At 31.8% G+C, this 101476-nt stretch overlaps 2 protein-coding genes across 2 annotated transcripts; one reads left to right on the top strand and one right to left on the bottom strand.

The window, feature by feature from the left end:
• Positions 1–38685: 38685 nt before the first annotated feature.
• LOC127714757 (dolichyl-phosphate beta-glucosyltransferase-like) lies at positions 38686–52266 on the bottom strand. The gene is made up of 9 exons (XM_052220803.1): positions 52195–52266; positions 47888–48062; positions 47510–47556; positions 46823–46891; positions 45294–45386; positions 44084–44257; positions 42134–42285; positions 41253–41338; positions 38686–40880 (listed from the first exon to the last, which is right to left on the bottom strand). Exons 1-9 carry the CDS (start codon positions 52252–52254, stop codon positions 40765–40767), a joined length of 972 nt encoding a protein of 323 aa, XP_052076763.1. The 5' UTR covers positions 52255–52266; the 3' UTR covers positions 38686–40764.
• Positions 52267–53225: 959 nt separating this feature from the next.
• On the top strand, positions 53226–98409 carry LOC127714101 (PGAP2-interacting protein-like). The gene is made up of 15 exons (XM_052220062.1): positions 53226–53333; positions 56438–56750; positions 57555–57709; positions 62598–62784; positions 63488–63627; positions 64481–64717; positions 65978–66052; positions 68088–68167; positions 69965–70070; positions 86321–86456; positions 86810–86874; positions 90427–90568; positions 91595–91744; positions 92578–92733; positions 94538–98409. The coding sequence occupies exons 1-15, from the start codon at positions 53294–53296 to the stop codon at positions 94617–94619; spliced, it is 2064 nt and encodes a 687-aa protein (XP_052076022.1). The 5' UTR covers positions 53226–53293; the 3' UTR covers positions 94620–98409.
• Positions 98410–101476: the final 3067 nt, after the last annotated feature.

The raw sequence follows: 101476 nt of genomic DNA, 5'->3' as shown, positions 1-101476 counted from the left end.
GTGTTCTATTCGTTTGATGTGTCTTATCATTTGATTTTGTCATTTGATAAGGAACTTTCCGTATTAATTTTCTATGGAGTTTTGGTATTTTCGACATTTTACTTTTTAACATAACGTTGAAGAGCATATTATCTATGTGCTACTAAAATGTATCACTGATCGATCCATTCTAATTCATATTAGATTAGTTTAAGTAAGATAATTTACCTATTCCAAATGCTAGTCTGATTGATATTGTGTTTTGCAATCTCGTATTTGCCAATTTAAAATTATATACAAACAATTCATAAGAAGATATGACGCACTAATCAGATTCACTCCAAATCAATAGCATTGTACTATCTTATACAAAAAAAAACAAATCCAATGGTTGTGTTGTGGATATGAATTCTGTATACGCGGGTACAAAATGGGATTTTAGGAATACGAAAGTTCCTACATTCGAAATTATGACATTTTAGCCCGATAGTTTGTACAAATACTAATCATTTCCAAAATGCAATGGATTCAATTACATAGCTGATGGTAAATTTAATTCTTTCATCCAAATTCAACATTTTAGAATTTGTCTTATCCTGCTCTTTTTTTAACTGCTAAAACCAGGAACAGAATGTTGCACTTTTATAAAACACATTAAAACATTTCATTTTTACTGCAGATTTAAAACATCCTGTTGTTCGTGTTTTTTATTTGTTTTTTGTTTATACTTTTTGTCTATATCTGCCGCATATAGGGATATTTCGCGCAAAACTGATTTCATGTCACATCACTTTTCACATTTTGGAGTTCGTTCAAGAATTGGAAATGCGTAATATGTCAAATCCAATTTTGTGTTCCAATTTACTTATCATTCAACCATAAATGTATTCATTCATCTTTTCCAAGTTTATGAACGAGATTTGCGTACATAGTCCACTATGAAGTGTTTCTGGACTGATGTGTGCTTTCGTGGAATAATCGTTTTTTTGTATGACAAAGTAAATGATTGTTGTCAAAAACTTCGTGTGTAAATAGCATTTCATGATCTACATGATAATGTTGATAGATGAATTTGAATAAATTTTTGACCAACCATGGGTATTGTTATGTTTATATAGAATTTGGAAGTTGTTTTTTCGTCACTCACATGGATATCCAAATAATACAGACCACAGCTTCCTGTAGCAGCAAGAACATTTTAAACCTGCTTTCGAAATAATGTGTTTCTTTGTTCAAATTATTTGACATTTGTTTGTTGATAGATTGTATGTGTTTATTGTGTGTTTTCTTTCAACCACATATGGTCAAGAGGGTCAATCTGAGCAATGTGAGAATTCAGACTTCAAAATGTTTATTAATAGGTCTAGGATTGGGTTCGAGATTTGACCTTGACATAATGAAACATAATCTAATGTGGAAAAGATTAAAAATCACACGTTATTAATTGCATGCGTCCGAAGCGCTTTCTGATTTACCTTCATCAGGAACACTCACAGTCGAATATTTGAAAGCCAAGGATGTATAAGAACCAAAGGAAGAGTTTTATAATCGAAACGGACCAAAACAAATAGCCAAATCTTTATAAGGTCAACTTTGTCTGAGGGAGTTGAACCCTTAGTTTCTTTATCATTTCAAAATTGATAAACGGGCAATTTTAGAAAGGTTTATTATAAAACATGTCAGTAACGAAGTACTGACTTTTGAACTGACGATACTCTCGTGGAATAATAGTTTACCAGCACAGTTATCGACCAAGTCCTGTAACAAATGTAAACAACACGTTATTAATTTCATGAGTCCGAAGTGCTTTTCTGGATTTATCTTCATCAGGAACGCTCGCAGCGAAAGCACAAATTTTGTCAAAATACCTATTATCAACCGACTAGAGGATAAAATAAAACAACCCTTGCGTAAACATGGCTTTGATCGAGGAGTGTACACTGTGTTTATGTCAAATGATTACTGTCATTCTATGAAATGGTAATATATAAAAGACGACAATCAATGTTTCATTGATGTACGCAAATGCAACATTCAATTACTTAGTCGTCGTCATAGCATTAATTTGAAATAGCCTTTCAGTACCGTCATAACCATGATAATTATTTGGACTAGTATTGTGAAAGTAATTGTTAATTTTTCAATCTCGTTCCATTTAATTGTATGAATTTCAAGATAACATATATGTCACAAAAATACGTCACTGTTTGTGGAGTTCTGTGCTGTCGTTAATGGAAGATGTTCGTTGTTATTCTGCGGTTTACATGTTACTAATGTACTATTATGTTATATATTTATGTGTTTTTCTGTGCTGAGTATTCTTGCGTTTGATTTTACTGTATTCCTGTCACGTAGTGTTAGCGATATTATTTAGCATTGCCATATACGCGGAAGGTTTGGCTAGCCACAGAACCAGGTTGAACCCACCATGTTTTCTTAAAATGTCCTGTACCAAGTCAGGCAGTTGTTATCAAATGGTCCGTTTCTATGTATGTTGGCGTTTGTTTTTGTTGCACTTCTGTGTTTCTGTTGTTCCGTTGTTTTCCTCTTATAGTTGATGTGTTTCCCTCGGTTTTAGTTTGTAGCCCGGATTTGTTTTCTTTCAATCGATTTATGACTTTTGAACAGCGGTATACTACTGTTGCCTTTATTTAGTATGTAAATTGATGTAAATTCGAAGTACATTTTAATTCAGTGCTCAATTGGTCCTTACTCGTGCATTCTATGATCATCATTTTAACAGATTTACAGGTTTCAGTATATTTACAAGGTCAGGAACAAGTATGAATAAAACTGCTATGGTAGGTACAAATGCACCAGCAGCCAAGCCAATCAGAAGGCACAAAATTTTGGATCTGATGCAGAATAAAGTCGACGTCTGTACGATGAAAGAAGCTTTGTATCTAGCCTCATGTCTTCGAATAGTTCATTTGCCACGTCAGCTACTATTGATTCATTTGGAGAGCAAATGCGAATGCATATTATGTAACAATCCAATATATTCGTGTTTAAGTGTTCGATGATATTCATATGTCATACATTTCAAAAAAAATTAAAATGCGCTAAAACGTCAATCTATTTTATACCTTTGTGATTTTTATGTAAACAGGGCCTTTGATATCATATTTATATATATATGTTTTCCTGATGATAATAATATTAACATTAGTATGCTATATCAATATGCCCTGCTTTTAAGTTTGCGCTTTCCATGCATTAACTTTTTTCGTCAAGATTTAAAAAGATTCCAAAGGGGTAATAAAAACTCTTACGTCGAAAAGTGAACGGCAAAATCTTCCAAAAAAACAAACAAAATCAAACGTTAGAATACATTGACAAACATATTGAATTAAAAATAACCGTCTTATTCCTGACTTGGTACAGGCATTTGTCGAAGAAAATGGTAGGTTATACCTTGTTTTATAGACAGCTTAACCTCCCACTTGTTTGACATTTGTTTATATTGCTTTCTCCTCGTCAATATTGTAAATCTTCGAAACAAAGATAAGCAACGCACTCCCACCACAAGTTTACAGTACTAGTATATGAATACAATTTAACAGCCGTTATCCAATAATATAAAAATGAATGCCGTTACAATTTCATAACTGCAATAAATTCTGTTATCCAATAGTTGAAAGCAAATAATCATATTGTAAAAAGCAAACAATTATGATAAAAAATTGGAAACTTTTTTTTGTGGATTAATTTTGAGAGAAAGTCCAGAGTCTCAGTGTATTCTGTACGTTTACAAGCTTGGTGTTATATTTTGATTTTTGTTTTCTTATATGCGAATTCCCCGTCTTTATTCTGTATATGTAAAATCATTCCTTACTAAATGAGTAGATTTTAATAAATGATTCTGTCCAAACTATTTTTAGTAGTATTTGAAAATAAAAGGTAGAAATGTAACTGTTATTTCGGAATTTTTTCAGCTTTCTATATTCGATATTAAAAATGGTTTAGATAATTACAAGATTGTTCTGATTATATTTCAAACACTGTACCTTCTAATCCAAAAACTGTATTCATTCATGTTATTGTTGTCCGGTAGTCCGTGGTTACTTCATCGGCTGTCATTGTTTTTTGAGTTATCGTTCCTTCTTCCTTTTTTTATGTATGGAGTGGTCTTTTCATAATTGAAACCTTGAATGTAACAAAACTGTGTATCTCATACTGAAGAGAATCAAAAGGGAAGACTTATTTCCATTAAAAATTAGTACAAATACCATTCTGAAATTTGTATTATCGTGGGAGAGCATTTCGTTTATACATTGTATATATAGCTACATGATAACGGAGTAGGGGAATTAGTTCCCTTCTTTTTTCTACCATGGAAAAAAGTCTATCAAAGCTATTTCGAACTAACCCATCATGTATGGAAATGCATAAAATCAAGAATTATAAACGAATAACACAAATTGTTTATCCTTTGACCCCATAATTACGTCAAAGTATGCTGTTTGTCATGTAAATAGAACTAAAAACATTTTTAAAACAGTTTTTAATCTAATTTACTATTGTAGAAACAATTCGAGCAACCGAAAACTTATTATTTGAGGGACGTTTTATTATAGCTATTTGCAGAATCCTCACAAATGTTTTTTTTTTTTTGGGGGGGGGGGGGGGGGGGGGGGTGCACATACTTTTTCAATCTAAAATGCACTTAAGATTGAAATAAACAATTAATTTCCCCATAGGCGACAATGGTAGCCTTTTTCGAGATACAGACTTCAGAAAGTTGGTTTTTTTTAACGAAACCTTGCTAGAATTAAAGAAAAGTTATTAGGACAGTTTTTTTTGGTCCAAAAAATATAGGTTCGCGTTGCTCTTCTTAGCGTAATTTGTACTTATCTCCCATGCCTATCCATATTGCACTTAAAAATACGTGTCTCATCCTAGCGTTTAAAAGACATCTCAGTTCCGTTAGGGCTAAGGAAAATAATTTATTTGGCCTTTGGTATAATGCAGAATGCACGAAGTCTCTAATAACAAAAAATAACGGGCGCACATATCAACCAATCAGGATTAGCTATACTCTTAATTCTGAATACCATGTTATGCTCATAAAATGGCTGCGCCCATGAAATCTAATGGTGTATTGTAACCTATACGGTATTTAATACTTTCTAGAATCATGCAATTCATAGTTCGTTAGATGCACAAATATATATGCCACACAAAAATCATCTTCAAAACGTTCTGGCATTACTCTCTGAATTTTCACAATTTTGTATCAGAGGTGACCCCAGTCAAAAAATGGGGAAAAAAGTTTTCTGATTTTTTGAGTAAATGCGGGTACTGCTAAAAAGGGCCTGAAGATAATGTCTACTTTCTCCAATGATTCTTTGTATGTCATCAAGTACTGATTATATTGATACCAAAACCGATCCAATATGTAATTACGACGGTGAATTTTGAACAACAGTTTTAAATGAAACCATTTTCGTATAAAAGTACATTTTTGAAACAGACTATAGCATTTCAAAATATGAAAAATGTATAAATATTTGTGTTTAAACATCGAAAACTATTCGTTAACTACAAAATGTCATGCCTATTCTATTTTTTATAGTCTGTCATTCGAGTGAACATTTCAATGTTCGGAGGGGATCATTTCTGTACATTTTCACTGAATTTGGCAATTTCGATAACAGCACTTGGATCGAGATTGTCATGTTTAAAAATCGATTTGTATATCCAAACTCTAGACGTGTACGTGCTTTTTTCAAACAAGTCAGCAGAAGTTCAGAAAATGACATATTCTCTCCACAGTAAGTCAAAAGTCGAACCCACCCTTGTTTCTAAGGTAAAACGCAATACAAAAATGAAACAGACTATAGCTTAAAAACTAGTTAATCAATAATTCATTGGTCACCAAAAAATACGGTTTCACATCAAATATCAAGTAAAATTACTGTTTTTGACACTTTTTGAGCACTATGATAAAGAAATGTCGACGCTGTATAGATTGAAATAAACAATTAATTTCCCCATAGGTGACAATGGTAGCCTTTTTCGAGATACAGACTTCAGAAAGTTGTTTTTTTTAACGAAACCTTGCTAGAATTAAAGAAAAGTTATTAGGACAGTTTTTTTTGGTCCAAAAAATATAGGTTCGCGTTGCTTTTCTTAGCGTAATTTGTACTTATCTCCCATGCCTATCCATATTGCACTTAAAAATACGTGTCTCATCCTAGCGTTTAAAAGACATCTCAGTTCCGTTAGGGCTAAGGAAAATAATTTATTTGGCCTTTGGTATAATGCAGAATGCACGAAGTCTCTAATAACAAAAAATAACGGGCGCACATATCAACCAATCAGGATTAGCTATACTCTTAATTCTGAATACCATGTTATGCTCATAAAATGGCTGCGCCCATAAAATCAAATGGTGTATTGTAACCTATAAATTCATGTAAATCAAGAAAAACTAATACAAAAGACCGGTTTAAGGTGGATAGGGGGTCTGAATTAAAATCCATAGAATTTTTTAATAATTTGTCAAAAAGTAGTTTTCATCATGCTTTTTTCCAAAATATGATAAAAAGTATGGGTCACCGGACTTTTTTCCACCCTTAAGGTTGTGCAAAATTGTCACATTTTGTATAGATTATGCATGGAAAATCCAATTTTGTGTGATAAATAGAATACTACACCATAGAATTTTAAGATAAAATGTGAGAAGATAGCTCTTATAACATGCTTTTAGATAAGAAAAAGAAAAAATGGGGTCACCGGACTTGTTTTCTTTCTACATATTAAAATAGGTAAATTCACAACACTTTCTATTATAAAAATGACTTTATCTGAGTTATCTCCCCTACTATCTGAGTTATCTCCCCTTATGTAGCAAAGTTGAAAAAAATTATTCAAACAAAAGTATTGTGTTTTTAAGAAAATACAGCCGTAAATATGATAAAACACATTATTTTGTATGTTAACATGAAAAGTCTTACACATGAATTACATACTACTCTCAAAATTTGCACATCTCATTAAAGATCTAGACCAATTGTCATCTGCTACTTCAAACTTCCAAGATGGAGGAAGACACCCCAGCCACCTTGAGTATAGATTTTCTATCGCAAGCGGTATTGCCCTTTCGGAAATGTTCGTGTTTAATACTCTTCAACTTCGTATTTGATTGGGACTTTTAACTGTTGTGATTAGAGCGCGTTATTATTATAAACCTGGTATTTATGAATTTTTAGGTCATGCGTTTGATTTGGAAATTATAATCATTTCATAATCAATATAAATGTAAAAAAAAATGAATTATAAAAATAACGAAAAGTAGTATGATTTTTTTCTGATACATTTATCTAAAAAAAAGGGAAACTACTTATTTAGACGAAAGGTAATAAACAGATACGATAGCCAAAACGAAAAACCCGATTTGAAAATATGTTTAATGTCTAGTGCTACCTATGCAATGATTATAACACTTTTTTTTTAAATTTAGTAAATCTGACTAGCATTCCTGGATTTACCTTCATCCGGAACGCTTCAACCCAACAATATGAATGCCAAGAATGTTTACGTGTCAACTTATATGATACATTTTAATTAAACGTATCGGTCACGAACCTCTGACTACTGAGCTGATGATAGCCTCGGGGATTATCCACCAGCAGCGGTATTAACCAGTGCTAAACATTGAATGTTACGCTTATATTCAGTGCATCAAACGCGCTCACATTTCAGAGGATTCGACTTTGGATTATAAAAGATAAGATAACAAAATATTTATAGATGATGATGATGATGATGATGATGATGATGATGATGATGATGATGATGATGATGATGATGATGATGATGATGATGATGATGATGATGATGATGATGATGATGATGATGATGATGATGATGATGATGATGATGATGATGATGACAATTTGCTAGTCACGAACTGTTGTTCTGTTGGCTGTGTCAACTGTTACTATAATTAACAAGAAGTGCATGACGTTAGAATATGTTTTAGAATATGTTGTTTGCGAGTAAACTGAAATTTAGTTTTAAAAAATCATAATTCACTACGGTTTTTAGTGGAGTTTGTGTTGCTCAGTCTTTAGTTTTCTATGGTGTGCTCTGTGTTTATTTTTGTGTATTTTTTTTTTGGTTTTTTGCCATGGCATTGTCACTTTGTGTTCGCGCTATGAGTTTGAATATTCATTTTGTATCTTTTGCCTATTTTGTTTTTACCATATTAAATTATATTTTTATTTGCAGTAAGTAAGACGAAAGAGTCTATAAAACAAACAATAAAGAACATAAAATTCTTACCATTAATCCCAATTGTTTTGATAAAAGTTGTCATCAATATTTTGGATGGAATCAACGTAACTGTTACAGGGTACTCAACAATTTTCTGGCGGTAGATATTACAGGTCTCATTTTGAGGGTTGTATTGTGCTATGAACCCAAGCAAATATTTTTTAGTTAGTATAGAGCTGCAATTATCCATTGTTTGTCCTGGCAGCAATATTCGTGATGTTGTCACCTTAAATGCCGTCCAATCAATTGTCATGTTATGGTATATTGATGCTGTTGCTACAACTGTTTGTTTTATCATTTACTTGTTTAAATATCTACATTGTAAGTGATCTATAGAATAAATCAAAATCTTAACAGAAAGAGTCTGCATTGATTTGTGTTGTTAGACATCAAAATAATTGAATTATTTGAATTTAAAATATCTTTGGCTTAATCGAATTATGAGTTGATTGTTATGTAAATGGAATGTAACAAAAATTCTACACAATTATTGCAGCTTATAATGCATTTACATTTTGAAACCGTTATCTAAAAGTTAGCATAATTAATGTCTTTATTAATTATGTTTTTTCTTATTGTTACAATAGTAATCAAACATGTAGTTCTATTTTTCATAATTTCAAATTCTGACAGTTAACCTGTCTGAATATTTAGGTTGATATTATTGTAATTTAACCATTGGATATTTGTTTACAGGCGTATCCATTATGTTCATTACATGAGTCAAAATACCACATTTCCTCGAATCCCGTACCAGTCATGTTTACAACCATACATTAACTGCAACCAATACGTGGCGCAGGCAAAGTTTTGAACAGGACTAATTAAAGTTTGCTTTCATCCAAGGACTATTTCCGTTAGCCATGATTTCTGTCCGATAGTTAAGATTTGGAGGCCTACAAATACAATAGACTTTAGAATTTAAGTTATTAATGCTTTCATTCTCAATAGCAGTTTTGACTGAGTCTGGCTCCGCATGACGGGAATTGCTTGCATAGCAAGAGACGCTCACCCTGTCGAAGAACACGATGTCGATCCTTTTGGAACTCATGCGAGTCCCTTAGTTTTTGTTTGTTGCTTGTTTTGTCTTCTTCGTCGACATATGAGATTTGAACATCGGTAAACTACTGTTACCCTTAATATTACATATAACACAAAACGAATTATATAACTTTCCAACCTCTGTTTCTGTAAACAATCAAAACCCTACCATCTATAGTCCTTTAGTGTGATATCGTTTATGCATCAATTGTTGCTGTTGTTTTATTGGTTTACGTCTTATCATAAGTTTTGCTTGTTCGTTAAATTTCTCGCGACAAAGGTCATTTGCTTCTGCCCAAGATACTGCTGTTGGTAGTGCAAGGACTTCTGATATAACATTTGTTTCAATCTCTCCCTGTATGAGAAAAAGAGATACCAACCATCATAATACATACAATCTTTGAAAACGTATCATCGAAAGACAGTTTTGTTTACATATATAAGTGTCATCAGTTAAACATTTCGTAATATGTTAACACACGAAAAACAATATCAACCATGAAGAGATAGTAGAGGGTGATATATTTATCATATGAAACTGACTGCTAATGGTTAAAATGCAATAAGCAGAAACTATTAGAATATCTACAAATACACCCATAAAAAAACAAGGAATGAGAAGAATATTATTACTGAGAAAATATTATTGATCATCTACAGTCATTTTTGCAACTAAAAACATTTACCGTTCCCACAATCACTTATTTGGTGTTATGGCATTAATCCTGTAACTTATAAACCATGCATATGAAACACTTTCAAAATTGTTGCACCACTAACATGCCATAAAGTCTTCTCGGTATAAACTTTGAGTTAATTTTTTTTTTAAATCTCAAGCAGAGTAGAGTTAAAGGATAATGTAATCTTATGCTTTATCGAATACAGGAACAAGTCGATACGGAAAAGGAGCACAGCAGGTTCCCATGACAGCAAATTTTCATTTTGTCAGGTGTCTGTTCAAGGAACAACGACCATCGAACATAGCAAATATGTTTTCGATTATAAAAAAAAATCCTTAAGCTGTAATTTTCTGAGAATGTCTTTTTGTAAGTTTCACAGTATCCCTTGTCCTTTTCTTAAACAAGATATTTCTATTTACGTTGGCTTCGTGACAAAATACAAATGTCCATGAACTATATTTATATATCGGATATTTCACATTTAAAAAAATGGTCATATCAATTTATAATTTATGATAATTCGCAGCAGCTGGTGCAATAAAAACATAAAGTCAACAATGTTCGAGAGTTGTCTTATCTTATTGGCAATCCTTCCACATTTTCTTATCATATATGCACACTTACCATAGACAATTTCTGCACCAAATATTACTTGAGCTAAAATAAAATTATTTTGTGATTAAAGATGCGTTTTACAGAATTGTACATCGAAGGAAAGTGTGAAATGAAATGAATTAAGCAAATAATCTAACTGAAAGGCAATTAAATATACGGCTAAAGTGTTGTTTTGGTTTTTCTTTTTTTTTTAATCATAAATACAGGTACGATGTGGCCCAATTTCCACGAATTTTAAGTTTAAAGCCTTCTCTGGGCATGACAAATTAGGCAAAAAATGCACAAACACGAGATTATTCTGTAATAATCTCAATGTACATTTTTTTAAATTGTGCGTGCACGCATCATAATTTCAAAACAGAAAACATGTCAGTATTCACCTCAAAAGCTTACAAAACCTTTAAACAGACTTATTAAGAAGTGATATAGTTACGATACTGTTGTCAGGTCATTAAAGATGGCATATTTTGGCTTTAATATTGATTCACTTATAGGGTCTTTGCATCGGAATTAAACATATTTATTCTAAAACCAGTTGTTGGCATGACACGGGTTATGTTTTTCTCATATATTTTATGATGGTATAATACTAAACCCCTAACAGGAGGGCTTGTGCCTGATATTCATATGATGAAGACATAATCTTTCAATCAGTTTAATTGAGGTCTGGAGCTGGCATGTCAGTAACTGCTAGTAGTCTGTTGTTATTTATGTATTATTGTCATTTTGTTTATTTTCTTTTCTTTCCTATTCTGACATTGGACTCGGACTTCTCTTAAACTGAGTTTTACTGTGCGTACTGTTGTACGTTTGTTTTTTCTACATTGGCTAGAGGTATAGGAGGAAGGTTGAGATCTTAAAAAACATGTTTAACCCCGCAGCATTTTTGCGCCTGTCCCAAGTCAGGAGCCTCTGGTCTTTGTTAGTCTTGTATCATTTTTAATTTTAGTTTCTTGTGTATAATTTGGAGTTTAGTATGACGTCCATTATCACTGAACTAGTATACATATTTGTTTAGGGGCCAGCTGAAGGACGCCTCCTGGTGCGGGAGTTTCTCGCTGCATTGAAGACCCATTGGTGGCCTTCGGCTGCTGTCTGCTCTATGGTGGGGTAGTTGTCTCTTTGACACATTCCCCATTTCCATTCTCAATTTTATTTATTTTCCAATAACATTATAGAAAATCTTAACTCGGATAACATTAATGATGTTTAAAATTATAGTTTTTTTTTAATTTTTAGGCAAAATGTCAAGTTCATCAAACCTGGAAAGCATTTTTAGGTCTTTCCACTTTTCGGTGGAGAGACCTATTGTATTTGTTCTGATTATTATTTAGGTCTTTCCACTTTTCTGTGGAAAGACCTATTGGTTTTCTTCTGATTATTAGGTCTTTCCACTTTTTTGTGGAAAGACCTATTGTATTTGTTCTGATTATTATTATTAGGTCTTTCCACTTTTCTGTGGAAAGACCTATTGGTTTTCTTCTGATTATTTTTTTTTTTTTTTTCTTCCGCCTAATTTTGTTCTTGCGATAAATATTTGTTTCGCAATATGTCGCTTAGATATTTGGTATATGATATCGAATAGTTTATGCGCCTTTGAAATTTACCCTGCGTAACCAAATAATTTTCTTTGTAGGAGTTATCTCCCCGAACACTGTTTTCCTTGTGCAAGCATCTCCTCCGTAACCTGAAAAGAAAGCGACAAATTTATTTTACCAAATTGCTCGTTATATCCTCAGGATGTTTTGTCCAATTTTGACAGAAGCGATACGTAAACTCCATATGAGAGTTATTTCCCCTTCTGTATTTGACATAAGGGATATATAAATGTATAGCATGAATGGTAAGTGATAGAGACCTAAGGTATATTGATTTGAGTTCCTTGGTTCATTTAAATGAAATTGAGGCCAAGGTCAAAGGTCAAGGTCATATTCTAAATTTTGACTTTTCCTTGTTATTTCATCTCCTCTGTCACTTTTAAAATTACAAATTAAAGAACTAGTGCAAAATGTTTGCTTAATTGTGATTAAGATATGATACATTTGGTCTGAAACAATCCAATGATATCTAATAGGAGTTATTGTCCCTGAAATGATTAAATTTAAGGTTAATTGATTATTACTCCAACTTGGTACATGATAAAGCCATAGGGTCTTTTGCAAACTGTTGGTTGATATATGACCTTGAAAAAATAAAACCGTAAGTGACCTTGAGTGAACCGAAAGTAGTATTGTTTGCACTTATTTCATGGAAAAGTACCTAGAAACCATATATTTTTTGAATGGTCATAGGTTAACCTATCATTTGAGACCGGAAATGACATTTTATAAACCGGAAGTAGCATATTATCTCCCTTATTACAGGCATAAGTATATACAAACTATATATTTTTGGAATCAGTGTAAATAAACCTTAAATATGAGACCGAAAGTGACATTTTCTAAACCGGAAGTAGTCAATTATCTCCCTTTTTACAGGCAAAAGTATATATAAACCATATATTTTTAGAATCAGTGTAAATAAATCTATCAAATGAGACCGGAAGTGACATTTTCTAAACCGGAAGTTGGCAATTATCTCCCTTATTTCAGGCAAAAGTATATAGAAACCATTTATTTATTGAATCAGTATGAAGAAATCTATACTTTGACGCTATTTATAACTTTGAGTAAACCAGAAGTAGCTTCCTATCAATTATTTAGAAAATTGATGTGGAAAGACCTTCAATTGTTCTTTGAACAATTGGTTTTTAATTATTATTATTATTATTATTATTTTTTTTTTTTTTTCTTCCGCCAAATTTTGTTCTTGCGATAAATATTTGTTTCGCAATATGTCGCTTAGATATTTCCCATATTGTATCGTATAGTTTATGCGCTTTTAAATTTCACCCTGCTAAGCCGAACCATTTTCTTTGTAAGAGTTATCTCCCTATTTACTGTTTATCATCTGTGTGCATCTCCTTCGTAACAAAAAAAGATATCGACAAAATTCTTTTTCTCAATTGTCTGTTACATCCTCAGGAATTTTTGCCTAATTGGATCGAAGCGATCCAGTGAGATCTTAAAGGAGTTATCTGCTTTTACCAAATTAATTTGTCGTTATGTTTTTGTAACACGTAAACCGTAAGCCGTATAAAAAAAATTTGACCAAAATGTTAGTCGCGACATGATATAACTGGAAAGTTTTTGTCAAAATGGTACGTGTCATTGTTTTAGGGGTTCCATGCCACTGAAATAGTAAAATGAACAAAATGAACTAATTAAAGCCTCAAACTTTGCAGCTATCATGATGTATACATGCATCTTATCTTAATTTAACAACCAAGTTCCACCATTCTCCACCCCCCCCCCCCCCCTTTTTTTTTTTTTTTTCTTCAACTTTGAGGAATCTCATTTCGCCTTGAAGTTCATACTGTAAAAATGCAATCCTTCTGATGTACAAACTTCTTAAATAGAAATTCATTCCTGCAAAAATCGGCTCCAATTCATGTTCCCGTTAGACGCGGTCCGCTTGATTGAGAAATAAAATTCCATGACGTAGAAAAATCGTAAATATTGCTGAAATCCTACAATCAATTTTTTTAATCATGCATTAAAATGCAAATCTGTGCTCCCGTAAACATGTGTACGTAAGATGCATGCATGATCCGTCATCAATGACCTGTAAATAATAAAACCAATAGTGATCGTGTTTCTTCGATCAATACACATGTGCTCTGTTCAACGGTCTCCCCTGAAAAGAAATTAACTCCAGACATATATATTTGAACGTCACGTGACTTCAAAACACCCTCGCGCGCGCGGACCTAAAATTGGAATAAAACATGCCATGTCCAAATATAGAATGTGAAACTTCCAAGACAAAATGTTATTCAGTTTTTTCCTACAAGTTCAAACAAAATGCAAACACAGCACGTAAAAGAAACCACGAAGTACGAGTTCCAATAGAAAATAAGAGTAAATTTTAGATAAAAGACGATGTCAGGACTTTTATTCTTTAGGATATCCTTAGGCTGTCTTTATGGGAGTGCAAGATGTATAAGTACGCAGCCACGTCGTCGGTCAGAATATCGACTTTAAGTCCTGGGTCTTGCTAAGAGAGGGAGAATGCCATGCAGACTTTCTATCAATCAATCAATCAATCAATCAATCAACCAACTAATCAACTAATCATTAAATCTGTTTAATACGGGGTCCAAGATCGCATTTGTTTCTTTTTCGCTTGTTTAAAGAGACCCTATCCCATGGGTTTAATTAGTATATCAGCCAACCAATCAATCAATGGGTTTAATTAGTATATTAGCCAGCCAACCAACCAACCAACCAACCAACCAACCAACCAATCAATCAATCAATCAAAAAATCAATTATTCATGTTTGGGAGGGGAAAGACCGTCTAACAATTGTTTTTAAAACAATTGATTTATATTTTTTATTATTCTTTTTTTTAGATTGCAATATTTTTGTCATTTATCTGAACTGAATAAGCTGAAACTTATTTTGAAATTTTAAATTTTACGATAGTTGATATCATGGCAAAAACTGGAAATATTTTTACATTTAAAAAATAACGTTGCTAAGAGCGATAAGAGATACCAAAAGGACATTCAAACTCATAAATCGAAAATAAAGTGACAACGAAACGCGCGTTTGACGTTCTAAATTATAAGCCTGGTATTGTTGATGAGGTTATTTTGTCACGCTCACGAATTATTCGTTTGATTGCAACTGCTACCCTCTTTACTTAGCTACCTCGATTGTTTTTAAACTTGTTAAAATATATAGGTTTAATTCTTACCGTTCAAAATTACCGTTGCTAAGATATATTCCGAAGGATGATTCAATTTTACAAGATTAAGTCTAGATCACATAAAATAAGACTTCCTAACTAAATTAATCAGCGCCAATTTATTTCCTGTAATTTATTGTAGTTCCTTTTAATTTAAATTTGAAAACGAAACTAAGACGACCAGACAATGGATCTAACAAAAGACATCCCAAAATAAAACAAATTCAATATAATCAGCGTGACTGCATTACTTTTAACATTAAAGAAATCAATCGAACTAATCCCATGAAGTCGTTCTCTTTCTTTCTTTTTCCTGTAATAAAATGTTTAAAATGTATGCAATCTTTTAGCAATGTTATTTGCTAATTGGTTGAAGCTTATCTTTTATGAATATTTTTCCTTAGTAAAGTATTCAACGAAAATTACGTTAATCTTCCTAACGGAAATAATACGAATATGCTCAGTCACTTATACAGTCACATTACCATTTAATGTTAATTTATGTGCAAATAATAGCAAATGTATAAAAAGTAAGTTAACAAATTCCTGCACTCAATGTAAAAAATAAGTAATAAGTAATAAAATTTGTAAAAATTGTGTGTTTTATTGTCTTTGTTCTCTTTTTTAATTATTGTACCTTATATCGAATAACCTAAACTTACACATATGATAATATAGCATTGCATCCATCCATATAACAAATTAAAGCTAACAAAAGTAATAACCATGATAACTGTAACGTACACTTAGTTTCAAATCCAGTATTGGTCGAAAAATTAATAAAATTAATTCGCATTTCATTATTATATACATAATTTATTTCCTTTGTCTAACTTCTTTTTTTTTTTTTTTTTGCTTGAAGAAGTTAACAAAGAAATTTCACTTTACATGTGTAGCTGCTGCTTCTCTGCTTAGTAGTTTACGAATGAATAAAACTAATTTGTTTAAAATTTACAATGATGTGTCTATATATGTTAGCATGTCTTTTTGTGGCTAGGAACACAAAGGACCTGCATCTACATAAGGTTATTAATTTTTTGTTTTTTGAATTTTTTTGAATTTTCTTTTTTTTTTTAATTTTTACTAGATAATATTTTTGTTTGCTATGGAGATTTTGTATATCGACAAGTTATCAGAATATCAGAATTCCAATGGGTACTAACTGTGCACCACTTATTAAAGAGATTTATCCTGCTGAACTGACTTTAAATAAAGCTAATACTAACAACACTGCCCTTTCCTGGATCTTGATATATATATCTTTAACGGGAAGCTTAATACCAAAATTTATGATAAAAGAGACGATTTTTCATTTCCTATTGTTAATTATCCATTTTGAGATGGTGACGTACCTTTTTCACCATCTTATGGTGTTTATATGTCTCAACTTGTTCGATTCACTCGTGTATGTAACAAAGTATTTGATTTTAACGAAAGGAATCTCTGTATTACTGAAAAATTATTAGACCAGGGTTTTCGATATCACAAACTAGTCCAAACATTTACTAAGTTACTAAATTTTATCATCGGTACAAGAACATCATTCGTAAATATAAATCAACATGCAGACATCTTATACGTTCAGGTATTTAACATCAAATATTTTATGGTTATGTTCTATACAAAGCACAAACATGTCTGTACTCATCTCAAAAGCTAACCAAACCTTAACAGACTTATTCAGAAGGGATATAGTTACGATACAGTTGTCAGGTCATTAAAGATGGCATATTTTGGTATTAATATTGATTCACTCGTAGGGTCTTTGCATCGGAAATCAACACATTAATTCTAAAACCCGTTGTTGGCATGATACGGGTTATGTTCTTCTCATATATTTTATGATGGTATGATACTAAACCCCTAACGGGAGGGATTGTGCTTGATTTTCATATGATGAAGACATAATCTTTCAATCAGTTTCATTGAGGTCTGGAGTTGGCATGTCAGTAACTGCTAGTAATCCTTTGTTAATTTATGTATCATTGTCATTTTGCTTAGTTTCTTTTGTTACCTATTCTGACATCGGACTCGGACTTCATTTTAACTGAGTTTAACTGTGCGTATTGCTATTTGTTTCTATATTCTACATTGGCTAGAGGTATAGGGGGAAGGTTAAGATCTCACAAAACATGTTTAACCACGCAGCATTTTTTCGCCTGTCCCAAGTCTGGAGCCTCTGGTCTTTGTTAGTATTGTAAGTTCGTTTTTAATTTTAGTTCATTTATATGTTTTGGAGTTTAGTGTGACGTCAATTTTCCCTGAACTAGTACACATTTGTATTTAGGAGCCGGCTGAGGCCCGCTTCCGGGTGCGGGATTTTCTCGCTGTGTTGAAGACCCATTGGTGGCCTTCGACTGTTTTCTGCTCTTTGGTCAGGCTGTTTTATCTTTGACACATTCCCCATTTTCATTCTCAATTTTATTTTTCGTTTGAGACACTGACGGTATCTACGGATGATTTATGGCTGAATAGGTACATGTAACATAAACTCCTGTTTAGAGTTCCTTAAATGTGATGAATATCTTAAATATGCATCGGAGTGGTAGTTTTGAACATCTAAGCTAAACGTTAGTTGAAATATATGGCGTGATTAAGATACGCCAGTATACATGTATCATAACCTTACATTACTAGCGGAAAACAGGTATTGGCAATTCACTCATATTTGGTTATCGGAATAGCAGAATCCGACGTTTATTTGAAATACTTTTTATTCCCTATATTCGTCCAAACTGTCTTCGTTCTCTAAAAAGTAAAATCTCAAAAATACTGAACTCCGAGGAAAATTCAAAAAGGAAAGTCCCCAATCAAATGGCAAAATCAAAATTTCAAACACATCAAACGAATGGATAACAACTGTCATATTCCTGACTTGGTACAGGCATTTTCTTATGTAGAAAATGGTGGATTGAACCTGGTTTTAAAGCTAGCTAAACCTCTCACTTGTATGACAGTCGCATCAAATTCCATTATATTGACAACGATGTGTGAACAAAACAAACAAAATTTCAAACTTAATACAAACCTGCTTGGATAATTCAATTACAACCCGGAATTCTAGGTACATTTTTTTTATACTATTGTCGATATAGCTTACGCTTCTTTTAATCTGAGAGTAGTTTTATGGATAAACGACACATTCCGTTTGATCTATTTTAACTTACGATTTAGAGGTATCTATCTGTGAATTTTTTTTTGCAGAAAACCATCAACTTATTCTTTTGGTTTTTTTTCTGTGTTTATTTTTGACTTTTGAATTATTTTTTACAGGGGACATTAATCGATATTTCATATAAACTGTAAATATTTTGAGTCGATGGACTGAATACGCACAATTTTGATTATAAAACAGAAATACAATGCATCTTATGCATTATAAGTCAGTTGTAAAAATAATGCAGTTTAAGACTTTGCCGGATAATGACTGAAACGAGAACATGGACAAAGAGACTGATTTCTCACACAAAACAAGATATGATGTCAAATCAGTTGTTGTTAATTAAGATTTTACATTACTTTTATTGGTGAAACGGAAGTATTAAGCTAAGAGCACACACATCTTGTTTGTTTTTCTTGTTCGTTTCCGTCTATTCGTTACGTTTACGAAGTATCCTTTGGATTGCAATTACTAACCTGCTTTGCTTGGTTTCCTCTATTGCTATACTTAATTGTAAAAGACTACAATAATACTATATAAAATGGATAGCAGGATTCTCAATAGATAACGCAAAGTCAAACAGACCGCATCAACCACCAAGACCCAAAAATGAAATCACAGTACAACACAATTACAAGGTCAAGGTAGTATAACTTAGTACAGGCACAAAATGTGTTTATCCAGTTATGCATGCACACAAACTTCCTATTTTCTCGTTATACACAAAAAGTCGTAAATCCAAAAGACACAAGCGCAAACCCGAACAGTTCAGCTTTACATTAAATCAACAATAGTTTGATGAACAGCACATAATTTGGAAAGCAAGATAAAAATGTGTTTGTCACAAAAATTCATTGTATACGTCACTTTTTATGGCGTTGATACATTTGTGTGACGCTCAGTTTATACTTCGTTTGTGGTGTCCTGGTGTACTGTAGTGTGTTCAAGGGAGTTGTCCGTTGTTATTCTGAGGTTTACATATTGTAATGTACTATAATTTTATTACATTATTTATTTATGCATTTCTCTGTCCTGAGTGTTTTTGTGTTTATTTGTACTGTATTCCTGCCACGTAATGATGTCATGTTAGAGGTATTTTAACATTGCCATATAAGCGGGAGGTTTGGCTAGCCTAAAACCAGGTTCAACCCACCATTTTTCATAATATGCCCTGTACCAAGACAGGAATATGTATGTTGGCGTTTGTTTTTGTAGCAGTTTAGTGTTTTTGTTGTTCCGTTGTTTTACTCTTAAAGTCGATGTTTCCCTCGGTTTTAGTTTGTAACCCGGATTTTATTTTTCGCTTAATCGATTTGTGACTATTGAACAGCGGTATACTACTGTTGTCTTTACTTACTACATGAAACTAGTTAAGGTAGCTTAAGCTGTTCGTTGGATACTCCACTCATCAAAGTAAAACAATTATAAACAATACTTCTAACTCATTATAAAATTAAATTTATATCATGAGAATAAGTGTGAGGCCGTTCTATTAGAATTATTTACCTTTTTGGAATTTTGGCTCCTCAATGCTTCGTTCTTTAGTTGGCTTTTTAAACTTTTTTGATTCTAGCGTCACTAATGAGTCTTTTCTAAACGAAACGCGCGTCTGGCGTAATTAATGTGAATCCTGAAACCTATGAGCAGTTTTTTACATCAGCCAGCGAGATGCGTAAGGAGAAAAAAAAGACCAAATGACATAGAAGTTAACAACTATGGGTCACCGTTCGGCTTTAAACAATGAGCAAAACCTATACAAGCATAGTCAGCTATAAAAGTATGGTTGTTTATACTTTAACTGCAATGATTCATAGACACACCCATTAGGAACACAATGCAAACATTATTAAATAGACTTGAAACGATAATGATGTTGTAATGCGATGCCAAATCATCAGCGTCTTAATAGATGTATGAAGATCAGTGTAAAGAGAATGTCATTTTTAAAATTTAACTAATAAACTTAGAAACCGGCATGGAATCTGATGTTCAGTAGTTATCTATTTTTGTTGATGTGGTTCATAAGTGTTTCTCGTTCCTCGTTTTTTTATATAGATTATACCGTTGGTTTTCCCGTTTGAATGGTTTTACACTAGAAATGTTTGGGGCCCTTTATAGAGTAATGTTCGGTGTGAGTCAAGGCTCCGTTTTGAAGACCGTACTTTGACCTATAATGGTTTACTTTTATAAATTTTGACTTGGATGGAGAGTTGTCTCATTGGCACTCATACCACATCTTCTTATATCTATGATTAATCTTCTTCCTACATATACCTGTATTTTATGCACGAATGCTTTTAACATATAGTTATGATAAACCTTTCTACACAAATCTTGAAAAAAAACGATTATGAAGAGCAATATATTGTGTTTAACGGTTTTACATTGACAGCCTTACAATTTTTCATAATAGTTTGGCACTAAAAGATCTTTATAACTAATTTTGCTGATTTTCAATATACATAAGTGATTCGAGTCAGGTAGATATTTACTAATTAATTTTTTAATTTTAAATTTATCAGCAAATTTCATGCCAGTTGCGAAGAACTGGCTACCGGGCTGGTGATACCCTCATGGCTGGTGATACACTTTTAAAAAAAACCAATCAGAGACGAATGATTATCACTACTCTTCTACAAATAACTAACACGACAATTGTTGATAAAATAAAAAAAAACAAAAATTTGCATTCAAAAAATTTATTTCACGTTTCGACAAACTCCGTCTGTCACTTTAATGTCGTCGATAGAAATTGGTCCGTGAGAAGCAATGTCGCCCTTCACTACTTGTCCTCTAATTGTAACATGGTACATGTATGGAAAATTAAAGGTATGTTGAGAGTGTTTCCAAGTCTGAGCATATATTCCGTCCAGATGATACTCATAGTGTTTATGACCACTTTTGTCCTTTAGATTGATTAAAAAGAAAAGCATATTAATCATGTTTACTAATTCCGTTACATCTTAGTTTTTTTATTTTTATTTATTTATTTTTTATTTTTTTTTTTTTTTTTTTTTTTTTTTTTTTTTGCATATTTGTTTAACGCTCAATTGGTCCATTACGTTACTTTACAGATTGTAATTTATAATGTTTACCTCCAATTGTTAATATTTAGTGTACATATAATATTATGGACCATGTTTTGATATCCCACCAACAATAGTATCAAAAGGAAATCATTCATTTATGGTTTTTAATTATATAAGATATTTAATTGATTTCTGTTTTCACTACATAATCTTAAAGGTAACTAAACGATTGGAGCATTAAAGACACGGACAATTGTTTTACAAACTTGTCTTTTTCTTATATAATTATGGCAATAAAAAATCAAACCATTTACATACCTTAATATTGATAAAGAGTTTCTCCATATGCGGAATGAAATACCAGAAACTGAAACAGTACTGGTGATGTGCTCTAAATAATGGTGAAACAAGTTCTGCATGTCCGCTTGTGTGGTACAGCTTCGTTTGCGTGGAAAGGAAATGTCCTTGACCTTTAAAAAACGCATTATCTTTCGTGTGTATGACAACAAATTTTCAAATGAAGTTTTGTTTTCGATTTATGGGATTGTATATGTTTCTGGTATCTTTCACCTCTCTTTTAAATCTATAAGTTGAGCGGAAACGGGCTGTTGAAGGGCGAGAATTGAAGACTGCCAGTATTAAAAAAGAGGTTATCCTACATAGGAATGGGAATTTAGCCTTTTTATAAAGGGAAGACAGGGTCCTTACAGCCCTGCAGGTTGTATGGCTTTTTTCATGTTCGGAGACCATGGCACTCCATCTAAGCAAGGTGTTGGATTTAAAGCAGCCAGTTCAGACCAGACGTTGCTGCGTATTAAACACCACCAACAGTCAAATGAACGTCCCTATTTACAATGGCTTTGTGGACATATTTAAAATGGAAGCCAATGTGGTTCAAAAAATTATTCTCAATAAAACATTATTTACAGGTTAATCTGTAATTGGATATAAGAATATGCGGTATGCATGACAATGAAACAACTTTTCATCAAAGTCACAATTTGTAAAACGTAAATCATTATAGGTCAAAGTACAGTCTTCAACACGGATCTCACACCGAACAGAAAGTTTAACTAGCCGAATAAATATTTATAGTGAGAAATGCATGTATATAATTGAATTCTTCGATTTATCATATATAACTACGATTGGGACGGAAATAAAAATATCGCAGATCTGTATTTCCATAAATCTCTGCTATTTTATATTTTAAAGGTCACAAGCCATCCTTTATCAGCGAGTATAATGATAACTACTGGCTACAAATTGACTAACATGTAAAAATGAATATACAAATGATATCTTACTGCTAGTATGGTCATGTAGAGGTAAGCTTGGATTGTGATGAGTACTCAAAAAGGTCCATTCCATAAATAAAAACGGGCTTCCTTGACGCCAGGCACATATATTTGCATCGTCGAAATCACAGTTCAAGTTTTGCGCTGTAATAAAAGTTATTTTATTTTATTTTCAAATTCAACGACACAACTGCTGTGCAGGGAGACACTTCATCAGTAACACTAGTTACCTCTTTTTGAACTGAAACGACCATGTTGATCTAAACAGCTGAACATTGAATTAATAAGTGATGATTAGACTTTTAGTTTAGTTCTCTTTCAACATGTCTTCTAAGGTGTTAAGTACTGTCCAGACAATTTGTTAGCAGTCTATTAAGATTTGATCAGCCTATGTTCATCCGAATTATCTTAACAATACTGGATTGTCTGCAGGCAATATGTTTGAAGTTGACTGCAATTTAAAACAGGAAAATGACTGAACAGTACTGCGAATTTAAATCAGTATTGTCTTAACAGTACTGCGAATTCAAAACAGAAAAATGTCTGAACAGGAGTGCAAAGTTAAAACAAGGAAAATGTCTGAACAGTACTGCGAATTAAAACAGTAAAATGTCTGAACAGTACTGCGAATTTAAAACAGAAAAAAAAGTCTGAACAGTACTGCGTATTTCTGACAAGGATGATGTCTGAACAGGACTGCGAATTTAAAACAGTAATATGTCTGAACAGTACTGCGAATTTAAAACAGGAAAATGTATAAACAGTTCAGCGAATTTAAAACAGGAAAACGTCTGAACAGGACTACGAATTTAAAACAAGGAAAATGTCTGAACAGTACTGCGCATTTAAAACAGTAAAATGTCTGAACAGTACTGCGAATTTAAAACAGGAAAATGTCCAACATTACTGCGAATTTAAAACAAGGAAAATGTCTGAACTGTATTGCGAATTAAAAACAGTAAAATATCTAAATAGTACTGCGAATTAAAACAGGAAAATGTCTGAACAGTACTGCGAATTTAAAACCGGAAAATCTATCTAAATAGTACTGCGAATTTAAAACTGGAAAATGTCTGAACAGTGCTACAAAGTAAAAACAAGAAAATATTAGAAAACTACCCACGTCTTACGTTTTGAGACTTTTACAACGATGATAAGATCAAATTGACCGTTTACAACTCCATTATAAATGCCAGCTGTTATCATTTTTTAATTTATAGTGTTGTCGAGATAATGAAATCTAATGAATGGACTGAACATATAAAAACAACAGAGCTTTGTGCACAATTACCCATAGCATGGATTAATAAGGAAGTGTTGCTTAGTAACAATTTAGGATGGTTTTCAATGTGTACCGTTATGTTTGTCAAATGTTTTAGGTGTTCATATCAATAAACATTATTTGTTTTATCATACACACTGTATGATACACTTAATGAACTACTTATGTTCTTTTGCAATGTGTAGCACAAAGTTTGGATTTTTTTTTTTATTCTAGAATGTTCGTAATGTGGCCTCCAATATGTTGGTGAGTCAACGCCGTCGATCATCACCCTAGATGTCTTCAATCTAATACAAGTTCAAGTGATTTAAAATATGCTATGATATTGAACACCATGTGAAGTTGATCTTCTGACTATGGAATGGTTCAAGATGGCCACCGTTGTCATGGAAATTGCACAAATGTGAAAAATCTAAATATTTGGGTTTGGTAAATAATTTGAGTATATCTGATCTTAAAATCATAAAATTTTTATACATTGTCGATGTTGACTATATACAGGTTTTGGATGGCTTTGACAATCATCGGACCTACTATGTTGCCATAGAAACTAAAACAAAAATTTCAAAAATTTCAAAATGCTTCAAACGTTATAAACTTAATTATAAATGTTAGCTGGCAAGTATGGATGAGACTTTTGACTTTGGAATTTCCAAAATTTCAAAATGCTCCAGCCGTTATGAAACTTTACAACAATGTTGATTGGCATGAGAATATGTGCTGTTCGACTTTGGAATTTTCGAAATGGTTGCCGTTTCCCTGGCAAAGGAGAGACGAGGGTGCCATCCGTTATTGCTCGCAATTACAAATCTAGTGAATACTTGCTATTTGTAATGGGCCGTTTCGTGGTATGCTTTTCTTGGTGAGTTGTCACTGGAATACTTGTTGTAGTTGATTTAGTTGATGTAGTTGATGTAGTTCGAGCCTCATTTGTTTGCATTGTCATAGTAGTTGTATGAACTACAGCATTATCACAGTTTGTATTGCACAATTGTTGACTACAACACTTCGTTCCAGTACAGTCGTTTGAATTGTCACTCCAACTTACACATTGCTACAAATGTAAGCAATAAAAACTTATAAATATCACTTTTACAATACACAAAGAAGTTAATATATCTGTATGGTTTTATTAACAATAACGAAATTTGTCAAAGAACTTAATAATATGCAAATAATTACTCATTTCGGTGTCAAAATTGATTTCTAAACTGGTACGCTTTATTGTGTGGAAAAGTTTTGTTTTTTTGTTTTTAAAAAAGAGTTTGTAAAATGATTCCCAATGAAACAATTCTCTAAAAGAGATGTAAGGCACTAGTTTACATGTTTAAATATCCCTTTTTTATCGTACGCCTCTCTGGGAGTGTTGCATTTTGGCGATTTAATATCCCTTTGGTATCGTACTCCTCTCTGTTAGGGAGTGTTGCATTTACACGATTAAATATCCCTCTGGTACCGTACTCCTCTCTTTTAGGGAGTGTTGCATTTACACGATTAAATATCCCTCTGGTATCGTACTCCTCTCTGTTAGGGAGTGTTGCATTTACACGATTTAATATCCCTTTGGTATCGTACGCCTCTCTTTTAGGGAGTGTTGCATTTACACGATTAAATATCCCTTTGGTATCGTACGCCTCTCTTTTAGTGAGTGTTGCATTTACACGAATTAATATCCCTTTGGTATCGTACGCCTCTCTTTTAGGGAGTGTTGCATTTACACGATTATATATCCCTCTGGTATCGTACTCCTCTCTTTTAGGGAGTGTTGCATTTACACGATTTAATATCCCTTTGGTATCGTACGCCTCTCTTTTAGGGAGTGTTGCATTTACACGATTTAATATCCCTTTGGTATCGTACGCCTTTCTGGGAGTGTTGCATTTACACGATTTGATAATCCCTTGTTGTCGCGTTAAGTGTGATCTTAAAGCTTAATAATTTTTGTTAATTTTTTCACGACTCTTCTATTCCAGACTCAGGACGATTTAGAGGTTTGCATATTATAATGACAAACGTATTAAAGGCTGTATGTTGCCATCTAGCGTGTCTTCTTGTTTTTGTCTTCTGGGTTTTTTGTTGTTTTGCTGTCAAATTGGCGTTTATCTCCTATTCTTCACCTTCATTATCTAAAATATATTTAAATGAATATTTTACACAATAATAGAAATATACTAATTACCGATTTATGGGCGCATCCGCTCGTATATCTTGTATGTCCAAGAATGTTTGTTGTTTCAAAAATTTGACATAGCTGAAATACAAAGAAAACACAAATTCATATACATTTCTTATTCTTTGCTAAAAATTGATCACTATATAAGAAATGTTTTCTGAAGTTTTTTGTTGTTTTTTTCCTTCATTTTAAACGTTTATTTAAATGCAAAAAATAAATAAAGGACGTATTTGAGATCATCCATACTTTCTCAGTAATATAATATTTGAATTTCCAAAAAGTTTAGTATCAGTGAACAATGATAATTGTATACTGTACCTGATCTTGTGGACAAAGCGTTATCTTGTTGCATGTCTGAGAAGATGTGATTCCGTGATTACAAGCAAAACAAATAGTTTCACCGCTCCCAAGTACTAAATCTAAAAGATGTGCGATAAGACAAGATAAAGCTATTACACTAAGTAAAATGTTTTGTAATTATATTATTATTTGGTCTTTATCATTTTATGTGTGCCAATAAGGACTACTCTTCACTTTGGGCTTCTATTCCCGTTTTAGCGATATGGTGTTATATTAGAGGTAGACTTTTTCAACAAATTGTCGGCATTCCTATGGCAACGAACTGTGTGCCTCTCCTTGCCGACCTCTTCTTATTTTCAAATAAGTCGGAGTTCCTTCAGACACTTGTCAAAAACATGAAGAGAAGATCAAAGAAGCCAGATCATTTAAATTCACCTTCAGATATAGTGTTGATGTTCTTTCCATTAACAATCCAAACTCGTTCCATTAATATATCCACCAGAACTGGAAATTAAGGAAACAACAGACACGGCTTCCTCTGCCTCATTTTTAGACTTATACTTCGAATTTGACATAAGAGTTCATCTCAGTACCAGACGAGACGATTTTTATTTTGAAATCATCAATTTCCTCAACCTTAGTAGCAATATACCAACTTCACCTGCATATGGGATATACATTTCCCAACTCATTCGGTATTCAAGAGCTTGGAGCTACTACTCAGACTTTAAAATACTTCACCAGTGTCTGAGGGGAAAGTTGATGAACCAGGGTTAGTTCAAAGAAGACCTTGCTGATTAATATTCCGTATCAACTTCACAAATAATACATGAAGGTCTTGAAGTATAGATTATAGGTACTGACGTTGTTTATTATCTTAATTACGTGTTATATTATCATCTTAATTACGTGTTATAGTGTTCTTTTATTTGTCTTTGTACATTATTACCTTGTTTATTCCATTTTTGGTAATTAGATATAAGAAGATGTGGTATGAGTGCCAATGAGACAACTCTCCATCCAAGTCAACATTTATAAAAGTAAACCGTTATATGTCAAAGTACGGTCTTCAACACGGATCATTGGCTCACACCGAACAGCAAGTTATAAAGGGCCCCAAAAATTACTAGTGTAAAACCATTCAAACGGGAAAACCAACGGTATAATCTATATAAAAAACGAGAAACGAGAAACCACATCAACAAACGACAACTACTGAACATCAGATTCCTGACTTAGGACTGGTGCAAAAAACTGCAGCGGGTTTAAATGTTTTAATGGTACCAAACGTTCACCCTTAACTGAAACAATAGTGTAACATCACAACATAGAACAACACACTATAATATATCAATTGAAATGGCTTAACTCAATCAAAAAAAATTCATTTGGCGTGGCTCGGTACTTATACATCCCGCCATTGGGTTATTGTGCTGTCGTCATTTTCTGTATTCTTGTTTTTCATTTTTGCTTATGTGTTTTGTCTATTGCTATTTTGGTTTTCTTTGTTGACATATTTGTTTGTGTTTATAGTGATTAAGATTACAACACAATGTTGACTGCTCATGCTGTACCCCTATTGTTGACATTTTTACCTATTATGTCTGTTTGTTTTGTTCACACATTGTTGTCAATATAATTGAATTTTATGCGGCTGTCATACAAGTGAGAGGTTTAGCTTACTATAAAACCAAGTTTAATCCACCATTTTCTTCATGAGGAACTGCCTGTTCTAAGTCAGGAATATGACAGTTGTTTTCCATTCGTTTGATGTGTTTGAGCTTTTAATTTTGCAATTTGATAAGGGACTTTCCGTTTTTAATTTTCATTGGAGTTCGGTAATTTTGATATTTTACTTTTGACTTTTTATATATGTGTGTGTAAATATACTAGAAGTTGGTATTTGGAAACAGAGTTTTAAAAGTTTCAATTGTACTACCTTCAAACAGATTATTAAATATGCCAGCAAATAATATTTAAGTTGGTTAGTAGGCATGTGTTCCAATTATGTCATAATAAATTCTTATCCTTTAAGTGCCATTAATATCATAAGTTACGAGCGATGAAAAATTAATGCATTCATATTTCCAATACAAAAGTTATTTACTCATTCTAAATGCAAATTTCTAGAAACAGATATATATTATAATGTAACATCCATATTTTCTCTCTCTCTCTCTCTCTCTTTCTCTCTCTCAAAACAATTTGTGTTACCTTTAGAGCCACATAGACTTTGAAGATTACACAAGTCTGAATTGCAGCATTTGGAGCATATTTGTGTAACTCTTTTACTCTTTTGTCTTTTTCCAAATGGTATGATGGCGCGGCACACCTAATGATAAAAATGTATATATATCTATTTTTTTTTAGTCTCCTGCGTCAAGAGAAATGAAAAGCAAAACAGATGTAATTGCAAATTTATAATATAAAAAAACCCAGATCGAACGTTATGGGAACACCAAGCATTCTAGAATATATACATTACATTCATACTCGTTATTTCAATTTATCATTTTGATTTGAATTTAAATCTTTAATTTCAAATGTTTATTCGTAAAATAAGTACTGCTGTCAAAAACTAAGGTTGCAACTCCCTCAGGCAAAGCTGACCTAGGACTTCTTCTCAAAATTCACCTTGGACAGTTACGTATTGGCTCTTCCGTGTCATTCATATCGAGACGGACTTATTCATGATTATTACTTACAGATTCATCCTTACAACCGACATTAAAATAAACATTTCCATCATCAGTTATTTCCTGCTCCGTATAACATTCCTGAGAGAAGAAAAGAATCAAGAGTGAAATAATATCCTCTAGTAATATGATTACTAGTTGTTAAACTTGTTTGGAATATTCCATTAAAACTTATACACAGGTTTTTGGTGCAAAAGTATTTTTCAAGAAATATATGATTGATTGATGTTTACTTAACACCAATTTACACAAATATTAGTCATATTCTGAACGATTTCTTCAATATGTATATGTTTTTCAATATGAGATGAAGTAATACATTGCACTGGATATTGTTCATTGAGACTTGTACCTTTCAAGGACAAAATGGCAAATCAGTTAACCATTTAAAGTGGCTTTGCGATATAGATATATATTACATACCCCATGTTGACCACAGTCCGTCACTGTTGTACAGTCAAAGGGTTGTGCTACATTTTGACAGTCTAAACACTTTACAGAATCTTCAATAGATACAATAAAGGATTAACAATACCGTTTTCAAAACAAATAACTTTATTCAAAGTGCATTTACCAATTAAGGATCAAGGAATTCAATCGCCAATTAGTCCCTTAGATGACCGTTTGACAAGATCTTAGAAAAAGCTATATGGACGCAGATGTTAATATAATATAAACCGAAACCTTCAGCACTTTTGCTATTCAAAATTATATTGATATTTGTCTGACATTGATCTAGTTTTGTTTTTATACTGCAGCTAAAAATCGTTACAATAATAGGCATTAAAACCTTAACACAACAAAAAAACTCATGTTCTATCCGTAAATTGGTCTCAGAAAAGAAAGAAGTGAAAATTGACATTGAAATGGACATCATTGTACAAAATATTATTTTGTTATTATATTTAGGAAAAAAAGACAACAGAGGGTGGTCAAGCTGCAGTATAAAAATGTTAATTATTATATTTGTTTTTCTTTGTATTGTTTTTTTTTAATTGTAATTGTTGTTTCTTTTTTCTTTCTATTTGGTCGGTTGTTGTCTGTTCTTATTGCACTTAAGAAGAGAAATTGTGCTTGTTACATTTGTATAGCTCTAAACGTGTCGTCTATTAAAGTATCTACAGGGTTATATACATTTATTATTCCCCATTCCTGCAGCATTCTCTTGAAAATGAATACCACCCTGTACATGTATTCTTAGAAAAAGCAAGTTATAGTCTTAATTGAAGGTACTAGCATAATAAGTTTAGATTCCCAACTGTGCTATAAACTCATCATAGACACCAGGATTGAAATTTGTATTTGCACCAGACGCGCGTCTTGTCTACAAAAGACTTATCAGTGACGCTCGAATCAAAAAAAAAATTAAGTACGAAGTTGAAGAGCATTCAGGACCAAACATTTCCTAAAAGTTTTGCCAAATACAGCTAAAGTAATCTATTCCTGAGGTAGAAAAGCCTAAGTATTTCGAACATTCAAAGTTTTGTAAACAGTTAATTTATTATTATGACCATGTCAATGATAATTCATGTCAACACAGAAGTGCTGACTACTGGGTTATTTATACCCTCGGGGAATAAAAACTCCACCAGCAGTGGCATCGACCCAGTGGTTGTACATAAACTCATCATAGATACCAGGATTGAAATATTGTATTTTTTATGTGATTCTAAGTTATTTTAAAACAGCATCCCTCCCGGTATATAGTGCACCCAACAAATCTTATATTATTTTTAACAAAACGAGTGTTATATGACTACAAACATACCTACAGTCTTGCAAAAGTACAGCAAAACAACACAAACTAAAATAATCTGTGTCATTACAAAGATAGTTGTTGTAACTTCCTTATCATACAAGTATAGAACGACCTAAATGTCACATGCACTATCCTTTGTGAATATTATATATGGAAGCTTGTTATCTAGCTTTTCTTTCTTAACACACATTTGTTTGTATGCTAGAAACATAGTTTGGATTCATATAGGCGGTTTTTTTCAAACTAAGCCGGATTTTATAGATTATTCAAAATATTACTATGCTTGGATGGGATAGGACAAAATAAGGTCTTTGATCTGTTTGTGATTTTATTGTGTTGTTTAGTTGCTGTCTAATTGACGTTTTCTCATATTTACTCTTATTTGTTTTGTTTTTTTTTTAATAATAGAAGTAATACATCATTACTTTCCTATGAATATATTTTAACTTAACAACCTGTCAGTAACATTCAACACTCTTGTCCTTTTATTTTCTGTATATCAGTATTCCTTGTGAAGTCCTGTCCGTGTTGTTTCGTTCATGTGCAAATCACATAGTAAATCTGTGCATATCTACAAAATATTGAAAATGAAATTCAAATTGAGGTATTTTTTTTCCTGCGTTCACTGCAGACTTTTGGATTAAACAAATAGCAAGTTAGTCACATTTTAGTGTACCTTCAAATACATCAATCGATATTTTATATTTTGCCTCTTCCATAATGGTCCTTAATAATAAGATCCAACGGTCAACTCTAATATTGTTTGCTTTGCTCTTCATATTTTGAGTCAACGTCATAACTATATTGAAATCATTGGTAAAACAATCAGCATCAATTTGTTGTTAAGGTTCGGGAAAGACATTGAGCATAATTAAAGTTTAAAGTCCAAACCATACAAGACAAACACTTGGTATGCATTTCAACTTCGTACTTTAATTGGCCTTTCGTCATTGAGCTCTCCACATATTCCGTTTCTTATACATCATTGGTTTTCAAATATTTGGGTTTGAGAGCATAAGACGCATAAAATTTATTTAGTATTATTTTATTTTTTTTTTTTGTTTATTTTTTTTTTTGTATATACGATTGGCTACTGCAAAGTGTATCGGTTAATTGTATTATGATTTTGATAACACCACATTTTACATGATGCCTTCACCAGTCCCCGCTATTGAGGGTAGCAGCTCTTGACATTGGATTGTATACGGACAAAGTTCGATCCGTATAACAATATATCACTCTGTTCAAATGTTATAGAAATATGTTATTTATATCTGAAAGTGAATAAAACATAAAATGGTGTTCAAACACCCACTCAAATTTAAAAATTGTATTTATTACATTTTGAATGCAGTGAGTGAAGATCCTTTATAAAGCATTTAGCATAACAGAATATCTTACCTAACACTGCACTCTGACGTAATTGAAAATTTCTAAATGTCGTCACCTTCAAACTAATTGAACAATTTCTAAACATGGTCATATTCAAATACCTTTGAATGAAATGAATTTTAAAACTATCTTTTCGACAGATATATATATATATAGAAAACGAAATATATGGTGAATATTTAATGCCTCTCTGGTTAACTGCATACTGTATAGAATAAAATTGAAAAGATTTTGAAAAGTGTCATTGCTGAGTACTATTCCTGTTTTCTTCTTTGTATTTATAGAAATATATACATATTGTGCAATATGAAATCCTATCCACAGCATTTGATGATCCTTTTTGATAAAAATAAGTTGTGTTAATCATTAATAGATTTTACCTTGAATGATTTGTGTAACCTTTATTGATACATTTATTTTTTCTCTTATCAGCTCACATAATGATACCTAGTATCTTGTGTCTTTCTATTTTATTGTTTGAGACCATTGTTGCTACAAACGTGTCCAGTGTTAAGAGTTGTCATTTTGATGTCGATGAAAAGGATATAATCAAAAAATTGAAAACAACACGTTTAATAATTTCATGCGTCCGAAGCGCTTTTCTGGATTTACCTTCATCAGGAACGCTCAAAGCCAAACATTTGAAATCCGAGGATGTGTAAGTACCGAAACAGTTGAAGAGCTATATGACAAAAATACCTAAAAAATAGCCAAATTCATCTAAGGTCAACTTTGCCTGCGGGAGTTGAAACCTTAGTTTCTTTATAATTTCAAAATTTATAAACGGACAATATTAGAAAGGTTTGTTATAAATCATGTCAGTACCGAAGTACTGACTACTGAGCTGATGATACCCTCGGGGACTGATAAACTACAAACATACGTAAACAATGGAATCCTAGTGATATATTTAGATTTTGAACAATTAGACCAATACTAAAAAGTTTGGTCCAGTTCGCCCAGAAAATAGAATTGTCACGTCTTTGGTAATTTTGTGTATTGCTGTGCATTTTTTCAGGCAAGCATTGAACAATTCATTTCTGCATGATAAAAGTGAATACATAGATTTACATGGTAGGTTCGATGAATTCTTCGCCTTCGGTATTAAAATACTGAAGGAGTGTTCACTTTTAATCATGCTTTTCCTATTGTACATGCCTTATTCTGTACTCTACTTATCGGAATCTGATAACAACGTTTACGTATGTTACTAAGTATTTTGAACAGAAAACCACTCAAAGTACAAAAATCTTCTTATGAAATGTTTGTATTTGAAAGGAACTGATTGCAAAGAAATGCCTGTATCAACATTTCAACAAATATGTGATCATACTATTCCACTTTGGAACGAGGCGATGAAATTAATAATGAAAAGTTTGTTTACATTGTTCTACATTGTCGTATTGCTTCACACAATCAGTAATATAAGAACAGACAAAGAGGATTTTTTACCATCGATAATACCAGTCTTGATCGCTTTTTAGACTCCAGCTGGTGTCAACAACTTGTTGGGACACGACTCCACAAATGACGTGATTCATTATGAAGAAGATATCAGAAAAATTCAAGAAAAGGGAAATGAATCGTTAGAAATTTATGACACAGGAAGCTTGGATTTTGCATGTGGTTGTAGAAAGGGTGTATTCTGTGGAATTGTTTCATTTTTTCCTATGTCGTGTATTTTTCAACTGAGACTTGTTACCAGTTGCTTTTGTCCGTGCATTAAATATTCTTAACAACTGCTGGTCTCAGTGTCAATGTGAATTAGACAGTAACAAACTGCACAAATTAGATGACATTGTTGATTCACAGCAGGACAATGATGAATGTTGTTCTGTTTTACCGTTTTTAAGATGTTGTCTAGAAATGTAATCTTACCACGACTTGTTAAAACAATACAAAAGAATACATTGTATAAATTATTTAAATGTTCAAATCTATTTGTCTAGTAAAACAAGAAAGAACAATATTTATTTTATACAATAATGCGTAAAACGAATTTTATAAACACTATAACTAAGATATTTGTAGGAAGAAGTATTGTTCTTTCATACATTCTGATTGTATTGTTAAATGTTCTTCAGTCACTTATAAATACCAAACTGTTGTAACAGAACACACCATACCATACTAATCCCAAGTTTCAATCAAATTTTATTAAGAAGGGAAATTGTTATTTTAAAAAAACTTTATCGTTGATAAAGGGAGATGATAAAGAAAGAATAGAAGATTACGGTATTCACAGTTGGGGTTTATATTTGTAGTGTAAGTTGTTTTTTAACGATTCACGTCACATTCGTCTACTTCGGCTATACCATTGAGGACAATTTTATTGGTTGAAGAAGTCGTGGTTGCCTGTTATTAAAAGGTTTGTATTAAAATTAAGTTCTCTCATATATTATAGTATAATTTTATATGAAAGATAAAAATAAAATTATATAAAATTTAGTCTAAAGCAGTAAAGTCGTCATAAAAACTGAGTTGTACTCGGGATAATAACATTGATTTGATGTACGTACAACTTTTGACACAAAAAGGCAAAAACGCATCAAAACGGCAACATACGGTTTCAACAATATCAATTTCAAGATATTGGCAAATAACCTGAGTTCGCTTTTATTATTTTTTTTTCATTTTAACAGTTATCGCAATAAGCTGGGTAATGTATTATTTAATCAAGTCCGTCTGTCTATGGTCTGTTCGTACTTCTTAGAGATAATTAAGTTATCTGTGCAATGGTTTTGATGTTTTAACATATTCAAATTGCGATTCTGTCCTAATAAATTAGTTCCACTTTCCTATTTGGACTACTTGCACAAATCTATTACAGGCATTGCACGATAACGAGTTATTTTAAGAATGTAATTATGACATTTTTTAAATAACTGGCTAATAGCTGAGACTACTATTATAACAGATTTGTTCGTGTGGATTGCATTTTTGTTTTTCATTTGTATTGTGTTTTTAAAAATGTATTCCATATAAAGTATATTCCTTTGTTTCAATTTTTCCTATTTCCTTTATGTAATTATTTGCTTTTATTGGGGAAATATCATATATTTTTTATTAAACATAATTAATTTTTTTTTATTATGATTGTTTATACATCTATTTGCCTATAGGATCCTATCGTGTCTTCGGATGTTTTTGTTAAACAACTTTTTTATATGTTTTTAAACATCGCGAAATAAAAAGGAAAATAAAAGAAGAATGTGTCTGAGGACACGAATGTCCCCGTTCAAGCTAGCTTTTTAAACGAAAATAGGTCGGCCAAACTAACACATAATGCCCCCTCCCTTTTCCCCTTGCAGTAGGGGCATGAAAATAGAAAAAATCTGGATACAGAAATTCTCTCGCCATATCAATCAAGCAAAAAGGTGTCTATATTTTCATATGTTATATTGTTTAACAGTAAGTCCAAATTGATTTATGTATAAGACTACCCCAAATACACGGACAGAAATTCTATATTTTAACTCTAATCGCTACTCTTTTACCGCTAAATATAAGTATATTGCACTAATTAACACACCAACTTCGCTGTTCATGAAATTAAGGAAATGTTTGTGTTTGTAGTTCCTTTATACATTGGTTTGTTGGTAAACACGTATTTTCGCAAGGCAAATATGTTAATCATTTCGTGTGTAACACAAAAAAAAATCTGTTTTCCTTTAAAATTCATTTTCGAGTGTGGAGTCAATTGTATATTAGAACATCCACCAGTCCAGTTATATAAACAAACCTAGACTACGTATGCTTCATTTGAAATTGGCATCTTTCCAAATCATATAAACATAATAAGTACATGCCATATCATATAAAATAAATTATAAATACAAAATGGTTACTATTCAAGTGATATAGCTTATCATTCCTGATACAAATATGAGTGCGAGTAGAATGTAAACAATCACAAAGATACTCGAAGATAAATATAAGACTAACCGTAAATTATCTCAAAGATTTATTTGTATTAATAGTATAAATAAAGAGATACAGTATGGTTGCCAATGAGACAACTATCCATCAGAGACCAAAATGGATAGTCAGGAGCTGATCCAGCACGTCCTTTCAGCTGTAAGGACTGAGACGTAATCTGAATCTGATGTGAAATGGGAATGTTTGTAGATCATACACTGCTATTGGAGAATTAAAATCCTGGATTTTAAAATAGCAGAACCGGTCTATAGCTTTATTAAAATATACAAATTTTGAGAGAGGAAAGTGATTCAATTTTAATACTTTTCTTTTAAATTTGGAAAATTGTGTGTTATATCTTATCATCATGACTGTTTCTGTATGAATAATTTTTTTCAACTTTGCAAAATATAGGGAAACAACTCAGATAACCTTACTTGTATGTGGATTAATAAAACCACTTTCCGCAAATTATATTTTTGTAGATTTTAAGTATGTTGTTCATACCGGTATATTGTAACAAACTTGTTTTTCATAGAAAAACTTTGTGTTGCAATTAGTTGCAGGTTGTTTACTAAATTGACCAGGATACTTATGTATTTAGAAGTCTGACTGAATTGATCTTAATGACTTAATTGCAACTTGTTTCATGATAATAAAACTTTAAACTTGAACAATGTAGCAATTCTGCAAAAAATTCTAAGTGCTGTATATTTTTGTTTTACTTTTGTGGCCTCAGAGTGTACAAACATCAAGCAAGAGGCTATTAACTCTTAAAATAAACAAGCATTCTGAGAGTATTGCATGGCAAAACATAGTCCCCTACCGGTTAAAATTTCATTCAACTGGAACAAAATGCCAACTTGATCTATAACTTGTCATGGTGTAAACTATAACACAAATATCAAGTCAATATCTTCAAGCATGATGAAAAGTTTGGAAACTGATTATTTGAGTGAATTTTCCAAGTCCAAAGGACCATAACTCTGCACAAAATCATCAGACCAGAACAAAATTTGAACTTGATCTGTAAAATGTCATTATAAAACTATATACTGGTACCAATTATCAAATCAATATCTTCAAGCATGGCCAAAAAAAAGGGCAGAAAACTGATCATTTGAGAGAGTTTTCTCAGTCCAAGGACAATAACTCTGCACAAAATCATCAGACCGGAACAAAATTCTAACTTGATCTGTAACTTGTCATGATAACACTTTATACCAATTATCAAATCAATAGCTTCAAGCATGACTAAAAAAATTGCGGAAAACTGAATATTTGAGTAAATTTACTTAGTCCAAGGACCATAACTCTGGACAAAATAATCAGACCAGAACAAAATTCGAACTTGATCTGTTACTTGTCATGATGAAACTATATACCAAATATCAAATCACTATCTTTAAGCACAAAGAAAAAAGTGTGGAAAACTGATTTTCCTGACTGACTAATGGACAGACAGACAGAGTGCAAACCTAAAGTCCTTTTCGACTTCGTCGGTAGGGGACTAAAAACTAGTATAAAACAATTAAGCTTTAAATATAAATCCAGTTACAGTATCTGCAAGTATTTCAGGAGCTGTAAATTCCTGAAAGACACCAGTATAGGCTTATCCTTAAATTAAACCTGTCAACACTCATTTCACAAAAAATCTTCTTGTAAGTCATAAATATTTCAGTATAAGTCACAATCAATTTGTGTCGTAAAATTTTTTGTGAAAAGAGGCCCAGAGTCTTGCTGCATTTTTGGTTTACCGGTAATGCATTTCCTTAAGATTTTTCTATTGGTTTGTATATTACAACGTGATTACAGAGTTTAGAACATGCAGAAACTACGTTGCCATATATTTAATAAGGTCTTTATTTATCATTTTATAATCACATTACTGGTGGCTCCAACATAATCAACTCCCGCCTGTGACATTGCAATCAGACATCTCATTTTAAAGAAGCTGTGACCTTTAAAAATGTTCAAAACCGTTTTGTTAAATGTTTTATTTGGTTTAAAGTGACCTGGTGACCTGAGGCAATTCTTTAATGTGACCTTGTAACTCTACTGGAGCAACATATTGTTCAACAACGAAATGACATTTTCCATGTATATGTTGTAGGTATGGACTCTGCTGTTGTTACCTTCCCTATCCAAAAATCACATCAACCTGATTTAGATGTCCTGCAACAAGTTGGAACAAATCATAAATTGTGTATTGTAATAACCTTTTTGCCTATTGCTTTGAAATGTTAGTCTATGTGATATTCATCTACAAGGCATATAAAAAACTTAAGTCTTAGAAAGTAATTATTTATTGTACATATCATTTTCACTCAAATATCTCCTTCAAGTACTAACAACATCTCATATATAGATTCATAACTATTTTATTTTGGATTAAGAAAAGTTAAATCACAGATATTCTGTAAATATTAAGAAATTATCCAAATAAAATATGACTATATAAAAAACCATGAGAAAGAAATTAAAAAGTAACAGGATTTATTGAGCAAATTTCTTTTGATTTTTGCTTTATAAGTGCTTGTATTTTGTAATCGATATTCCTTTCAAATATCTTACAAATTTTATAATATCACTAACATAATATCTAATTTTCAATCATAAAAAATCAAATATATTTTCAGCAAAACATTTGTCTTTAGTAAACATGTTTAACCTAACAAGTCAAAGAAATTAGTGCATTCAGTGGCAATCACCAAAGGATATTATCAGAAATATTCAAATTGCATGGCCATCCTTTTTTGAAAAATACAAAGTATGTGATATGCATGTATACCTACATGTATAATATGCAATTCACACACCCTTATGGCATAAAATGTGTAGTGCATGAACACAAAAAGTAATACACAAATTTCAAAGAATTCACTCACATCAAATACAAACAGAAGCAATCATCAATAGAAAAATAAACTTTAGTATAACAATGCGTGTGTACTTCATCATAATTAAACTGACTCACAACTAATAAACACATTAGTGGAATAACCACTTATTAGAGAACTTTAAATACTTTAATACCCCAAATATAATTATGTTTTATAAGAACCAAATTAAATGTTCTATTGCAATAATATTTGAACCAAAGATGACATATCTAAAAATATACAAGAATTCATAACTAAATATTCTATTTTTAGAACTTAACAGCCTGTATAAAATCAATATCTTTTCTTTTGGATTTCTAAAAACAACTAGTTCAATTTTAGCAATTAAAAAAAAAGTTGCAAAGACAAGTAATATATAGATCTGTCTGTAAGGTGGATAGTTATGATATAACTGTGTGCAAGAAATTGTTAAAATGATTATTTTACTGTACATAAATGCACCAAAATACCATAATATAATTTGTTTATAATTTTAAAATCTGACTAGACTAAAAGCTGTTAATTAGGAATTTTTTTCTGAAAAAACTATGCAAATGAAGTACAACTGTCATTTTTCTAATGAACAGGATTTGATTCTGTAAAGGGTATCTTCACATAAATATTTGACCAATCAATTAAACTATATCTAATATCATTGCCTTAATAAAGTTATTAAAAGCTTTTTAATATTTCAAATTCTAATCTTGTTCCATATTTATGTATTCAATCATAAATCTGACACAGAAGAAGATTTAAAACAGACAACAAATACCATTTGTTAATATTAGTTTGTTCTAATTAAAACACTCTTTACCTATCAATGTTGAAACAAGAAACACAGAAAAAAAGTTTGCTTCCTTAGTGTTCAATAAAACAATAAATTGATAAATGCATTGAAAATTATTAAAATATAAACTTTAATTGTGTCTTAGAGGGATAACAATTTGCATTTAACCTATTAATATAAAGTCGCCTGTTTTTTAAGGCACAACATTTAACCTATCTAACTATTGCATTCAAAGAAACATGAGCTAAAAATAAAAGTCCCTCAAGCATAACAAAATGTGATCTTTCCCCAGAAAAATTTGATGTCACAAAGCAAAAATCTTCATGTCACCATGTCCAATGACTCGTTTTCCCCCAAATGCAAATGACCCCAGGTCAACCGGGGCTGTTTATTTATAAAATCAAAATGGAAAACTTTTTCTATTATACAAAATGTAGAACTTATTTTAATCTGCAATGCAAATTACAATACAGATTTTCAAATAAAATATAAAAAGTTATAAAGTTTATAGATTTTGATATATTCATGTTAAATATTGAAAGGGGTGTAGATTCCAAGGGTTGAAACTAACTTCGGTGAGATTTACCAACCATGATTGTATTTCACTGAAAAAAGAGATAACAAAAATATAAATCATATAAATCATATAAATTAACTAAATCAAACCATTTTATTCATTTTAACAAGTAATAACAAAATGTTCTATAAAGATTTAACATCAGACCTAATTTTCCATGCACCTATCAAATATCTTAGTCTTATTAATATGAGATCTCTACCCATCTGTAACCAACTCCATACTGGAATCATCTTAGAACCTGTACAACAAAAAAAAGAATTATATTAGTACTAATCTCTACCTAGTGTGTTTTTTTTTTATTTTAGTGTATGCCAATTTATGTGGATTGAGGAATAATTGTATTATCTTCGGTATTTGATTTCATTGTTTTGCCAAAGTCTGCATACAAGCTTAAGTCATATATGTATAACACCTCAAAATTGCAAAAAAATATTAATCTGTTTCTTGAATCTGTAGTCCATACAAGTGAATTTAAGACTATCATTGTGTCCCCTGTACAGTTAAAGACAAAGTAAGGATCCGCTATCCTTTAAAGCTTTAAGCATATAATGCATTCTACACATAATCAAAATGTATCAATTTATTTACCATTACAGCAAATATAGTTTACCTTCTATTTCTTGCCACACTATTGCTACTTCAGCTATTGGTATACTAAAATATTGTGCTAAATATAACATATCTACATCAAATGCCCTGAAATGAAAACATCATAAATTTCATCATGTTGTTCAAATTAGTTTCTTTAATGTACTAGTATACAAATAAATAATTTAAGTGGAAATCTTTCTTTTTTAGTATTTTGTGCTGTGTGGTTACTGTCTCATTCAAATTTCCATATCTTTTATCTGACTAATGGTGATTTTTTACCTTGTTTTTAAGAATTAAGATATTGACACCATATTGAAAGAGATGGTATTAGAATATATCTAAAATGGTCAACATCACAGTTAATCTGGAAGCCAGTTGAATAAACAATCATTCTAACTAAATATATACCCTTAAAGGCAGCAGATCATGAGTTTCTAATTATTAGGTAATACCAAAGACTTATAATTTGGTTTTGCTGGGTGTCTGTCAAAACAGGCAGCACCTAAATGCAAGCTCTGAATATTGTGCCGGAGTAAGTTAACATACCCTACTGCATCTACCTTATGTCTTGCATTTTTAAATCAACTCAGTATTTGGTCCAAGTCCAATCCAAATCACGGTTTATAGTTGTATCACATAAACATTATTGTTCTAAATATGGTAGAAAGATCACACACTGGACATTAAACATACATCCATCAATATATCCATTTTTAAGACGTCTAAAATCATTTGGTCTCTGCTGATTAGTTTTCTCATTGGCAATCATATCACATCTCCTTATTTGTATATGTGAGATCATGTGTCTGATTTCACTTTTACTGTCATTTTAATTCTGAAAGATACTTTGTATACTACACTATCTGTTAACACCATTGCTGCAGACGTTCTATTACTTACCATCTCTCTACATGTAAATTTGAAAATAATAAAATGGCTGCCTCTCTTGTCAATAACTTAAATCCACATTGTGTGTCTTTTATACCTCGAACACATAGAAACCATACAACAAAATGGAATCCTTTCATTAATATCGTACGGAAAAAGGATCTCTGAAAAAAATAAAAAGTGTTTTATTTAAAGGATGTAAAGAAGTTGGCATGCATATATATATATTTTGTTGTCCACTAAAAAAGTTGACCTTTATGGTTTTATTTTAATTCAAATGTAACTAGTATCAATCAAAGCATAGCAGCACTGGTAGGCTTCTTTGTCTTCTCAATATTTTTGTTTGCTTCTAATTTTGTATTTATTCTTTGTTTATAAAACAATGAAATTAAGCACATAATACCCAATACATAAATCTCATAATATCTTATTTTTCTTTTCCTTTTCAGCAATCCATTTAATTTTCAAAACTGTTTTTGTAATGAAAGATTTATTTGATTTGTCACCTTATTTTGCATTAAAATAATGACAAAATATTTGGACTATATTTTACATATATCTATTAGTTGGCCAGTTTAAACTGAAAACTTCTTGAGATCTTGCAATTGTCAGTATGTAGATCCCTTGACTGTTGCATTTTAATTTTAATCTATTCAAATGGTGTGACATTGGATTGTTCAATTCAACTCATATTAAATTTAATAAAAAAAATACAACAAAGACATTTTACTTTATCTTGGAACAACTAAAGAATGAAATAGTAATGATAAAAACAAACCCGTTCACTTGGATCACAATGTAATCAAGTGTCAATAAGACTTATTAGGCTTTGCAGTTTATATTTAAATATCTGAATAAATATTTACAAATCTTAAACATCAAAAAACAACTGTTTTTGTTTTAAAGTTTTTTTTTATATTTTTTTAAACTAGAACAAGAATGTGTCCATAGTACACGGATGCCCCACTTGCACTATCATTTTCTATGTTCAGTGAAATTGGGGTCAAAACTCTAATTTGGCATTAAAATTAGAAAGATCATATCATAGGGAACATGTGTACTAAGTTTCAAGTTGATTGGACTTCAACTTCATCAAAAACTACCTTGACCAAAAACATTAACCTGAAGCAACCAAAAACTTTAACCTGAAGCGGGACAGACAGACGGACGGACGAATGGTTGCACAGATGAAAAAACATAATGCCCCTCTACTATCGTAGGTGGGACATAAAAACTCGAATTATATTCACTATTGTAGGAGAATAATCTAGTTCCACCTGTTGACCAATATGGTTTCTAGGCTTTATAAAAGCAAGTTTAGAATTTAACAGCAATTGTTATGAAAACTGATTTTAATATGAGAGTAATAACTTGCTGTTAAAATGGCTATACAATTTTAAAAAAACAACAATAAAAACTAAAGCTTAAGGAACTAAAATAATGTTAAAAAGAAAATAATCAAAATCAAACCCTTTTTCAGTTGAAGCACTACTATTCATATGTGCCAGTTTTTCATGGTTTGTTAAAATTCATAGGATTGAGGGCTTTTCTCTTTCAGGTTTCAGACCTTGAACATTTCAAACAATGGAAAAGAACGAAAATATGTATCGTGTTGATTATCAAATCTTGATTTATCATGAAAGTTAAAACTTAAAAAGAAAGTAATAACATATTCACATTACTGTAAATTCAGAAATTATTGCATGCATTTATTATTGCTATTTTTGAAGAATGGACAAATATGCGAGATTAATTATTGCAATTTCAGGAAAATCTGCTTACAGATATATGTATAAGATATCAGAATGCGAGTTCTTATTATTGCTATACTTCCCTAGACGCATTATTCGCATTTCATAAAATCCTCTCAAAAATTTCTGAATTTACAGTACTTAAAAATGTCTGAAGTACTGCATATTTTTGTACATTTACACTTGATATAAATATTATTATTTCACATACCTGTGCTATAGAATCTTCCTCTAAATGAGCTCTAGAACCACAAACAACAGCTAAATTGTCTGGTTTTTTATTTATTTTCTTCATTTCTACTTCTAACTTTCTAAAATCACTGAACTGACTGGCTCCATCAGCATCAGCAAATAATAATAGTTTACCCCTAGCTACAAACATACCCTAAAAAATCAAAGTAAATGGGGATATAAAATATTTCAAGGCAGAATAAATTTGACTTGTTTTCCAATTCAATTACTAAATGGACTGTAAACTGCAGTATTAAATCTTGTTCAACTAATAGTTTTCTTAGATTCCATAAATTCAAGTATTTAATGATTTAGATTTTTTTTCTTTAATTACAGTAAATAGTCAAATGACTTTTCCATTTAAACATCACATTTTCTAAAGAAATCTGTGACACTTTTCACATGATTTGATTTCATCATATTCATAGAGGGGCGTAAAGGGGGGTATCTGCACGAAAGAATGCGAAATAAAATTGCCATTTCACGATGAAGGAACAAATAAAAATTTCTTGCACGTTGATCTTTTTACCGATTTCACGAAACACTGTGAATAACGAACCTTTTTCACGGCAAAAATGGCAAAACACATTGCACGAATAACCCTTTACCACCCTCTTCATATTGTGATCAATTGGAGATATGTATCAACTAGTTTTTATCAGTGGTTATTCATTGTGTGATATGAATAAAAGGAGATGTGGGCTACTCATCATGTGATAGCAACCCTATTTTGAAGCAGATTGTTTTTAAAATAACACAAAAGCTCAATGGATAAAAAATTAATGTTAATTTGTAATGCATTTGAATTTTTAACATCCAATTAAAGTATTTATAATTAACAGTCCCTTACAGGGTTCCGGAAACTGTCATATTTGCCAGACATGATCAAACTGAAAGGCAATTGTCCGAAATGGCAGATTGGGATATGGGTCCAAAAGGTTTGCAAAATAATCTCAGTCATATCATTGAGATAGGTGCATCGCCATGAAATAAGATTTGAATACATGAAATATTAATTGAACTTTGGAGTGAAACTAGGGAAGAGACTCTCATGACCTATTACTGTTATTACTAAAAACCAAAAGATTACATCAATTTTCTTCTATGGTAAACACAACACAGTCGTTTAAACAAAAATTAAAAGCAAGATCTTTTTTCAGCCTCTTGAAAATTCCTGATGTTATACAAACCAATCTAATGGCTCCACCTTTGCCTCTGTTTTTCTCTAATGTTAGAACTCTAACTTTATCTGTACCGCACTTCTTGGAATAAGTCAAACCTGTCTATAATAAACATTTTTTTTTTATATTTTCTGAAAGAATGACTTAGTTTTATTCTTACAATTATACAGATAAAAGAACCAGTGTGTTTGTTTGTAAAAGACTGTATTTTTGGTGATGAAAGTTATCCTTTTTAATTTTTTTATTATTAGAAATATGGAGTAGACAGATCAATATACATGAATGCATAATATGATTTATAAATCAATTAAAATGTACTGTTCCCTGCATTCATAACAAACTATTAATGGACCATAAAAATCTTTTGGCATTTAATCTGGCAAATACATAAACAGAATAAAATCATTTTTAAAATATGTGATCAACAGTGAAAAATACTAAAAATTTACAGTTGTAAGAATTGTGTACTGTAAATTCAGAAATTATTGTGATGTTTTATTATTGGGAAAAATGCGACAGGGTTATAATCGCAATAATTTAAACTCGCATTTTGAAATTTTTTATATGAATTAAACAGGATTTTTCTCAATATTGCAAAATTTAAAATCGCATTTTAGTCTAAAATGACAAAATCGCAATAATAAATGTACGCAATAATTTCTGAACTTACAGTATTTAATAAAACAATTAGTGATGCTAAACAAACTATCTGTTCATGTAAAAAAAAAACTGATGTTTGAAACTATTTTATTAATATAAAAGAAAAATCTGTTATCCTATATTTTTTTTATAGAAATCACTTTAAGACTTGATAAATCAATATACATCTGCAATTAAACAATTATTCAATTTTCAGTAGATTTTTGGATCATTTGTCAATATTTTTTTTTATAAAGTTAGAATTCTTTTGAAAAAAAGTGGTACAAGGAAATATTTAATGACATTTGAATGTGACAGTCTAAGAGGAAGTGATTTGTTGCATAAACTTTATTTTTATATGCCCTGCAGCCAAAACATTGTACAATATCATGTACATGAATACAGATCCATGTACATATTTTTGGCCAAGTTAATTGGAAAGATTTAGTAACTCTAAAACTAATTTAATCAGAAAAAGATATGCAATTTCTTTAAATTATTTTCAAATGTCATAAATGTGATGATAAATATCAGTAACAATGAGAAATCATTTAGTATGAAAAATATATTTTCAATATACCCAATTGTTGTCACTCAATTTTTGCTAAAACAACATCATTGTTTGATGTAAGTCTGCAAACGATTTATACTTAATAAATTATACTAGACATTTGCCAGACAAAGGAAAATAATAAAAACAACCTGTATCCCCAAAAAATTTAATATTAGAACAATTCAAAACCTTTATGACTTATAGCTATGTATAGAAACAAGAAGATGTGGTATGATTGCCAATGACACAACTCTTAACCAGAGATCAAACGACAAAGAAGTTAACAACTATAAGTCACTGTACAACCTTCAACAATGAGCAAAACTCATATGGCATATGTACTTACTTCTGAAGTTTTATCTGAACTACCATCATCAACAATGATGATTTCATATGTAAATGATGGTGACTCTGTCTGAAAATGAAATAAAATGACATTTATGCATCTTAAAACATTGAAAAGGAGAAGGTGCTTTAAAGGTCTTATTTGGCCTAAATACAAGAGCATTACACAATTTGGCCTAAATACTAGCATTACACAATCATCAGAACTTTGCTAATATAATTGATAATAATGTGTAAAAACCTAACTGCGGAGACTTTCAAATATTATGAATATTTAACCAGATTGAATTTTAGACAACAGATGGCATAATTACATAAAAATTGACTAAAAATGACATAAACTGGATTATTATGACAGGTTCAGTAGTTTTGAAGAGATTTTTCTAGTGCATGAATTCAAAGAATTAGATTACCTTAACAGAAGCTGGTTCATAATGACAGTGGTCAATAATTTAAGTTTCTTCTTCGACCTTTAGACATCTTTTGTGTAACTGAGTTTATTTCCCATTAACATATAAACTTACATCTCTTTTTATTTGTACAAATGTATCTTGTATTGTTTTGTTCATAACATAATATATGCCTACATAGGCCTAGGCCTCTACATCACATGTACATAGACAAATAAAAATCCACAATTTTGTCAAACAAGCCTGATATTAAAAATGGTTGTTTATATAAAACTTACTTGTCTCTTTTCTAAATACTCCAAAGCTTCATCCATCATTGTGGGTACTGTTAGCAAAAGAAAAATATATGGTACATCATCAATGTTAAAACAATTCATTTAAAAAAATAAAATCTAAATTATATCAATATCTTTTTGCATACGCCATGTACATATAAAAATAAGAAGATGTGGTTTGATTGCCAATGAGACAACTCTCCACATGTACACAAGTAGTGCAGTACATACTAAATGATTGTGTCAAATATAAAATTTTCTGACAGGTTTAAGTTTATCTTAACTTTAGTCTAGTAGATAATAAGATAGTACTACTTTCTTTCAATCTTTAAAATAATTTTACTGAATAGAACAATCTATGATATATAATTTTATTCTTACATCTGTCTTGCTCATTGTAGGCAGGTACAATAACAGACAAATCTACACTGGGAGGATCATGAATACTTGGGAATTCTTCCTTTCCATCTTTTTTAGGATCAGTAAAAACTTTCTCACTGTCAAATCTTCCAAGATTTGGATAGGTTTCACTTGTAACAAGTAGCATCACTAAACCCTACAATAAAATATTTAAGTTCAAAGTACAGTAAATTCAAAAATATATGCAAAGGTTTTTTTCAAGATTGCAAAGAATGTGAGATAACATTATAACACATTAAATAGAACTTGCATTTAAATTTGTGATTGCATAATTATCTGTCAGCAGAAACTTTTGAGATTTCATAACCATGATAACCTGTGACTGATCTTCTATGCTTGTATTTTGATCAACATATGCAACAAGTATATTGGAAAATGCATTGAATAAGACATGAATTTACATTATACAACAAGTGTAAAAAATATGATAAAAAAATACACATTTGGTAAAAATATTTTAAAAAAAGTAAATATATTTCATGATTGGTAAAAAAAATTAATAAAAATCACAAAACTAACAAAAGAAAGAGTTATACTAAAAAAAAGTCTATACTATCATGATTGTTCTGCTTCTGAAGTTCATTGAGACATACGAGCATTATTAATGCTTGCTAATCATGCTAATACTCCCGTCATACTTTGAACGACAAAATTATTTTATGTCTACCTGTGTGAATTTCAAACGCGCAATTTTAAAATCGTATAATAAAAAAGCAAAATGAGGATGTTAAATTTGATGTATGCCTTATTGTGCTTCATCGTTACATTTGTTTGTTTTTATAGTGATTAAGATGATAACACAATGTTGACTGCTGTACCCCTATTTTTGACATTTTTACACATTGTGTCTGTTTGTTTTGTTCACGCATCGTTGTCATTATAATGGAATTTGATGCGACTGTCATACAAGTGAGAGGTTTAGCTAGCTATAAAACCAGGTTCAATCCACCATTTTCTACATAAGAAAATGCCTGTACCAAGTCAGGAATATGACAGTTGTTATCCATTTGTTTGATGTGTTTGAGCTTTTAGTTTTGCCATTTGATTAGGGACTTTCCTTTTTGTATTTTCCTCGGAGTTCAGTATTTTTGTGATTTTACTTTTTATATTGCATAACAAAACCTCTAAATATTAAAAATGTTTGCTACACTATCATGATTATGTACAAACACTTACAATAAAGGCTTTAATGTTTTAAGTGATCAATGTCTTTTCAGTACATAATTTTTAGGAAATAAACATAAAAGCAGATGGTGCAAAACAAAAATAATATGTGACATTTATGCTTTTTGATCCAATTGGCTGTTGAGATAACCCTCATAGAATGTGTAACTGGAGAGCATGATTCTTATTATAAAATCACATTGTCTTCAACCCAGGACCTCTGTGTTACACTCTAACCGACTAAGCTAAAGAAGTACAGTACTTCACTAGCTCAAACTCTTACGGATGACCAAGTTTCTACTATTCAAGGGAAGCAATCCTGTCACATAAAATTGAGACCTACGATTAAAAAAAGAAATTTAGACTTATCTATGCTGCGATCTACATATATATGTTTGAAAAAGGAAAAGTCATAAACAATATCTGCACTCATTATTTTGAGTATCTTCAAATTTCAACAGCCTGACATTTACAACTGTAAACCCTCAACATCATGCCTGACATTAGCATTTGCGTTCAGAGTTGATTTTGATTACAGGAATTGGCAATTAATTTAATATGAGGACGAAGTCCTCAATAACAGCAGTAAAATCAATATGCTAATGAGCTCAACATCTTTAACATTTTTTTGCTAACAGTTACACTTGCACATTACCCTGTTCATGTTCTGTTGACGAACGCTGCCATGCTGTAAGTTATACCATGTCACACAGATTTATAATCTGATTAGCTGTGGAATGGTAGCTCTTAGATCCTTATCATCATAAGGACCTACAAAATGTAAGAGCTACATTTCCACAGCTAAATTAATACATGTATGTGATAATAGATTACCAAAAAAAAAAGAAAATCAACAATACAATGAAAATTTAATTTGTAATAAGGGGACGAAGTCCCCTATTACGGTAGAAAAATCAATAAAAAAAAAAAAAAAAAAATCGGGAAAATTTCCCGAAATTTTCATTTTACTAATGAACTCAAAATCGTTAACTTTTTTATTTTCCCGCATTTGCGCAGAAATCTACTTCCTTTTTCCGGTCTCATTTGCATGAGTCTTTGAGTAAAATATATATTTATCAGTCTAGTAAAATATAGGAAGGAACGCAATACCAATTCCATTTTTAATAATTCCTTGAATGGCTTGATATGAAAAAACGTTATCTTGAATATAACATAAATAACGTCACAACTAAAATTCCAAACAACAGAACCGAAATCGGAAACGTAAGGGTATTTCCATTTCTTTTTTGAACAGATTTTGAAGTTAAAATATGAATGCACGTCGTTTCGTAACCTGGTCGTTTCGTACCTGGTCGATTCGTAACTACGTTGTTTTGTAACTGAGACGTTTCGTACCTTTTGTAATTATAAAATATTTATTTTATTATAGTGTCACATATTGATTGACAAATATTTACATATCACAGTATTCATCAAAACAATCAATACCCAGTCATAATATTATATATGGTTATAAAGTGTTAGTTTAAATTAATTAGTTTAAATGAAAAAGTTAAAGTTATTATTTAAAAATGATACAATTGTTCATCTAATAATAACAATATTGTAATATTTTTAACTTAAAATTTTCTGAAATCTTTTTAATTATTGGCTAATTGGTTAATTTGTAATTACGCTCGGTGACAGCTTTAATGGTTTTATGACAACTAATGACAGGTAATAAAAAGTAATTACAGTAGGTGTAAAGTGATTAAGTAGATTAATGGCACACGACCTATGGCACACGACCGGCGTTGGCGGAGTTAAAGTTTTTTGGTTTTTTTTAAAGAACACTTTATCTTACTCTGTTCTTTTTCTTTCTTTCAGATACATCACTATGTTGTCCTTTGTTTGCATGCTTATACTGGCATAAAGCCTGATTTTTCATCCGAAAAAACCTGGTATAAACATGAAACAAAGTCTTAGTGGGCCGGAGCAGCAGCAGCAGTTGGTCCGTAAACAAAAGCACACCTCCTTAATAATGTACTACTGGACATCTGGTTTTGAGTGTATTTATCCCAGAATGAGAAAATTTCTGATATATGTTTAATAACTACACAAAAAAGCAATCAGTAGTGAAATATTTTGAATAAATTTAATTTGAATTAAATTGATAAATTATTAGGCGTGGTTAAATTAAATAAATGTAAGTGACAAGTGTTCACTTAATGGTATAATAGCAGTTTTTTTTTTACTCCTTTTTCATTCATCTATAAACGCCATATATGTCACTAACAGTAAATAAGCCCAAAGTACTTGTGATCGTGGCAGAAGACTAAATACTTTGATAAAGACGGGGTACATCTAAATGATGATGGACAATTCAAATTCTTCTGTTTTAATTGCATGTGTGCAAAACTGTACTTGTAAAGTGTAAATTTATGTGCAATCAATTATTTAATAAATAAATATAGATATATATATACACATACATCACTAAGTCTTTTTATTACTTTTTACGTAACCTACTAATCTTATTGTTATTATATATTGATAAAAGGTTACAAAACGTCTCAGGTACGAAACGACCTAGTTAAGTTACGAATCGACTAGTTACGAAACGACCAGGTTACGAAACGACCTGCACCCTAAAATATGTTTGAATTAAAAAAAAATAATTCATACAGACTTCGTCCCCTTTCACAGGTAATGCCTGCCTCATATTACAGACTTCACCCTTTTTCACAGGTAATAACTTTCTCATATTAATAAACAGAGTGTATATCATTTTTGTATTAAAAAAAAACACACACAAAATAAGACCGGTGTAAAATTTCTGATGCAACAACGACTGTCCTCAAAAATCATACCGACTACACTCTACACTACAGGGAATGACAGGATTTGTATCTTAAAAATACGTATTTTACATCTTTAGGGTATTTGTAATCCCTTCCCTGTCAATGTTCCTTTTTCAATGCCAGAAATAAAATCTGTCGTAACAGTCGTTGGCACAGCCGGTATCGGACATCGGAAAAGATTTGGCAGATTGATTTAATTCTGAGTCTAAACGGCCTAAGAATAAATCCACACACCATTACTTTACATTGGCCTTTTAATTTAAATGTAGAATTGACAATTGACATTAGAAAATTGACGTTTACCAGTAAAATAATGATGAAAATAGCGACACATGTTAAGGAAAATATCAACATCAGATCCATTTTCACCGGAAGTTGTTGTGAAACTCACGATCTCAATAATGTTTGTTTAATTCATCGGATGCAGGTCCAGCCAGATTGTATCCAGATATTATCTTCAAATTACAACTAATAATTCAAATTTAAGTTTGTACTAACAACGCACCATAACTTACCTAATTTTTGGAATTCGTTGTATCAATAAAATGACATCTATTGGCGAAATTTTCATCTGATGCGGTAAAATTTGTATCATTGATGTTATTATATATCGTTAATAACATAGTTTCATTTCAATACTGCAGAGCAATTTCTTGATATTAATGGAGATATGGCTGTATATTAAGGGGACGAAGTCCCCTATTACAGTAGAAAAATCAATAAAAAAAAAAAAATTCGGGAAAATTTCCCGAAATTTTCATTGTACAATTGAACTCAAAAGCGTTAACTTTTTTTTTGTAACTTTTTTAATTCCCGCATTTGCGCAGAAATCTGCTTCCTTCTTCCGGTCTCGTTTGTCATGAGACTTTGAGTGAAATATATAGTTATCAGTCCAGTAAAATATAGGAAGGAACACAATAACAATTTCATTTCTAATTATTCTTTGATATGAAAAAACGTTACCTGATGATAGCGTTTCTTTGTTTACATTGAATATGACGTCATAACTAAAATAACGTCACAACTAAAATCCCTAACAACAGAACCAAAATCGGAAACGATACGGTATTTCCGTTTCTTTTTTAAACGATTTAGAACTTAAAATATGTTTGAATTAAAAAAAAATAATTTATATAGACTTCGTCCCCTTTCACAGGTAATGCCTGCATCATAATATGAGGCAGGCATTACCTGTGAAAGGGGACGAAGTCATATTATTGTTTACGACTAGCTTTGGGATTTGGCTATTTCTAAAATTGGTTCCAAAGAGGAACATTCTTCTTCGAAAGAAGTCACAAAAGCTTTTCATTGACCAAGACTAAAATTTGTGGTAAAATACAAAATGCAAGTAGGATTTTCCGGTGAAATGAAGCTTTGAAATAAAGTAACTCTCCCTTTTAACATGATTGAAACTAGAACTTTAGTTAGGGAATGTGTACAAGGTATTCAGAATTTAGAAACATTACATATTGAACTTTCTTTCGTATATTTGTATGCTCTGTAAGACTACTTTATAACGTTTCTAAGGAGAATTATAGTTATCTCGTACCATTGTAAACTCGTACCAATGTCAACTCGTACCAGTAAAAAAAAACTCGTACCAATGCAAACTCGTACCAATGCTAACTCGTACCACGGTAAATTCATACCATTGTAAACTCGTACCAACTTATTTAAATGTATTCAAATGGTGTTTAATGATGAATATATAGTTTAATTTCACTCAATACCTCTTAAGTCTGTAAAATGTATATAATCTGAAATTACACTGACCAATTTATGCTAATTTTCCTTGTCTAATTGGATAGAGAAAACCGTGGCAGATTGGCTTTGTTGTCTCCCTTGAACAGACCCTTTTTTTTACTTTTACTGACAACTATTTGATTTAATTTTTAATCATTCCAAATAAGTAACATTGAATAGATTTGGGTATTTTTCTATTGTTTCTAAAAGGAATTTTATTTAATGAGAGAATTTATTTCTTGTGTTTTAAAGGTTTAAAATTGGTTATGACCAACAGTTAGAAAGTATGAAATTTATTTTTATACAATATTCAGCTCATTGTTGCACAAAATCATGATTAAGACCATGTTTTAATTCATATAATCAAAAGGTCATTATAATTTTCCCGATTTATATACATGTATAACACCTGTAGCCGAAGATACACCTCGCTCCAGCAACAGAGGAAAATAACTGATATCTGAAAAGGCACCTGAGATCACCCTCAGTTTCAAGTGGGGTTCGTGTGGCTTTTAATTCCAAGCTGTTAAATTATATAACAACAATCAAAATTTAATAATATGATTAACAAGTTGACTAGTTAATAATAACCCAATAATCATACAATCAAAGGAATTTAATATATCAATTAGCATGGTAATTAAGGAATTACATTCGTATTTTTGTCTAAGTTTTCATTAAAATCTGGTATAAAATTCAAGTAATTCAACTTTTTTATTAAGATTACAAAAAAAAATCATAAAACATTCGTATTTTTGAATATATTTTTAATGGTACGAGTTTGCAGTGGTACGAGTTCTGAATGGTACGACTTCCCAGTGGTACGAGTTTACGTTGATACGAGTTAACTTTTTTGGTACGAGTTTACATGGTACGAGTTTACAATGGTACGAGTTAACTTGCTTCCTCTAAGGAGACCCCATGGCATGAGATATGGTGACGGGAAAATATTTTGCATGTACTTTATCGTAGTCCAAATAATTATGACGTTTTGAAAGGCTATTTTAATTTTTGATGTGACGGCTTCCTACTACTTATATTTTGTTGTGACACATTCCTACGACAAAGGAAAACGTCACAGCAAAAACAAATAAAGTAGCCTTTCAACATGTTCCAGACGTTATAATTACTTGGACTAACTTTATCAGCACCAATTAATATGAGCATCTATTCGTTTCAACAGCCTAACTGACCGGTTTTACTAGCAGAGAGTTTACCTTCCCCATAACATCAACATGATCAATAAATACAATGTTATAAACTAGTCCAAATAATTATGAGGTTTTGAAAGGCTATTTTATTTTTTGCAGTGACGCCTTCCTATGTCACAGCAAAAAAATAAAATAACCTTTTAAGACGTCATAATTATTTGGACTATTATAAAACACGCTAACACATTCAAAATGCACACTCACCATGCTCACCTACATGACCTAGCCTTCATTTCTCATCCTTAAATCTAAAAGAGTACAAACTAAATTTCACCCTGGAAGCTGCACAGGAAACCTTTAAAGACAGAGTTGGAATTCAAACAGCTATATGACAGAGAAATGCTGAAAATCCTATGGTAAAGGATCTTGGAAAACCAAAAGGGGAACGGCTAAAAACCTCAGACATCAAAAAGACTGGTGTGTCTGATATATTTACTGATAAGGAAACTACTAATTGATGCCATCTGGTGACTACATATCTCAAACACACTATAAAATATCGGTAAAAAGTATTCCTCAACAAAAAATATAATATAAACCATAAAAATATATATATATATACATTGGTGTAAAAATTAAAAAATACATACATTGCATGCATGAAACCAATTTGCTAAAACAATTTTGATGATGCTGAAGAATATGATTCTCTAAGCAACAATTTTCACATCAGCTCTTACATATGATGCCAAATTAACAGTTTATGATCCATTTATGGTAACCAGAAGAGTTACAACAAAGGCTGTGATTTATTTCCAGTCTACTCATACTGGTTGAGTACCAGCATGACCAGTTGCCATTTGTCCAAATGCTTTTGAAGGCTAGATGAAGAGCTACATTGTATCTTTAATTTTTTTCTTTAACACCCTCCTTTGTTCTAATTTAATCTAAGAACACCATCAGCAGACATGATCAAGAAATTTGATCGCCTCTACACATGTATGTCTAAAAAAAACTGTTGCCAGAAAACAATATTTGGCCAGCATCAAATTTTTATTGCAAGTTAGAAAACATTTGCATCAAATGCAAAATACCTTCCTTTTAGACTAAGAGATATGCCTCATTTTGTTAATTCCTTAATTGGAAGTCAATTCATGTATATCAATTACAAATGAAACTATTTGAATGAAGAATTTCAATTTGTTTAGTGATCATTATAAAAAATTACAAGGAGATGTGGGGTAAAATATCAAATTGAGACAGCAACCCATAACAAATATAACCAAAAGACATCTAGAGAAAAACATGCACTCTACAACAGTAAATATGTGTTTATAAAATATACCAAGCTATAAATACCCCAGAGTCTACAAAAGTTGTGACTTAACTTAACAAAAACAATCATACAATCAAAGACCTGACTCAGTTTACTACACATTCATTTTGAGGTGTTTCATTTTAATTTTAATTACTAATATGGAACCCTAGCAATGCCTATATGTATATATATATATATTCAAATAAAATTTAGGTTAAAATATAAAAATACATAAGATGTTTACATTCATTTTACATGTTTTACATTTGTTTTAAAGTTTTTTTAATTAATTTCAAAGATATGTGATATACATGTATTATTCTTTTTATTTTAGGATATGTATTTTGGTCCTTATTCCAAGGTCTTGGACCTATGATATGGTTTTATCCACTGAATGAGTTAGAGTTATCTGGATATGAGATATTTGCTGTCACATTTTTTGCACCAGTTCTTGTTGGAATACCAGGTGTTCTTAAACTTCTGCAGAATAGATGGATGTTAGGTATACTTCGCTTGGCAACTGTTGGAAGCCTTGCATCGTTCCAAGCCAGTACTACATTGATAAGACTGGCTATACTAGCACTTGGAACAGGTGCAGCTATGTTAGTTTTTACTGTAACACTGTGGAGTAAAGACTCGAGAATAAGGTATGTTTGTAAATTGTAATTCATTTGTAATTATTTGGTCGTCCCATTCACCAATGTTCACCTGTCTTTATTATTAAGAGCATTATAAATAATCATGATGAACATCAATTAAATTAAAATAAACAAACATCTATTTCTGGATTTTGCATTGATTTTACCAGCCGTCAGTTAATGTCTGCTGAAAAAAAAATGGCCCAAATTTTTACCGACTTATACGAAGGTCAAGGCTGAATCCTTAGATTTTGAAATTGATCAGGGCATCCAACTTATAGTCAGATCGACTTTTACTCGAGTACAACAGTATATAAATTTTAAAAAATGCAAACTATAAAACTCAAGCTTGAATTTTTGTGACAAAATATCATTGGTATATTTTTATGCTCAGCTGACATCGTTTGTTTCCAAAAATTAAATTTCATATGTACATGTAAGAAGAATAAGGGGACGACCATTTGATTTTTTTATGTTGTCAGCATGGTCAGAGTAGCTAAATATTTACAACTGAAAAAACCTTCAAGTTACAATTTATTTATTCTTGTAGTAATCAATTTTCCAGAGATAGTGAGACACACAAAAATATTGCAGTATATTAATCTAAGTATTTAAATAGTAGTTAAATGAGAAATAGATGTATTTAGCAGAAAGGATACATATAAACATGGTTTACTTTTTACAAATTGTGACTTGAATGGAGAGTTGTCTCATTGGCACTCATACCACATCTTCTTATATCTATGATAAACAGAATTCACATCAAATTTACTGTTATTATTTACATTTTAATAATCAAAGTTTTAATTTCAGGTGCCACACATTTTGGGGAATAATTTTAGGTTTTATGTCCTTTGTAACCAGTAGAGTATGGTTTGTTTCTTTTGTGCCAACATGGTGGAGTAACCAGACAAACTCTATTGTGATAGGTATTGGTGCTATAGCAGCATTAGACCATATTATCTCAGGTTTGTATTATTTTAGACATTGTTCGTGATACTCAATATTAAATTAACTTAACTACATGCATTATTTATGAAAGCTGAATATCTAAATACAGAGATCAAAATTAAGAAAATTAAAAAAAATCTGTTTCCTAAAAGTTAAGACAAACCCTTTTTGCTTAACTTCAAGAATAGTAAAGTATAGTAGTATATGCATAGCTCCTCTTGTTTGACACATATCTGGAATGTACATCTAAGAGAAATTTACAAAACAGAAAGATAATGTATTAGTTAACATGTACCTTTTTATTCACGGCTGTTTCACAATATTTTACCCAGCCTTCACAATTTTTGTTATATGCATGAAATGGCATGAAAATATGTCTGTTTAGGTTTAAAAATGATGGAAAAATAATGTCTGTTGAAGCTTTTATCTTTACAATGATATATGATACTCTATGTTGAGATTCATGTTTTAAAATCAATATTTTATGGGCTCTAACAGAGGATTTTTTTACATTATGCTGTAACATTGTAAAAAGAGGCAAGTTTGAATTGTTTAAAATATATAAAGTGATAAAAAAATGTCAGGTATCAAATGTTTCAAAAAAAATCTATCAGACTCAGCTTAATTTTGCACTTTGCCAAATTAAAATAGCACAAAAATTGGCAAAATTATGAAAAAATTAAGTGATCGACACCTTTGTTATGCATTTTATAAATAAAACACCATGTCTTGCTTAATAATCAACAGGAAAAAAAATTGTTAATCATATTTCCATCAAATAACTATTTAATATGTTAAATAATGTATACGTTCAAATTCAAGCTAAAAAAAATACTTTTACATCACATATGATTATAGAAATTGTCATATTTATTCTTTTTTTTCAAGATTGTTGTGGGGATGCTTTTTTTGTAGTGTCCACAACACTGTGAAATCTGGGGAACTATTGCAGCAGTTAAAATACTGTTTTGTGTGTGAATAGGTCCCTTCACTGTGTAGATATTTACCTATTAGTGATGAGTTTCTATATTGCCAAGACTTTCCAGCATCAAATTTTTACTGAACTGTAGAGTCTGCAACTCTGTAGTGTCCGCAACACTTCTGATCAGTTTGGTTTTTTTTAACATTGCTTTTCCTCAATTTCAGCCAAAGATGGTTGAATATCTTTCAATTGAAAGTATTACACTTGATTATAATTTAATGGAAGTAGAAATCTTACAATGAAAAATAAAAAATGCAACATAACATACACAAATACTGTTTCGATTGACTAAAAACAATCAAAATATATAGATATTGTTTTATCAATATTTGTTTTCCTATTATATTCATCTTTAATTAGTTAATTCAGACTTGAGCTAAGCTTCTTGCTTTAATTTCATTGTAAAGTTACATTTAACTATAATTTAGTGTGTTGCGGACACTACCATCATCTGACCATTCACACATTTAACATATCAGTACTGCATTCAATTTGATAATGTAATTCACAACATTTTCACCTTTTAAAAATTGATTTAAATCTTAACTTAAGTTGATTGATCAAACATTTCCATCATCTTTTGTGACTATCACCAGTTCAGGTACCTAGTACTTGATGATTAGGTTAAAAATAAAAGTAAGTGTTACACATGGGTCACATATATCTTATATTTAGTTTGGTCAAGAGAAACTTTCTTCTGAAATAACCACATATTTTATAGGTACTAAAGATAAATTAATACTGAAAACTATGGATCTGTTTTTGAACATTCAAGCTGCACAATAAAATTGTTACATTAAAAAAAAATGTAGATGTCCGCAATGTTTTCAAGCTTCTTTACAGACCTCTAAAAATTTTTAATTATTGATGAAGTTTTCAACTAAAAAGGTTTTCCTTTTAATATTCAATGTGTAGTGACAACGTAAGTTTGAATACTTCTTATTTTATACAAAACAAATTATTTATATTGATGTAATCTTTCAAATTTTAAGCATAACAATGCTTCTGAGCAATGAAAAAGAGCATCTGTGTGCTTCCATATTTTTACTCAGCACAGGAAAACCAGAAGAGGTCACACAAAGATCTTCTAGAATTTCCTTCTAGAGACATATCTCTCTCAGAAAAATTGTCAATTTATAGGCAATATTCGAGTTGATTTTTAGGCAGTTCAGCTGCCTTATGCCAATGTATGCTACCACCCTAGATTTGTGTTCTTCCCACTAAATGGTGTAAAAAGTGTTATTGTTATTATCTAGCTGGCTAATATGTTATTAATAACTAATTAGGCACTTTTTTCATACTTTCAATTCTGGAATACAAAAAATATGACCAGAAAAACCTTAAATGATCGTCGAACTACCCAAAACTTTTGAAGTTGCACATAGTAAGTAGTGCTCAATAGAAATCTGTACGTAGTTTATCATCCCATGTGCTTTTGGCTAAGATGTCAAAGAACAATTGTATGAAATATTTCATCCCCGAAAATCTCTTAATTACAAGTCGTTTACACTTCCCAAATGGCAAAAGGTGCAGGAATATTGTTCATGTACACCAAATCTCTATGATAGAGGAAATAAAGTTATATGTAGTAGTCTAAGTTGGCGGAAATTTTAACTTACACAAAACGTAAGGTAAGTATTCTGATGTTTTAAAGTAAGTTTAGTTCATAATGATGTTCTTTTCGTGTAAGAAGATTGTGATTATTTTATTTATTTCAATTGAATGTATGCACATTTAAATTCCTTTCTTTTATTATATTATCCCGTTTACCACTGACCTTGTCAGTTGTTAATGTTTTTATGAATGAAAAAGATCCGAAAATCGACGTTGATGGGATGTTTTAAGAAATGTGGACAACTCGTCCTCGAGACAAGTCGGACCGAGTCCACTCTGACCGTCTTAGAAGACAACTCGGACCACTTGTCAGATTTACTTAGGGTTTCATTAAATGTTGGACTAACATGTCTAGCGGAGTTATCAATCTTTCGTTTGTGCATTGGGGTCTATTTAGGGGTATTTTGAGGGGCCTAAATAAGGGAGGGGTTTACTATAGAACCCTATTGGATTTTATTTTTTTCAATTTTGAAATGACTTTTACTTGAAAACAGTAAGTGATAGACACACACGACCTTCAGTAATGATAACAGGACAATAGAACAAACCAAATAAAATATAGGGTGAGTACCTGGGGGTCATCCCACCCCCTTCAATTTGAAAATGTGTTTTATCTTGTAAACGGTCGCGATCCCCACCCCTAAACCATATATATACTTGTATGGGACAATAAAACAAATCAAATGAAAATAATTTGGGGGAGTCCCAGGTGTCGCCCCCACCCCTTCTGTTTGAAAACTTGTAAATGGTCGAGATCCCCACCCCTAAACAATATATATTCATGTATGGGACAATATAACAAATCAAATGAACTATAGGGGGAATCCCTGGGGGTCAACCCCATCCCCTTCTGTTAAGAACTTGTTAACGGTTGAGATCCCCACCCCTTAACCATCCATAGTCTTGTATGGTACAATAAAACAAATAAAATGAAATATAGGAGGAGTCCACAGGGGGTCAACTCCACCCCCTCCTGTTTGAGAACTTGTTAATGGTCGAGATCCCCACCCCTAAACCATACATATTCTTGTACGGTACAATAAAACAAATAAAATGAAATATAGGGGGAGTCCACGGGGGGTCAACCCCACCCCCTCCTGTTTGAGAACTTGTTAACGGTCGAAATCCCCACCCCTAAACCATACATATTCTTGTATGGAACAATAAAACAAATCAAATTAAATATAGGGGAGCCCCTGGGGGGTCACCCCATCCCTCCTGTTTGAGAACTTGTAAACAGTTGAGATCCCCTAGTCCCCACCCCTAAACCATATATATTCTTGTATGGGACAATAAAACAAATAAAATAAAATATAGGGGATTAGTCCATGGGGGTCACCCCACCCCTCTTCTTTTTTAAAATTTGCAAACAGTCAAGATCCCCACCCCGAAACTATATATATTCTTGTATGGGACATTAAAACAAATCAAATGAAATAAAGGGAGAGTCCCCTGGGGATCAACCCCCACCTTTTGAGAACTTGAAAACGGTCGAAATCCTCACCCCTAAACCATATATATTCCTGTTCGTCAACTCAAGAATGTTTGAATGACATACAGGGTCAATCTCCTAGGCTTCACATACATGACATATGCATATCACTTAACTTGACCATACCAATTTGTACTGGACTCGGCCCAATGTCAGGCAACCATGGGAATGACGAATTATAGGAGCTTTGTTTGGGAGACTTCGTAACAGTATCCTGTTACAACAATGTACAATTATTTCTTGTTTATTATAGAATTTAATTAATGCAAGAAATAAGTCTAGGTTGAATTTACTTTAATTTTTTTTTGAGTTATTTCTGGGCCTATAAAATTTTTCATTTAAGGCTCATTTTAAAGGAAACATATTTAAGATAAATTAGAAATAACTTTTGAAAATGGTAGGATTGGATAGCGTAAAAAACATTAAGGTATAAACATTTTTTTAACTTGAAATAGCTGAGATAAATAATTAAACCAATTCTTCCACAATATTCATCTTAACTTAAGCTTCTGCCACGTTTGACTTGGGGTTTTTTAATTAACTGCCTAGAGCGCCCTTGGTGCTTTGATTCATTCAATTTGTTACAACCCTGTGTACAATATTGTGAAACAGCCGTCAGTATGTTCAAGGAGTTCAATGTCTTCATATTTTTAAGGCAGTGTTTTATTTGTAACATTTTCTGAATGCAAAGAATAAAATCTGTTTTCTGATTATAAATTTTAACTTTACTATATATTCTTTCATACACATAGCTACTCCCTGTAACCCTCTAGTAAATCTACTCTAACCTCATTACAGCTCATTTACTTTTTTAAAGGTTCTGATATATCTGAAGTAAAAGAATCTCCATCTAAGACAACTGACCGACCATATTGGTTACCCACAGCCATTGGTTTTGGAAGTTTGTTATATCTTACACATTGGTGTTTTGGTGAATCATCCTTGGTGCTGAGATGGGTGGTGAAAGGATATCCTGATCATGGACCTGCACCTTATCCTTGGGGGTAAGTCTATATTAGATTCACAGACAAATGGGGAGAAGGTTCTAAAGTGGCAATCAAAAAGTGTAAATCAAAGAAATACAGACAACACCAAAATAAACATGAGCAGACAAACTACTGTCTACAAAACACTACACTCAGGAACACTAAAGATTGAGCAACATCAACCATACATAAAAAATGGGATAAATGTTTTAATATTTAAATTTTGTTCTTTCATCCAACAAAGTTTTAACTGCAAACTATGAACAGGCTTAAACAGAAACTTGTATGATTAAAAAATCTGCATAAAGATTGCAATCTTTTTCAACAAAATCATAAAAGAAAATTTCCTAAGATACATATATGAATAAACAGAGTATGTGGGATATAGATTGAGAATTTGAGACATCTGTTCAACACTCAACATACAATGACATACATTGCACAACAAATACATGAAATAGTTTTCAACAAGAAGTAAGGGGACCAGACTATACCATATGATGATTCCTACATTATCTACAGTGTCAGTCTATACAAATTGTGAATGAATTAAACGGGCAACAACTATGAAAGTATCTGAAAATGTGTGGCTTGTTAAATTAGTCTTTTAAGTACACAGGCTTTCCTCATATTTATGAACAGACTTGAATTTTGATTTTCTTTGTCATTGTAATTATTTCACTGTGATATATTTAAAATAATATGTTTCTTTTTGTTGTAGATCATTTATATTATTAGATTTAGGTCTGGGAGTACTGATAATGTCCTGGCACTGGATGACAATGTCAAAGATCTGGTGGATTGTGGGATTGATTTCAATATTGATATTATATTACCTTCCAACATGGATTGGATTTATGGGTTGGTTTAATGCATTTTGATTTCTTTAACCAATCCATTTAGCCATTTAGGTTGATGTGCACTGAAAGATAAATATTTGTATGCAAGCATGGGAAATACTGTGTATTCATTATAATATGTGGGATAACTAATTTTCGTAGATTTTATGTGTACATGTGAACAACAAATTTAAATGTTCAACAGAGTTTACATTTTCTATAGGCTTATATGCAGACTTTTCTAAAGCCTCGAAATCAAGTAATCACAAAAATATAATTTTTCCTTAATCCATAAAAATTGGTACCCAAACAATAAAACATGTAATTTGTGAGAATTCTTGCAATGGGATAGAAATATTAACAGTAGGTAACTCTAATCACAAATTAATATTCCCTTAGGGTTGTGGCCTGTTATCTATTTCTTGTATGTCGGAGGCCACCTCAATGGTTAATTAGATGGCATCTAGACTAAAATACACACAAAATGCTTATACATATTTTAGAGCCCATGCATCGTAAATTGTTTATTTTAGACTTTGTATAATTTGGATATAAGTTTTAGTATGTTATAAATCAAATGTGAGAATTTGAGTCAAATCGGTGAACATGAATTTGACAGGTGATGCCCCTTTAATCTATAAACATGAACAACATACATGATCTAAGTAATCATGAATGATCACCAGAAATCAAATCATCATATTTTACATTTTACCAATATGGTACCTATTGAATCGATTGAGTAGTATATCAAACTGATATATTGCAATATTGCTGACAAGTTTGGATAACCTTTTATTTTAAAACATGTAAATGTTGAATTGCAATTGAAAGTTTTGATAATGAAATAACTGTTTTCTATTATTCTGTTACAGGAGGACTTGCTCTGTCCATTTTCACAATGTCAGTATGGCCTGTTCTGGTTGATAGAATGACCTTGTGTCCTCCAGCAAGGTCAATGTTTGTTGTCATGGTAACTTATTTGGTACAGATATTTTTCTTTGTATGGACAGTAGCGTATAATTTTGTGCCTGGAGGTGTATATACCAGAGAACATACAGACTACCTCATAGCTGCTGTAATGATAGGGATCTTCATAGGAATGTTTATAGGTATAGTAACAATTCCTCTTATGTCCACTCTTTCTTGTGCAGATATAATTTTATTTTCAAAACCAGTTTCTCCCCACAAATTCCATATAGTTCACTTGTAAACATTAAATTTTGAAATACCATGTAGTTTCTAGAAATTATAGCATACACTCAATCTAGAAATAATTAATTTCAGATAGCATCACATTTAAGCAATATCATTGCATTACCAATTTGATAAAAGATGTTGGGGAGAACACTGCATTAATGTTTCAGCATTTAACAAGTTTAACTAACATTGTAGGTAGAATAAATTTCTCTTCTATTGTAAGAGAAAAACCAAAGCATTGAATGGAATATATTCAATGATATAAAGTATTTGCAAAATTTAAAGATAATTGTTTAACCTGAGATCTGATTATCCACCAAATATATATCATAACTATAAACTGAACATAAAGGTAATATACATTTCAATTTCTCTAATTCTTCGTCAATTTATCCCTTTCTGCACCCATTGTATAAAAAAAATTTAATCAACATGTGGTTCGTTTGATCTCAGTTCTTCATTGGTTAAAATCCGATTATGACGTCGAATTTTCTTGCTTTCCTCTGAATTTCCTATTGTGACGGCATGAAAAAAGGCGACCATGCCTGATGACGTCACATAGAAAGAACACATCTTTTTGCAGATCATTCGAAAAGAAGGAATAAATTTGCCTGCGTATTGTTTGAAAATCATTAGAGAAACAGATTCCACCACCAAATCTCGTGTGATACGATATTTATCCACTCTCGACAGTTAAATTTTAAATATTTAAAACGCTCGGCGAGCCTCACGTTTTAAATTTGAAAATTTAACTGTCTTGAGTGGATAAATATCGTATCACACTCGATGCAGTGGTAGAATCTATATTTATCCCATGACAATACTCAGTTTGGACCAGATATTAATGAAATTGTCTAATTATTCTTTTTATAATTCTGTCTGTTGACCACCAAACTCAGAGATAATAAAAGATGAAATATCTTGTTAAAAAATGCAATACATTTTCTCCTCTGCTGAAGCTACTGAAACAGTGTAAATTTATTAAGGAATTTCGAAGGAGATTTGGAATTAGGAAATTAGGAAAACAAATTAGGCAAAACATTTTATAAACTTTTAGTGTGATGACTGCCAGTTCAGAGCGAAAAAGGCTATGGTGTGCCGATTGTTTTATGATTATGTTTCATACTGTTTAAACTTGTAAACTATAGCTTCTTGTTTGCTATATTTTCTAGGTGGAGAATATAATAGCCATACAGCATTTCCATGTGACAACAAGAAACAGGTTCCATTCAACAAAATAAGAACAGGTCAGTACATCTTTCACTTTTGTAAATATGGCTTTGAAATTTTTATGAAGCATTACCACATTTTTATAGTCCTACATGAAGTTTATCTTCTGATGGTGCACTGAAAAGCATTGTTTTTTTTCATTTGCTGATTTTACATCTTTTACTGTCAAATAAACCAAAGTATACTTTCTCTGTTGGCACAAATTCCACAAAAATTCTATGCTGTGTTAGTTATTGTGATTCCAAACTAATGGTAAAAGATAACTGCTAGACTATTTGTTTGTGTATTTAGATATACACTTTAAGGATGTTCGCTACTCTGTTTCAAAATAACATGCTTTTAAAAAGACTGTTATAAATTGATAGTTTATAAATAAAGGAACTCTAAAAGCAGATAAAAATGAAGGGTCCGTGTGGTTGTTTTCAAGATATAAGCCATTGAAAATTTGGCGGGAAATGATTCTCTATAGATTTTTCATACATTTAACATTGGCACTTTTTTTCTGTCAAATAGTATGAAAAAATAACAAGGATTTAATAAGATTTTCAAAGATGGTATTTTAAACTATATGTAATCAAATTATGAAAAGAAAAGTAGGGGTTAGTTGGCAATTATAGAATAACTAATCGAAGAATTCAAATAGAGAAAAATATTCAACGAGTGACCGAACAACACATTAATTCACGAATGCGCGTAGCGCATGAGTTAATTATCAGTGTTGTACGGTCACGAGTTGAATATTTTTCGATATTTGAATTCTTTGATTAGTTATTCTTTTTATTACATTGGCAAATGGCTTTTTTTAATGAAATTAATGTAGAAAATGTAAGGAACTATATCTTTTTTCTCTGCATTCACAATTTGTTTTGATCCGACGTTATCGACGTCTTGACAACGCCTATTGTTGTTTGACGTCAGAGAGTGAAATAAACACGTTTATTTCACATGTGAAATTATCGGTTTTTATTTGACTGGGAAATCAATGTAATTCATTGCTACCAATGTAATAATTATAGAATAACTAATCGAAGAATTCAAATAGAGAAAAATATTCAACGAGTGACCGAACAACACATTAATTCACGAATGCGTGTAGCGCATGAGTTAATTATCAGTGTTGTTCGGTCACGAGTTGAATATTTTTCGATATTTGAATTCTTTGATTAGTTATTCTTTTTATTACATTGGCAAATGGCTTTTTTTAATGAAATTAATGTAGAAAATGTAAGGAACTATATCTTTTTTCTACGCATTCACAATTTGTTTTGATCCGACTTTATCGACGTCTTGACAACGCCTATTGTTGTATGATGTCAGAGAGTGAAATAACCACGTTTATTTCACATGTGAAATTATCGGTTTTTATTTGACTGGGAAATCAATGTAATGCATTGCTACCAATGTAATAAAAAATTTTAATGGCACTAAATGGATAAAACCAGAGGATTCCGAATATCTGGCAAAAATTCAAAAACAAGAGGAGCGAACATCCTTCAGTTTTTTTGTTAAGTGAACCATGCAAGAATTCATGATCTACCTTGTTAACATGTAACTTCAATACTTATTGATTATTATTTTCAAACGAGAAACATCCTAGAGTTTGAAAGACCATTGATAATCTGTTTATCCCTATTTTGCCTATGACCTCATTGATGTTTAAATTGACAACCGCATGTGTGTGCCCTAAGTTTCTGACGACAATTTATTATGAAAAATTATTACAAAATATAATCATAGGAAAAATACACAAAATAGCAATAATGCATTATTTCAAGTAAACTGAAGTACAAATGAATTATAAATTATTAATTATCTCTATTAAAAAAATTTTAAAATAGTTGGGTTGTTTTGGTTCTTCCTACATACATATAATGAAAATATGAATGTTATTTAAAAAAATAATCTAAAATATGAGACATAAAGAAAAAGAATTCATGACCAGTATGGGCTTTTAAATATTTGTAAGAAATTTTTTTTTATGAATCAACTATAATTATTATATGAAAATCTTGAAATCTATACAAATTATTGTATAATATGAATATATTTCAGTGACAGTTTTGATAGTGTGTATAGGACTATTGGGTTATGGAATGAGATATAGTGACAATCAAATAAAACAACCAGTAAAGGTATAGTGTATTAAATTGATAAATGTTATCAGAATTTAAACATTGTCAAAGGTGAAAAATCCATTTAAACAGATATCCGTTTCCTTGATATTTTTTTTTGTTTTGTAAATTAATATATACGTAGACTGTCTCATCCAATCTGAACTTCTTTGAATTCATTGAAACCTTTGTAAACCTTCCCGTTTAAACTACAGTCACACATTTGTATCTGTAATCAGTCTGCATTAAGATGGCCACTATATTAAAGTTGGAAAGGGCATTTTTAATTTATGAAGTTTCTTGACATGTTGATAGTCTATACATATTTTTACACTTTCAAACGTTTTTGAAACTATAATTACTTTCATTGTTTGCTCTAACAATAACTTATACTACCAAATTTAAAGATTTTAGTTCTGTGTCATGTTATATAAAGAAGTAATGTAAACAAACTTATTTTTTAAGATAGGTTTTTGGTATGAAATCCTTTCTAGACTTAAGCCGGGGTCACACATTCACGATTTTTACAGCCGTCCTTAACAAGACGATTCCAGATTAAAATTTGTTAAAAGTCTGATCAAGATACTGTGAATCGTGGCTAGAAATTCAAACTTTAATCAAAATTTGTAAAATCCATTATTTAATCACGGCAACAATCAGATATTGTTCAAGAAGCGTCCTAATTCAGCCGTTTCCAGCTGAATTTGTTCCGATTATCCCGTTCTCAATCTGATTCTAATCCGATTTGTATCTTTCGCATGGTTAGAAACAGTGAATAGACAGTGAATTGATGCTGACGGAAGATGTTCGTTAGAAAAACATCGCCATATTCGGGATGATCAGGTACTGTCAGAACGCAATCCTAACACAGTCTGCTGTACCGCATTGCAAATGGATTTATCTGGACTCAGGTGTATTGTGTTCTGTTATTGTCAGGACTCTGACGTGGGTATCATTGCCGAATTTCGTATTAATAACGGGACTGTTCCTGAACTGTTTTGGCAAAGACGATTCGCATTCGGCGAGATCTGGATGCAATCTGGACTCAATCAGCAAAAAAACAGCAATGACAAATTTCTCCAGAACATGCCCGTTCAACAGGACACCGTCCAGTAAAGACAGAACATTGTTACGATTTTGATCTGATACAGCAGAATCCGTCACGACATAGTCGCAATTGTAATCCGACTAGACAAAATCGGCTGAGTTTCCCCAAATGTTACGGGACGCACCTAACTGTCGGGGTGCTTGGCCGACCTCTACGGACCTTTTCCAATTCGTAGGAATCTGTTACGAAAATGTACGACTGCGTTTAGACAATGATAGGACATTCCAGATCATTCAGGAAAGTAATCTGACTTTTTCACTTTTCGTGTCTTAGTGATGTCTGATCTCAAACGGGAGCTGTAATTGGCACTGTGTGAACGCCGCATTAACAACCATTTATATCTTTGTTATTTTCTAACTTTGTTCATGAATCTTTGTACAAGAAAAACCAAGTTTGACATATTTGTGATATTTTATATTCTCATTATTTTCAAAAGCAAAAGTTGCAAAAACTAGCTGGTATATATATTTAGTGCTCATTGTATACCAGTTACCATTTGTGGGTGTATAGATAGGATAGTCCTATCTTTCAATATTTTTTACATTTATTTATTTTAGAGGTCATGCTTGTTTTAAAAGTCAATTCTTACAATTCTCTAGAAATTCTTCAAATGGAAAAGTTAATATATATCTTAATACATAGAAATGAATATCTTTTATCTAAGTAAATTAATTTCGAATTTAGAAATAGATTTCTTTTGTACATTGTAGAAGAATGAAAAGGAATTTTCTGCTGCAATTTGGACATTTCATTTTGGATATGACAACAAAGGATGGCCCAGTATGGAGAGAGCTGCCAAACTCTTTAAAGATGCTGGTATGTATACATGTAATCGATCAGAAGTTATTCCTTATGTGGAAATCACACAAGGAATTGGTATTTGGTATTTACAATTATATTTTAGGTTTGTACAGGACAAGTAAGTTAATAGTGACTGAATTATGTCCCTTTATTAAAACTTTTTGGTTAATATCAAGGAAAGACAACTTAGTTTGTTACAAACAAATATGATTTCAATAAAATAACACTTTAGCGTTTTCGAATAAATAAAATCCAAATACAAACATACAATTCCAATTAACAGGCTTTTATACTGTAATACTACTTTAAAACTTATTCCTTCATCTGTATTGCTATCATTTTTCTTATGAAATGCGTCTTATTTTATAAATGAATATCTATTAATTATGGTTATTTTGTTGTTGGAATGCTATCATTTATGTATACCCAACATCTTTCATTGTTTACATCAGGTGAATATTTTGAGAAAGTTATTTAAATTACAGAAATATATTTTAGGTTAATTCAAAGTATAAAAAATTCTTTATTTCCTACCTCATGCTTAGTTAGAATAGAGCTTTGGAAGGGAACTTGCAGCTTTAAAAGGACAGACACCAGAAGGGTCTATTTGAATAAGCAATTCTATAGATGGCATTTTCCCCTTTCAAACTGTATTATTTTAATTTTGATTGTTAAATTATTGGTTATATTTATTATAATTAAGGAAAGGTCAGATATTTTTGACAAAGCAATGGCATTAATGAAAGGTGTTTTTTACAATAATTGTTCATTTGTACACATAATTAGGTACTGTTAATTCAGAAATTATTGCAAGATTCTTATTAATGCGAATAATATGACTTGGTGATTATCGCAATAATAAGAACTCACATTCTGGTATCTAATACATATACATGTATCTGTATACAGGTTCAAATAATTTATTCACATTTTTCTGATTTTACAGTAATAAGAAAAGCATATATGATAATTGAAAACATCTATTTTTAGAGGTTTCATTGAGGTGCAAAAATTGCTGACTGTAGTATATCTTTCTTAAGCAATTTTATTCTTTATCTATGATATGTTATAACTTTACCAATTTAAGAATTTTGAAATGACATGACAGGATTAGATAGAAATCTAATCAACAACTTATTTACATAAAAGTGAATAATAACATTACATGTATGTTTCATAAGAATCCATATTCTTGGTTGGCTGACAACAATTGGGAGGCATTCCAAACTTTTATTTGATGGAGCTACAAGCATGTAAAACAAAGTATATTTAAATAGCTATTGAAAATAATATAGAGATAATCTACCAGGAAAGATACAGATGTAGATATAAACATAGAAGATTCAAATAGCTATTGAATTTGATATAGAGATAAGCTACCAGGAAAGATGTAGATTTAGATATAAACAAGGAAGATTTAAATAGCTATTCACATTGATATAGAGTAGATGTAGACAAGGAAGATTCAAATAGGTATTGACATTGATATAGAGATAAGATATAAACAAGGAAGATTTAAATAGCTATTGAAATTGATATGGAGATAAGTTACCAGGAAAGATGTAGATTTAGATATAAACAAGGAAGATTTAAATAGCTATTCACATTGATATAGAGTAGATGTAGACAAGGAAGATTCAAATAGGTATTGACATCAGGGGCGTAGCTAGGTATCCAATAAACTGTGGCACAAATTGCGGCATGGGGTCTGGGGGTCACTTATGGCCCCCAGAAGGTCCAGGGCAGAGTCCTGTTAGTGGGTTCAGGGGGGCAAAAGTTCAAAGAATTATAAATAATTTTTCAATAACATCTGACTGAAGAATTAATGCAGTACAATCCGAAATCTAAATTTTTTTAAGTTGCATATGCATTGTCCAACGTAGATCAGCGTAGCCCTTTAATTAAGCAGTACATACTGTCACAAGTTTAGTATTTTCATATCCATTCCTGTATCAACCAATTGATCAACTAGCTTTCAGTAATTTCGAGTTCTCTCAGATCTACGTGTAATGACCATAATTATTCAAATTCCTAAGCAGGTAGGGATTTTACAAAACATGATATCAGAAAATATTTTAAATTTCTTGAATTTTGTTAGATACTAGTAGTATGAACAGAACCGAACTTCTGCATTAGGCATTGACTGTGTGTGTGTGTGTGTATGTGTTTGTGTGGAGTGTTAAGAATTAAAAGATGAATGATGGATGTCTAGCCAAAAGGATAGTATTATTATATAGTAGTCTCAGTGATTACGTGGCCAATTTTTTAATGAAGGATCGTCAATATGTACTATCAATTGACGTATGTATTATTTATCCTCAATCAGAAAGACATAGATAATGAACTTACAATTCTATCCAATACTCCATTCACTAAAAATGATAGACTAGTGTAACAATTGCACTTGATAATTAAAGAGTTTTATGTACATCTACAGATAACGTTGTCATTATCTTTTTATAAAAATATTTGTGAAAAAAAAAAATATGTGCCTAAAGTGCCTAACGGCAGCTACATTGATATAGAGATTAAAGCTCACAGGAAAGATACAGATGAAGATATAAACAAGGAAGATTTAAATAGCTATTGAAATTTTTATACCTAACTAAGGGTCAAGTAGAAAAGGGAAGTTTAAAGTTACATGGTGAGAGGCAAACAGAAAAGGTAGTATAAAAGTCCGGCATCTTTAAATTTTGAAATGGCGTTCGCAAGTTCAATACAAAAAGGTCAAATTCCAGTTGGATGTTAATTATGTGAAGTTGGAAATAAGATTTTCTGGAAATGTATCACATGTGACTTGCTTATGTGTAATAAGTGTAAGGACAGGATTCATCTAAGGATTGCTAAAGACCATAGAATTATAGATATAAAAGATATAGGGAAACAGGAAGGGTCAAATAAAACAACCGCATTCAGTGATGTCAAGTGTGATGATCATTGTGGTCAGTCTTGTTGTCTTTACTGTGATACTTGTAATAAACTTATCTGTTTTAAATGTATCACCAAAGTTCATAATGGACATGCATTCATCAAAGAAGATGACTATATTAAAGGCAAGGTAGAAATGACGCCAAAACAGCCCAGTAGGATTAAGTTTGAAATATCCAAAGAATATACAACTGATCTTAACCATATTCACTTTATAGCAGTATGTTCTGATGGTTCTATGTGGATGGGGGATGGTTTTAAATCAAAGTTACAACACGTCAAACTTAAGGAGAATAGAACTGAAATTATATTAAGTCGAAACACTATGATTTATGGAGTGGCAAAAAGTCATTCAAATAACATTCTTGTTACAACAGGTGAGACTAAAGTCAAATTAATCAACACCATGACAGGTCAGATGACAGATTCCAGGTATGATGTAAAACCATTGACCGCATCCAGTATCCATGTGACCAGTGATCACAGAGTCATCATAGGAGCCAAGTCTCCAGGAAGACTATTCCCTGCCACAGGAAGACGTGTAGTGATTGCTATGGATCTGAAAGGACAACAATTGAAGGAATATGAACACAAGAAACGATTCTTTCCTTTGCCAAGATTTCTAACGATTACTAAACATAACAAACGTCTATTTACCTACCCAAAATTCATAACCAGCACAAGTAATGGTAATATCTGTGTGGTGGATTGGTTAGATGATGATTACAGAAGTAGAGTGGTAGTGTTATCACAAGGAGGGGACATTCTAGGAATTTACACTGGTCACCCTGATGTCAACACTGATAGTAATCCATTTATAGCTCAAGGAATTCTAACAACACCTTCAGATAATATTGTTCTTACTGATTTGGAAAATCATTTATTACATATACTGACTGACCAAGGACAATTTATTACCTATTTCAACCTCCGTGACATGGGAATCATACGTCCATGCTCCCTTGCTCTGTCTACATCAGGAACTATATTTTTAGGATGTCGTAGTGAGAAAAGTAGTCATGGTAGTCCAGAAACTAAAAAGGCCAAACTTTATGAATTGGAATATTCTGGATTCTAATGATTTCTCTTGTTCTGTTTACATCAGGAACTTATTCTTTATACCAGTAGGATGCTTTAGAGAGAGTATGAGTTTGAATAGTATGAATTCTTTTGATTGAAGAATTTGATTTGAATTTTTAAGTTTAGCAATTCAATACTTTAAAACAATAACAAGAATAATATAACATTCTTTTGGAAAAGTAGTAAGCTTCTGTTTTATTAATCATCATTTAGCTCACCTGGGCCGAAGGGCCAAGTGAGTTTTTCTCATCACTTGGCGTCCGGCATCTGGCATCGTCTGTCGTTCTATTCTTGTCTACAATGTTGGAGAGTGTCCTTTGTTGAACATGCACATAGACCAAGGTGAGCGACACAGTCTCTTTAGAGCCTCTAGTTTAAATTTTACCAACGAAGACAATAGACAATCACTACTGATTTTAATACCTTGATTGTTTCTGTATTATCATTATGAAACATTAAATTCTATTTTCATGGCTGAGACTAGTTCATAATTAATTTACTCAAACATCCCCAAAGCATCAAGTTCAATTTGAGCCTTTTGATGTGTTTTAAACTTTTAAAACTGGGACAGGCAGGCTGCAGCATCTTTGTTAACAGTGAAGCCATATTAGATAGTACTAGTATAGAATTATGATGGGAATTTCCTGTTGAAAGATGCCAATATTTAATTAAATACATTTAATGTGATTACAATAGATTACCATCTTTTAAATCCAAGTTATATCATTTTTCGACAGGTTACTTACCTACTCTGTGGTAGGACATCCTGGTACTCCGTCAACTAAGAGCAACCAAAAGAAGTAAAATCAAACATATAATTGGTGCAATGTTGGGGTAAAGTATATTGTTTTCCGATGATTTTGTTGTGTATAGAAAACATCAAACATTTAATTTCCCCCCAAATTGTACGGATTGTAAGCATGATTTTACTTCTTTAAGTTGCTCCTACTTGAATGAGTACCAGGATGTCCTTTCACAGATAAGGTAACCTGTTGAAAAAATATAAATTCCGCAGTCAAAAGTCGGTAAAATGAAAATAGTCTATTGTGAGCTCTTTCTTTGAGTTTTACTGGCAATAAAATACATGTGTGTAATGGTTAACGAGACAGCATTTGAAAACTTTGAGCATGAAAACTCCGGCTGTGTTGGTTCAAATTAGAAATAAAGTAATAGAAAGAGAACTTCCTATATTTATTCAAATGTCCTATCTTAAAATATGTTCCATGTTTATAAATTAGTATAAACAAAGGAGATGTTTGGTATGTACTTTAAAGGGACACCAATCAAACAAAAATAACCTAGTGTTCATCTTGGATATTGAGTAAAATGATTAAAATTCCGATGAACTTTATATTTAATGTTTAACCTTAAAAAGAGAGGCAGAAGATACCAACGGGACATTCAAAGTCATAAGTTGAAGACAAACTGAAAACGTTATGACAAAATATAAAAAAAAACAAAGGAAAGACAAATAACAGTCTACACAAAACACAACATAGAAAACTAAAGACTGAGCAACACGAACGCTACCAAAAGCAGGGGGTGATATCAGGTGCCATTGAAGGATAAGAGATCCTGCCCCACATTGTGTCATCAATTATAAAAGGTAAATAAATATTATGGCGGTATGTGCAGTGTTCTCCCTACAAATTTCATATAGCATCTGGTAAACAGTAAATAATGAAATATCGTCTTGTTTCTAGAAATTTAAGCATCACATCCATTACACTATCTATAAGAAAATCATTTTAGATAGCATCACATTCAAGCAATATAGCATCAAATTACCATGATACTATAGCTAAAAGGCCCTGAGGAGAACACTGATGTGATTTCTTCAATAATATACAAAACACTCACACTTTACTTCTGAAGACTGGCCGGGTCAAAACCAAAGACTTTAAAATTGGTATTTGCTGCTTCTCCACTAAGCATGCAGCATTTAGGAGTAAGAGCAAAGACTGGTCAGCTCAGCGTCAGAATAATGTGTCTGGGTAAGGTTACATGTCTTCCTGCGGACTGTTTCCTTGTGAAATAGCACGTTAAAAAACCAGCTCAGAATTTCGGTCTAGTACAAAGCAGGGTTAATATTCATATTAGATTTAACATGTTCTCGTCCTGAATATGCATATTGTTTTCCCACTGGATGTTAAGCAGCCATTCATCATCATCATCTGAAAATCTTTTTGTAAAATTTTATTCCATTCAAAAAGTTTAAAATGTCTGATGTTAAAGTTTGATGTCGTAACTTGCTTTGTATTTATTTTTGCTTATTATCTTGAAAACTATAATAGATATATAGATACATTAAAGCAAAGTAATCAGCAAGACAAGAGCTACAAATAAGTCAACATAGCGGAAATCATCTGTTGACTCCTTTAGAGTTATTGCCCTTAAATGGTGATTTTACCAATTTTTTGCCTGATATCTTAAAAACTATAAAAGATAGATAGAAACTTTAAAAAAGCAAAAATGATCAGCAAGACGTGATCTACACAAAAGTAAACACAGCTGAAATCATCAGTTAACTCCTTATTGGAGTTATTACTCTTTAATGACCATTTTTACCATTTTTTGTGTTTTTGCATAATATCTTAAAAACTAAATACCGGTATACATATCATAGATAGATAGAATTTTTAAAACCGCAAGACAAGATCTACAAATAAATCTACTTCCATTTACATCCACTTCATTTGAACTTTTGTGGATAGTTGTCTCATTGGGAATCAAACCACATCTCCTTATTTTTATATTAATAACTGAAATCATCAGTCACCTATAAAAATAAAGGTTTCAAACTTTTTAAAATATTGTATTAAAATATATGGCACATCACCTTTAATTTGAAAAGAAAATTGGGGGCCGTTCATTGATACTTATCTTACCTTGTCCTTAAGTAAAATATATACAGAAAAGAAATAAAAAAATAGTATTCATTGTTAGGTTTGTTGAGGTTTCACATATGATATGCCATTATAATCTTAGAGTGTGTGACTGTGAGAAATATGAAAAAAAATTATTATTTGTATCTTGTGTGATTTTAATTGGCATCCATATTAACCTGTCCTCGAGTCTGACACACCCATTAGGTACAACAACTTCAAAACATTGTTTCCTGATCACAAAATTGATGAAATATATTGATATTTGCCCTGCATTTTTGTAGAAAAATCGCTGTATAGTTCTGAGGCCACAAGATAATATTGTCTATATAGGCAAAGGGGAGGTTTGTAAGCACGTAATAATGGTTTTAACCCCACCACATTTTTAGCATGTTCCACCATATGTTATGAGTTGTTTGTACATCTAATTTCTCTGGAGGAGCTGGTTGTAGTTTGTTGTGTGGTCCGTTGTATTGTCAAATGTTTTATATTTTCTTGTTGAATGTTTTATACATTAAACCTCCTTTGGTGTTTTTTTATAGGACCTGTTTTTAAGCAGCTTTTATGTCTTTGATTTTCAAAAATTGCTGTTAGACTCAAGAGCAGGTATAAGTGTAGTTTCAAGCATCCAGTGACAGTTAAATACATTTTGTATTCTTACAGTTATTAAAATTTTTTAATATAGTAAATAATACCAAGTTCTACATATTTTACATTTCATTGGTTCAGGCAATTGTCAGTCTTGAGGGGGAAATGTCCATCATGACAGCTAAATCATAACACCAATTTAAACTTGTTAGGATTAGTTCAAAATAATACAGATGATATATGCCACATTTATTGTTTTGAAGGGATTCTGAATCTGTCACAAAGTGTTGTTTGAAATGTCTGCCTCTAACTTAAGGGCAAGTGATGCAGATAATCCTAGATGAATTTGACATATATATAAGTAATCAGGATGCTGTCTGTGTACTGTGGATTCATTATTATTCATTGGATACCAATTTTCGTGAAATTGTTGGGCAGCGGTTAACCACCAATTTAAATGTTCAATGAAGTAAATTTTTTCTATATAGTTATAGGTGTCAGACCATCAATTCAAAACCCCCATATAGTCAACCAAATCTTTCAATGTTACACCTTTCTAAATATTTTACCTTAAAGTTTAATTTCATAGAAACTAGATATATCCTCAATTGTACATGTATCACCTTTCTTTATGCCAATTTTTAACCCATGTTTTAAGTCTTGTAGTGAAACACAACTGTTCGGAAGTCAACTACTACTAAAAATAACACCTGAATTTCTGGAAATATGCAATAAGTATACTATGGAGGGCAATAATCCTAAATTTTTAATGCCATATCATGGACAATTAAATTTTGGCTTAAAATGACCTAAATATATTTCTCTTTCACCAAAAGTATCATTACTGCAAATTTGTTTGTAAGTTTAAGTAAACAATGCAGTGGCGGATCCAGAAATTTTCATTAGGGGGCCCACTGACTGCCATAAGAGGGGGCCCGCTCCAGGGATTCCCTAAATAATCAACCAAATTTTTCCCACAAAAGGGGTGGCCCTGGGCCCCTCCCCCCTAAATCCGCCTCTGCAATGACATCAAATGCCATATTTTTTTGTCCGAGTAGGGCTACTTTTAACATGAATTCAAATTGACAAATATCCACAAAAATATTTTTTTTTTCTCAATCCATGAAAATTGGTACCCACTTAAATAAATGAATCCACAGTAATCAAGAAATGCACTTGATTTCAAACTTATACATGTTATTGTGCTTGCTTAATTTGACTTTGACACCTATCCATTAAATTCCATTTGTACAGTACTATTATTGACTAGGAAAATATGGAACAAGATCGTGAACAACTTTATCAAAAGAAAAGTCGGTTTGGAATTGAAATAAATTTGACTTGACATTATGTTATTTTTGATGACATTATAGTTGAATAGTCAGAATTAATAAGGGCTCTGCCTAGTGGCGGGTCGCCCTTTAGTGATCAGTCAAAATGTCAAGGAATCGCATTTACAGGTGGTTCTTTTTGTGCCCCGTGGGACATGCTGCAGGGGGCATATAAATACCGTGCATTTGTGCATCCATGTTTCCGTCCATGTATCAGTCCGGTCCGCTTTCATGTGTAGAATTCTAGCCATATTTTATGAAATTTATATCAAACGGTTTATATCAGCAATGTCTCAGACAATTTCTAAAATCAGTACTGATCAACTATTTTTAAAAACCCTTGGAAATATTGATTTTACGGAAAATTACATTGTAAGTGCTTTCACAAGTACAATTCTTGCCAGATTTTATATCAATGGTTTATATCTGTAATGTCTGGGAAAAATTTGAAAACTAGTACATTGTGTACTAATCAACTGTTTTTAAAAGGGTTATGCCCCTTGGAAGTATTAATTATATAGAACATTGCATTGTAAACCCTCTCAAGCCTACATTTCTTCAAGGATTGTTATGAAATTTATATTGAAGGTTTCTGTCAACATTATATCTAACAAATTTGAAAATTAGTGCTTATCAAATTTTGTTTGAAAGTGATATATGCCCTTGGAATATTAATTCTATGGAAAATTGCATTGTAAGCTCTCCCACATGTACAATTTTCTCCAGATTTTTGTCAAATTATATCAAAGGTTTATATCAGCAATATCTCGGGCAAGCTTGTAAATCAGTACCGATCAACTTTTTATATTTTTTAATAGTTTTCCCCCATTGGAAATATTAATTATATAATATTGCAATGTTAGCACTCTCAAGCCTTTATTTCTTCAAGGATTGATTTGAATTTTATATCAAAGGTTTACATCAGCTATGTCTGAGACAATTTCGAAAATCATTGTAAGCCCTCCCAAGCCTACATTTTTTTGAAGATATTTATAAAAAGTTTTATAGGAAATTAAAGATTATAAAAATATAGTTTTTGTCTCACCTGCGGCGAAAGTCACAGTACTGCAAGACATAGGTATTACTATCCGGCTGCAGCGGCGTAAACTATTTGTATAAAGCTTTATATTTCAGAAGGTAGAAGACCTGGATGCTTCATACCTTGTATGCAGATACCTTATGTTACGAAGTTTCTGTCTGTCATATGCCCATTGTCCTTGACCTCATTTATCAGTTTTTTTTGTCATGTGAATTTCTCACTTATTATGAGTAAAAGGATAACTATATTTGGTATATGGGTTCCTTGCAACGTCTTCATGTCCATCAGACAGGGTTAACCTGACCTCGACCTCAATTCAATGATCAGTGATCAAGGTTAAAGTTACGTGATTAGGTCCTTTTCTCAGATACTACAAGCAGCAGGTCAACTATATGTGGTGTATGGAATGATTGTAAGGGGTACATGTCAGACTGGCAGATTTCATCTGACCTTGACCTCATTTTCATGGTTCATTGGTCATTGTTAATTTTTTGTGTTTTGGTCTGTTTTTCAAGTACTGTAAGCAAAAGGTAAACTATATTTGGTGTATGGAATGATTGTTGGGTGTACATGTCTGTCTAACTAGTGTCATCTTACCTTGACCTCATTTTCATGGTTCATTGGTCATTGTTATTTTTTGTGTTTTGGTCTGTTTTTTAAGTACTGTAAGTAATAGGTCAACTATATTTGGTGTATGGAATGATTGTTATGTGTACATGTTTATCTAGCTGGTGTCATCTGACCTTGACCTCATTTTAATGGTTCATTGGTCAATGTTAAGTTTTTGTGTTTTGGTCTGTTTTTCAAGTACTGTAAGCAATAGGTCAACTATATTTGGTTTATAGAATGATTGTAAGGTGAACATGTCTGTCTAGCCAGCGTCATCTGACCTTGACCTCATTTTCATTGTTCATTGGTCAATGTTAAGTTTTTGTGTTTTGGTCTGTTTTTCAAATACTAATAGCAATAGGTCAACTATAATTGGTGTATGGAATGATTGTAAGTTGTAAATGTCTGTCTAGCCAGTATCATCTGACCTTGACCTCATTTTCATGGTTTATTGGCTAACATTAAGTTTTTATACGCCCGTTTTTGGGACGTTTTATGGTATACCGTTGTCCGTCTGTCCGTCCGTCCGTCTGTCCGTCGTCAACATGTCGGACATTAACTCAAAAACGCTTCAACCAATATGCATGAAACTTTGGTGAATTGTTTATATCTATTGACATGAGCTCTCTTTAGTTTTTTATAAATTTCGGATATACCGTTTCCGAGTTTTTGGGTTTTATTCATTAAAAAAGGGGGGATTTTCCAGTTTGTGGACAATAACTCAAAAACAATTTCACCAATTTGCAAGAAACTTTGGTGAATTGTTTATTTCTATCGACATGAGCTCCCTTTTGAATTTTATACATTTTAGACTATACGTTTCCGATTTATGGGATTTTAATCATTACAAAAAGGGGGATTTTCCAGTTTTCAGACAATAACTCAAAAATGCTTACAGCATTTTTTATGAAACTTTGGTGAATTGTTTATATCTATTCAGTATTGATGTAAGCTCCCTTTAGAATTTTATAAATTTTAGATTTTACATTTCCGAGTTATGGGGTTTTATTCATTAAAAAAGGGGGGATTTTCCAGTTTGTGGACAATAACTCAAAAACAATTTCACCAATTTGCAAGAAACTTTGATGAATTGTTTATTTCTATCGACATGAGCTCTCTTTTGATTTTTTTAAATTTTAGACTATACGTTTCTGATTTATGGGGTTTTATTCATTACAAAAAGGGGGATTTTCCAGTTTTCGGACAATAATTCAAAAATGCTTTCAGCATTTTTTATGAAACTTTGGTAAATTGTTTATATCTATTGTTGTAAGCTCCCTTTTGATTTTTATAAATTTAAGATTTTACGTTTCCGAGTTATAAGATTTTATTCATAAAAAATGGGTTGATTTTCAAATTTTTTAACAATATCCTTAAAGTGCTTAGAGCAGTTTTCATTAAACTTTGATGATTGATTTATATCTATTAAGATAACCTCCCTTTAGTTTTTTTATAAATTTCTGATATAACATTGAGAAGTTATTGTTTGTTTATAGTCTGACAACAGATTTACTAAGTATTGCGCAACAGCAGAGTGTATTGCACAACAGCAAGAAATCTTTAATTGAATATAAATTCAATTCATATAACCAATTTCAAGTTCTTTGACTACATTTATTTTGAAACCTATAATATGTCAAACATTTAATTACAATCCAAATTCAGACCTGTATCGAGCTTGAATATTGTGTCCATTTTTGCCCCAACTGTTCAGGGTTGGACCTCTGCGGGCGTATCCAGCTGCACTCAGCGAAGCAGTTTATTGTGTTTTGGTCTGTTTTTTCGATTACCATAAGCAATGGGTCAACTATCTTTGGTGTATGGAATAATTGTAAGGTGTACATGTCTGTGTGACAGTTTTTATCTGACCTTGACTTCATTGTCATGGATTTTTAAGAATGTTAAGTTTATGTGATACTTGTAGTAAAACCTTTATCTTTAAGACTTTCAACATGAAATCAATGGTCAGTAAAACAGGCGAGACATTTCAGCGTGTGCACTCCTGTTTTAGTAATTGCTGAGAAATATGTGCAATGCTGGGAACACTGGTACTTGAATTCTTTTCAGGATTGTAAAAATTAGTTTATTTGATATGTGAGTGATGTCTTTGTCTCTCTTTTTTCAAAACACAACAAAAATCCAAGTGAAATTGACAATTACTAATCTTATACAACTACAGTACAACACTCCATTAACTATAAAATATAATGATTTATGATACTTATTGACCTTTTTCAAATTATGCCCTCATTCCCACTTGAAATATGAAATTATCTTTTTTCACCTTACATATTACCTGTTTAAAGTGATATAGGAAAGAAAAGTTTTTGAGTAGTAAAAATTTATAGTATCATATTTTTGAAATACAGGTATATTATACCAATAAATTATTTTAGATCAAATTGATATGGAGTTCTACATAATGTGTGTTCTAACATTTAATGCAACTATGCAATTATTTGCAATTGATTGGGCGTAAATTTTAGAAAATAATTAACTTTCTAATGAACAAAACAATCAATAATGACTATTATTTAGAAATATTTACAAAAACAGAACTGTAATATTTATTAAACTGCGGAGGATGATCACAGGAGAAGAGAACATTCATTAAAATTTCTAATTTATCCCTATAGAAATGAAAAACCAATTACACAACATGTGACATTGTTTTATTGATTGTAAACATTCAAACCATGAATTATAGATCATGTTTAGAAAGTTAATAGGTTGACACTTAATACTTCAAGTCATCATCATCATTTCAGGTAATAAAATATTTAAAGATTTTGAGTGGAATTTCCATCTTGCATCGATAGATCGTGATAGATTAGCTTGTTTCAGTGTTTTCTATGTATGTGTTATTACATTCCTCATAATTGTTGATCTGTTGATTGAACTTTATGTTATGTCATAAACTTCACAAGTCATGTTGAAAATATTAAATGTTTTAAAAACAAATATCGGTGAATAGATAAATTTGTTTCATTCATTAGTGTAAGGATTTGGGACGGCAAAAGGTGCAGTCGAGTACTCGCTCCATATATCGAGTAATCGGGTGCAAATCCATCATATTGACCACACCAAAAAAATGTTTTCTACATTTTCCTCTGAACAATACAATATTACCACTTGATTAATTAAATATATCATTTGATATTTTCCCTTAATCGTAACATGAACCATGTTAAGCTTTAATGTTGTTAGCAAGAAAACTGGTTAGTTAAATTTGCAGTAAAAGCACCTCAATTACCTCCTCCTCCTTTTTTTGTGAATCTTCAGAATAAATAAAGGTAGCCTAGATGAGTTTGAATTGAAAAATATGTACCAGTTTAGGACAATTCAGATTCTGACAAGGAGCCCTGCAAAGACTAACACTTCAGTTAGATTTTTTAACTGACACTTCAGTTCAGAGTTTTGATTCCAAAGAAATAAAATTCTTCTTAATTAAGTCTCCCAAACGAAGTTTGGGAAGACTTATTGTTTTTGCTCAGTTCTTATTATTATTATTATTCTTCTTCTTCTTCTTCTTCTTCTTCTTCCGCCGCTTTTAAATTTGAACTTGTCCGCACCCGTTCTCCAAAACCGCTTGTCAGATTAACTTAGGGTTTCACAATATGTTAGACTAACATGTCTAGTGGTGCAATCAGGGTTTTGTTTGTGCAATGGGGTTTATAAAGGGGTACTTTGAGGGGCAAAAAGAAAATAGGGTTTTACTATAGAACCCTATGGGATTTTATTTTTAAAAATTTTCAAATGATTATAAATTGAAAACCGTTTGTGATAGACACAATCTTTTTAATTGAAAATGTTCTAAATGATAAAGCCCATTAAATGAAATACAGGGTTAGTCCCCAGGGGTCACCCCCACCCCCTGCCATTTAAGAAAGTTCTAATACCTTGTAAGTGGTCAAGATCCCCACCCCTAAACCATATATATTCTGGTTTGTCATGCTAAGATGGTTTGAATGATATACAGGGTTAGTCCCCAGGGGTCATCCCGACCCCCTGCCATTTGAGAAAGTTCTAATATCTTGTAAATGGTCGAGATCCCCACCCCTAAACCATATATATTCTGGTTTGTCATGATAAAGCACATCAGATGAAATACAGGGTTAGTCCCCAGGGGTCACCCCCACCCCCTGCCATTTAAGAAAGTTCTAATATCTTCTAAGTGGTCAAGATCCCCACCCCTAAACCATATATATTCTGGTTTGTCATGCTAAGATGGTTTGAATGATATACAGGGTTATTCCCCAGGGGTCATCCCGACCCCCTGCCATTTAAGAAAGTTCTAATATCTTGTAAATGGTCGAGATCCCCACCCCTAAACTATATATATTCTGGTTTGTCATGATAAAGCACATCAAATGAAATACAGGGTTAGTCCCCAGGGGTCACCCCCACCCCCTGCCATTTAAGAAAGTTCTTATACCTTGTAGGTGGTCAAGATCCCCACCCCTAAACCATATATATTCTGGTTTGTCATGTTAAGATAGTTTGAATGATATACAGGGTTAGTCCCCAGGGGTCATCCCGACCCCCTGCCATTTGAGAAAGTTATTATATCTTGTAAATGGTCGAGATCCCCACCCCTAAACCATATATATTCTGGTTTGTCATGATAAAGCACATCAAATGAAATACAGGGTTAGTCCCCAGGGGTCACCCCCACCCCCTGCCATTTAAGAAAGTTCTAATATCTTCTAAGTGGTCAAGATCCCCACCCCTAAACCATATATATTCTGGTTTGTCATGCGAAGATGGTTTGAATGATATACAGGGTTAGTCCCCAGGGGTCATCCCGACCCCCTGCCATTTGAGAAAGTTCTAATATCTTGTAAATGGTTGAGATCCCTACCCCTAAACCATATATATTCCTATTTGTCATGTCTCGAACATTTGAATGACGTATACAGTCAGTCCCCAGGGGTTCCCCCCACCCCCAATGTTCTAATATCTTGTAAATGGTTGAGATCCCGAACCCCTAAACCATATATATTCCTGTTCGTCATGTAATGAACATTTGAATGACGTATAGGGCCAGTCCCCAGGGGTTCCTCCCCACCCCCAATGTTCTAGTATCTTGTAAATGGTCGAGATACCCACCCCTAAACCATATATATTCTGGTTTGTCATGCCAAGATGATTTGAATGATATACAAGGCTATTCCCCAGGCATCACTAATGCATATAACTTTACTGGACCAAACCAATTTTCACTAGACGTTGCCCAATGTCAGGCGACCCTGGGAATTACTAATTATGGGAGCTTCGTTTGGGAGACTTCGTAACAGCATCCTGTTACAATCATTTCTTGTTATCTTTTTGCCTACACTATTTTCACACTGTCTGTATTCTCCTTGGTCTTTAATGATTAATTTCTAGCATATCTAAGAGGGTCGTAATGGGGGTACCTTCATGACGAATAACGATAAAAAATCTTGCCAAATGACGTTAACGGTAATTTTTGGTTCATGACGATAAAATGTACACTTTTTTTTAGACGGTAAAAAAAATGGACTGATTTTGACGAATCACGTTAAATTTTTTTCCAAAAATAACGGTAAAGATAATTATTTGAGACCTCTGACGAATCACGATAAGGATATTTTGACAAATCACGGTAAAATTGTAACCAATTTGACACTAACGGTAGCCGAAAATGACCGTTTGACGCCTGACGGTAAAGGGCATTACTACCCTCATCTAACTAATACAGAATGATGTGTCCATCTTGTGCACACAAGGTCTCAGAAACATGTATACAAGGTTAATATATCCTTGAATGTACTTTATTTTCAGGGGCTGATGTTATAACCTTACTAGAGAGTGATGCCTCTAAGCCTTTCCTGGGAAATAATGATCTGGGCATGTGGTTTGGTGAAAAATTAGGAATGTATGTGGACTTTGGACCTGCAACAAAGGATCATACATGGGGGTAGGTTTTATTTTCTGGTCTTCCTGTCTTTAAAAGACCTTTATTTTCATGACAAATTTTTAGAATCATACATTCTTAAGACAAGGAAAGATTTAAAGTGAGAAAGTTTAATTAAAAAAGAACATCTAGGAAACAAAAAGTTTGAATTATTAGATCGACAACACAAGAAAGACAAACACCCTAACAAAATATCTTCTTTAAGAACAATGTGCAGATATATTTTATTAGCTTTGAGAGAATAAATAGTTCAGTAAAACAAAATTCCACTAATGTTCTATATGTACTTTGTCTAGAAACATTTTTTTTCCAGAAAGAGAATATCACACAAAATCTTCAATAATTTTTTTTTTCAGAAACCTGATTCTGTCTAAGTACCCAATAGTGAAATCAACTCACCATCTTCTGCCTTCACCACACGGTAAGTTCATCAATAGTTAAATCAACTCACCATCTTCTGCCTTCACCACATGGTAAGTTCATCAATAGTTAAATCAACTCACCATCTTCTGCCTTCACCACATGGTAAGTTCATCAATAGTTAAATCAACTCACCATCTTCTGCCTTCACCACATGGTAAGTTCTTCAATAGGTAAATCGACTCACCATGTTCTGTTTACCACATGGTAAGTTCACCAATAGTTGAATCAACTCACCATGTTCTGCCTTCACCACATGGTAAGTTCTTCAATAGGTAAATCGACTCACCATGTTCTGTTTACCACATGGTAAGTTCATCAATACTTAAATCAACTCACTATCTTCTGCCTTCACCTCATGGTAAGTTCACCAATACTGAAATAGACTGGCCATCTTCTGCCCTTCCCACATAATAGATTCATCAATTATCATCTGTTTTCACCACATGGTTAGTTTGCCAATAGTGAAATCAACTAACCATTGTTTTCCCACTGCCTATGGTAGGTTCACAAATGGTGAATCAACTGAAAATCTTTGGCCTTCTCCATATGGTAAATTATCCAATAATGAAATTGACATACCATCTTCTGCCTTACCACTAGGTAAAACCGTTCAGCCACCATCTTCTGCCTTCACCACATCTGTTTACTAATAGTCAACTCAACTCACCATCTTCTGTCCTTCTGATATGGTAAGTTCATTATTCTCTTATATTCTGTTTTTTACATTCACAATTATTTTTTCAACAGTTTTTGTCGAGCCTGCGACTTTTGTCGCAGAAAGCTCGACATAGGGATAGCGATCCGGCGGCGGCGGCTACGGCGGCGGCGGCGGCGGCGGCGTTAGCTAACTTCTTAAAAGCTTTATATTTTAGAAGGTGGAAGGTCTGGATGCTTCATACTTTGTATATGGATGCCTCATGTTACGAAGTTTCCGTCAGTCACATGTCCAATGTCCTTGACCTCATTTTCATGGTTCAGTGACTACTTGAAAAAAAAGTTCAGATTTTTTGTAATGTTAGATTCTCTCTTATTATAAGTAATAAGATAACTATATTTGGTATGTGCGTACCTTGCAAGGTCTTCATGCCCGTCAGACAGTTTTCACTTGACCTCGACCTCATTTCATGGATCAGTGAACAAGGTTAAGTTTTGGTGGTCAAGTCCATATCTCAGATACTATAAGCAATAGGTCTAGTATATTCGGTGTATGGAAGGACTGTAAGGTGTACATGTCCAACTGGCAGGTGTCATCTGACCTTGACCTCATTTTCATGGTTCAGTGGTTATAGTTAAGTTTTTGTGTTTTGGTCTGTTTTTCTTATACTGTATGCCATAGGTCTACTATATTTGGTGTATGGAATGATTGTAAGGTGTACATGTCTAGCGGGCAGGTGTCATCTGACCTTGACCTTATTTTCATGGTTCAGTGGTCAAAGTTAAGTTTTTGAGTTTTGGTCTTTTTTTCTAATACTATGTGCAATAGTTCAACTATATTTGGTATGTGCGTACCTTGCAAGGTCCTCATGCCCGTCAGACAGTTTTCACTTGACCTCGACCTCATTTCATGGATCAATGAACAAGGTTAAGTTTTGGTGGTCAAGTCCATATCTCAGATACTATAAGCAATAGGTCTAGTATATTTGGTGTATGGAAGGACTGTAAGGTGTACATGTCCAACTGGCAGGTGTCATCTGACCTTGACCTCATTTTCATGGTTCAGTGGTTATAGTTAAGTTTTTGTGTTTTGGTCTGTTTTTCTTATACTATATGCAATAGTTCAACTATATTTGGTGTATGGAAATATTTTATGATCTATTTGGCAGTCACGCAGGTTTTATTTGACCTTGACCTCATTTTCAAGGTTCATTGCTCAGTGTTAAGTTTTTGTGTTTTGGTCTGTTTTTCTTAAACTATAAGCAATAGGTCAACTCTATTTGTTGTATGGAAGAATTGTTAGCTGTACATGCCTGCCTAGCATGGTTCATCTGACCTTGACCTCATTTTCATGGTTCATTGGTCAATGTTTAGTTTACTTGGTTAATGTTAAGTTTATGTGACAGTTGTAATAAAGCTTTATATTTAGGACTATCAACATAATATCAATGATTAGTAAAGAAGGCGAGACATTTCAGCGTGTGCACTCTTGTGTACATAAGACATCAATCGAAGACTTAAATATTGCAAACAATTATAATAGTATAAAACTTTAGAATTTCATGTGCATACCAATCAATAAAACATTATCTAGTTAACAATGATTGAGCTTATGATTATGCAGAAAAATATTGCTACATGTATTTAATTACTTTATATATTATATTTGCTATCTGTACACCAGTAATAATTTAATTGAATGTTTTATCACAGTGACTGTAGTTATAGACTGTGGATTCATTAGTAGGGCCCCCCTATAGTGATCAGTCTGTCCGTCCGTAACAAATTGTGTCTGCTCTATATCTAGAGAACCGTTATGATTTCATACTTTATACTTGACATGTATACTAACCAACACCAGAGGGTGTGTCATAATGTTTGTACAACTTCCTAGGTCAAAGGTCAAGGTCAAAAACTTTGGTTTCAGTTGACAACCCCATGTCCTGTGGTAAAGATCGTGTCCGCTCTATATCTTAAGAACCGTTAGTATTTCAAAGTTTATACTTTACATGTATATTAACCAACACCAGAGGGTGTGTCATAATGTATGTACAACTTCCTAGGTCAAAGGTCAAGGTCAAAAACTTTGGTTTCAGTTGACAACCCCATGTCCTATGGTAAAGATCGTGTCCGCTCTATATCTTAAGAACCGTTATGATTTCAAAGTTTATACTTGACATGTATATTAACCAACACCAGAGAGTGTGTCATAATGTATGTACAACTTCCTAGGTCAAAGGTCAATGTCAAAAACTTTGGTTTCAGTTGACAACCCCATGTCCTATGGTAAAGATACAAATTTTTTACCACACGTTATTCACAGGGGGGCCCACAGAGATGACTCACATCACAATGATGTCTAGTTATTCATGTAATATATAGATTCCACCACTACATCAAGTGGAGAAATATCATAATACACGAGATATAGTGGTGGAATCTGTTTCTCTAATGATTTTAAGAAGATATCTAAACAAGTTTATCCTTTCTCTTCAAAGATTTGCAGAAAGTTGTGTTCTTTATATGTAACGTCATCATGCATGGTCACCTTTTTTCATGACATCACAATAGGAAATTCAGAAGAAATCAAAAAAAATTGACGTCATAATTGAAATTTCAACCAATTATTTGCTGAGTCAGATCAAAGTTTTCTCTAGAGAGAAGAAATATTTTTCTCACACAGATCGAGACATGTGAAAATAGCATGTTCATTGATTTTGTCTGTAAAAGTAAACCAAGAATGTTGAATGTTCAACGAAGTACAAATTTTCTGTAGGCTTGTATGCAGACTCTAGCAAATCCATGAAATCAAATATATCCACGAAAAATACAAGCTTTTCTCTATCCACGAAAAATAAATGAACCGGTAGTAGTATGAATTCAAATGAACTTTCAGGAGAACTGGCTCCAGCTATCACAGCTACAGTAAACATCAGTGGTAATCCTGTAGATTTTGTTGTTACACATATGGGTAACCATAGAGACAGATTAGACAGAAAACTTCAGGCAAAGTTCCTAGCAAAAGAGCTTACAGAATGGTATGATATAGATAGATTCTACCACTGCATCAAGTGTGATACGATATTTATCCACTAGAGACACTTAAATTTTCAAATTTAAAACATGAGGCTTGTCGAGCATTCTAAATATTTATAATTTAACTGTCGAGAGTGGAAAAATATCGTATTGCACGAGATTTGGTGGTGGAATCTGTTTCTCTAATGATATTTAGACAGTATGCAGACAATCTTAATCCCTCTTGAATAAATGAGATCAAACAAAACACACGTTGAATAAATAAAAATAACCAACAGGTCAGGAAAAGGATAAATTGGGTTAGAATTAGAGAAATAGTATTTACTACCAAGATAAAACTTTGAAACATGTTTAGACTTATGAATATAAAAATGAGAAAATATGGTATTATTGCCAATGAGACAACTTTCCACCTGAAACCAAATGACATAAAAGTAACTATAGGTCACCACACTGCCTCCAACAATGTGCAAAACCTATACCACACAGCAAGCTATAAAAGTACCTGACATGAAAAATGCAAAACAATTAATTTTCATAAAGGACATAAAGTTTCATTTCAAATGAGGAGCAAGCAGTAGGAGCAAAGAGACCTTATTAAATTGAATATGAAAATTATAAAAGAGAAAATAGTGGTCTACTTTTTCATCAACATAAAGGCTAAAATACGGACATTTTAAAAGAGAGTAAACAAAATATCTGGAGTATCTTTAATAGGTTCCTGATATTAGAAATGTGCAATAGTATATGCCATTGTTTTCACCTTAACCTTGGTCAGTAGTATTACAGCAAAACAATGTACCAAACTAAGAAAATATGGAAGTAGAATGAGCTTAATTTACAAATTGATACATATATATATACTAAGTAAAAGAATATCTCAATAATAAGACGAAACCAGAATCATGATCAAATAGTGCTTGCAGTTCCTGAAAGAAAGAAAAATCAGATTTCAACTGACAGAAAGATCATTTTCTAGAAACTTTGTAGTGATAAAAAATAACTTAATATTTACATAATAATTTCAGTGAAAATCCTGTTATATTCCTTGGATATGTGACGTCTGCTCCACACAGCCCTGAATATGACAATTTAATCAAGGCTGGTAATGTAAAAGATATAGATGAAACAGATTATGATAGATGGTGTGAATATATAATGTATAGAGGCTTAAAAAGGTTGGTTTATATTTTAAACATTATCTGACCCATTCTTGAATTAAAATGATGATCTGTAGATTCTTAACAGTTTTTGGTCTGTGAAGAACATTTGTGGGATAACTGTATCAATAAAAATCACACCACATATCCTTATTATATTAATATACTTTCTGTGTTTAGCAAAAAAACTTCTTAGGTTTGTAAACCATTATCAGTGTAGGAGTAAGAGACTTTTGGCAATGAAACAACACTTCACTCAATACAACAAACAGTCGAATCACCCCATCTACGGTACATTTTTTAAGATAAAGCTATATATTAAGAAGACAGCATTTACGAGTAACAAGGAAAATGATTAACACAGAATTGGAATAATGTTTCATTGTTGAGTAAGGGAGCAACCATTTAACTTCAAGGGAGGGTTATGGTTTTTTGTCTGAGTCAGAAAAAAAATTTCACACAAAGCGCGAACATTTTTTTTAGTATTTCGACGCTATCAATCAAATTATTTTTTTCTAAATTTAACACTATAAGGTATGGGAAAAATCTTATTCAGAATATATTTTTTTTTGTCATCTGCTTGACCACAATTTTTTTTTTCATCCAATTGGGGATCAGATATATTTTTTTAGGAAAAAACCATAACCCCCCGTTGAAGTTAAATGGTCGTTCCCTAACATGTCTTCTTTTCAGTTGTTCCCTTGATAGATAGATTGCACAAGATAAACCTGTTTTAGTGGATCTTTCAAAGTTTTAAGCAGTGTATATTTTAAATATGACATGAACCTGAATATGCATATGAAATTTGCCACTGGACAATAAGTTATCAATGTTTTATCAATCTATTATAGACTAGGGTATGCTAGAATAACACATGCAGGATTAAGTGATACAGAGATACAGATGGCCAAATTTGAAATTCCAGATGATCCCAAAAATTATAAAGACAATACAAGAATTATAACTGATCCGTCAATGGTTAAGAAAGAGGTTCATTTTAATAAAAAGTAAGTAATTTTGCAGACCATTTAAAAAAACAAAAGTAAAATACATGTACAGTATATACTAGAGTATAAGTTGATCTGCTTAATATAAAAGGGATTCAGGCTTGACCCTCATATTAGTAGGCTTATTTTTGGCATTTGTCTGTGTACGTTTTCAGAACAGAATAAGTGGATATTTAAGTAATAAACATATTTATTTAAAATCAAACAATTAAATACTCAAATATCTTAGTTAATATCTCAGTTCTCAAAAAAATATGTATCCACATTTGCATTTATAAATGAAAAGGCAAAAAAGACATATATTCATTTTGAATGATATGTTCACCATCAATTTCAATGAATGGAAAACACAGAATAAGATTTATTAAAAAATAAGATGAATTACCAATAGTATTTGATGTCACACCACACTTCTACAACTTTTATGCAGTATTAATAAAAATAAATATTTATCTTGATATTTTGCTGGCCAGTATACACTATGCTAATATTTTGAGAAATCCCTATTTTGCTGGCCAATATACACTATGCTAATATTTTGAGAAATCCCTATTTTGCTGGCCAATATACACTATGCTAATATTTTGAGAAATCTCTATTTTGCTGGCCAATATAGTGACACTATGCTAATATTTTGAGAAATCCCTATTTTGCTGGCCAATATACACTATGCTAATATTTTGAGAAATCCCTATTTTGCTGGCCAATATACACTATGCTAATATTTTGAGAAATCCCTATTTTGCTGGCCAATATACACTATGCTAATATTTTGAGAAATCTCTATTTTGCTGGCCAATATACACTATGCTAATATTTTGAGAAATCTCTATTTTGCTGGCCAATATACACTATGCTAATATTTTGAGAAATCACTATTTTGCTGGCCAATATACACTATGCTAATATTTTGAGAAATCCCTATTTTGCTGGCCAATATACACTATGCTAATATTTTGAGAAATCTCTATTTTGCTGGCCAATATAGTGACACTATGCTAATATTTTGAGAAATCCCTATTTTGCTGGCCAATATACACTATGCTAATATTTTGAGAAATCCCTATTTTGCTGGCCAATATACACTATGCTAATATTTTGAGAAATCCCTATTTTGCTGGCCAATATACACTATGCTAATATTTTGAGAAATCTCTATTTTGCTGGCCAATATACACTATGCTAATATTTTGAGAAATCTCTATTTTGCTGGCCAATATACACTATGCTAATATTTTGAGAAATCCCTATTTTGCTGGCCAATATACACTATGCTAATATTTTGAGAAATCCCTATTTTGCTGGCCAATATACACTATGCTAATATTTTGAGAAATCTCTATTTTGCTGGCCAATATAGTGACACTATGCTAATATTTTGAGAAATCCCTATTTTGCTGGCCAATATACACTATGCTAATATTTTGAGAAATCCCTATTTTGCTGGCCAATATACACTATGCTAATATTTTGAGAAATCCCTATTTTGCTGGCCAATATACACTATGCTAATATTTTGAGAAATCTCTATTTTGCTGGCCAATATACACTATGCTAATATTTTGAGAAATCTCTATTTTGCTGGCCAATATACACTATGCTAATATTTTGAGAAATCACTATTTTGCTGGCCAATATACACTATGCTAATATTTTGAGAAATCCCTATTTTGCTGGCCAATATAGTTTTAAATTATGCTAATATTTTTTAGTAATCATCAAAAAAGAAATAGAGTTAGGGAAACTAGTACACTTGCACTTTACATAATAGATGATGTCATTATTTTTGTACTTTTTATTTCAGGTTTGGAAATTATAAATCAGGACATAGAAATTTTAAAACACATGGATTTCATATGGATACACCAAAATACTTCCTGCCTTAATTCTAACACTGATTAATTAGCTGCTTTTGCTACATAGCCCTTGCCTGCTGATGCAGCTTTAAACTGCCATAATCTTATCAATTAATTTGAAAATTAACATTGGTGGATATACTGTAAATTCAGAAAATTATTGTGAGGTTTTTATTTTTGTGAATAATGCGACTGGATGAGTATTACAATAATAAGAACTCGCATTAGTAGGTTTTCCTGAAATCGCAACATTTTTGTCCATTCTTCAAAAATTGCATTAATAGATGCACGCAATAATTTCTGAATTTACAGTGGACGTAACTGACTACTTCTTTAACCTGTGCTTTAACCTTTTATTTTTCGACAAAGTCAATTTGACCGCATAATATAATTTTTACTGTTTACCATTACATAATCATTTCAACTACAATATGGAGCCATTCCAATGAATATTTCTTCAGTATATTTGGTGTATGGATAAAATTTCGTCTGTTTTTTCTTTTCATTCAAATAAAATATCTTCCATCACCACATGGAAACATTAGATAAATATAAAACATTACTGTATACCATATCCTTTCTTGTTTATTAACATGATAACAGCAATTTTGATTTAGTAGAAATGAAAATTTTGACCTCAGATTTTTCTAGTTTCTGCATGTTTCATGAACCTGTGAATCGATAAATTGCCAGTTTTTTAAAAAAGATAATATGATTTATCATACCTGCCAACTTTTCAAAATCTCCATGGAGGATTTTAATCGCAGGAGGACCCTTATTGCTCCTCTTACATTGTCATAAGTGTTTTTATTCTACTCCTATATTGTTTGCATGAGTATGTAAGTATTTTAATACCCTCTTTAGTCATTTAAATGTCTGTTTTGAGGTCTTCAGTTTATATAATAAAGAAAATCAAAATTCAGGTCAACACCTCTAATGAGGGAAATCCCCCATAAATAGTGAAAGTTGGCAGGTCTGATTTATACATATGGCAGTTAACTGGTTACAATATTGAGCAACTATATGAATCTCATGACTAATTTTCAAAAAATACAGAATGTAATCTTCAATTTTTTAAATAGTTTTATGTATGCTAACACAGATCTTGCCTAAAACTTTGTTTTGACATATTATGCCTTCGTATAAAAATATTGTTGAGAATTCATGATAAAGTCTGAAATCTGGTGATTTGTATTTTAAAACATTTTCCTGTAAAGAATTTGCACAATTATTAATATAATAAATAAGATTTATATTCATGATAGTTCATCTCTAAAAATATAATGAATGGAAATAAAAAATTCAAAACTTTAATAAATATGTTGTGAGATTTTTGTTTTCAAAATGTGCTGAATGGCCAAGGCCTCTAAATTTAAATTATGAAACAGTCCTTAATCCTCTTCAGAACTTCTTTGGAGATTTTCATTGAAAACAATCCATTTATAGAATCAAATTATCAGATTGAGAATTTGTTCATTTTCAAGTTGACAATATCTATTTTTACATTTTTAGTGAATTTGTATGTACATGCACAGTTTGGGATTATCTCCCTTTTTATTCTTACTTGTTGCAGGAAGATGATATTATATTTCAAAATAAAGATAAGATGAACACATCAAAAATATAGAATAGAAGTTTAAGATTTCATGCAAATTGTGCATCCAGCTATTATGTGTGGTTTAAAATAACTAGTGACTGTTAAGGCTTAAAAGCAAGATAACAAACAATTTTGTGTTTATGATTACTTCAATCAGTAACATTTTGATTTGATGATTATGATTATTCCGTTAAATGTGATTAGACTGATATATTCCTAAAAATTAGGTGCAGAACCATATTGAGGACCCAGTCTTACACCATTCCAGAAAGTAGTACATATTTAACACAAAATAGTTCTTACACATAGCTGTAACTTTTTAAGTGTATAAAATATTTAGGTAATTTAGTATCAAATGAAAGGTTAAGAACTGGGGTCACTGTAGAGTACGTTTTAAATTTTGATTTTTAATAATTTGGTTATTGTATGAAATTTATATAAAAGGGTTTATTTTGCCTCTTTCTCAGATCAGAAGTACCTGCTTTTGTACTTCCTAACTTCCAGAAACAGGTGGATTTTGTTTATTATTTTTGTTATTGTTGTTACTGTTGCTCCTATTATTGGTTCAGCATGAAATTAAAAGTTAGAATAAACAAGAATTCCAGTAAGAATCAACTCAATATGCAAAAATTTAATCCAACAAAAAATTTGAATATTTTAAGTCCAATAGAAAGATATGGTTTTACTGTAGATATATTTGTTATATTATACAGAAAAGCATTCATTGATTTCTAACACATCAAGAATTTTTAGAACAAATTTTTTTACATTTTGAGTTTTGTGGTACATTATTTAACTAGATAATACATTAAGAATTTATTATTGTTTTGCCTGAATCTCATTGTTAACATTACCAAAGTTTCTGATAAGAAGTGTATTTTTGTTATATTTTATTACAAAGAATTCTCACCAATCTTAAAAGTTGTGAATTATTCCCCTTTCAAATTGTATCTCCTTATAAAGAGTCTTTATAGTTCAATTTTAAGGCCTTTAATCTAGAAAAGATTGTTTATTGAGATAAGTTAAAAGTACAGTAGTGCTCCATTAACAATTAACTTTAATTTTTGAAAACATGAGGATTTCTAAAAAAATATTTGTTATTTAATGATTAAGTCAGTGTTTAGGTAGGTATAACTACCTGGTATTACCAAAATAGAATGAAGCCAAAGGTCAGTATTAATTGCATATTTTACCCAAAAAATCATCAACAGACTGTTAGACTAAATAAACTAATTCCTTGAGATATTGAGATAGGTCATTTGAGGGTGCTGGGAACTTGAACATTGCAAAACCACTTTAAAAATCTTTATTTTTTTTTAATTGGCAGCTAGGTCTCATAAATGATTTATGTTTTCTGACATGAGTGCATCTTTACATAAAAAAAAAACATTTTACCGGTACTAAAATGTCTATTTGAAACAATCAGTAATTTATTTCTTTATCACAATGTTTAGATTTCAGAGAGAAAACAAGGGCATCTTTGATGTTGGCTGTGTGCTTATAACTTGACTTTTTTTTATAAAGGACTTATTCATTAAAAAAATGAATGTGTTGTCTGGATGCCTTTTGAAAGGTCAAGTTTGCAGAGAGAAAGTGCTTTAAAGTGTGGCAGTTTTCCTTCCAAAGGTTGTGGTTCCCTGAGGTCACTGCTTCCTCCACCAATAAATACTTGCTGCCATGATGTAACCTGAGTTGAATGTAGTGTTAAACATCAACAATCAATCAATCAATAAACATGAAATAATTGCCACTGGAAGTTAAGCAAACAATAATCAATTAATCAATATTGTATTACAAATGACGTTATAATTTTTAATGACTGATGATTTTTTTGTTCTTGTAGTTTCACACGGACTTTAATCTGGAAAATAATATAAAAAGATTATTGGATTTTTACAATTAATTTGAATTGACAAGTTAAGTTATTTCTTCAAACTAGTACAGGGGGATAGGTATATGTTTTTTGTGACCTGCTTCAGGGGTGGATACAGGATTTTTGAAATGGGGGGTGAAATTCCTGAAAATTTAATGGATACTTGAGGCGAGAAAAAATTATGAAATAAAGTGCTTTTGCTTATATGTTCAGAATAAAGTATTGTTTACTGTTTTTTAACATTATGTTGTCTATATTATTTACATTTCTTTTAATGTGTTATATACATTCTTACATTATTAACTAACATTGTTTTTTCTATGAATTTTCTTAATAAATTTAATAATCAGGTCTTGTTTTATATGTAATTTTATTTTTTTTTTTCTGGCCTGCGATGAAAGTCACAGTATGCGAGACATGGGGGAAACTATCCAGTGGCGGCAGTGTAAACTATTTGTATAAAGCTTTATATTTCATAAGGTAGAAGACCTGGATGCTTCATGCCTTGTATGCAGTTATCTTATGTTACGAAATTCCATCTGTCATATGCCCATTGTTCTTGACCTCATTTTCATAGTTCAGCTACTACTTGAAAAAAATTTACAGATTTTTTTTTGTCATGTGAATTTCTCACATATAATGAGTAATAGGATTACTATATTTGGTATTTGGGTTCATTACAACACCTACATGTCCGTCAGACAGACTTCACCTGACCTTGACCTCATTTCATGGATAAGTGATCAAGGTTAAAGTTACATGATTAGGTTTGTTTCATAGATAATATAAGCAGTAGGTCAACTATATGTGGTGTATGGAATAATTGTAAGGGGCAAAGGTCAGTCTGGCAGGTTTCATCTGACCTTAACCTCATTTTCATGGTTCATTGATCAATGTTAAGTTTTTGTGTTTTGGTCTGTTTTTCAAAGACTATAAGCAGTAGGTCAGCTAGCTAGGGTATGGAATAATAGTAAGGTGTACATGTCTGTCTGGCAGGTACCATCTGACCTTGGCATCATTTTCTTGGATCATTGGTCGTGTTTTGGTCTGTTTTTCAATTACCATAAGCAAAAGGTAAACTACATTTGGTGTATTGAATAATTGCAAGGTGTACATGTCTGTCTGAGAGGATTTATCTGACCTTGACCTCATTGTCATGGATCTTTAAAAATGTTGTTTATGTGATACTTGTAGTAAAACCTTCATATTTAAGATTTTCAACATAAAATAAATGCATGGTCAGAAATGCAGGTGAGACATTTCTGTGTGTACACTCTTGTTGTTTACAGCTATAATTATACATGACCATATATTGTTCATGAGAAGCTGAAGTAACATCTCAAAAACGGGGCATACTGGTAGTTTGTGTGCCTGTCCGTAGCATGTCCAGAGGTTGTTGATTGCCGCCTGTTCTTAGCTGAATCGTCCATCTTGAATAATAACCATTTCGCTTTCCAGGATATTTTATAGCTAAGTTTATAGCATGAGTTTTCATAAATTATGATGACCTGTAATTGTTTACATCCTTGACTTTTGGTCTGTTTTGGATAGTTGGTTCATTGACAATCATACAACTCCTTACTTTTTATAAAGAACAGGGTTTCATTTCATCTGAGACTACTATAGCACATATTATAGTAGTCTCAGATTTCATGGAATTTGATGCATTTATTAAACCATGATCGTACTACATACGGATATAAAAATCGAAACATATGTCATTATGGATCTAGTGAAATTTGATTCCTAAGCAATTTTAGAAAAGAACTAATGTTCCATTGAAATGTTGGTGGTCAGCAGCTTGCTCGTCTTGATTGCGTGAGACCGTAAGTTCGATCCCCGACCAGGTCAAACCAAAGACTTGAAAGTTCTGTTTTGTTTTTGTTGCAGTTTTTCATAACAAATGTCATGGATGAAATCCATTCCCAGCCTCTCAAGAAGATCTTAAATGTGACACATCTAATCATATTTCTTAGATATTTCCCTCGAACACCATTCCCCTCATGATGGGATAATTAAATGGGGTATTGTATACCTTGGAATAGTATGTACCAGAGTATTCATAGTATATCCTTCATCTCTAGGTCATCCTGACTCCTTCAAATTTATTTAAGGAATGACTGTAATATTTTTTCTGTCTATGAAGAAATAACATCAAAAATGTGGTGCACACTGAATAACCCGCGTGGCGGGTTATTTTAAAGTGTGCACCACATTTTTTATGTTATTTCGAATAGACAGAAAAAATATTACAGTCATTTCTTATAATTTAATTTTTAATTCCATTTTAAACCGGTGTAAATCATGAAAAAACGTTGATGACGTCAAGGTCACATGACAAAATTATGTCTATGAGCTGATAAACAAAACAACGTCAGCCAATCGGAAGACGCGTTACATCCAAAATTAAATTATTTTGTAATAATTTTAGTAACTGATAAAAACATAACGTTCCTAATTAATTTATATTTTTAACAAGTGAAGCTTGATGCAATGTAGACCTATACCCGCTTTCTCAGATGTATCTGAGACTACTATAACATTGTTACACGCACATGCACTGTCTGTGAAAAAAAATACCTATATACCTTAATATGTTTATACTAGGGTTATTTTCAGAGACAAGTGACTGATTACACGGTACACTCAGAATATATTGATGAGTTTACATTATTTAATTGGATTCGTATAGTTTCGTACCAACTTCCCTTGCATGGAGGTTTATTCACCTTTAATTCAATGTTCATAACCATTGGAATCCGGTCCCTTAGACATGCTAGTCTTGTTTTACTAGTAATTTGTCATGCCATGTCAAAATTAACCGTGTAGGTGAACCCACTCTCACATCAGTGATTATTGATTTGCTCATCAGCATACAACATCTCAGCTAAAGGCCTCTTTGACACAATCTTATCAAACGGAAGTTTTTGATTTAACGGAATGGTCATTTTCGAAAAATCTGTAATGCTATACATGTATAGATACTACTGAACTTCGATTGTCACGGAATAGAAGTTCCTTCATAATATGAGTTCCAAATGGAAACAATATTCTGGAATATTATTTCCACTGGAATAAATATTACAGTAAATGTTCCTAACGGAATAAATGGTATAGAATATTTGTTCCAACAGGAACAGATATTATGACATTGTTTATAACAAAGTTTCCAGTGGAACTTCTGTTAGGAGGAACAAATATACGTTGACACGATGACATAAAGCTGTAAATTTTCTCCAGGACAAAGTCTATCTACGTTTCGGCAATAAATTTTATTAGCAAGTATACAAAAGGGCACCAATCTCGCCCTTTTAATAGCAGACCGTGCGTGTTCCTGTATTTTTATGACTGACAGTTGTGACCAAACCCAGTAAAGATTTGTCAAAATTCCAATTAATGGAAATTTTAATGATGATT

This window comes from Mytilus californianus, unplaced genomic scaffold, assembly GCF_021869535.1.
Source record: "Mytilus californianus isolate M0D057914Y unplaced genomic scaffold, xbMytCali1.0.p SCAF_9, whole genome shotgun sequence".
NCBI lineage: Eukaryota > Metazoa > Mollusca > Bivalvia > Mytilida > Mytilidae > Mytilus > Mytilus californianus.
The sequence above is the reverse complement of the archived record's forward strand: the minus strand, read 5'-3'. Positions and strand labels throughout refer to the sequence as shown.

Excerpts from the sequence above, each read along its gene's own strand:
- LOC127714101 (XM_052220062.1), top strand. The coding sequence starts at position 53,294 with ATGATTGAAACTAGAACTTTAGTTAGGGAATGTGTACAAG. Across the intron at positions 53,334-56,437 it reads AGTTAGGGAATGTGTACAAG|GATATGTATTTTGGTCCTTA; the intron begins GTATTCAGAATT and ends TTTTTATTTTAG. Across the intron at positions 68,168-69,964 it reads AAATAAAACAACCAGTAAAG|AAGAATGAAAAGGAATTTTC; the intron begins GTATAGTGTATT and ends TGTACATTGTAG.
- LOC127714757 (XM_052220803.1), bottom strand. The coding sequence starts at position 52,254 with ATGGATCTGATGTTGATATTTTCCTTAACATGTGTCGCTATTTTCATC. Across the intron at positions 42,286-44,083 it reads AGGAAGATTCTATAGCACAG|AGATCCTTTTTCCGTACGAT; the intron begins GTATGTGAAATA and ends TATTTTTTTCAG. Across the intron at positions 41,339-42,133 it reads AATTTACATGTAGAGAGATG|GGCATTTGATGTAGATATGT; the intron begins GTAAGTAATAGA and ends TTTTCATTTCAG.